Source organism: Colossoma macropomum, unplaced genomic scaffold, assembly GCF_904425465.1.
Source record: "Colossoma macropomum unplaced genomic scaffold, Colossoma_macropomum, whole genome shotgun sequence".
NCBI classification, from domain to species: domain Eukaryota; kingdom Metazoa; phylum Chordata; class Actinopteri; order Characiformes; family Serrasalmidae; genus Colossoma; species Colossoma macropomum.
Window position 1 is genome coordinate 2,050,511 of NW_023495565.1, and position 117,573 is coordinate 2,168,083.

At 38.1% G+C, this 117,573-nt stretch overlaps 2 protein-coding genes and 1 long non-coding RNA gene across 5 annotated transcripts; 1 reads left to right on the forward strand and 2 right to left on the reverse strand.

Moving 5' to 3' along the window:
• Window positions 1–14,173: 14,173 nt before the first annotated feature.
• ungb (uracil DNA glycosylase b) lies at window positions 14,174–25,323 on the reverse strand. Its single transcript, XM_036562916.1, has 7 exons — window positions 25,319–25,323; window positions 19,462–19,675; window positions 19,122–19,217; window positions 18,931–19,028; window positions 17,281–17,369; window positions 15,516–15,694; window positions 14,174–14,314 (listed from the first exon to the last, which is right to left on the reverse strand). Exons 1-7 carry the CDS (start codon window positions 25,321–25,323, stop codon window positions 14,174–14,176), a joined length of 822 nt encoding a protein of 273 aa, XP_036418809.1.
• A 9,399-nt stretch (window positions 25,324–34,722) lies between these two features.
• ssh1b (slingshot protein phosphatase 1b) lies at window positions 34,723–83,937 on the forward strand. 3 transcript variants are annotated; one of them, XM_036562985.1, is made up of 15 exons: window positions 34,723–35,030; window positions 47,359–47,396; window positions 47,491–47,585; window positions 47,789–47,853; window positions 49,754–49,875; window positions 49,965–50,033; window positions 70,684–70,749; window positions 70,884–71,078; window positions 72,552–72,645; window positions 72,949–73,077; window positions 75,129–75,175; window positions 75,269–75,415; window positions 78,449–78,649; window positions 78,857–79,496; window positions 79,895–83,937. In XM_036562985.1, exons 1-15 carry the CDS (start codon window positions 34,950–34,952, stop codon window positions 80,846–80,848), a joined length of 2,943 nt encoding a protein of 980 aa, XP_036418878.1. In that variant the 5' UTR covers window positions 34,723–34,949; the 3' UTR covers window positions 80,849–83,937. The 3 variants fall into 3 exon arrangements, with proteins under 3 accessions (XP_036418878.1, XP_036418879.1, XP_036418880.1); XM_036562986.1 differs by having other exon boundaries at window positions 78,878–79,496; XM_036562987.1 differs by lacking the exons at window positions 34,723–35,030; window positions 47,789–47,853 and having other exon boundaries at window positions 47,360–47,396.
• A 6,746-nt stretch (window positions 83,938–90,683) lies between these two features.
• Window positions 90,684–93,030, reverse strand: LOC118802459. Its single transcript, XR_005006675.1, has 3 exons — window positions 92,922–93,030; window positions 91,978–92,057; window positions 90,684–90,999 (listed from the first exon to the last, which is right to left on the reverse strand). It is a non-coding gene; the product is annotated as an uncharacterized LOC118802459 (long non-coding RNA).
• Window positions 93,031–117,573: the final 24,543 nt, after the last annotated feature.

Sequence of the window (117,573 nt, forward strand, 5' to 3'; positions counted from 1 at the left end):
CCTATTGGAATTGTGCGGATTTTTCTTCTTATTATTAGGGTTCAAGCACGAAGTGCGTAGAACCCTATTGAAATTGTCAAGATTTTTCTTATTATTATTATTATTATTAGGGTTCAAGCATGCAATGCATTGAACCCTATTGGAATTGTGAGGATTTTTCTTATTATTAGGGTTCAAGCATGCAATGCATTGAACCCTATTGAAATTGTCAAGATTTTTCTTCTTCTTATTATTATTATTATTATTTTTCTGCCCTGAAACGGAACGCACAGCCCAAACCGTAAGTCCTAGAGACACCAAACTTGGTCAATAGGTAGTAGTCCCTCCTGCTACTCAGGCGCAAGAAATCAGCCCTGTCGGCCACAAGGGGGCGCTATAGCGCAGGTCAACGCGTTTGGGTCTATATCTCCTAAACCAGATTTTTGCCAGACAAGCCATATTTTTTTCCTGGTTCTATGGGTCCAAATAAACCTTTTGGCTATCTTGATTATTTAGCTCCGCCCACTTAGATTTTTCGCAATACTGCAAAATGTGCGAAACCTACTTTTGTGTACTAGTCCTCCAATCTTTGCCCAATCCTCATTCATTTGGTGTCAAAAAATTCAGAAGAGTGTCCTGGTCAATAATTATCAAAAACATTTTAAGTTTTCCATACAGCATGGCTGCCATATGCAAATGAACCCTTCTGGATAAATTCAAAATAATTCAGAATTAATTGAAAAATCTCTAACTCAAGAATCCTTCAGTCAAAAAATTTCAAACTTCACAGGCCATGTCAGTAGCCCATTCTGAGGTAGCCTTTCGATTTTTGTGCGCATAAGTAATTAAGGGGCGGAGCAACAAAAACAGGGCATTTTCTCTGCCTCTGAACATCCGATCAAGCTGAAACTTGGCATCCAGCATCCTCTCGCCAGTCTACAAGTGTGCATTGAAGGACGTTTGGATACATCGAAATTTGTGGTCGCCATCGGCCAATAAGCATTCAGCAGGCCATTTGACAGGCTTACCATTGACCAATCATGACGAAACTTGACTGGTGTCTATATCTAGCCACTTTCTAACAACCAGTCGAGTTTCAAAAGATTTGACCACTGGGGGGCGCTATTTCAAAAAATTACATATTATTACATGTTATTACAATATTATTACAATTTTCACCTACAGCCTATTGTAGTACATTGGGACAAACAATTTTGCCTATACATGTTTATTAAAAATCTGTATCGTTTTTTTGTAATAGATAAATGTTTCAAAACACTACTTTTTGAACTAGTCTCTGGATTTTGAACCAATCTTTTCAAAATTGGTCTAGAACAATTCTTTGGCCTCTCTATGTAAATAATTATCAAAAACATTTTGACTTTTCTACTCAGGGTCATGTGGATTAACCACTAAATTCCTGCATACGTGGCATTGTTAGCTTGGTTAGCTATAACTCATCAGTCATTGGTCAGATCTTGTCCATACTTTGAGTATTTATACAAATTGAGATTGTAATGGAGTATGCCAAGTTTGGTCCAGATTGGCCTTTGGATGCGCTTCAGCACTCAAAAACACTGAAAAATCAATAAAAATGCTATTACAATGTTATTACAAGGTCGACATATAAACACATGGTGCCACATAACTCACTTCACTAACCTGAACAACTTTCTAATTACATGTTATGTCAAAAATTGCACTGCTTGTTTTTTATTTTGACTTATTCATTCAAAGATTTCACTATACAAAGACTTACTATACAAAGGCTTGAGGCCTGTTTAGGCCTAATATAATAAAAGGCTTGAGGCCTTTTTAGGCCTAATGGGCGAAACCAAAAGCTTGAGGCCTTTTTAGGCCTAATGGCCTAAACCAACAGCTTGAGGCCTTTTTAGGCCTAATGGGCTAAACCTGCAGGAGGGCCCGTACTGCTGTTGCGTGCTTGAACCCGCTCATTGCCGCTTGCGGCTATATTTATTATTATTATTAGGGTTCAAGCATGCAATGCATTGAACCCTATTGAAATTGTCAAGATTTTTCTTATTATTATTATTATTATTTTTCTGCCCTGAAACGGAACGCACAGCCCAAACCGTAAGTCCTAGAGACACCAAACTTGGTCAGTAGGTAGTAGTCCCTCCCGCTACTCAGGAGCAAGAAATCAGCCCAGTCGACCACAAGGGGGCGCTACAGCGAAGGCCAACGCGTTTGGGTCTATATCTCCTAAACCAGATTTTTGCCAGACAAGCCATATTTTTTTCCTGGTTCTATGGGTCCAAATAAACCTTTTGGCTATTTTGATTGTTTAGCTCCGCCCACTTAGATTTTTCGCAATACTGCAAAATGTGCGAAACCTACTTTTGCGAACTAGTCCTCCAATTTTTGCCCGATCCTCATCCATTTGGTGTAAAAAAATTCAGAAGAGCCTCAAGGTCAATAATTATCAAAAACATTTTAAGTTTTCCATACAGCATGGCTGCCATATGCAAATGAACCCTTCTGGATAAATTCAAAATAATTCAGAATTAATTGAAAAATCTCTAACTCAAGAATCCTTCAGTCAAAAAATTTCAAACTTCACAGGCCATGTCAGTAGCCCATTCTGAGGTAGCCTTTCGATTTTTGTGCGCATAAGTAATTAGGGGGCGGAGCAACAAAAACAGGGCATTTTCTCTGCCTCTGAACATCCGATCAAGCTGAAACTTGGCATCCAGCATCCTCTCGCCAGTCTACAAGTGTGCATTGAAGGACGTTTGGATACATCGAAATTTGTGGTCGCCATCGGCCAATAAGCATTCAGCAGGCCATTTGACAGGCTTAACATTGACCAATCATGACGAAACTTGACTGGTGTCTATATCTAGCCACTTTCTAACAACCAGTCGAGTTTCAAAAGATTTGACCACTGGGGGGCGCTATTTCAAAAAATTACATATTATTACATGTTCTTACAATATTATTACAATTTTCACCTACAGCCTATTGTAGTACATTGGGACAAACAATTTTGCCTATACATGTTTATTAAAAATCTGTATCGTTTTTTTGTAATAGATAAATGTTTCAAAACCCTACTTTTTGAACTAGTCTCTGGATTTTGAACCAATCTTTTCAAAATTGGTCTAGAACAATTCTTTGGCCTCTCTATGTAAATAATTATCAAAAACATTTTGACTTTTCTACTCAGGGTCATGTGGATTAACCACTAAATTCCTGCATACGTGGCATTGTTAGCTTGGTTAGCTATAACTCATCAGTCATTGGTCAGATCTTGTCCATACTTTGAGTATTTATACAAATTGAGATTGTAATGGAGTATGCCAAGTTTGGTCCAGATTGGCCTTTGGATGCGCTTCAGCACTCAAAAACACTGAAAAATCAATAAAAATGCTATTACAATGTTATTACAAGGTCGACATATAAACACATGGTGCCACATAACTCACTTCACTAACCTGAACAACTTTCTAATTACATGTTATGTCAAAAATTGCACTGCTTGTCTTTTATTTTGGATTATTCATTCAAAGATTTCACTATACAAAGACTTACTATACAAAGGCTTGAGGCTTTTCTAGGTCTAATATAATAAAAGCTTGAGGCCTTTTTAGGCCTAATGGGCGAAACCAAAACCTTGAGGCCTTTTTAGGCCTAATGGGCTAAACCAGAAGCTTGAGGCCTTTTTAGGCCTAATGGGCTAAACCTGCAGAAGGGCCTGTACTGCTGTTGCGTGCTTGAACCCGCTCATTGCCACTTGCGGCTATATTTATTGTTTTCTTCCCTGAAACGGAACGCACAGCCCAAACCGTAAGTCCTAGAGACTTGAAACTTGGTCAATAGGTAGTAGTCCCTCCCGCTACTCAGGGGCAAAAAATCAGCCCGGCCGGCCACAAGGGGGCGCTACAGCGCAGGCCAACGCGTTTGGGTCTATATCTCCTAAACCAGATTTTTGCCAGACAAGCCATATTTTTTTCTTGGTTCCTTGGGTCCAAATAAACCATTTGACTATTTTGATTATTTAGCCCCGCCCACTTAGATTTTTCGCAATACTGCAAAATATGCGAAACCTACTTTTGCGTACTAGTCCTGCAATCTTTGCCCAATCCTCATGTCTTTGGTGTCAAAAAATTTGGTTTAATTTTGTCCACTAGAATGGACATAATTACTGCCTCAGGAGTTTTTATTTCAGTTTCAGTGATCATTGCCTGATCGGATGCATTAGAAACACATCCAGGAAAAAAATAGGCTCTTGGATGGTGGTTGGATTTTTTTTTTATTTTAATGAGCAAGCTTTTCTTTCTGACCTAGCAATGAGTGAAATTCACTTTACATTAGAAATTCCAGAAACTGATTCAGCACTAGACTGTTTTAGTAAATCATTCCTGTCAGTGATAAACAAACATGTTCCCCACAAAAGCTAAGAATAAGAGACCAAGGCCTTGGTTTACTCATGAAATTTCATCATTGCTTAAAGCAAGAATTAAAGATTGGTCTGTTGCCAGTTGCACTGGAGGAGAGAGAGAACTGCCTTACATTTAGGCAACTGAGAAATAAATGTACCTCTGCAGTTAGAAATGTCAAATTAGATTATTATCTCAGCTTGTTCACCAACTCTTCCAACATTCAAAAATTCCTAGAACGCAGAAATTTCTCTCAAAAACAGCTGCTCTGTTATCCTGACCAAAATTTTAGTTGATAATCAATTAGCTTTTGATGTACATTTTTATATAGCTGGTCATACTTTCGAAAACACTGACATAAACCTGCTTTAGAATCAGTCGAATTTCACTTCTACTGCTACTCAGAGCTACAGTCTCTTCACACTCCATATTCTCTCTCCATAGTAGCTTAAGCTCTCACTGCCATCAACCCACAAAAATCTACAGGTGAGTATGGTTTAGACCCATGTTTCCTGTGTTTTACAACTCTGGTTATATTAGAAGATATACATTTTTAATCTTTCTATTTTATCTCATAGAATTCCCAGTATCTGGAAAACAGCTCATGTTATCCTGCTGCATAAAGGAGGAGAGGCAGCAGATCTAAATAATTACAGACAGATCTCAAAACTTAAGCTAAAATTTTTGAATCTTTAGTGAATAGCCAACGCAAATCATTTACTTATAAAAATTCTGTCCTGTTCAGGGGTGGTGCCATGGCTATTGATTCTCAGCCTTATTTAAAACTAGTCCAAGACAATTTACCACCAGCCTATAACCTCCCATCGTGACTGGCCCACACATTTAAAATTACAATAATGGATTTCTTCAAAATGTATTCAGCAATAGTGATCACTGTAATTAATCAGGCATTTTCCTTTATTTTCAACATAAATCTAACAATAATCAAAAATGATATGACATTTATTTTTTATTAAATCAGGTTTCCTTAAAAAGTGGATGAAAGTCACGCATTTTTCCAGAAAAAAGTAAATGAAGAAAAATTTAAATGAAACATATCAAACCAACAAGACTGCAAAGAAGACATTAATGACAATCCAGTATATGCAATTTAAAGTTCTTTTCTGACCACCTTGACCATACTTATTGGCCATACTGGTGGTGTATACTTATAAATTACCTTTATTTTGCCGTGCAAAGTTTGAATTACTCATTCTAACCTTTGATGAAGGACCAGAGCAGGTGTGCTCAACCATGGTCCTACTGGTCTATCGTCCTACAAAGTTTAGCTCCAACCCTAGTCCAACACACCTGGTCCAAGCAATGAAGGCTAAATAATAGAGCCAGATGTGTTGAAACCAAACTCTCCAGTAAATCACAAAGACCAAGCGGTAGATCTCTAGCCCTTCTTCAGTGGTCAGTTTGTGACCACAGAGATGCTCTTGGCTGGATATTTTTGGGTGGTGGTCCACGCTCAACCTAACAGTGACACTGATGTGTGTAAAAAGCCATCAGCATGACTGTGTCTGATATACTCGCTTCAACACTTCACACAGTACCATGTCAGTGTCACTGCTGAGAACAGACCATCATCCAAATAATATCTTATCATTAGTGGTCCAAATCATCCAAATCATGTTTAACAACAGACGAGTGCAGACACAATTTAGGTGTGCACAATGTACTGGCATAGAAAGTGTTGTACTATAACAGACACAAAATATTTACATTTAAATGCCAACCTAATCTTTGAGCAGTGCCAAATAAAACAGTTAAGTCCTCTAAAAAGGTTGAGTTTCATGCAGTCTTCATTTAGGTATTTTCAAAGTGCTCTCTTGTGGTTTTAATGTGGTCATTCTGAAGGAAACATATATATAGGATTAAATCGAATCGCTACACAAATGTTACACGTTATTGTTCACACAAGATTCACTTACATTACTGATCAGAGCTCAATGAAATTCTCCATGGATTTTGATAGTCACTTTAGTGAAGAAGTTCAACAAGTGCATCTTATGGTGCTTTTTTCTTTTCTGCTCCGCTTTGGTCCCTTGTTCCATACTGATTCACATGAGACTGCAAACCAAAGAATAGTACTGATTTTTTTTTCTAAATTCACAAATTTGATTTTTCTAGTTTATATTTAATCTGAATGTAAATACACTCAATACATTTCTTGTTTAAACGGTCCATGTACTGACCTCAGAACTAACTCCAGTGGCAATGCTGCATCTTTTGAACAATAAATGTAAACAGTTGAGTTTCTAGGTAATTAGGTACACCTTCTTTGTATGTACACTCACGGTCCATTTCATCACATAAACCCACCATAGACATACTCTGCTACAAGATATAGCTGTACAGTATAGCAGTCACCCCCAACCCCATCCATCAGTGGAAAAGACCACCATGCATTTATTTTGTTGTGTTCGGGACAAAACCTTGCATCCCCAAAATGGTAACCTTACAAGAAAGGAAAAAAAAAATTCTTAAATTTAAGTGGAAATTTAAAAGATACTTTTTCCCCAATAATTTTGGAACATTTCTACTGCTCCATTAACCATTAAAGTCTGCCTCAATGTAAAGGCAACAAATTCTACGTAATAATTTTTTTAAAATATGGAGAAAAAAAAAAAATAGAATAAAAAAAAAATAGAGGCTGTGTCCCAGCAGTGACAATACGTTTAGTGGACCTGATAAAATAGAAAAAAGTGTGTAAATATAAATAACACCCTTTAACCCTGAGATTGGCACGCAGACTGCTGGTCACTATAACAACACAAACAACAGTCTAACAAACAGGCAAAGACAAAGATTTAAGAAGAACATCTATCATTTGGAGATGAATGGACTTATTTGCAGTTAATAATCACTCCAGCTGGTTTCCTGACACATTTGATCTGCAGAGAGAAACTGACAGCAGGGAGGGAAAAAAAGGTCCACCATCTCTTTGCCTGCAGCAGTGGTGTATGTACAGTAATGTACAGGATGGTGTTATAATAATAACCAGGGGTAGCTGCAAGTAGTTACTCATTTTATCCTCTCTGAGTATGTCAAATTATTGTACTTTTAAGAGAATTTAAATTAAAATGCAAATGAGTTTCTTATTGCAGTTAGAGGATATAGGCCTCAACAGTTTTTAACAAGACAATATTAGTCAAGGCCTGTTGTTGTTGTTGCAGTTCTTCCTCTTTTTCTTCTTCTTTTTATTACTATGCTAATATGGTAGTCTAAAAGAAAGGAGTTATTTAAAGCCTTAATTGAGCTGGATACATTTTACCAGAGGTGGTAATGTAATGTGTTCAGTAATGTAATGTTGTGCATAGGGGTATTTCACTATTTATTATTTTTAAACAAAATTTCTCAGTTTAGGGAGATAACTTGAGCCTGTCCAATAGGAAAAGAACTGAGGAACTATTAGATAATCATCATCTTTGAGCTCATCTGGCTAACTGAGAAATCCTGCTTTAAAAAATATCCCCTGCCCAAGTTATGTCTGGCCCATTCATACAGTGTCTGTAAATTTTTCTTTTACCCAGATAGCCTGGATGTACATGCCAGCAAAAGAAACCCATGTTACAATTACAGAGCCATGTAAAAAACTAAAGACAATGCAGGTGCAGACTGTTTGTAACCACTTACATTATGTGACCCAGAACTGTTTTGTAATGCACAGGGCATATTAGCATTTTATATGTGGGCCACTTTTGGCTTACATTCTGTTTGCCAGTAGGCAGCACTGCCATATCTGAGCTAGAATTGGACCAGATCTGTTTTATGACATGTTGGCCATATGAATTTTCTTATATGTGGGCCACTTTTGGCTTCATGCTGTTTGCCAGTAGACAACGCTGTCATATCTGTGCCAGAAGTGGACCAGATCTGTTTTGAGACATGTGGGCCAAATCCGCTTTTTCTATATGTGAGCCACCTTTGGCTCACATGCTGTTTGCCAGTGCTGACAGTGGGCCAGCAGTGCCATATCTGTGCCAGAAGTGGCACACATTCGCATGCTATCTGGGAGCCCTTCCATGCTAATAGCGCTATCAGGAATACTGGAATTAAGCCATGTTTTGGTAAAGATAAGGGCACAACTTTCACCTTGCGTTGGGTTGTACAAGGCATTTTTCATTAAAAATGTCTCTGGTGTTACTTTTTTCATGTGTAACACCAATGGGGATTGGTAACACCAGTGACTCCTATGGATAGATAAAAAAGTGAATGTTTCTGTAGAATTACATATAAATATATATATATATATATATATATATATATATATATATATATATATATATATATATATATATAAATAAAACTGGACCAAGAATCTTGGGACTCCTTTGGATAAGGGGAGTTAAATCTGACACACATTGTTTTCTGTCTGAGATGTAGTTTTGGGCCCATTGCATTGTATTATTGTTAAAGCCAATCATTTGTAAGTATCCCAAAAGAAGATTGTGGTTAACAGTGTTGAAAGCTTTGGTTAAGTCAATAAAAATGGCAGCACAGGGCTTCTTCCTGTCTAAGTTCACGTAGAGATCATTTAAAACCAGTGTGGTCACAGAGATGGTACTGTGTTTTTCTCTAAAGTCAAACTGAAAGTTAAACAGGACCAATGCCGCCTGAACCATGGTGGCGAGCGGGCATTCGGCCCACCACTTTTCACAGTACTGTGGCGACGCCCCACCTGTTGAATTGAGTTCAGGACACAACATAAAAACCTCCGCTTTCCCTATACTGCATGAAGCGCTGACCAGCACGAATAAAACTGAGCGGCAGAGCCAATCAGAATCTCAATTTCAGGTGGGGGGCACTTTCTGACCCGCCCTAGATGGTGCGGACAACATTCCCTGCGGACAGGAGCCATACTCTCAGTGGTAAATCTCGGGGAGGGGGTGCATGCGTTTACATCAACAACAACTGGTGCAATAACAGCAAAATTGTCTCAAGCCACTCTTCGGAAGATATAGAGTTCCTAATGCTAAAATATCGACCATTTTATTTGCCAAGGGAATTTACAGCCATTAGCATCACAGCTGTTTACATTCCCCCCAGTGCTAGCACAAAAGATGCACTATCCACACTGTACCAATCTGTCAGCACGATGCAAAATGCCAAACCGGACTGTGTTTATATCGTTGCTGGAGACTTTAATCAGGCCAACCTGAGGTCAGTACTATGAAATTACTACCAACATGTGGATTTTGCAACCAGAGGAGAAAATACACTAGATTGGGTTTACACAAACATCAAACAGGCTTTCAGGGCAGCCCCCCACCCCCACCTTGGAAACTTGGACCATCTCTCTGTTATATTAATTCCAGCATACAGTCCACTGTTAACCAGAAGCAAGCCATCTGTGAAGCAGATAAGGACCTGGCCAGAGGGAGCAGTTTCAGCACTTCAGCACTGTTTTGAATGCACTGACTGGAAAGTGTTCAGAGAGGCTGTCACTGTCAACCAACACGTCAATCTGAGGGAGTATGCTGAGTCTGTGATGGGATTCATATCCAAGTGTGTGAAACATGTGACCGTCATCAAGAATATCACCACACGTGCCAACCAGAAACCTTGGCTCACCAGAGAGGTACATGCGCTTCTGAAAGCACAAAATGATGCCTTCAAGTCTGGGAACAAGGACGCTTGAATAGGAGTGTGAGAGCAGCAAAGCGTGCTTATGGTCAGAAAATCCAGAGTCACTGCACTGACTCCAAAGACCCCAGGCGCTTGTGGCAAGGTATCCAGTCCATCACAGACCACAGGTCCCCCCCACCACCACCCTACGATGACAACACTGACTTCCTCAACACACTCTATACTTAATTCAGCCGCTTTGAGAAAAAGAACACTACCACAATAATGAAAGCCCCTCTCAGTCTGGATAACAAAGTACTCTGTCTCGACCCAGCTGATATCTGGAGGACCTTACACAAGGTCAATCCATGGAAAGCTGCAGGTCCTGATAACATACCAGGGTGTGTACTCAAGGAATGTACTGACCGACTGACACTCGTCCTCACAGACATCTATAACACCTCCCTGAGCCAAGCCATCGTTCCCTCATGCTTCAAGGCCACCACTATCGCACCACTGCCAAAGAAGTCACCAGCATCAACACCCAATGACTATCGCCCTATAGCACTAACTCCCATTATGATGAAGTGCTTTGAAAAGCTAGTTAGAAATCACATTACATCAAGACTCCTGAGAACACTCGACCCACTCCAGTTTGCATACCACCCTAACCGCTCCACTAATGATGCCGTATCAGCAACACTTCGCCTGAGTTTAAACCATCTGGAGAATAAGTACAGCCATGTACAGATGCTCCTCATTGACTTCAGCTCTGCCTTCAACACAGTCATCCCCATGTACTTGGTAAGGAAACTCGGCTCAGCCTACAGAGAGGAAGTGAACCAACTCCGTCATCTGGTGTGACAAGAACAACCTGTCACTGAATGTTGACAAGACAAAGAAATTTAACTGGTTGCCAGTTAAATTTCGCATTGATTACAAAATTATTTTACTGACATATAAAGCTCTAAATGGACTCGCCCCTCAGTACCTGAGTGAACTTCTAGCATACTATGAACCACTGCACCTACTTAGATCACAAGGTGCTGGCTTACTATTAGTACCTAGAATTAATAAAGTTACATCAGGGGGGACAGTCTTCTCATACAAAGCCTCCCAACTTTGGAATAATCTTCCAGTTAGTGTTTGGGACTCAGACACAGCCTCATTCTTTAAGTCTAGGCTAAAAACTTACTTGTTTAGTCAAGTCTTTGGTAATTAGTTTTGTCTGTTAGATAAAAGGTGCAGATCTGGGGGTTCATGGACATAGAGTATTATGGTCAACTGGTAGTGTTGGTGCTGTCGTCCAGCTGCTCTCACGCATTCACTCAGGTTTGCTGACGGTGGAGCAGAGGGGTGCTTACATCTCAGGGAGCCCTAATGTCTCTGTTACCTTTCTGGTTTCTCCCTTTTAGTTAGGCTGTAATAACTAGACCTGCCGGAGTCTGTGCTGCACTCTGTTAATACTGTAATCTGTGATCAGTCACTCTTTACAGAACTAACTCTCTGTGTGTTTTCCTTTTCTTTGCCGAGTTGAACAACTCCCCATCCTGTGGGTCTGATGCTGTTGCTTCTTCTGCCTTGATCGGGTGCCCACTGCTCGCCAGCCTTCTGGACCGGTTTGACCACCATTGAGCTTCATGCCGTATAACGCTGTGCAAACCTCACCCTCATGAACTGACCCTCCTGATACTGCTGCTGCTGTATAAAGTAAAACTAATCTAATTAACCATTGCTCCACCTGTTTTCCCCTTTTTGTATAATATTTTATACTAATGCTGTTTGCTATTCGGTATCGACCAGAGGAGGATGGGTTCCCCTTTTGAGTCTGGTTCCTCTCAAGGTTTCTTCCTCTTGCTCTTAGGGAGTTTTTCCTTGCCACTGTCACCATTGGCTTGCTCTTGGGGGCTCGGACCCGGATTTTTCTGTAAAGCTGCTTTGTTACAACACCTGCTGTAAAAAGCGCTATATAAATAAACTCTGACTTGACTTGACAAAGCAAATTATTGTTCACTTCAGGAGGAAGCACTTGGTACATACCCAACTTACAATCCATGGTAATGGTGTTACCAAGTTTTTGGGAGTGCACATCACGGACAACCTGACATGGACTACACACACCACCTCCCTTGTCAAGAGAGCATATCAGCGCTTTCACTTCCTACAACGGATGTTTTATGTCTGTCTATACTGTCTAGTATGTCTATGTTGAGTTGCCTTTTATGTTATATTTATGTATATTTTTGCACATCAGAGTTGGAGAAACGCAATCTCGTTGAGCTGTGCACTGCTTGTTGTATAGTCTGAATGACAAAGTTCACTTTGACTTGACTTTTGACACTTTGACGTTGACTACAAAATGGCTGCTACAGAGCATCAAACCACATATTGTCAATCATGGAATATCCACTAAAATATGTATTTTAATCCATTTTTATTCAATTTTTTTACAATTACCTAAGAATAAAGTAGGTCATACCAGTGACTTCAACTAAAAGCTTCATATGAAATCATGAGTTAAATGAGAAAATTTCTGATAACTGAAAAGACACTGTGAACTTACTATGTGCTTTTCTTCACAGATCCTCAGAAAATAGGTAAAAGGAAGTCAAGTGACATCATCAGTGTGATTTTTATTTCAAAATAAGAGATTTTTGTTACGCAGTAACCCAAGTGACATGACTGCTGGGGACACAACTTTTATTATATATTTTATAATATTTATTTGGTATTTGTTTTCTTTATGTCATTTAGATAATATATTTCATACTCATGTATAAATTAATGTAGTTAAAATTGCAGAAAAACATGTTTTTTACCTCAAAATATGGCACTCACCCTTTACACATCACTGTGAGGACGAGCACTTTTGTGGTGCTTGGAATTCTATATGATTGATTTAAAAACCAATATTGCTAAATTGATGGCTCAAGTAGGTGTAATTGTTAAAAGAACTTGTTTTATTTTAAAATATAAATAAATTGTAACCCTAACATGTTGTCAAGTGTAATATATCTATAAATGCTAGGGACACAAAAATGGACTTTTCTAAATGGCTCATATATAAAGTGCACTTGTATGCAGATGGCACAATTTTATTAACTCCAGTGCTTGTTTACTGCCTTACAGTTTATGCTGTTCTCCAGGTCTTCAAATATTGAGTTTAATACGTGAATATTACTACCCTGACAGGATCCAGCACTGAGTGAGCCACAGAGTATAACTACCTTGGCATTTGGCTGGATGAGAAGCTTACAATTAAATCTCACGTTAATAAACTAGCCGGTAAGAACAGAGACTTGGATTCCTATATTAAAAGATATCTTGTCTGCCTATGTATGCCAGAAAAAGAGTTGTGGAGGCAACCTTACTATCAGTATTGTACCTTCAAACCACTAGACTCAATCTATCAAAAATTTGAAAATTTGTCTCTAAAAATCGGCTTACTGGTGTCACTCAATCATTTTAAACTTTTAGTCTCTAACCACCTTCAGACAGCCTGTAATTGTTTTAGTTCAGTTTGACTTTTCCTTTTCTTTTTTCATTCTATCGTAATTTTATTTTATCTTACTATTTTATTGCAACTGTTTTATTTGATATAAATTCTTTGTGTTCTATTTTAGTAAATCATTTTATTTCTAAGATTTTTAGTTTTCTTATTGCTTATTAGTTGTTTTTTTTTTTACTTATTTTTAAGTGTTTTCCATGTATATTTTATTGCTATTTTATGCCTGCTTCTTATTTGAGCTGTTATTTTTATTTCTTTATTAATCTTTTTGTCTTCCCGATTTTTCATTTTAACTTTTTCGATCCCTGCGTAACTTGCTCGGCTACACTGTAAATGAGGGTCACTCTAAATGTACTTGCAATTTGAAATAAAGGTTGATTGATTGATGTAGCAAATCACTGTGTATGGCACTGTCATGAATGAACAAACTGAATTGAATGACAAAAATATTTTCCTTAGAAGTGTTAGGATGTGGCCAACAAATATTGGTCAGGTTTGATATATATATATATATATATATATATATATATATATATAATATATAAATTTAAAAAATTATTATAAATAATTTAAATAATTAAATAATTTCACAAAGCAGTTGAAAAAACAATTTACTGGACAATACCATATGGAAAATACCCTTATACACATTTTGTACACACACAAGTGTAAGATTGATCAGTATAAAAATTGGTCTAGAAACCTACTGCAATCAGAGTGCATTCCAATCAACTGGCATCTTTCCAGATGCCTTAAGAAAACTATTGGTTTTTGAGAAGTGTCTGCATCCGAAAAAGCCCAGGTGAGCGGAGTATGGCGATGGATGAGAAGTCTCCAGGACATGATGCCGAGTCTAAAAAAATTGTAACATTGTAATCACATGTAATCACCTACAGCTGAAAGCAAATTTATACATCTGAAACTGAATAGATCTGATTATTACTGTGAATAACAAACACTTCTTTATCATGGTTAAAGACATAGATATAGCAGCTGAGGTATTTTAATCTGACTTTGGGTTTCCAGCTCATCTCAAATGGATTGCTCTGGATTTTTTGGGATTTTTTATTGACACTACATGTGTAGCTGTTAATCTAATTAAAATCATAAAAATCTCAAGGACTGAATATGATTCCTGGAAACAAAACCTTGGCCAATTGACTGCAAAATGATGAAAAATGATTGACCCTCTCAGCCAATTGTCTCCAAACATTTCTTCCTCGTCAAGTGAAGGAAAACTTCCACAGGAGAACATCTCAACCTGCAGTGAGTATGACACTTGCAGTAAATTAGTCAGAATTATTCGACTAAGAAATGGTGAAATGATGTTATTGAGGAATGTAAAATACTCCACACACGCTATGCTAATCATCTGGAGGGCGGTGTTTTTGTTTTATTCTTGAAGCTTAAGTATTAAGTAACTTCATTATTTACCTACTGACACTTAGCTTGATTTATCAGTTAGACTTAACAGGACTGTGCAGTGCTCACATTTGTGACTAACACATCATGTGTTAAATAGTAATACACTCGTACACATTGTATTCTTTGTGTTGTTTCATTAAAATTTGGTAACCTTGTGTAAAAGTCCTCCTCAGCATGTAACATTGCTCCAGTGTTAGCTTTAGCATTCGTTTATTTGAAGTGTGCGTCAAGTGCAAAAAAAGGCTTTGCGTCTATGTTTGACTCTTACTGTGCAGTGTACGCTAGCCGTTTCTACCAAGAAACAGAGCTAATTGTCAGTATTCTTTCTATGTTGTGCATTCTAGGCCCATAATCAAAACAGGAGACAGCTATATTTTAAGATGTAGCATCAGCATTGCACTAGTATAAACCTTGAGAAGGTACCAGGTAGCCTGAGCTGAAAGTTTGATGGACATAGCACAAGAGACTATGGGAGGTGGGATGTTCTCAGAATTTTGCCAATGGTCAATTCCTTGAATTTCCTTGAGTCTTGGCAACCTAAAGAATGTCCATACAATGGACTGTACAACAGATAATGCTAACAAAATTACAACAGCCAAAAATTTTTACATCTGTATCTGTGAACTTACTCTATCAATGACTGCACCTTTGCTTTGAGCATAGGATCCCCACAGCAAAAAGACGAGGCTTCTTAAACTCCTGCTCAGGGCCAAAACTACAGCATCAGTGAAGAGCTCCCAGCCCTGACTGTGGTGCGAGGTGGGCTGTCGGTCTCTAACAGTCAGCACTGAGTTCAGGAGCAAGACACCTAAGAGCAAAAATGGACATAATTTTTTTGAGAGATAGACAACACTGAAAACAGAAATAAAGCCTTGGAAGGGACCTGAAGATAGTAGTTAAGCACTGAATAGCTGCAGGCTTTGATGGTTTGGCCAAAAATCAAATGTGCTAAATTTCCCCCCTACCCCAATTGTAGTTAATTGCCATTTTTGGTGTCCAAAGCTTGCTTCTTTAGTTTTGCACTGCAGATACGAAGCCAATGTAGCTAACAGGTAATGGAAGTTTGACCACCAGGTTATCATCATGCAAACTACGAGCCTTAAATCATCACTGACTTGCTTCAAACTGCATTGAACTGTTACATAATCTCAAATAGATGGGGTTATGTGGTTTCTGGCACTGTATGGCATGATAAAAAAAGGAACAAATTATCTACAAAATTCAGACCTTAAGCTGGGTGCTACTACTGTTTTAAACTATGGGACATACCCATTTTTTAGTTAATAGTATGTAATATGGTGTTATAAACCACGTAAGCAAGTTTATGCAGTTTTCACAATGCTAACCTGGGGCCGTATTACAGAAACTTCCTATCTTTTTGTCTTAACTTAAGATCTGACAGGTCAAGATAAGATTTTTCACAAAATCGTATTATAGAAGCAAATCTTATCTTAATTTAGGAATCTTATTATAGAGAATTTTATCTTATCTCAAGTTAGGAAATCTCAACTTACTCGATCAAAGTCGAAAATCAACCATATGCATACACCTGAAACATAAAAACACATACTAAAAATCATCAAGTTTTTTAGCCCCACCACTAACTATTGTTACTGGTGTAAAAGAGGTCAAACATAACTAAAGCATGGTAAACTTGAAGTTAAAAATATTGTAACAGCACTTTGTGCTGTTTATCAGAGCTGCTCTGTAGTCAACACTTTATCCAACAACTTAAGTCAAAGTGCCGTTTTCAATGTAGATAAATGTAACGTAAATTATGCTAGTTATAGTGCTATGCTGCCTATAGTACTATGCTGCCTGTAACAGAAGTTAAGACACTTCAGGGGTTAACTTAAAGTTAGGACAGAATTTAGGATTTTTTTTCTAGTTAGGATGTTTCAGTAATACTGTTTATTTATCTGGAGTTAAGATATAACTATGAACTTAGAAACTGTTGTTCTGTAATAGCTTCTGTGCTAAATTCAGTCTTAACTTAAGTTGTCATGGTAATAAAGCAGATAAGATTTCAGACTTAAGAGCTTTCTGTAATATGGCCCCTGGTGTCTAGAAACTTCCATTACTTGATAACTACATTAGCCTTAGAGCCACAGTACAAAAATGAAGAGCAAACTTTTGACACCAAACTATGTTGGCTGACAGACTACATTTGAAGGAAAACTGTATACATTAGTTTTTTTTTAACCAATAGTACTTCAAATATGACAATAAGACACTGCAATATCTGTAGTTCTGCATGTAGGGGACTCACGTGAAATGTTGATTAGTCATAAGACTTCTGTAGCAGCCCATTTGTTGATTTGGCCTAGATTTTGGGGTTTGATGTCCATGTTTGTATAATACTGTAATGGATGTAATTTAACAGAATATACTAACCCTGTTTAGCCCATCCTGTCAGGTCCCCATGACCAGGGTGCTGGAAGTTCTCAATATCTATTGCTAGTTCAGTGAAAATGTTTTCCAAGCTGAAACATATGAACAGTAATTCAGATTTGAACCGTAGCCTGTTTGTTATTGGCATAACCTCACATAAAAGATGAAGGATTATTTGTTTGCAAACTTGTTGGCTACAGTTATGCAAACTTGTTTGCAAACTACTGTGTTGTGCTGTGCAATGCTGAGAAACTTAACAATTTGTTGATGCTAAATGCATGTTTATCAAGTCACTGAAATTTGAAATCTCCCTAAACAACAAAGGACTATACATGGACCCAAATTGGTTATTGTCATAAATACACGTCTTACACATTCATTTAATGGTGATTTCCTAGTAGTTAGTGAGTAATAAATGTTTAACACTAATAACTGAATAATAAGCTTTCCTTATAACAGATTAGCTTTGTGCTCAAACAAAGACATACGGTCTGTTTTTAACATGCTTTTTTAACATGCTGTCACAGATTTCACCTCATAATTTAGGAGAGCATACCACTTTTGTTACAAGGTTGGCCATTTGCAGGACAAAGGGAGAATACTGCAACAAGAAACAGACTCAGTAAGCTAATTAGATATGTTTGCTAAGTCCAAGCTACATAAACTCTGTGAAAAATTGTTTTGTTTAGCTTAAGCTTCAGGTTTAATCTGTGGTGTACTGCCTTTCTTTTGTTGTTACTCGCTAAGCAGCCCTTAGCATGCTAAATAACAAGCTAGCAGAGTATAACAGATGGAGTGGTTTGCTACACACAGTGACCCCAAAGAGTATTTGGACACTTAGCCATTGGTAAACTTGTGTTTCAAATAAATGCAGCTTGGTTTGACATTTTGTTTCCTAACACAATGAAGTTAATATAAAGCCCAATTTGAATGTACAAATCAAATGTTATAAAGACACTTGCACTAGTTTCATAATTAAATGTTACTTTTTTTTTTAATTATTCTGTTGCCCTGGGTTACAAACAGCTTCTTTGTTATTTTTCTTTATGGGGTTTGAAAAGTTAACTGCGTCAGATTGCAAAGATTTCCCGGCCAATTCTGCTTTCGGCTACGGTTATGTAAACATAACCCCTAAGCCCCTTCAACAGGTCATCTAACAGACTTCACTTGAATTGCCTTTAAAATGCTGTTGGGGATTCCGTCAAGGGGAAATGGTGAGGACGAGGTCCACTTATAACATTTGTGTGGTATTATTTACCAATCATTGTAATATTTTTTACCTAACAATTTTCCAAGCACTCGTTATCCCTTAGAATTAAACGGATGTGTAACTAATATAAAATAAATAATCCCTCTTCTAATTGACTGCCCTCTACTGTGCCTCATTCAAAAAGTACTCAGAGCTGAAACTCTCCTTAGAACTTCAATATTAATAGTCGAAGCTAAACCACTGTAGGCTGAATAGGTGGATGTACATAAATTAGTTGATTGTCGTGACATCACAAAAACAATTAATTCAGAATGGACTGTTTCTGTGGGCATATGGGCTGGGTAGTAAATGGTACATTTATAAACTTTAACAATGTTATATATTACTTCAAACTCCTTTATTTAAAAATATGAAGGAAATTTAAAGTTATTTCAGGTGTGTACCTTGGAGGTGGCAGAGCAGGTCTCTGTACACTGAAGCATAAGCCATGGGCCTGACCTTTCCTGGGGTATGGGTCTTGGCCAAGGATGACTACTTTTACCTGAGGCCCCAGAACAATACACATCAGTAACTCATCTGAGCTCTTAGCCAGCTTGAACCCTTTCAGTGTTTCATTTTGCATTTAAAAACTTACATCCTCAAATGCACACACATTTGTCCAAAGGAATACTTGCTCTGCACTTGGGTAGACCGCAAACCGTTTTCTCTCCTCAGCAATAAAATACATCAGCTAGAGGAAGACAAAGATAAAGAGAGAAAGAAACATGCACTAGTAGATGTACTTAGAAGTTTCAGTGCAGTTCAATAGGAAACTCAGTACTTAAAGATTTTTTAAACCTAATACTTTTTTACTTAAGTTTTTTTGTTACGCTTTTGTTATACTCAACCTACCTCCTGCTTATGATTCATGACTATTTTCAGTAAAGTAAGCCAAGGCTGTGAAGTAAAGAGAATGAAAATGTGTTCTTGTATACCTTGGTGAAGTAAGGTTTGGTGAACTCATCCCCAATGTGCTTTCGCCAGGTCTCTCCAATGGGCACAGGAACATTGCGGGCAAATAGTCTGTCCAGTGCTGCCTGCCTGTTCTGTTCTATTTGCTTCAACTGCTCAGCACTGAGCTGTGGTCCATTGCTACAAAGTCCCTCTTTTGTTAGTGATTCGATTTCCCAAAGAAAACAAACATCAAAACTACATGTAAAAAAACAACTGCTGCATAGTTAATTGTGCCACACATTTTCATTCAATCAGATGGAGTGGAGTTATCATATACAGACTTTGTTACCAAAATATAAAATGCAATTAAAATTAATATCAGCATATTCTCAGTCTAACAAACCCCTTGCTAGGTACTATGCAATTTCTCATGTCCAAAAGTTAAATTTGCACTTTTTGTAATAAAAGGAAAGCAAAGCAAGGCAAATCTATATATTAAATTCCCTTAAAAATCTTTAATTTTAATTTGTAATCACAAAATTCTTGCCAAAGTGGTGCCCCATATTTCACATGACATAAAATTAAGTCATTAACATTTTTAAGATGCAGATGAAGTATTAGATGAAATAGTGGCAAAATAAATACATAAAAGATATAAAAATCTTGGTGATAGAAATAATGACAAATTTAGACTATATGAATACCTTGTGACATCAGTGCTTTAAGTTAGCAAGAGGTTTCTTCTGTGGAACGTGCATGTGTCTTTGGGAGTTTCTTGCACCCAGAGCTGCAGCAAGCTCGTGTGGTATGCAAATCTGTTTGCTCTGCAAAATGCAAAACTGATTGGTTAAAATTTGTGAAAGTGAAACTTCAAGTTAGTTCTGAAATAGGTTTGGGTTGAAATAGGTTGAGGTTTAAACCCATAGCTGTAACTGTTAATTTCTCAGCTTATCCTGGCCCAGTGTAAGCTTTGAAGAATGGGTTTAAAATGACTACAGCGTTAGTTTGTAAGTGTGCACCACATCCTAAGTGGCAAGCTTAAGCCGAAGTGAAAGCCAGAGCTCAAGCTGTCATGTCAAACCATGTGAATCCATGTTGAGGAAGCCTATAATGGAATGTGTAACATCTGTATTTGGGATGTAATTCTGTTTACACGCTTTTCATGAATTGCGATGCTAATTCCTTATAAATAAATATTTTGAAAAATAAATCTTTTTAAAAATCCACACTAGAGAGCCTTACTATCAACTTTCCTCTTTCTAGAGGCCCCGAATAAACTTGGGGATTCCTGCAGGACTGGAGTGCAACATAGTTTGGTGATTTCCCTGCTCAAACACACCTGCTAAACCTTCTCATTAACAGATGACCTTTCCATTAACAGTTGAATAGGTGTGTTTGAGGCAAGGAAATAACCAAACTGATTAAATGAAACTGACTGTAAACTGAAGATCCCTGCCCAACCTGATCTAACAATTTTCCTACTACCCTATCTTTGATGTCTAAAGTTTGCAATCAGCACTCAGCAGCATCCAATGCTCTATATTTTAATATATATTTTGTTTTCCAAAATTAAAGGACATTTCCATACAAATAGTGGAAACATTTTTTTTTAAGTTTTTTGTTTTTAGTGTATATCTATAATTAGTTAAATAAAATTAAAATTAAAAAATTCAACTATTATTTGTAAAGCATTTACTCTCTTGAGACTAAAATCAGTTTGGGACATTCTAAAATGCTTAGAGCAGCCTGAGTCTGTACAAGTCAAGATTGTTATGATAGCCTATATTCTAACATTAATCAAGCACAGATTGTTTCATTACACATTGACTGGTTCAGTCAATTATACACTTTTAGCAAAAGGGCTTATATATAGAAGGGGTTCTTTGGCTTGTAACACCGTGGAACTCTTTTTTGTGCTATAAAGAACGCTCTTCAAAAAGATTTCTGAAAATAACCGTACACATTCTTCATCGATCTGAAGAATGCTTTCACGATGCAAAGAACCCTTTAATCATGCAAAGGGTTACTGGAGTGTTCATGGTTCTATATAGAACCATTTTCTTTATTAAAGAACGCTTGAAGCATCATCTTTTTTAAGAGTGTAGATGATACAGAAGGTAGCTAGACAGAAGAAAATGGCAGTTAAAACTATTGCATTGTTTCCCTCAGGGACGATAAACCTGTGAAGTGTTACAGCACTTGTTGCAGCTTCCTGTTTTCAAAACTAAGACTATATTGAGCAGCAGTGTTCATGTGGGCTGAACTGTAGACAGAAATTTGATAACTATATCACACCTATAACTATATTACACTGTTTGATTAGTATAGCAAATCCCACTTTGGATGTAAAATAGGGTTTAATTTCAAGTGTCTATCTCTCTCTCTCTCTCTCTCTCTCTCTCTCTCTCTCTCTATATATATATATATATATATATATATATAATATCTGTTAAATAGACTTTACATTATATATATATACATTATGTAAAGTCTATTTAACAGATATAATGAAATGCTGTTGTCATTAAATATGACAGAATAAATATAATTTATCTGTGCTGTTATGTAAACAAGGTTCAAACATTAAAAATTCTGTAACTTGCAAGACCAGGACCTATTGACTTGTGTTACAGCTTCATGTTTCTCCCACAGCACAAAATTATATGACAAATTCACCCAATCAATTCAAGAGATAAATAAATAATGCTGACAGAGATCATGTGGGACACAGAAGTTTGACCTCCAGCTTTTGATAAACATAGCTTAATTCTGTTTTATATATAGAAATGTACAGTTTTAAGCAGCATTAACAGCTGTAAGAGATGAAAGTATGAAATGATGATGTAAAAATCATCAGCTGCACCACTTTCTCACAATCACGAGCCATGTCTTAACGGAATATAGGTGGTCAATTGACAAAATGCTTACACACACACACACACACACACACACATGCACATTTTCTGAAACCGCTTATCCTTCTGGGTTGTGGGGGGGTGCTGGAGCCTCTCTCAGCGGTCATTGGGTGGAAGAGAGTATACACCCTGGACAGGTCGCCAGTCCATCGCAGGGCAGACAGACAGACACACATACATTCACTCACACATTCACTCCTAGGGGCAATTTAGCATGTCCAATTGGCCTGACATGTCGGACTGTGGGATGAAACCGGAGTACCCGGAGGAAACCGACGCAGACATGGGGAGAACATGCAAACTCCACACAGAAAGGACCCTGGTTGCCCGGCCGGGAATCGACCCCAGGCCCTTCTTGCTGTGAAGCGATAGTGCTACCCACTGCAAAATGCTTATAAATTAACCTATTTATTATGTATATATAAATATAATTTATCCATAGTCTCTGTCGGGACTATGTTTAACAGGCTCTTGGCTGCTGGTTACTCTTGGCAGCAAGACTTCACAAAATCTGGTGCGTTTGTCCAAAAGTATTCCCCCAAGATTCTCTGAATCTTTTAATGTTATTATGTACTGTAGATGATGAAAAGCAAAATTGTTTGCTATTTTACGTTGAGAAACGTTATCCTTTAATTTGCTGTCTTTCACAGAGTTGTGAACCCCTCCTCATCTTTACTTTTGAAAGCCTCTCCGGAATACTTTTTTATACCCAATCATGTTACTGACCTGTTGCCAATTAACCACCAGGTGTTTTTCTTTTAGCATTACACAACTTTACCAGCCTTTTGTTGCCACCGTCCAAACTTTTTTGAAACGTATTGTTGGCATCAATTTCAAAATGGGCATACAGTTTCAACATTTGATATGTTGTCTTTGTACTATTTTCAATTAAATATAGGGCTTAAATGATTTGCACGCCATTGCATTTTTTTTGTTACACTTTTTGGAAATGGGGTTGTACGCTATAACTGTACTTTGACCAAGTAATTCTGAAAAATATCTGTTATTTATGTGTTAAATCTATACTTCAATGAAGTGTGCTTAAAACAGTGCTCGCAATGAAATATTCTGTATTAGCAGTTTGATATTATTAGTGATAAATGTGATGTCTGGCCATTGAATGTGTAAATATAAAATACAAGGGCACTTTAAAACAGCTTTAAATATTGTCTTCCTTGTGCTAATTTAGTGTTATTTGTATGATACATTTTATATCAAATATAGATCTAACAGTGAAACAAAATCACGCCACAACAATAGGATGTCAGAGTACTTACATCAGGAGAGGCGCCACAACTCCAAAATTGGTGGGGCAAAACAAACTGTTTCAAATAAAAAAAAAGGCAGCTGGCTGAGTGACGTGCAATTAGGCCACTGACTAAAACTGCCTTTCATGTCATACTAAGAACATGTCTTTATAAACCTTTTCAGAGGTGGGAGGTTTATAAAGGTTTATAAACCTTTTCATCGTCATGTCTCAGATCTGGAGAAAGTGAACGTCAGAACATACGCCGTCAGACCAAACGGCCTCAGAGAAAAGGTATCAGACCAAACGCAAGCCTGGTCGAGCATATGCTGGTTCATATAACTTAGAAAACTATTGTGTATCTCGATATAAATGCCAGTATAACATTTTTTAATATAACATAACAGTTTTTTCTGAGGCCATTTGGTCTGATGTTCAGTTTCACCAGATCTGAGACATGATGATGGTTTTTCTCGAGGCTCTAAGTTGTTTAGCTTGAGGAATGATGCCGTTCTGACGCGGAGGTCTGATGATGTCCTAAAATGTACCCCGTAGCCCCGCCTAGTGCTAATTAACATATATTTGCATGTTGGTCAGTTTGAAAACGGAAAAACAAAAGTTGGAAATGAAAAGTAAATCTCCAGCAGGTGGCGCCAATGTTCGTTTGAATTTGCCTTTTCATTCTGACACTTAAAGCGCGTCCACGCCAAAAACTGAATCACAAATAGTCCCTTTGCTGTTGATTTATCTATTTTACATTTTCATTTTAATTTTGTCAGATATGCAGCTGATTGCTATGGAAAAGAAATAAGAACGTAAACATTGCATTTTGATTTTAGTTTTGACACGTATTCTGCATTTTATGCATCTTTTCTCTAGTAGCTTTTTCATTTTAGATTTGGCAATGAAATACCAGAACAATGACTAAAATGGAATGACATATAGCTGTTTTGAATTTATTCATGCACATGTGAAAAACTGAATTGCAAATGTAGGTATTTCATTTCATTTTCAATTTTGGCAGGATATTTGTGCGGATGTTTGGCAAAAAGTGGTTTGCATTTATATTTTATTGTTTTAATTTAAATTTCTTTTTTGTCTGGATTCGCCTCCCATACTGTGTAAAGAGCATGCTGTATGAAGCGTCTGTTCCTCTGGCTGCTGCCGCCGAAAGCTGTGGGTTTTTGAAAGCAGCGTTACTCCAAGTGGAATGGTGGGTATGTAAAATAAGTACTTGCAGATACCTTTCTGACAAAATGTATTACCTAAAACACTGGTCCAGTGATAAGAAGTTAGCTAAACGCTAAAGTTAGCTTAGTGTTAACATACCGTTATTAGTTTTTTTGACGGTTCAAAATTTATAACGTTAGCACCGTGTTTGCATGTACTTGTTTTGTTTCTGTCAGATTAGCTATAACATTAGCTAGCAATCAGATTGGTCTTTTTGTCGGTTCACAGTTCATAACGTTAGCTAGGATGTGTGTTTGCATCTGCTGGCTAATGCCGGTTGCTTATGGTAACGTACAATTCAAAATTGTGTTTGTTAAGATTGCACATTAGTGATGTGTTGCTTTTATATAGGAGCAGATTAGACAACTTTTCAAAGTTTTCAAAGAAAGACATTAATTTGCCATTAGTAGTTAGCGCTGTGATGGTAAGGATTTTTTATAGTGCAGTGAAAAAGTAACGTATCCCCGCGGTTTGCGATTTACCGTGAATCATCACCCCTGCCCCCACCCCATCTCGCGTCTCGCGCCAATCGCGCCCCTCTCTCGGCCGAGCCTCGCGCCTCGTTCGAATATGCAATAACGCGGGTATCATCACAGCCCTAGTCAGTGACAGAGGTTGGTTAACGTTTTGCAGTGGAGTTGATGGAACTGCAAAGACTGAGCTAAGTTTTCGTATGTTCTGTTCTTACAGGTTCTTCAGAAGATGCAGTGGAAGTGCAAGTATTGTGAGTTTAAATGTGAGAAAAGGGGTCTCCAGGAACGAGGCTCAACTAGTCGCTGTAGTGGTTGGAAAAACAGTCTGATATATAAAATGGCTAATTACAGAACAAAGCATAGGAAATCAGGATACCTTGGTGTGGTGGTAAAGAATTTCAAGAAGGCCAAGAAAGGCGAGCTCAGCTACTGACCCAACTTTCCTAAGGGATTTTATCAGTCAGGCTTCAAGGGTGCCCAAAAACACGGTTGAGGAAATGCACAACTTGTAAAACAGAAGATGGATGTGACATTTGCATTGAGAAGAAAAGAGGTGGTGGAGTCTAAACCTGCCATAAGTAAGATGTTAGAACGCTGGCCTGCTCTTTTCATGGAATATCAGGTATGTTCAAGAGAGATAATGCCAATGGTTTTGCCTTTATCTTCCCATCATTATTTGATGTCATTTTGATGTCTCTGGATATATTTGTCATTGTTTCTTAATTTATTCCATTGCCCATTTATTCTTCAAGGCCCATATTAGAACGTGTGGCGGTTAGGATATTGGTCAGGTGTAGCTGGTTGGAACAAGGAGCCTTTAAACTGTATTTTTCTCTGCATTTTTTTTGTATTTTACAGGTGTACATGGAGTAACAGGATTGTGAGCAAGAACCTCAAGCAGGATTTCTATGGAAGCATCAATCAGCACAGTTTTCGTCTTACTGAGATCTAATTTGAGATCAATCTAAGGGAGGGAATATTGAGCAGCTGTTGACACAGCTATCACAAGAGACCAGGGTTGGTCCATAGCAATTATACACTTGCACTGCGTTGTTTTTCACTGCTTATGTAGTAACAACATGTCACAGAAAGTGCTACTATATTGGTTGTGCAATACAATCAAAATTGTGCTTGGTTAGTTCAGCATTCTTATGGACCATTCATTTTTTATTATTCTAATTATGTAATTTGCCTTGTCACTTTACTTTCCAAAAGACTAAAGGGCCAACTGATGTTCGGACACTGGTGCTCAGAGGCCTTGCAGGTGTCCTTGGTGACATCTCCACAGACTTCTACAAAACGGCCTATGTAAGTAACCTCTTACTTTCTCAAAAGAACCATGACAGCGAAATCTTGAATTTTCACCACTATTCGATAGTTCCTGTCTTCAATAAACCCTGTCAGTATAGTTTTATACAATTAAAGAATAATAAATGGTTCCACTTATTACTAGTACAGGCTGTCCATCCAGTTAGTTTGTGGTATTTTGTGAGATTTCCAGTCTGCCATGATCTCCTTTATCTCCCAGCACTCTGACACAGTGAGGCTGGATAGGTGTTCTTTTGTGCACACTCTTAAAAAGATGGTTCTTCGAGGGTTCTTTAGTAAAGAAAATGGTTCTATATAAAACCATGAACACTCAAAAAACCCTTTGCATGATTAAAGGGTTCTTTGCATCGTGAAAGCATTCTTCAGATGGATGGAGAATGTTATATTCATAACATTCTCCATCTATAGGTCTGTATAGAAGCTTTTTGAAAATGCTTCTGTATAGCACCACAAAGGGTTCTTCTATTGTATACAAGCTTGACATCATAACAATAGAAGAACCCTTATTCGTACTATATAGAACCATTTTCTTGAAGAACTCTTGAAGAACAATCTTTTTTAAGAGTGCGTGGAGCTCAAATTATTAAATGTACACAAGGAAAATTTTATTGCAACACGTCTTTCTGAGCTTTTTCCAACCTCCTTTGGGTGATGCACCTGTTTAATCTACTCCAGCAGTCATAACAATCTCACACCTTTCCTCATACATCTGACTCTCCCATGACTAGACTATCTTGATGGTTAATTGATGAGTAATGTTATGATTGTGCTCTTATGCTGTTAGAACTCTGATAACTCATGCTGCCACGTTGACATTGGGATCCTCCTCATTCAGCATAAAGGTGCTGTGCTCTCCTCATCCCTCCATCTCAGTCCAGCCCCATTGAAGATCATCACTGAGGGAGAAGTCGTGATGAACAACATTCAAGACCTGCTAAAAGCCATGTGCATTAGGCTTGGGCTTACATATGCACAATATCTCAACTGTCTCAAGTCTATGAAGAACACATTCCAGTTCATCCAATAGGTACTTCTCATACTGGGCCACAGTGAACTAAAACCCAGATTACAAACACTGAAAAACCAGCTTGCGTTGTAAATAAAAGCTGGGTCAAGTCTATTGTAAGAAGATGTGGCTGCTTTCGTTTTTTCAAGTGTTTATTTGTTTTGTTTGTTTTTTCACTTCAACCTGGTGCCCCTGTGTTCACCATGTTGTTATGGTCCCCTCTTTGACTTCAGTAGCTTCTCCAAACCTTCAAGTTTGATAAAATACAAGACATCTCACATGGTTTCATTGCCCTTGTCACCAATGATGCAAAGGAAAAGTTTAACAGGTGCTTGTTTTTTGCATTATATGAGAACTGATTTAAGTTTAATGAGGAATAGGAATGTTCAGCCACAGTACAAGATGTAGTAGTATGCTCAGAACTGCATATTAGTGCTCAGTTGATATGATATAGTTAACACAGTTTATCAGTCAAGGTGAAGTTTTGAAGGCTTGTATCAAGTTATAATGCATGTTTTTGTGTCCAGTCATTTACAAAAATATAGCAGATATTATACAATGCTGTGCATGTATATCACTTCTCCTAACAAGTTGGAGTTGTTACCGAGGAGTTTTAATTTCTGTTTTTATTTGTCTTTTGGTTGACAAGTTTGGTATTGGTGCAGTAACCTATTTGAAGTGTTACCTTGCAATGTTTTGTCAATAAAATACATTGGAACATTGAAATGTATTGTTGAAATTCTTCCCTTCCAATTTTAAACTACAAGAAAACATTACTTATTTTACCACATTATTTTAAGTAGTGATAATATTATATTTATTTGTTTTTTGTATGTTTAACTTAAAATAGTTATTTTATAGAACTAAGACTTCAGAAAAGATATTATTTATGTGAACTTATGATTTTGAGGAAAGACTACTAATGTAAACTGGATTTGTGTACTACATCCATTTAAGGTTCTTTGTTAATACAACTTAAAGTGTTTAGTTTCACCTTTGTGTAAAAACTTAAACAGTATAAGGCAACGAGTTTCCATGCAATTTTCTAGTCAAGATAAGAGTGTACATTTGTATCACTATCATTACGCTGCCCCCTTTCTAGCTCAGTCCCTTCTGCATTAAACTGAGCTACTGCGAAATTCAAATAACTGAACAGTCATTAGTTCATATACCAGGTGGAAATGTGAACATTCCTCTCACTCAGTGTGTGAACTCCCTCATTTTCAGCTGCCCATGTCACTGCCAGAATTTTCTGTGAAGGCAGTATTGTCCCTTCTTTGACCTCAGCGTCATGCAGCCGGCTGTCTTTTCTTCATGCTTGTCATTTTGTGATTGGCTGAGATGGAATCTGTTCCACTTCTTCGTGCTCTTCCTTTTGAGCATTGTCTGATGACTTATGTTCAGGATGGGTGTACTTATGTCTCAGCAATTGACCCACGATGGTATGTCATTGCTTACGTATGGTTGTAGGTGATAATGGTGCAACACTTGATCACCTCAACAATCTCTAACTATGTATAGGACAGGCCCAAGACAGGCAGTGATGACACAGGGACCTTGTCATGGAGCTTAGAACTTAGGGCTATAGTCCTTTTTTAGGCTGCTGACATTCACATGGACTAGATTACCCATATGACATGACTTTTCTTTTGCATGCATGCCAGAGACCTTCTGATGTATTTGAGAAGTATGTACGTTCTGTCTTGCCAGATGGTGAACTTTCTGGCGGTAGGACTAAAGATCCTCAACATAATCTCATTCCTTGACTCCTGAGGTGGCACCTGCTGTTCTCAGCCAGATGTTGTGAGGGTGAAACACTTCTCTACCCAGCATGAGTTGAATTGGGGTTAATCCAGTGGCTGAATAAACAAACTGTGGTAAGCAGCAGGGGGATATATTCATGCCAGTTCCACCGATCCTGATCAAAATACCATCTTAACATCTGCAATAGTGTTTTACTGCCCTGATCTGTATGGATCTCCAGTGAGGCTCCAAAAACAAGAGATAAAGTCAAATGATTGTCTCTTTGCTGTTGTCTCTGCTCCTCTCCTCTGGAGCTTTGAAGCTGCAAGTTGTTTTTGGTTGCTACCTTTACTTCTAGGCAAGTCCTCATTCTGTTTTCCAGTGATATATCATTATCACAAGAAAGCTTTAAGCTCTGTCAGCACAAACAAAGGTGATGTGGAGCTAAACGACAACATGAACACACAGCATCAGTAGGAGCAAAGTTACACAGCCAGTGGTCAAGTTTCTTTTTCACCCACCTTTTATCGCTTTCTTACAAATGTTCTTGGTTTCTATGGCAGGCAGATTGGACATATATTCACCTGACAGGGTTTATAAATGATCCATTTCACTCCTATCATTCTGTTCTGATAGTTCTCTGTTGGTTTTGTTTTGTACTGCTGTTTTACATTAGTCTATGGTGAGTGACATTTTTTTCCCCAAAAAAGGCCCGGGGATGCATTGCAAGCCAAAATTCCTGGATGTGCTGATCTGATCCATTGTTGTACTGTGGTTTATGTAGAAACAGCTCCAAAGACTAATGATGGAGATCACTTTCAGGAACTTACAGGACGCTCCAAAGACTATAAAAGTGATCACTATTATTAGTATGTGGAGTCTTTTCTAAATATACTACAGTGCCCATATTTTTTTGTAATGAAGAAATACAATTAGCTCCATATTTATTTTGGCTCTGTATGCCACAGTGAATTTGACATGAAACAATTTACATGTATTTTAAGTGTATGTCACCATTAATTTTAGGGTTTTGTGTGAACTGCATAATCTTTTCATGACATTTGCTCACAATAAGAAAAATACAGAAAATCATCAGACTTTTCCTTTAAAAAGACACCCCACAGTTCCTAACCAGCCAAGCTGTTGAAGTTCAGCAGGCCAGAGAGAAATTTAAAAACTGAGAGGAAATATTTAATAAATATACAAAATAATTTGTAAAAAGTGATTTGTCTAACTAACCAAAAAGTTGCTGCCCATTACTTTTGGTTGATGATTAATTTAATTAATGATTTGTCTTTGTTATTTTTGGAAAATTTCATGCTGCATTGCCAAATCAGTTTAGCATAATATGCAAACACCAGTACTTACTCCAGTGAATAAGTTGCCAAGCCTATACATTAACAAGAAACAATTCAGAGACTATTAAAAGCATGTTTTAATTTTTATAATTTTTTTTTAATTTGTATAAATTTTCTGTACCAGTTTGGCTATAGCTGATAAAGAATGTCGCAACTTACCAAGTACTGCTTCATAAGGCTGTCAGGCTTTTCATTTAAGCAGACAACAATGCTTTTATGATGCATTCCCGTTGTTCTTCAGCACTGGGATTCTGTGGGCGATCAACAAGTGATTTCGAACAAGTCTTTCTAAATGCACCAAAGGTTCCAGATTTGGGTTCCTTTTTGCCATCGATTAAAGAGTCAGCAAGAGAGCTATATATATATATATATATATATATATATATATATAAGAGAGCAATTTATATATATATATATATATATATATATATATATACATACAGTGGAGGAAATAAGTATTTGATCCCCCACTGACTTTAAAAGTTTTAATACCAAAAAAATAAATTAAACGTCTCATAATTTTATGCCAGCTTTATTTTAACAGTGACACATAGAATATCAAAAGAAAAACTGAGAAAATTACATGAAATGAGAAATAAAAATTCATTTGAATTTCATTGAAGGAAATAAGTATTTGACCCCCTAGTAAAACATCATTTAATACTTGGTGGCAAAGCCCTTGTTGGCAAGCACAGCAGTCAGACGTTTCTTGTAGTTTTTTATAAGGTTTGCACACACTTCAGGAGTAATTTTGGCCCACTCCTCTCTGCAGATCATCTCCAAATCCGTAAGGTTTTTAGGCATGCATTTGGAAACGGGAAGCTTCAGCTCTCTCCATAGATTTTCTATGGGATTGAGGTCAGGAGACTGGCTAGGCCATTCCATGACCTTGATATGCTTCTTATGGAGCCACTCCTTTGTTTCCTTGGCGGTATGTTTTGGGTCGTTGTCATGCTGAAAGACCCATCCACGACCCATTTTCAGTGCCCTGGCGGAGGCAAGGAGGTTGTCACCCAGGATTTTGCGATACATGGCCCCATTCATCTTCCCGTCAATACGGTGAAGTTGGCCTGTGCCCTTAGAAGAAAAACACCCCCAAAACATAATACTTCCACCACCATGCTTGACGGTGGGGATGGTGTTCTTAGGGTCATATTCTGTATTTTTCTTCCTCCAAACACGTTGAGTTGAGTTGAGGCCAAAGAGCTCAATTTTGGTCTCATCTGACCACAGCACCTTCTCCCAGTCTTTCTCGGAGTCATTAATATGTTCATTGGCAAACTTGAGGCGGGCCTGGACGTGAGCCTTCTTGAGCAGAGGAACCTGGCGTGCACTGCAGGATTTTAAACCATTATGTCTCAGTGTATTACCAATGGTTTTTTTGGAGACTGTGGTCCCAGCTGCCTTAAGATCATTAACCAGCTCCTCCCGTGTAGTTCTTGGCTGATTTTTAGCCTTTCTCATGGTCAATGAGACTCTACGAGGCGATATCTTACATGAAGCTCCAGACCTAGGTCGATTGACAGTAATGTTGTATTTCTTCCACTTCCGAATAATTGCACCAACAGTTGTCACCTTCTCATCCAGCTTTTTACTTATGGCTTTGTAGCCCATTCCAGCCTTGTATACGTCAACAATTTTGTCCCTGACATCTTTAGACAGCTCTTTAGTCTTGCCCATGGTGGAGATGTTGGAGTGTCACTGAGTCTGTTGGCAGGTGGCCTTTTATACAGGTGACAATTTGGGACAGGTGTCTCTCATGCAGGTAACAACTTCACTGAGATTAGGGTGTGTCAGTGGTCTGTGGGAGCCAACATTAGTCATGGGTTTTAGGGGATCAAATACTTATTTCCCTCAATGAAATGCAAATTATTTTTTATTTAAATATTATTTAATTTTCTAGATTTTCTTTTTGATATTCCATCTCTCACTGTTAAAATGAAGCTACCATAAAAATCATAGACTGTTTAATTATTTGTCAGAGTACAAACTTTCAAAATCAGTGGAGATCAAATACTTATTTCCTCCACTGTATATATATATATATTCATTCATTAAAACTAATTTCTAACTATTCCTGACATTTAATCCTTCCTTAATATAATCCATTCCCTCTCTTAGATCAGTTAGGATCCCTTCTATGTTTTAAGAATAAGAAAGGTCAGTAATACTAGAAACAAAGAGTTATTTCAGCTTTTATTTCTTTCGTCATATTCCCAGTGGCTCAGAAGTTTACATACATGTGGTTACAGTGGTGGATGAAGTACACAAACCATGTACTTGAGTTATAGTAGAGATACCCAAGGTAAAATACTACTCCAGTAAAAGTGGAAGTCCTCCCTTTAGACCTCCACTTGAGTAAAAGTACAAAAGTATTTGCCCTCAAATGTACTTAAGTATCAAAAGTGAAAGTACTAAAAGATTAATTATGACTCTAATGTCCTATTATCATTTTTGTAACATGACTCTTGCTTTATCAACTAATTTTAGATGAAAATACTCTAGTGTCACTCTTGTAACACCAATATTTTAATAGAATATCATTAATTAGTCTGTCACTGATGTCTATTAAAATGATCAAAAGCACAAAATACTGAAGGCAAACAATTTCCATTGGGTAGAACCAAGTGGCTATGAAATAACTTTTTGCGAACAAGCAAAGTTTCTGTTTAAGATTTATTTGCAACTAAGTTTAAATAAAAATTAGTTTCAATTTAAACAAGTTTTTATTAAATTTTATTAAAAAGTTTAAATTTAATAAAAACTTGCTTTAAATACAGGTTCACAAATTAGTTTTCCTTTACTATATTGTATCTGTAGGTCTCTGTTCATAAACATAAACTAGTGTTTGTATATATTCAGAAAAAAGAAACATGCCAGTCACAACTGCATATTTTTACATGTTTTTTTTTTATTGTGGTCTATTTACACAAAGTTTGGTTAAAGTCAGGAGTTTCTTCCATCATCTATGTAGGAATAGGCACTCCCAAACTTTTATGCTGTTGCACTGTTGTCATTGAACCATATGCTTGCACTGGGTAGGTATTTCCAACAGGTCAAAACACACTCAAAACAAAGTGTGCACTGAACTCTGATTGGTGTGCTTGCTTCACGCTTCCTTCGTTTTGACATGTTACATTTTTATGCTTACATAAGCCAGAAGGAACAACAGATTTTGCATAATGTAGTGGAGTGAAAGCAAAAAGTCACCAAAAATGGAAATACTTCAGTACAGTACAGATACACAAAAAAACTACAGTAACGAATTACATTTACTTCATTACTGTCCACCACTGCGTGGTTAGTATTTGGTAGCACTGCCTTTATTTAATTTGGGTCAAAATTGTTTAATTTGGGTTAAAAGTTTGAGTAGTCTTCCACAAGCTTCTCACAAGTTGCTGGAATTTTGGCCCATTCTACCTGACAGAACTGGTGGAACTGAATCAGGTTTGTAGGCCTCCTTGCTTACACACGCTTTTTCAGTTCTGCCCATAGATCTTCTATGGGATTGAGGTCAGGGCTTTGTGATGGATTACTTTCACTTTATTGTCTTTAAGCCATCATGCCACAGCTTTGGAAGTATGCTTTCTTGTATAGCAGCACGTGGTGGCCCACCCATCATAGGTTACTAGAAAATATTAAAGCATGAAATTGTTTCCATAGTTCATGTTATCCAGAATTCAGAGATAAGATTCATTGGTTGCTTTTCCTGCAGGGGATGCTGTTGTCAGGGGGAAGTTGGAGTCACTTTAAAGCAATTGGCCGAGAAGCCCCATCCCGCGTTGTGTTTTCCCACCCGTATTCCGACAAACCCAGCGTCCTACACTCGGATATTTTAGTAATCCCTACTCACAAGCAGTCTGCGCTTTTAGAACACTAAAGTTCCTCTCGTATGTGATACAATTGGTTGCTACTTATACGTCATCTTTTTTCCCACTCACAAGGGTTAGGAGGCTACAGCCAATCCTAGTACAGGGGCGGGGCTTTTAGGAATACGGGTGGGGAAAAATATTGGAAAAAAATATCAGACTTGTGCTTGACGCAAGCGAGCAACGATATCACACTTGTACCTAACGCAAGCAAGCAACGAACTGAGTTGGACCAAAACCGAAAATGGCTTTTATCAGTGTGGTGAAACCGTAAGACTGTGGAGCGCGACGGAGAATAGCTACCTGGTTTTTTGAGGGGGGCGGTGAAAGAGGAGGCAGCTCTTTCCTTCCGCTCCAGCCATGGCTCTTGTGACCCTGCAGCGCTCCCCTACGCCTACCGCGGCGTCCTTGGTCAGCACCGCGACCCTAAACGCGGAGGAGGTGAGTGAAAGCCCGCTGAAGCTGCTGCCTACGCGTACAGACGCTGGAGGAAGCACCAGGGGTGGGTAGGGGGGTAGACCGGTGGCTGACGAGATTTAATAGCTAATGTTATCCCGGCCTGTTAGCCAGCTATACGCGATCGCTTGTCAACGCACTTTTTCTTGTTGAGGATATCATATAAATCATAAATTTGACCAAAAACAAAAAAAGTTATTTTTCGTTAGAGATACTCAAAGTTCTAGGCAGCAAGCTATATGTCCTATCACTAAAAAATACATAAAAAACTGGCCTAATTAAAAGAGAGCATAGACATGTTTAAGATTGGTTACATTTGTGTCAGACGGCAACCCTCAAAACGATCTTTGGTTGACATAACCACCTTTGGACCCCTCGAGGTAGAGGAGGTTGGCTTTGTATTAAGTTAACCACGTATTACGTATTAAGTTCCTTGAAACTGTCCACGAGGATTGATAGTAACCAAGAAATGTTGGAAAAATGTCCTCCCAAAATGGGTTGTAGCAATATCTTTGCTATGTTTTAGATATAACACTTGGAGCCACTGAGTATTGGCACTAAGGGCAGAACATGCTGCAGTGAGAGTGAGTGTGTGTATATGTGTGTTGCTGCTGCAGTGATGTCATGCAGTGGATAGGCCTACTCTGCCTGGCGACCAAGCACTCCCATTGTCTTCCCGGCAGACACAGTTACGTTGTGACAACCTACCGTTTTGGTGCCCACAACATCGTTACAACTTTGAAATACAATATCTCAGAAAGTTGTGACAACATTATCTGACAACATTATCTGACAACATTGTGACAACGTAGTGGCAACGTTGTCAGTACCTTGTCACAACCTCCTAGAATCTTCATAAGTTCCCTTATGTCGTGCTTGGAACTTAAAATTTGGCGAAGTTGCCAACAGGTAGTCATAACACCACACGGCGATGTTACTGAATAATGAGGTTGTGACAATGTTGTGACAAACAACATAGTCAGCACCACCTTTTGACAACGGCCACCACCTTTTGTAGCAATGTTGTAAGAAAGTAGACAACTTTGTGTGTTTGCTGGTTTGCCATTTTATTTGTTTTTAGGTTTCTTAAATTTAGCCAATTAAGTTCCTAAATTAAATTAAGAGTGTTAGAGTGGGTTGCACCAACAGAGACTAAGTATAAACTTGAATTAAATCAATGTTCATCTATTAATACAGTTGCAGCAAACTTTAAACCTATTTTTAAACGTAATCAGGGTTACTTTTAGGGTGGGTTACACCAGCAAGGACAAAATCAAAGTTTAGAGCTAAACAAAGATGTGTTATTCTAGGTTTTATTTCAAATCTAGTTGTGTTGCACCGCTTAATTTTAAACATGGATTAACAAATCTGCAATTAACACCTTAATGTGTTATTAAAACCTTGACTTTCCATTAATTTTAATTGTATGCCATAATGAATTTGGCAGTATAAATAAACAGCAACAACATCACATTTGAACAATAATATACTAATATGCCTGTCTATATTTTTTTTTTCTCTTCTGACTGAAAGCTATCATTGGGCTAGGCCACATCAAACATAGCTCTTACAGGCAAAGAAAGAATTTAGGCAGTCTGTTATTAGACCCAGGCTTGGCATCAGGGGGAGCCATTCAGCTAGTCTGAGATGACTGCTTAAATCATCCATAAAACCTATGGGTATGGGCAAAAATCTATAAGTTGCCAGTGAATTTAAGGTCGCACTTCATTTAAGGTAGCACTAAATTTAAGGTGGAATTGCATTTAAGGTGGCACTGAATTGAAGGTGGAATTGCATTTAAGGTAGCACCGAATTTAAGGTGGCACTGAATTTGAAGTGGCACTGAATTTAAAGTATCAGTAAATTTGAGGTAGCAGTGAATTAAGTGTTCGTTTATTGATCAGAAGTTTTGCAGGGATGCGAGTTACTCTCACATTCACCACCATGGAAAAAGAAAAACATAAAATAGAGACGCAAACGTGTATACCAATATAGATTTAACCAATCAGGTCTCTGATGCTTGGCCAAAAATTTGCTCCACAATCCATAATCAAACGCAAATCATTATTTTATTGCTTTTCTTTTGTTATTGACAGCAGCTCACAGTGGAGGAACGATATGAGTGTTTGTAAAGAGTGAAATGTTAAAGCAGCAGATTGTACAGACAGTACAGTGAAAATGTGCTCTGGAAAAACATGTTCCCTTGTGAATCTGTCAATTCACTGATCAGTTCAGTCAATTCAGGTGGAGTCGCATGTCAAAACCGAATTAAAGAAAAATTTCGGCAGGTCCGCACCAACCAAGGCGGGTCTGAAAGCACCTACCAGCTGAAATGGAGATTCTGATTGGCTCTGCTGCTCAGTTTAACTCTGTCTCTTTGTGCTTTATGCAGTTTTTATGTGTGCGTCCTGAACTCAAAAAGCAGTAGGGCATCGCCACAGTATTTTGAAAAGTGGTTGGGCAAATGCCCGCTGGCCACCGTGGTTCCGGCAGCCCTGCATCAACAGTCTTCGACTGTTTAAGTGTTTTTACGTAAATAGCTGGCTTTTTCAAGTCAACTTTTTAGTTAAGATTGCTTTTTTTCAACATTGTTGTAAACGTTGTAAATTAAAAATGGTGTATTATTCTGGATGTCCCTTAACTTTTGGTAAGAAATATGTTTGTGCTGCACTTCGTTTTGCAATGATGCTCTCACGCCCCTCCTTAAACAACAGCAAATACTGTGCAAGATTTGTTACACAATACATGCTGTGTACTGAATAGACTTAGATTTACTGCTATAAAATGCGTGGTTTGTATAGATATATATCTATAAAACACAATCCATCATAGTTATTTTTTTTTAACCATGAATGTTACATCTACCCAAATATATATATATATATATATATATATATATATATATATGTGTACATATATATATATATGTATGTATATGTGTGTATATATATATGTATATGTGTATATATATATGTATATATATATATATATATATATATATGTATGTATATGTATATATATATGTATATATGTATATATGTATGTATATGTATATATATATATGTATATATGTATATATATATGTATATATATATATGTATATGTATATATATATATATATATATATATATATATATATATATATATATATATATATTTACTTTATGTTTTCTAAAAAGAAGACTTGTGTTAGTTATCCCTTCAACAAGCACTGTTGTCTTTTTGAGAAAACAAATCATTTTGGGAATTACCAAAAACAAATTAAAATGTGCCGAAAATATATCCTATGATACAAAATGGCACATGTATCGTATCATGAAATTTTTGTATTGTTGCACCCCTAATCTGCACCCCAAAGTGCAAAGTTAAATCAAAATTCAATCTGTGATATGTAAATTCATGACCTTTCCAAAGTTCATGAGTCATAGTGTTAAATATTCACGATCTCAATATTGACCAAAATAATCGTGATTATGATTTTTACCAATATCCAGCATCCCTACTGCAAGTAGTTCACACTATCAGTTGTAGCTGAGAAGCTGCGGAGCTTCTCGGCTTGTAGCCCGAAATTGTGGTGTTATCTGAAGCCGCTGGCTGAGCGAGGAGTGCTGCATACAGACAGTTGGCTAATCTCCATGGTAGGCTAATAGCTATCAGCTAATCCCAAGAGACTGGCTCTTCATTTCCCTCTCTTTTCCCTGTTAACTCATTAACTCCTTACAATCTAATGTCTGCTCCTTTGACAATAAACTGGACTAAATTACCTCAGACTGCAAGTCACTACACCAGAGGTGAGGGAATTAGCATGTTTTGCACTGTTTGTATGTTGCGTTATCTGCATTTATCTTGCCTACCAGTATAACGATAATGACAAAACTAACACCTTACGAAGAATTGAAGAGTTCATCTGCAAAAACAGATATCTCCATTTAAATGAATTTTCATAAATCATGTCTTTTTATTGTGCATTTCAGGTAATATCAATCAAACTGCCATTGAATTGTTTCAATTAAGTAAAAATAGCTCAACAAAATACAGCTTACAAAATTAAACTTTAAAATTTTGTTTTTTGGCAAAAGCACATGCATCCAATGGTCATTTTATGTTTCAGAGTTGAACAAAGCCATGGATACAAGTTTCTTTTAAGTACAATATTTAACATTCTTTAACGTAAAACAAGTGGGTAAAGTGCCGAAAATTGCAACAAAACAGCCCATTAATGGGCAATATTGAACATCTATAAGGTCATACCTCGGAAAATGCTAAGGCTAAATCTCAATTGGCTCATTGCTCTTTATAAAGTGCACTGTGTGAGTTATGAAATTTTGTCTCTTACACTGAAATATTGTCCAGTATGGAATTGTGCACACATGGCTGAATTATAAATTCATTCTTTGTTGGACATCTCACAGGTTTTCACACTATCAAAAAAAGCTTATTTCACTAATGCTGCGTAGTGTAGAAGAACCAATCAGTGTGGACCAAAAATCTCAAAACACTTATAGTATAAGTACTAAAATGGGATTATAGTATATTTTGCCATAAATGTTTACATATAAACATGATCATACTAATTAATAATAAACTAGAAAGCCCCGGTGGTCCCCCGCTACCTTCCTTACTATTCAGTTTAAAAATGATTACATTTTCTTCTTTTTTTGGTTTAAACTAAAGGATGTACGGAGCATGATATTATATACTGATAACAAAAACAAATTAATAATGCAAGAAGTTCATAAGACTTCCTCTCTTCAGTCTATGGATGATAAAGAAACAGAAATGAAGAGCTATACTGTAGTATACTCTAGACACACTAGATGGCAGCAAAGAGGACAAACCTTTGTCACGTAGGCATGTCTCGGAGTGGGAGTGCCTTATAGTATTGTTGGGGGTTTAAGAAGGAGCAAACACACTTTTAGAGGAAGGTGCACGAAGAGGAATCAGAGGAATCATGTTTTCTTGGAAATATATAGCTTTGCGTAACTTTCTTTTGAACTGAAATCATACTTTAAAGATTGCACAAGCCTTGCTCAGATAAGTGATCATATTTTTTCTTAACCCAAAAATTATGTTTATTGTAGACCTTCCAACTGGTGTTTTACACACACACAAATAGTTTTAAATAGCATTACATAAATTCAATATAACTGTATATACAGTGCCCTCCAGAAATATTGGCACCCCTGGTAAACATGAGCAAAACAGGCTGTCAAAAGCATTCTTCATCACTTATCCATTTGAACTTTAATTAAAAATATTAACAAAAATCTAGCCTTCGTTTAGAGTACAATGATTAAAATGAAAAATCTTACTCTTACCATGAAATAAATAATTATTTTTTCTCAAATCTATATGTACTATAATTGTTGGTACCCCTAGAAATTCTTAAGTAAAAGTAAAATCTAACTGGAGTATATTTCCGTTCATATGTTTTATGTTAATAGGAACACTTAGTTGGTCAACCTTGACTGCCTGTTTAATTGGGTTTAAATATGAGGTGTCACACAGGCAAAATTTCTTTAGTCATCCATCACTACAAAGAAACAAGAAACATCAGAGATTTTTTTGTATTTCTCACTTTGCTCCTACGCATTGTGAAGTATGGTGGTGGATCTGTGATGTTGTGTAGCTGTTTTTCTTCCAAAGGCCCTGGACAGTTTGTTCAGATACATGGTATCATGGACTTCGTCAAGTACCAGCACATATTAAATTAAAACCTGACTGCCTGATTCATGGGGCTTAAACTGGGTCATGATTGGATCTTTCAGCAGGACAATGACCCAAAGCGCACCTTTACAATCAACACAAAAATAGTTCACTGACCACAGAATCAAGGTTTTGCCAAGATTTCTTTTAGGCATCTGAGGTGGTAGAGATGCTGGCGGGCCTTCTTCATCAGAGAGTTGATGTAGCAAGACCATGACAGATCCTGCGAGATGTGAACTCAAAGCTATTTGAAACTGTCTGCTCCTTCCAATACAGCTCCATTTCTCCATACAGGATGGTAGCTCCTTTCCTGCTTCTTGCTGTAGTCCATTGTCAGCTCTTTAGTCTTGCTGACGTGAAGGAGCAGATTTTATTGACACCAGTTCTCAAGGTGCTTAATCTCCTCCAGGTAGGCCCTCTCATCATTGTCAAAGATCAGACCAACTACAACAGTGTCATCAGTGAACTTGACAATGGTGGTAGGGCTGGAAGTGGCCACGCAGTCATATGTGTACAGTGAATACAGTAGGGTGCTCAGGACACAGCCCTAAGGGGCTCCAGTGCTGAGGCTGAGGGTTAGTCAGATGTGTTTTCCTACCTGCACAGCTTGTGTCTGTCTGTCAGGAAGTTGGAGGTCCAGTGACACAAGGATGGATGGAGTCCCAGATCTTCCAACTTGGTGTGGAGTTTGGAGGGGATAATAGTGTTAAATGCTAAGCTGTAGTCAACAAACAGCATTTTAACATAATTATCCCTCCTAGTGTCCAGGTGGGACAGTGTCATGTGGAGCAGATGTGTGATGGCATCATCTGTCCAGCGGTTGGGGCGGTATGCAAACTGTAGTGGATCCATGGAGACCGACAGTGAAGAGGTGATGAAGTCTTTGATCAGCTTTTCAAAGCACTTCGTCACGACTGATTTGAGGGCTACTGGGCAATAGTTGTTAAGGCTGGCTGGGGTTTCTTTGGGACAGGGATGATGAGTGACTGTTTGAAGCATGTTGGAACAACTCCAAGCGTCAGGGAGATGTTAAATATTTCAGCAAATACCGTAGCAAGCTGAAAAGCGCAGGCTTTGAGAATCTACTGCTGATTCCATCTGGTCCCGCTGCTTTCCTGGTATTCACTCTCCTGAAAGCTTTCGTCACGTCTCCTGCCATGATGATGATCGGGCTCCATCCTCCAACGGGATCTGCGCATGCTCTGCCGGCCGCACTGTTAAGCCCATTTCACATCAGATGCAGTGTGCAATACGCTCTTACATTATTCAATGTAGCCTTTCACACTGGCCGCGCATGTGAAGGGGAAAAATACGCCACACGGCATTCTAGCAGTTTCTATGCAGAAACAGTAAAGAAATGCAGTGTCTATGCTATAATATACAATCTAGGCTAATAAATACATCAGTAAATCTAGTTTTAACTCTATGACAGGTTGATTGAAATTCCTTGAGTAGGTTAATGTTGTGAACACACAGGCGTCTCCTCCTCTTCATATAGCACTACATCACCTAGTGAGAAAGCCAGGAGAAGTCAAGGCAGCTAGTCAAAATTTTATTGTTGATCTCTTTGGGTCATCAGTATAAAATTTATATGAAATAAACAGACAATGTAGCCGTTTATATTATGTGAAAACGCAACACAAACAGCGACCGCTCTTGCTTCGTGACGCTTGTGTGTCACGTCCGGTGTGAAATACCAAGCGTCACGGAGTGGTTCGGTGTTGTGCCGAATTCCGACTCCCCGGCAGAATCCGACTCCCCGTCGCGTGCACGCGCTTCACGTAAACATGTGGACGTTACGGACTGCACTCGATGGTTTAGTTTAATATTACGAAAAAAAAAAACGATTGTTGTTGTTGCAGTACTTGAGAACTGGTGGGGCTGAATGGCTTTCAGTCATGACGATATGTGTTACGACACATTAAACACAGCTTTAAACCTCTGTCTGGAGCAATAAAGTTCACATCTGATGACCTGACGTTGCAGTATTAGCTGACTTGTTTTTCTTGTCATTATTCAGCAACCAGACTTTCATTGCTTTCATAGCTAAGACAAATGAACAAATTAGTATACAATACTGCATAAAAGAGTTGCTTATAATTAAAAATTGCAGTAAGAACAATTGTTGTAATGGTAGTAATTTAAGATTAATTTTGGCTGAAAAGGCTTCATCTTTTACATAGTCAGAAGGTGTATTGTGAACCTGTCAAAATTATGCCCCTCTTATCTCTGGGGATGCATTAGGACTGGAATGATTAACTTGTTCTGCTGACTTCTAGTTCATAGATTACAGCATATAAAGCATATTTCTCAAAATTCAACAGGGGGGATTTTACTGGGGGCAGTAGAATTTTGGCAGGATTATTTTGACAGGTGACAGGTGACAGGTAAATCAAAATGTATTAAAGGTTAAGTAACAAAAATTTTTTTACAGCCTAATTTTTCTTATGTTTACCAGGGGTGCTAGTATTTGTGGAGATTCCTATTAAAAAAGAAAAAGACAATTAGGCTATTAAAATTTAAACCTGATATTTTTACTTTCTAATGGGAATTGGTTTAGTGGTTACCTACAGAGACCACTAGTTTCCTGTAGGACACTTTTAGATCTATTAGGAGACCATCAAATGCATCTGGAATCAGCCCCAGGTCACCCGTTAAACCATTAAGGATCCTTTACACTGCAATATCAGCCCATTATGTTAAGCCAAAAACACATTACAAAACCACTAGGTACCAGCAGCAGGGATTTCATTTAAATAAATATTTTAGGCTCATGTCAAACAAATAAATTCTGCCTTAATGCTGCTAATTTAATTAATATATATAATTATTATAAGCTTTAAACTGTTCAACATTACAATGTCTTAATGCTTATGAAGAATATCTCCCAAAAGACATTGTTCAGAATATATTTTAAAATAAATTAAAAATTTTCCATTATTTGGTCTATTTTTTCTGTATATTGTTAAAGCCATAGCAGTAGGTGGTGGTAAAACACCATGGTATACAAAGGTTTCCCAACAGCAACAACATCCAAATATAGCTGCAAGCAGCAATCTGTGGGTTCAAGCACGAACTGACACAACGAGGCCTTATTTTGACCAGTGAGGTCTAACAAGGCCTAATACAGTTTGGGCTTTATTTACAGAAAGTGAAAACTGAAAGGAAGTCAGAGTTTATCAGAAGGCCTTCATTTGCTATAAATGTTAAGCGGTGGCCTTTTAACATTATATATGCTAAAGTTTACATGTACGGAGCTCTGTTTAACATGCAAAAGAGTTTTGACAAAATGTCAAAAATATATGAGAAATGTTTCCAATTCTAGCATAGAGAAGGGAAGTTGAAGGCCTTAGAACATGTCAGCAGGTTTCCAAATTTAATGATTATTGATCAGAGGTCTTTAGCAAGGGTGTTTGCTGAGTTTTCAGATTAACCTTTTGAAATAAAAGTCAAAATAACAGACAAGTCCAATTCCTGACATGTAATCGCAAAGTTATTCAGGACAGAGAACTGAATCATATGGTGCCATGTTTTTATCTGTCAACTTTATAGTATTATTGTAATAGGATTTTTATTGATTTTAAGTGTTTTTAAACACTAAAGCGCCCTCTTGAGGCCAATGTGGATCAAAATTTAAAATCTCATCAAAATATCAGTGTTCTTACAATTTTGAGATGATCAGACCAACTGCTTATGAGTTCTAACAATGTAAGCAAGCAATGCCAGGGCTGCAATGATTGATTGATAAAGGGAGACCATAATGAGTTAAAAAAAAAAGTCAATATTGTTTTGATAACTTTTTACCTAGAGAGGCCACAGAGTATTTCAAGACAAATTTTGAAATCCAGCGACTAGTTAAAAAAATTTTCAAACGAGTTAATGTTAATGATTTTTAAAAATCTATGCATTATTTGAATATACGTGTATCTACAAAGTTGTTTGAAACACTGTGCTAGATGATCTCAGATCAGTTGTCTGACAATAAGTAGCAATTTCTATAAAATATACTTTATTTTTGTGAAAAGCACCCCCCTAGTAGCCAAATCTTTTTAAATTTCACTGGTTTTTAGAAAGCACATGCAAAGACACAACATTTAAGTTTCATGATGATTGGTCAATGTTAAGCCTTGAAATGTGATGTCAGCTATACATTCCAATATATCAAATCATTCTTAGAAATTTACTTGTAAAATTATAGAAGTATACCAGAGGGGTTAACAATATGGCATCCATATTGCTTACAGACATCAATATGTTTTTGATGATTATTGAGGTTCAGACTTGTGATTTTTTTATACCAGTTACATGAGGATTGACTGAAAACCCCAGGACTAGTTTGCAAAAGTAGTGCAAAATTTGCAAAAATCTAAGTACACTGTAAAAAATGTGACCAATAGTCACTTAAAAAAATTTTGGCAACAAGTGACATGTAATAAAATTGAGTAGATTTTAATTACCTAAACTTTGATTAAAATGCATTAAATAAGTGAACTAAATAATTAGTGCCAATAATGATGCAATTATGTAGAATCAGAAATTTTGAATGTAGGTCTCATGATTCAGGAGATATGGGCCAAAACATAAAATGTGGCTCTGTAGTGCCACCATAAGGCCTATTGAGGTTATTTCACTTGCATGAGTAATAGGGGGGATACTACACCTACCCTCTAGTGTTTGGATGACTTAAGGCGTCTTCTCCTCAATGAGATTTAGGGCAGAAAAAGAAGAAGAATTAACACCTAAGCACAAACAATAGGGTTCTATGTGCCTAAAGGTGCTTGGACCCCTAAAAATTTGAACAAATACATTTAGGTTCCACGCACTGCATGCTTGAACCCTAAATATTGCTGCAAGTGGCAGTTTGTGGGTTCAAGCACGAAATGGCACAATGAGGCCTTGTGAGATTTTGACCAGTGAAGCCTAACAAGACCTAATACCTTGGGGTTTGGGCCTTATTTAGAGGCAGAAGATGAAAATGTCAGGGTTTAACAAATGGCCTCCATTTGCCATAATTATTGAGCAGTGGCCTTTAAACATGACCTATGCTTAACACAAACTGAACGAGTTAATGCATACAGTATCTATTTTTTAATGTGTTAACACGTTCAAAACACAATAACGTTCAAATCATGTTAACATGCAAAGATTTGGCGTGTTAACACAAAATTATGTTTTATGCGTTAAAGCAAAATTATGTTTTACATGTTAACACAAGTTACCCTTTATTAACCCCTGTGCAGTGAATCACCCACACTAGTGAGTGCACACACACTAGGGGGCAGTGAGCACACATGCCCAGAGCAGTGGGCAGCCCTGTCCACAGCACCCAGGCAGCAGTTGGGGGTAGATGCCTTGCTCAAGGGCACTTCAATTATGTCCTGTCTGCTCAGAGGATCAAACCGGTAACCTTCCGGTCACAAGGCTGGTTCCCTACCTCCAGCCCACAACTGCCCCCTATGCCATAAGTATCAGTATGGTAGACCGTGAGCCTTTGCTTTGCTCTGAGGGCACCATCTTTAGTTACGCTTCCCTCTCCATCTCTAGTGATGTTACTGCATGTAATTAAGTGTTACTAACTTCATTTGCAAAAAGTGTTAAGAAGATTATACAGGTAGAGGTGTGCATCCAGAAATTAGAAATAACTAACTGTATAATCTTCTCCATCGAGCAAGAAACTTATTTACACTATTCACAGAGTTAGTAACACTACTGTAACTAGACTAGTGACAGAGATAGAGACATAGCTAAACATGTTGCACCCAGTGCAAAGCAAAAGCTCGCAGTCTGCCATACTGATGCTTATGTTTCTTCATTGGCTGATTTCTTTCCAAATGTATCTTGAAGATTATATGTAAAAAGCATCTGAAAGCCTTTAGTTCTAATTTTTTGAGTAATATGTGACAGCTAACTTGTCACATTTTTGTGGACATCCTCCTAATTACTGAGTTCAGGCACATCCACCGCTAACAGGCATATAAAATTAAGCACATGGCCATGCAATCTCAATATTAATGTCTAGTAATGTTAATGCTACATCACATAGATATTTTAGACAATTATATGCTTCCAACTTTGTGGCAACAGTTTGGGGAAGGCCCTTTCCTGTTCCAGAATGACTTTGCCCTCATGCACAAAGCAAATACCATAAAAACATGGTTTGACAAGTTCAGTGTGAAGGAGCTCCAGTGGCCTGCACAGAGCTCTCACCTCAACCCCACTGAACACCCTTGGGATGAACTGGAACACCATATCTTCCTGTGCAACATCAGTGCCTGACTTCACAAATGCTCTTTTGACAGAATGGGCACAAATTCCCACAGACACACTCAAATCTTGTGGAAAGCCTTTCCAGAAGAGTGGTACCAGTTTTAGCCACAAAGGGGGCACAACTCCATATTAATTTTGGAACGGGATGTCCAACTAGTTCATGTAGTTGTGATTTTTAGGTGTCCACATAATTTTAGCCATATAATGCATGTAAATAATTTCTAAAAGTACACATCTATTTGCCTATCTATTTCTTAGTCCCTGTATAACATGATTTTAAATAAGATTCTTTCTCTCATATTTAAAAATTGTATTTAGTTATTTTTTTTTTATTTTTCAGGATTTGGTGAGAGATGATGGTCAAAGGGCAAGTCTTAGGTAAATGTTGGGATCGTACACATTTTTTTCCATAGTTATTAACTTATACTTACTAAAAACTTTAAATAATATTGTGTTTGTGTTGTGGTTTCAGTCTCAACGAAAGTTTTGTTATGGTAAAAGGAGCAGCACTCTTTTTACAGCAGGGTGCCCAGGGCCCCAAAACGCCAACCCATCATAAGATAACAGGTAAACTTTCACTGTCTTTGCTCTTTGCTGCTGAAGATGCAAACTCTGTTCTATCCATATTCTATTTCCCTACAAAATTATGGCTGATGAAACAGAATTGCAATTGTAACACCATGTTCAACACATGTTCGGTCACTGTGTCAAATGAATGTGTGTGTGACATTATAAAATGACACACCATTTCTGTGTGCCTTTTGCTGTAGGTGATCTACCCCAGCACCTGCAAGCGATGATTAACGCCCTCCGTTCCGAGGATAAAATTAGACTAGTGAGCACAATACCATTTTCTAAATCTGATGCAGTCACAAATCTTACTTGCAACAAAATTTGTACGTCGTGAAATATGTTTGTACAGACACGCCTGAGTAATAAAGTATTATTTAAAAAAATGTTCTGTATACACAAAATATAGTGTATAGTATATTATATACTGCATATATATAGTGAGAAGCAAAAATATTGGAACAATAAATTAAAGGGGGTTATTTTTTTATATATTTAGAAAAAATATATTCCAGATCAGAACATGAGCATAATACTACAGCAAATAGTGTCAGCTTTTATTTAGTTTTTATTTATTCTATACAACATAAACCATACAGTAAAAAGTGTAATTTGTTGTGTTTACATACCACCTCTTTCAGCTGGTGCTTGTTTGGGCTTGTTTTAACTCCTTCTTCATCAGGTGAAATGCATGCTCACTCTGTTAAAATCAGGAGACTGACTTGGCCAATATATAACTTTCCACATTTTCTTTCTGGCTCCTTCTATCTAACTTCTTGGTTAAGTGTACTGTGTGCTTCGGATCATTGTCTTGCTGCATTATGAATTGACACACAGTTTGGAGGTATTTGTTTGGACATCAAACGACAATATGTTTATCTGCAGTTTAGAATTCATTGTGTTGCCATCATCACCAGTTACATTGTCAATGAAGACCCTCCAGAAACAGCTGTGCATGCTCAAGGCGTGACAATGTTGTATGTTTCGTATCATTTACAGTCCTTATCTTTTTACGCATGTTTCCTTTCCAATTACATTGATGAAGATTACTCTTAACTTCTGTCCATAAACCTTTGCTCTTCTGTTTTTGGTATTGATGAGATATTTGCATCTTATAGTGTATCGTCTGTATTCTGTCATTTGAAGTCTTCTCTGAATGGTGAATAGACAGTTTAACACTTGCACTCCGCAGAGTGCATTTTATTTCTTTAAATATTATTTTTGGGTGTTTCTTCACAGCTCTAACAGTGTTACTGTGATCAGCTGCTGTGGTCTTCCTGGTATGGCCTGATCACTGCAACTTACTTACACCTCCAGTAGTTTTTAAAAAATATTTCATATTGTTTTTGAGATGCCCAGTTACTCTGCAAAGGTTGTCATTGGTATCTGCTTTAGTCATGTTTAAAAAACTGCTTGCTTTTTACATCATAATCAGTTCTCTAGTTTTGATCTTATGTTTTTACACTGTTTATCTTTTCTTATTTATGTGATTCATCTTTTTTCACTAAAACAAGATCCCTAATGCAGACTCCAATGACTACAATCAACACTATGCATTCACAGCTCTGTGTTTACAATTAAGGAAACATAGAACACCTGAGCAATCAGAATTGCTTACTTACGCTCAACCATTGGTGGAGTTCACACAGGAAATGACAAAAAAAAACAGTATGGTTTATGTTATACGTAATTTATGTAAAACATTTCCCAGAAACGAACAATGCATCTAAGCACGTTTATTTAAATAATTTATCTTGGCTATAGGTGTGTTTTTGTTTAAAAAAACACCATATATCAATGGAACACATGCAAGTAAACCTAAATACAGTAAAAAGTAACAAGAAACTTTTTTTTCCAAAAAGTAGTTATCTTTTGAGCTAGTTTAAAGAACAGAATTTGGTTCCAGATGTCTTCTTGATGCCCCCAGTCGTCGCATGTATTTGTTAATTTCTATCACCAGCACACAAAATTTAACATAATGAAGCACTGATTAACCAAACACGGTATTGGATGATAACTACAAATAATACTGAGCTTGCTCTTGCAGAGGTTTGGAAATGGTTAATTGTTAGTGTTTTTCTGATTATTTAATATTTATACTTCTGGATCAGATAACTGCAATACGTTGTACTGGGGCCTGACCTGTGTTGTTTCTCTCCCACCAGGCTGTAAGATTGGAGAGCAGTTGGTCAGACTATGTGCGCTATATGGTGGTTGTTTACACCAATGGCCATCAAAACACAGAGGAGAATATACTGCTTGGTATGGATTTCACAAACAGTGACAGGTAAACCCATCAGGGTTCAAGAGAAATGCTATGTTTGGCCGTCTGCTACTCTTTTTAGCCACAACCAGTTGTATTATTTTTTGTCCTAGTAAAATGTGCTCTATTGGAATGGTTCTGCCCTTGTGGAGTGATACCAAGATCCACCTCAATGGGGACGGGTGAGTGTGATCCTTCCCATGATGAAGATTTGGTGGGGGTGCATGATATAATTGTGGCCCATATATTATTTGCCAATAAGAGGGAAAACTAAATTATTATTATTATTATTATTATTATTATTATTATTATTATTGAGTATAGGAATTACAGCAAGGGCTGTAGGATTGACACATTTTTAATATCACAATGATTGGGTGCATTATCACTGCGATTTCCGTTATCACCACGATATCATCCAATATCACCATGGGGTAGTTGGTGGTAGCTATACTTTGAATATTTGTTTAATGCTTCAGTATAAAAAACATTTTACATGTAGCCTTCATCTTTGCTTTAGGCTACCTTAGTCAAAACTTTATCTAGTCTACTACATGCTGTGTTGTTACTATACGTAAAATATTAAACAGGATAAATTTGGCTGATGTGAGCTTGCTTTATGCCATAGGAATATTCTGTACATGCTGCTAGTGGAATGCTGCTTGTCGTTGTGAAAAACAGACAAACAGAGCTCAGCGTTGCACTTTGCGTGACTTGTGTTAAAGTGCTTGCCACATAAGGCAAGTATAAACATTGATTAACACAGAAGCATATTTCAAGCAGTATGACTGTGGTACAGAGGTGGCATGCTTGCTGTTTTTGGTTTAAATTGCACTGCAGTTTACATTGATGTGCTCTCACTGAGGGAATAAAAACTAAAAAAGCAGTGACATGCTCAAGGCTTACCTGCTTAACACAGTGAAACTTTTGTGCAACTGGTTGCTTGAAATATGAAACTAAAATGAAACTCACATGAATCTCACATGAAACATTAAACATTAGTTGCAACTTCATTAAACAAGTTTCATGAAATAGTTAGTTAAAACTCTGATCAAGCTGAATTACGTCATTTTAAATTATTGATTTCAGCCAATATCAGATCTATGGAGAAAAAAATAAAGCAGGATGTGGTTAATTGGACTGTTGAAATAGAGATCCACTTGATCAACTGTTTTTGTCAGTTACCTTCTGTAACCAGAACAATAACAGTAACAGCTACAGTTTACAGGATATGTGCTGTCACCAAATGTATGCAGGGCCAAAGTAGTATTATTGCACAGAACTATTTTAAAAAATACAGTGAATACACTATTCGTGTGAATATACTAAGTTTTACATTCTTAACACCATTTTCAAAAAATTTGGGACACTGTGCAAAATGTAAATAAAAACAGAATGTAAAGATGTAGGGCTGTGACAATACCCACATTACCGCAATATTATAATATATAATATTAATATTACAGTTTGAGAGGACGACAGTGCTCTGAGCACACAACCAGCATGCAAGCCTTTAAATTTGCTCAACAAAACACTCTGGTTATGCTCAAAACTTAAAAACCTGCACAACAGTATCTTTCCTATTCAGAACTCATATGTGCAGAACTCTCTGGTTTCACTGAAAACTTGAAAACTTGCTCAGCAGTGTTCTTCACATTCAAAAAACTATAATGGGTACACAAATTATTTTTGCTCCCAACTCTTTAAACCTCTTTCAGGTTTCACATCTGCTTAATTTAAAACATTTAAACGTTTGTGTCAAAACTCCAACCAATCAGAGATTTTGAGTGCCAAAAGTTTCAAATAAATTGATAAAATCCACAAGCAAACTATTAAGTGTCTAAATGTTTAAAATGTGTTGTAGATACAAATAATTAGATAGAGTTAAATCTAACTTATGTTTTCAAAAAGATTTCCACTCATTTTCACTCATTCGAGTATAAATTTGTTACTTGTTTTGCCAGATTTCACTTAATTTTTTTCTAATTTTAGCACACTTTAACAGGGGCCGGTCTTAGGAGAGGGTGTTTACCTCCACTCTCTATTGGTCAGCTGATTCGAAGTGACAGGTCTTCTGAACATGTAACCACTCAGCATGAACCGCCCCACTACACTTCATACTAAATGCTGCAATAAGTGAAGCGTTGTATTGGCATATGCGATGTTATGAGCTATGTTTGTCATATGTTTTTAAATTATTTAATGTAACGCATGCTTATCGGTTCTGTGTTGACCGGTCCAAAAAAGATATGGGTAATTTTCCATTTAAAGTGGGAAACCATGTCACAAAGGTTGCAGAGTTTAAAAATATGTTTAAAATATTAGGCACAGCTCCAAAAGTCAGTATTTACACAGTTGGCCTAAGATTAAATAATACTTTCCCCTTATGATTTCTCTAATTTTTCTTTCTTTATCCTGTTTCATAGTCACTCTGCATATGTAAAACAGCTCGTCACATAACTGATTTTCAACATTTGAGAAAACATTTTTAATTAAAAAAAAACCAATATTTTAAAGAGGTTTAATAATTAAAGTATGTTTGGAATTAAGCTCTCTTTTTAGCATGTATGATAATAGGAAATGTTAATGGAGATATAAAGACTGTTTAGTATTGGGATGAAAGAAATTGATTTATCCACCTGAATTTCCACTCCAAAGGGAGAATGACCCATATAACTGTTACATCGGGTATTGACGAACATAAACTTAGTTTTTTATGAATGAACAAAACTGTACCACCTTTGGAGTTTAACTAGCCTAGCAGTCTTCTAGAACTAACTAGGAGAGCCATACTGGTAATGGAACTAAACTGCTTGAATATCTAAAGTTAGTTTGTTGTGTTTATGAAAAGACAGTGATTTGGAGCAGCAGCATTCTGTGAGCGGGCTGTAGCATGGCATGTGCTACCCCGGGCTCAAGGAGGGCACTGGAGCCAGGATTCAGAGTAGCAGCAGCCATTGGCTTTATTATCTACAAAGAACCAAAAACACCCAAACAAAATCAAAACCTACACTGGCCAAAATGCAAGTATTCAGATCTACAGTCATGTCAAATGTCAAGTATTTCAGTGAAATGCAGTAACTATATTTTTACAGTGTTCCATAATTTGGAACATATGACGCAAAGCAAGCACTGAAAACACCCAAACAAAATCAAAACCTACACTGGCCACTTTTCAGTGGCCTCAAACTAGACTTTTCAGTCCTTTTCTCCACAACCAAGCTTCTGCTGCTGCTCGTCCCCCTCTCTCTCTGTTCCCTCTCTGCTCTTTTTTTAGAAAAAGGCACTCAGCCAAGAGGGAACAAGAGCTTGTTGCGCCGCCTCCTCGTTACCACCCCCTCTCTGCAGCTCGGCCACCCGGATCGAACGTGAGACAAATTAACGTGGCCTCAATGCGGGACCGGAGGCGGTGCCCAAGAGCTGGGGCTTGGGACTCATGAGCCATCCGGCCAACCATGACAATTTTATTCCCTTTTTAGTGATTAAATGTTAGTGCATATCAGCTATCTCACAGCTGTTAGTAATAAGTGGTATTTTCTGCATTTTACTGTGTTTATGCTAGTGCTACCTTAACATTATTTCCCTCGACATACAGCATTGCAGATTCAACGATTTCCTGACTCAATACACCTGATCAGCTCATGAATGACACGATAATCAGTTGATCAGCTGCATCAGGTGTTTTAAGGTAAGGAATAGATGACACTGTGCAGAGCTGTAGGTCATCAGAAGCAGGGGTAATAAACCCTCATTTAAACAGCTGCAAAGCTCTCGTAGTTAGCCCTTTAGCAGACACTGCTAGGCTAGTTAGCGTTAGCAGCTGCAAACTTGATAGATGGTTCATAAGAGCTTCGTAATTTCATTTTCCAAAATATATATTTCACACAACTCGACACAGGACTCTTTGCATGTGTTACATCAATAAATATAACCAACATTGTTCATAAGGGCACAACCCACTCTGGCAATACTACACACAGTAAAATGTGCTCTGCTATGTTAGAAGAAGATCATGGCTCTCAGAGTGGATGTGGCTACATGTTCAAAAGACCTGTCACTCCAAATCAGTTAACCAATAGAAAGTGCAGTTGAACGCCCTCTTCTAAGACTCACGCCCTGTTAAAAGTCCCAAAAGTCAGATGCAATAAAAACTTCAGAAGCAAAAGAGTGATTCCAGAAGCAAAAAAGATAAGAAAGAAAGATAGAAAGAAGTGAAAGCAAAACTGACAAATGACAGAGTAGAGAGTACCTGCTCACGCCAGTAATGGATGTCCTTTCATCAGGCCATGACTCTGTTGGATGATAAAATAAAGACAAACAACGTTAAATCCCTCTCTGCCTAATCTGTAGCTTCCCCTCACGATATCACAAGTAACATTAACTTATTTTTGCTGTTTCACAGAAACAAAAGGTCATTATTGTTTTGTCCCGTTTGCTAATGTTTGTAATAGCTAATCATTAACTACTGCACCATTTAAGGTGGAACGGGACAATCAAACAAGAAGCTGGTGGTACTTTTTGGCAGTACTTTTTGATAAGGAGTTTTAGGCCATTGAAATATCCTACCTAGAAGTTTTATTTAGTTTTATCTAGAGGCATACCTAAAAAAAATGCATGGTAAAACATTTCAATAAGGTAGCACAACTTGCAACAGCACCGCCACAGCCCACCTTACTTTTGTGTAGCTTAGTGATATCAAATTGATGCACAGTAACATTAGCTTATATGAAGCAATATTAGTATTAAGGCTTTTTAATGACCTTGTAAATCAGAGGATCCAATGATATTTGGGATAAAAATGGACACAGGACAAAACATTGGATTCTGAACAATAAAGAGAAGCATGCAATGCAAATCAATGGAGAGTGCAGAGTTGTTTTCCCTCCCACAGCATGGGCGTGGTCTAAATGCGCTCTGTCTCAATTGGTTGTGTATAAGTTATGTTTTATGTTGAGCAGATATGAAACCTGAGAGAGGTTTGTGGAGGTTAATTGCTAGTTTTGAATGTGAAGAGCACCGCTGAGCAAGTTTTGAAGTTTTGAGTGAAACCAGTGTTTTACATGCACAAGAATGAATGGGAAAGTTATTGTTGTGTAGGTTTTTGTAAAAGTTTAGTAAAACCAGAGTGTTCTGTTGTGCAAATCTGAAGGTGTTTACCTGCGCACTTCATGCTCTCTGTCCCTGTAGTGTGCTGAAAAAGAATAGGCTGTGACATTAACTGAGATCTGTTAATCTAAAAGACTGACTGCCTTTCTCTGTGTAAAGTTTAAGCCACATTTTATCCACTGGCTTTCTGCAGTCTCAATGTGGCTTAAATTTCACAAAGCAAAGACAAAATGCTGAATGGCTCACTGTGACATGCTGAGAAATTGAACAGTGCACCGAGCACTAGTATTTTGATGCTCCAGACTTAAGCAAAACTGTGTTTAAAGTGTTGTTGATACATTAAGCTAAGACTGAAAGGCATTCAATCCCCCGACAACAACCAGTCTTTAGTTTGTTAAACTATCACTGTTAGACTCTTTGTTTGGCTTAGATACTGTTGTCCTGTTTGCTGTGAAGGAAAATTATAGATAAACCGAAATTTACACATAGAAACACTCGAAATGGCGAGTGTAATCTGTAACGTCCATATGTCTGTGTGACATGCGTGCATGCAAAGGGATGTCAGATTCTGTCAGTGAGTCAAAAATCAGCACAACTGTGTGCATACCTTCAATAAAAACAGTGGTTACAAATGTTTGGATGTGTGGACCGATGATCTTAAGCATGATAGCTCAGGCTACACAATTTTGGCTTTTATTCAGTCACTCAACTTCACGCTCTCAGATATCCTCCAAACAGATGTCACTTTAACATCAGTTTGACCTGCTAAGTAAAACTTTACAATCCCAAACACCACAAAACAGGCTCGATTTCGACTCTCTGTCACTCACTCGAATCGGCTCAGTTTTCAATCAATCAATCAACCTTTATTCAAACTCGGACTACATTGAGGGAGACACTCATTTACAATGTAGCTGAGTAATACAGGAATCAGGGATTGAGAAGTTGTACAGTAATAAAAATAAATCAAATGCTATAATTAAATAATAAAAATCATAAAAGTAAAATTTAATAATAAGAAGGTACCAATAAACTGTTAAATCAATAAATGATTAAAATTACAATATAACAACTTATCAAGTGACAGAGCAGATAAGGGTAAAATAAATAAAGACATAAATTAATTAAATAAAAGAAATAGATGTAAGACAATAAATTGACAATAATAAAATAAATAAAAAGAATACTAATAAAAGAAATAAAAATAATGATAAAAGGTAAAGAGATAAAAGTGCAAAAGTAAAAAAAGTAAAAACAACAAAGCTAAGACATAGCTAAAACATACCAGAAGTCATATTAAAAATTAAATAAAATCAAATAAAGCAGTTGCAGGCTGTGTGGAGGTGGTTAGAGACTAAAAGTTTAAAATGTTCATGTGATTCTAGAGAGCGAAGTTTTAGAGTTTCCTGTAATGAATTCCAGCTCGCTAGTACACTGCAGCTAAAAGCAGATTTTCCCAGCTCTGTAAAAGCTCTCGGCACCTGAAGGGTGATCCAATCACTGGAACGAGTCTGATAAACTGCATTATTTACACTGAGCATTTCTGTGATGTACAATGGCATATGGCCAATACACGCCTTATAGATAAAAAGAAGCCAATGTGTCTCCCGATGCACAGACAGAGATGACCAGCCAACCTTTTCATATAGTATACAATGATGGGTGTTGTAGGGGTCACCAGTAATGAATCTTAAGGCAGCGTGGCATACAGAGTCTAGAGATTTCAGAGTAGTCATAGGTGCATATCTTTATAACACGTCACCATAATCCAGAACAGGCAATAATGTTGCTTCAATGATCTTTTTTCTTGTGTGCTTTGGGAAACATACTTTGTTACGATACAGGGAGCCAAGTTTTTGTCTCAGTTTACTTGTAAATGTGTTAACATGTTTAAAAGTGCATTTGTCACCTAGCCATATGCCAAGATATTTGTACTCATTGACTCTTTCAATGTCAGATCCCTTCAGGGTTGTCATTTTAAAAGTGCTAAAATCGAAGCTCTGGAAAACAGCATAAATTTAGTTTTCTCAACATTTAAAACTAGTTAATGCTTATAAAAAGCCAATTGTAGGACATTAAAAGAATGCTGTAGTTTATCTACTGCAGTACAAATACAGTCAGTTGAGCAGTACAAGATAGTGTCATCAGCATATAAGTGTACTTTGCAGTCAACAATTGAGGTGGCAATGTCATTTATATAAATAATATTGGTCCAAGGATCGAACCTTGAGGGACTCCCTTTGTTATTGGAAGTAGTTCAGATTTATTCTGTCCTAGGGCCACACGTTGCTGTCTATTGGAGAGATAGTTTCTAATCCAGTTAGTAGCCCTGAGATTGAAACCAATGTTTTGTAGACTTTTTTAAGAGTAGGGAATGATCAACTGTATCAAAGGCTTTAGAGAGGTCAATGAAAATGGCTACACAATGTTTCTTTTTATCGATGACACTGAAAAGATCATCTAAGATGCAAGTAGCTGCAGAGATTGTGCTGTGCTTTTCTCTAAAACCAGATTGGTACTCTGATAAGATTGAATTTCTATGCAGAAATGCCTTGAGTTGATCATTTACTAAGGTTTCTAAGCACTTGGCTAAGCATGACAATTTTGAGATGGGTCTATAGTTATTAAGATCAGCGGCATCACCTCCTTTGTGAAGTGGAGTTATATGTGCTGTTTTCCAGTCGTCTCCACTGCTCTAGAGTCCAGTACTGGCGTGCTTTACACCACTGCATTCGACGCTTTGCATTGCGCTTGGCGATGTAAGGCTTGGATGCAGCTGCTCGGCCATGGAAACCCATACTATGAAGCTCTCCATGCACTCTTCTTGAGCTAATCTGAAGGCCACGTGAAGTTTGGAGGTCTGTAGCGATTGACTCTGCAGAAAGTTGGCAACCTCTACGCACTATGCACCTCAGCATCTGCTGACCCCGCCCGTCATTTTACGTGGCCTACCACTTTGTGGCTGAGTTGCTGTTCCCAATCGCTTCCACTTTGTTATAATACCACTGACAGTTGACTGTGGAATATTTAGTAGTGAGGAAATTTCACGACTGGACTTGTTGCACAGGTGGCATCCTATCATGGTATCACGCTGGAATTCACTGAGCTCCTGAGAGCGACCCATTCTTTCACAAATGTTTGTAGAAGCAGTCTGCATGCTTGGTTTTATACAACTGTGGCCATGGAAGTGATTGGAACACCTGAATTCAATGACTTGGATAGGTGAGTGAATACTTTTGGCAATATAGTGTATCTGGGGGTAGAATTCTGCTTTAGCTTTTCTGATGTAAGAAGTACATTTATTACTTAGCTGCCTGAAGGTAAGCCAATGGTCTCTGTCACCATTTCGTCTAGCTAGGGCCCATGCTTTATTTCTTGCATTGAACAAGGAAGATATTTCTGAATTGAACCAGGGTTTTGATCTATCTCTGATTCTCACGTTTTTATAGGGGGCATGCTTATTTACCACTGACAGGAAAGTTTTGCAAAAATGGTCTAGCGCTAAATCGACATCTGGGATTTCAGAAGTGAAGTGGATATCGCTGAGCGCCAGATCATTTAAAAAGGCTTGATCATTAAAATTAAAGCGCCAGAGTGGTTCCGCCAATACACGGCCTCCAGTAGATGCAATGCGTTGCATTGTGAGAGGGCGTGTTGAGCTCGCTGGTAGGTGGGCAATAAGGATTGTGTTATGGGATTACATCATCTTGTAACAAAGGAAAAGGGCTGGGGTTCCAATTAACTCTAGCCCTCAGGCAGCTGAGGAAAGTGTTTTTTGTGGGAGAGAGTTTCTCCCTCTGGCATGTACTTTCAGCATATCTTTGCATTTACATGCACAAAAAGCTCCATAACACACTAAATGAAAAGAAAGCATTATGTATTCCCTTTATAAGTAGAATATAATGTACAGTATACATACTTACTCTTATCTAAAACCAACTCAGGCATTTAGTACACAAAGAAATGTAACAAGGCTTTAAATAATACCTATGCATGAACTCCAGCGTGGCACTCAGCTCACATGCATAGCTGCTGTTCAGACAATGATGTGCAGTGTAATGTAAGAAGCATCAGGATGAGGCCACTTGGGTAAGAGCACAGTGGAGTGTTGACAATGATATGTACTGCCACCATACTGGATGAGGCCAAAAGAGAGGATGTTCCTTTGGAAGGATTAAAAACAACATAGTTGATTAGATAATTCACAATTTTGTTGTTTTCAATATGCCAGTCAACACGTGACAGAAATGATCATTTGCTGTTGAGGCAGGTGTGAGCTTAGTACTGATATCTGTTTCTGTTAAAAGCAGTGTTAAAGGAGAATTCCAAAATTTTTTCGGAACAATTTCATTATTAAGATGCAAAAAAAGTAGTTTTTGGGGAGCTAAAAAACATCACCAGGCAGGTGGCATTATCTTAGTAAGGAATGTAAGAGACTGTCTGGACGAGGTTTAACATTCACTAAACAAACACGATAAAACTGCCCGACGCGAGTGTGAACTGCCCGACGCGAGTGTGAACTTACCGTAAACGTCCTAATGGTCAAACTTTGGGCAGCCCTGATCTACTTAAAAAAAATAAATAGAAATGTAGATATTGAAGAGAGTGAACTAAGTGTTTTTTTTGCATTAGGTTTTGGTTGTATGTCATCTCTGAAGTATCAGGTTAAGCTGTTAAGTACATTTATTTCCTATTAGTTCAAAGTTTTATCTTGGTTCCTAGCTTGTTATCTCTGGTTACAATTGTACATTTGAAAATAGATCAACGTTGTGTTAATCATGGCATGTTTTCTGCAAATGAGTGAAAGGCTGTGACTGACTGGGATTGTAACACTTACCAGTGGAGATAAATAAAAATCTACTATGAACTTCAGTGATATAAGGAAACGAGTTTAAACATTTTAAGGTAAGGTAAATGGTTTAAGAATTGATTTTTTTTCTTTTGCTCTTTTGCTACTATAAATACATTTATGCCATAATCAAAAAACAAAACATACAAAAAAAAGAATCACAAAAGTACAGTACAAGTAAAACCTCAGTGAATGTTCTTTTGGTAATATCACACAAAAACCATAAGATTACAGCAGCCTGTTTCTTGAGGACATACTTGTTATATTCTTGTTATATTTTACATTAGGGAGTGATGTGGTAATCCTCTGTTGTAATTTTCAGTTTGGCAGTACCACAGGAATACCACACTCATACCACAGGACTTTTTGTGATGGACCACTCTTTGGTCTCAACTGAACTGTGTTAAGACACAACATCTCTATGTCTTAAGAAAAAGCGATGTCTTAAGTCATGCCTCATCTTCAAGACACACAAAATAATTACTTCTTTGTCTTAAGACGTTAACCTTCATGTCTCAAGACAAAGACAGTATCTTCACTCATATGTCTTAAGATGTTCTTGAGATGTCTTGACATAAGAAAATGTCTGAAGACATCTCGTCTAATACTGTCAAGACATCTTAAGACACAGTGACAGCTGGGTATGTAAGTCTATTTGTGTTGACTTGCTGGGCTCATGGAAGTTTGTCGTGTTGGCTCTGTAATTAGTTGCGTTAGACATAGATTTCCACACACGTCCTTCAGGTGATCAGATGCATTAGTTAACCAGTTTAAGTTAAAATCACCTTGGATTAGCATTTCTGAGTTGATGTATGGATTTAAAAGCTCAGCTAAGTCATCAACCATGTGAGAGGGTGCGGAAGGAGGTCTATAGATCCCAGCTACCACAAAACTGTTATTGCGTCCTATGCACAGAATGAACCAGGTGGAACCAGGTGAACCCCCCACTTGAGCTCCTCCAAGGTGGACAATCTGTTGCTCAGGGGGATATTACGAGGCAGAGCGTGCTGAGCCGAGCGCGTTTCCACAGGCCACAGTCCATGGCTCCGTCTGGTAAGGCGTGGAGCAGCTCATCACCTTGGATCCCTTACCAAGTCGAGGCCAGGGATCTTTGAGCTGTGATGAGGCTGCGTCCACCCCGGTTACTGAAGTCAGGGCCTGAGCCGTAGCGAGCATTGAGTCTAGTAGGTTCTCATCCTCCCTAATTTGGTGCAGAAGCGTGATTCTGCCCTCCAACTCTGCTATCTTCTGAGATAGACGGGTACAGCTTTCGCAACCGTGCGGAGAGGAGAGTGTAAGCATGGTGAAAAACAACCAGTATAAAAATAAAAACGAAACAGATTAGCTTAGCAAGCTCTGTCGCTCACTGTGACGTGCTCACTCGGTCTTGCTCTCTTTGTCGTGCTATCTCTGTTGCTTGCTGTGACGTGCTCGCTGTGACGTGCTCGCTTTTTATCATCTAAACTGGGTCAGCAGAGCACCACTTGCTCAGAATCAAATCTATACTGCGGTGTGTGGTGTTGTTATTGTAACTGGCTTGCTAAGCTAATGTAAAGTTAGCTGATGAAGCTGCAGACTGCAGTCCCTCACAAATGAATAATTATTTTTAATCATCTTAACTTATGTCAGTGCTTTAGTTAGCCAGAATCAAACATGGCCAAACCGCGGGGAGCAAGAATACATTACTTTTCACTGTGGTAAGAAAAATCCACACCGTCATAGCCCTGCAGTGTTCTGCAAATTATTGAAACCCTACATTTAACTGAAAATAGTACAAAGACAACGTATCCAATGTTGAAACTGAGAATTTTTATTGTTTTTGACAAATAGGGGAGCGTGGGGAACAACATAATATGGGTCACATTTTAACATGGATTTTTATGTTGTTATACAAGGTCAAGCAGCATGTGCTTCTGGCCACATTACCACAATTCCTGGCCATGGTCTCCCGTGAAACTTCAGAGCGATTCGTGAGCGTTTTAAAGAAATCTTTGCTAAAGAGTGTATTCAGGGCATGAAAGTAATTTTTTTCAACACTTTTTTTTGTTACTAAGCTGTTTGTGTAAATCACAAAATCCAACTTTATATAACTTTAATCACCATCTTGTGGCCTACAACATAGCACCATTCTGAAGCCTGTGACAAGCATATGACAGCGGGTGCTAGCTAGGCTTAAGTTCAGCCTCCATACTGCAGGTTAGTTGTTGCAGTGTTACAACTAAGCCCGTTTTACTAAACAAAGACAAAGTATATTTTGTCTTTTTGTTCCATATGTTTACACAGATTTTAAAATGAAAAAGATAAAACATCTAAAATCAAGGATTTTCTTCTACTTTATTAGTATCTTTCAGATCAGTATCTTTCAGTACTTTGTTTTTAAAGAAGTATTTTAATGAAATTGACATTAACATTTGGTAAAGCTATCGTCAAATTTTACTGATGTGTGATTTTTTTTTATTTGTTATCCTACACTGGACAAAAAATGTATTTGTCATTTTTTAACACAGTCTCATGTCAGTTTTCATATATAATTCCATATGTGTTTGTGTATCTATCAATTGAGCTGTCTGTCTGTCATAGATAGATACTATATAATGCTGTATGGTTGTAAAATGTATTTGTTTCTTTTAACATAGAATTGTATTGGATTAACTTTGTACAAATACATCAGATTTTTCTAGCAAGTGTTAAAACTAACCCTATGTCTATTACAATTAATCTCACCCATGGGGTAAAATGAAACACGGCACTTCCAACCATATTCGGTGGAAATGTACATGAACGGTAGGTGCTAGAAATAAAGTGTTTCATTTGTAGCAGAGATGTATGTGTTGCTTGTATAAAAAAACTTGATTATTCCAACTTAAATATTTTAAAAATTATTTCACAAAAATAATCCCCTATATGCCCAGTTTGAATTTGATGCCAGCAACACATTTCCATAAAATTGGGACAGGGCCAAAGGACTGGTAAAGTTGTGTAGTGCTAAAAATACACCTGTGGAACATCTCACAGTTAATTAAGTTAATTGGCAACAGGTCAAAAACAAGATTGGGTATAAAAAGAGCATCCCAGAGAGGCTGAGTCCTTTAGAAGCCACAATGGGCAGGGGTTCACCACTCTGTGAAAGACTCCAGAGGTAAATAGCACAACAATTCAAGAACAACATTTCTCAATGTAAAATAGCAAAGAACTTGGGGATTTCATAATCTACGGTACATGATATCATTAAAAGATTCAGAGCATGCAGAGAAATCTCTGTAAGCAAAAGACAGGGCTGAAAACCAATATTGGATTGCCGTGATCTTCGGGCCTTTAAGCGGCACTGCTTTAAAAACAGACATGACTGTGTTGCGTAAATCACTGGGCTCAGGAACACTTCCAAAAAGAAGAAACTTTCAAAGAAGAAACATCTATGAACAAGATCCAGAAATGCCACTCTGTTCTATGGACCTGAGCTCTTTAGATAGACTGAGGCAATGTGGAAAAGTGCCCTGTGGTCTGACAAAATTTGAATTTTTTTTGGAAATCATGGACACTGTGTCCTTCGGGCTACAGAGGAGAGGGACCGTCTGGCTTTCAGTGTGTAGTTTAAAAGCCAGCATCTGTGATGGTATAGGGGTGCATTAGTGCACATGGCATGGCTGACACATCTGTGAAGGCACTGTTTGAATCCTTGAAAGACTGTGCTGAGGCTGTTACTGTTTAATTAAGTTCATTTAAGAGAAAAAAAAACTATATACACAATTATGAGTAGACAGCTTAATTAATAGTGTAATTTTAGTGAGTCCTGCTGCCCATCTGCTCACTGGACTCTGGTTGCTTATGTTAATAGGTGTGACCCTCTACAGACACTAAACACATTCACAGCCTTCAAACTGTGTATTTTCACTGATATCTGTTCTACCATTAAAATCAGCAGCAACGTCAGCAATTTACCCAGCTTTTTTTTTTTGCTGTGATATATTTCACTAGTAATCATGCTGATCACTTCATACAGAACCAGACATTATTACTGCATTTGACAGTTAAACAGCTAAGCAGCCTCTCTGCGTGCCAGGTGACGGTCTCTCACTTTTATTAGCGACCGCCATTGAGTGGCCACTTCGCGGCCACATCGCAGCCACTTTTATTAGCGGCCGCCATTGAGCAGCCACATCGCGGCCACTTTTAGTAGCGGATGCCATTGAGCTGCCACTTTGTGACCACTTTTATTAGCTTTTTTCTATAACTTTTTTATGAAGTAAATAGGAAAAAATGTCTAAGTAAATTAGTAACCCATCACACATAAATGTATCTAGCCTCACTAAAATGCTGTGTAATTATGTTAGCCATGTTATTTTGGTTTTGTAAAAAGAATATTTAGCGATGTGGCACTTTAAATTTACTTCATCCTATGATGGTTGTTCGGTTGACGGGCGGATTTTCTGATTTTTTTTCCTTCCTCAGTTGTTTCATTTGACTCACCAGTGAATTATCCAGCACTATATTATTTTTATTTTTTGAAGTGCTTCTGGTTTTTTCAGGTGCATTTGTTCTGTCCTGTTCACAGAACTTCTCTGCCACCTGAGAAGGTTGGTAGATTGTCAGGTGGGGGGGGGGTGTCAAACTCAGAAGCCTCATTCTCAAAAGGCTGAGACTGAGAATGAAGTGAGAGATTTAAAGACATGATAACATACACGATACCTGTAAAAAGACATTGTAAAGAAATGTTGAATTTGCGTTATAGTTATTAAACTTTAAATATTAAATGAAATAATAAATAGTAACAACATGCAAGTGTATTGAATAATTGACAAATGAATGAATCCAAAGATATAAAAAAGTTTAAAAAAAGTTAAAAAGTTAAAAAAATAGTCACAGATAGAATAAACATGAGGTGTTCTTTATTTGACACTAACAAACAGAATTTAATACAAGTGTTAAATATGTTGTAAACATTACTGTCTTAATAATGTTAATGTTCATGGTTTATTAATATTAATAAGTTTAGTAAATAATTTTCACCAAAGTATTACCAAAACAATTACAGCAAAAAAAGGAAGAAAGTAGGAAAGGAAATGCAAAAAACTTGGACTCATAATTTATAAGACAGGGACCGCAAGCATCTAGAAGATGAAATGTTCATTACAAAATTAAACATTTAATCTTGTAATTTCTACAATAAAACTGAACTACTTTCCCTATTATTTCCATACACAATTTAGTTTGGCCTTTATTATTATTTAAATACAAAATACCCATTGATTTGCAGTAAGCCTACAAAACAGAATATCAATGTTTAATTATCCTTGCTTGTCAAGTTTAACAAAATGTGTTGTCTATTTCAGCACCTTAAATAGAGTGCGAGTAGTATTAAACAGAAAAAGACATCAGCCTATTAGGGAGTTACAGCAATATTAACATTAGTCTCCCATAAGGAGAAAACATATACATTTCAAATATATTTCTGAAATATATTTTTGCAATATATGAAAATGGCCAAAAACGTATTTCTTAAATATATATTTAAAATGCATTTATTTGTATTTGTTATTATATTTTTCAAATGTATGTAATTTTAATAAAGGTTAAAGATGTAACTATATATACATGAACTAAATGAATGGTACTGACTGCTGTGTTTTGCATTGTACTTTGCATTAAGACACTCACTCAAAATGTATGCCAAATAAACAAGATATCAAATCGTCAAACTACATTTTCACAGTGTATCAATATCCACAACACTTGCTTTTGTCCAGTTAAAGGTCCATTTACCAGCATTTACAATTAAGATACTGGAGCACAAATTCATTTCAAAAGATACAAATTCACTTAAAAAGGTGGCCGTTAATAAAATTGGCCGCGATGTGTGGATGATCAATGGTGTCTGCTAATAAAAGTGGCCGAAAGTGGCTGCGATGTGGATGATCAATGGCGTCTGCTAATAAAAGTGCCGGCGAAGTGGCCACGATGTGGATGATCAGTGGCGGCCACTAACAAAACTGACCGCGATGTGGCTGCTCAATGGCATCCACTAATAAAAGTGGCTGAGAAGTGGCCGCGATGTGGCTGTTCAATGGCGTTCACTGATAAAAGTGGCCAAGAAGTGGCCGCAATGTGGCTGCTCAATGGAGTCCGCTAATAAAAGTGGCCACTGTGTGGCCACTCAGTGGCGGCCGCTCATAAAATTGGCCGCAAAGTGTCTGCTTCCTGTGGCCACAAGAGCAACCACCTCTGCCTGTCACCTGGCACGCAGAGATCCAACTCCTACTGCGTTTTCTTTAGTTCATGTGAAAATGAATACAGATGACCATTTGGATGCGGTCTGTTCCTCGCGTGTGCTGATTCAGTTCTCCTCTGTCCTTCTCCACTAAACTGGACCTCTCTGTAGAGTTTTTCTTGCCGGAGCTGCTTTTTGATTGGTAAATCTTTTCATTTTATCGCGCTTAGTTCGTATTGGTGTCTGAGCTGATACGCTCATCTATTTTTACTGTGTAACGTTATGAAAATTAAAGTAGCAAAGTAAAAGTATTTCATTAAAAATTAACTCAAGTACGAGTAGAAGTACTATAATTTAATTCTACTCCAAAAAGTACCGATACAGGGAAAACTGTACTCAATTACAGTAACGAGAGTAAATGTAATTCGTTACTTACACCTCTGGCCAAACCACATTCTGCATGTATTCCAACAGCATGGCTCTGTAAAAGAGTGCGGTTGCTAAACTGGCCTACCTGCAATCCAGATCTGTCACCCGTTGAAAACATTTGGCGCACTATGAAACAAAGAACACGACAAAGGAGACCCCAAACTGTTGAGCAGCTGAAATCCTATATCAAGCAAGAATAGGAAAACATTTTACTTTCAGAACTATATATATATATCGGTCTCCTCAGTTCCCAAATGTTTACAAAGTGTTGCAGGTGATGCAACACAGTGGTAAACATGCCCCGTCCCAAGTTTTTGAAATGTATTGCTGGCATTAAATACAAAATGGGCGTATATTTTTCAAAAAACAATAACATTTCACAATTTCCACATTTAATATGTTGTCTTTGTACTATTGTCAATTATATATAGAGTTTAAATGATATGCACATCATTGCATTCTGTCTTTAGCTACATTCTGCACAGCATCCCAACTTTGGAAACAGGGTGGTATATTTAATAAATAGACTGCAGTTGTATGAAATATTGTGTGACTGGTACAGTCTATGCTGGGCAAGAGAAAAATTAGCATATCTATACAAATGTGTAAGAATAGTTTTGGCACTTGCTGAAACACCACACTTTTTTGGCTGTCAGGTTTATAAGAATGGTAAAAAAAGGTCTACATTTGATAATAAGGACTTGAATAATGCTATAAGAAGTGGTTGCATATGTCAACAGCCACCCAGAAGAGAGACACGTCGATATAATAGCACAGATGAAGTATTGTAATTGACTTTCACATTTTTTTTTATTTGCTGTTCAGGGATACAACTTATATACAATATATCAAAACCGCCCCAAACCAATCAAATAATTCAAATATATGGTAACGAATCATAGATTGGTTTATTGGTTTATTATTTATCAGGGAAAACCCACATTAATCAAGTAAATGTGCTAATGTTAGTCAACTAGCTAATTTTCAACAGTAGTCCCTGAGGGCTGATGTTATTAGTTATGTTATTTACACACAGGGAAACTGAAAAACAGTTAAGAGTAGGGTAGATAATTTGAGTTCAAGCAAGTGTACTGAATAATTGAGAGAGGGAGGTGAACCAACACCTAAAAACTGAAAACATTTAAATTAATGTACACATTTCTGATTGACAATGGAGAATAACCTCTCAAAACATGTCTGGAACTCTATCACTTTGAGACTTCTGCCTAATGAACTCACCAAGAGGGGGTGGGGTTAAACCAATAGAAATCGTAATACAAACATTTGTGAAACTGATCATATTTTACCAGGTCAAGAGGTAATATTTGGCAAGAATCTTACAGTGGTGTCAGGTCTTAGGTCTTCTGTCTAGCATGTTTATTAACTTCTAAAATAGATTTGAAGTTGTGCCTCTGGCTTGTGCCCAACTGATCAAACAAGTCAAGTGAGGGAGAATCATTGCATTGAAATATAATTTTACAGTTCTCTAGTTAGGTTGCTTCTTATATACTTTAATTGAGCAAGATTAAACATTACAATCTTTGTCACAGCTTTCACATGTTTTTAAAAGATAGAATAGAATTGCTAACATTTAGATGCAACATGAGTCTCTTCCACCTATCATTGGCATACATTTGAAATTCAGACTGAGCACAAGCACTCAGCAGATTGTTAATGTATAATCTAAAAAACAGAGGTCCTAAAATAAAGCCCTGGGGCACCACAATATCAAAGACCAGAAAAGCACTCTGACACACTGAGTTGTGTCTTTGATATATGATTTCATTTGATGTAAGGACTTTGGAGAAAAGTTAAAGGTAATTAATTTTTTATCAGTATCTCATGATGAGCTGTGTCAGAGGCTTTCCTAAAGTCGAAAAACATAGCACCTACACCTCCCTTATCCATTTTTTATGTAACATTCTCAGTAAAAAAAACAATTAGCTGTATGTTTCTTTGCAAAACTGTCCATCCTGTTTGGTCTGATGCAATTGCAAGATCTGCTCTGATCAGGTGTTCTTTGCTGAAATTAACAACCGTCCGTCCTGTGCAGTCTGATGCTGTTGCTTCATTTGCCTTGATGGGGTGCCCCTGCACACTTGTCTTCTGGACCAGTTCTCCCACCATGGAGGTTACTGCTGTCCAATGCTGTGCAGAAAGCCTCACTTGCATTCCACACTCACCGGTGCTTGTGCCTGCACAGACTCACACTAGAATTATTTAATCATAGACATAGTTTTACCTGCGACACAATACACTGAGCTCACCACATAATCATACTAATATATCACCACAATAGGGTTCTAACAGGAGTCATTGAAGTTTGTGGATTAACCCCTGATTTACAGTGCGTTACTATCCTAATACTGGTTTTCACTGGTAACAGGGACTGGTTTTCATAGATCTTTTTCTCACTGTCACTTTGATAGTAGTATTTTCGAAAATATTTTTCTGTTTTCTTTTTTTTTTCTTACTTAAATTTTGTATTTTATTGTGTTATATTGTAAAACACTTTATGACTTATTCTAGAAAAGTGCTATATAAATAAAGATTTACTTACTTTACTGATAGACCATTAACAGTAGTCATTGGTTATCATTGGTTAACCTAAATATTTCTGTCTTGTATTCATATTGCTCTTGTAGTGTTATTGTTTTGCTATCTGGGGTCGACCAGTGGAGAATGGGTTCCACTTTTGAATCTTGGTTCCTCTCAAGGTTTCTTCCTCTTGCTCTTAAGGAGTTTTTCTCACCACTGTCACCCTTGGCATGCTCATGGGGATGGGAACCAGATTTTTTGTAAAGCTGGTTTGCGACAACATCTGATGTACAAAGCGCTGTAAAAATAAATTTAGACTTGACTAGCTCTAAAACCAAACTGCATAGGATGCAGCTCACATAAAGACAGATATGTGACAAGCTGTTGAACAACACATTCAACAATTTTAGAAACATGTGGGAAGATACTGATGTATTTGGCAACATCAGCTAGATTGCCAGATTTATAAATTGATGTTACTATAGCCAGCTATAGTAATTCATGTTATGAATGATTGATTAATAAAACTTGATGGAGCAAGTTAGTAACTCTCTGTGATCCAGAAGAAAAAAGATCCAAATATGTCTTTAGTCCTTTAGCCCTAATTATTAAATTATTTTATGATCTTACTTACTTCTCATGAGTCCTCCTGTATAGAATAGCAAAGCTGACCTTCATTTATCTTTTTTCTGACTCTTTCATTAACCTCTAAATGCCTCCATTTATCTGTGGAAGTGTGTTCTTTTGACTCTGTTTAACACTAAATTTCTAAACAAAACGTGTACTACACTTACACCCTTTAAATAATCATTCCAGTTTGTTCAGACATTCCATTTACCATATTGTATATTTTTTTTCTGGTCTATTGCTAAAAACCTGGGTTATTCAATTCAATTTCATTAAAAAAATAATGTTCACAATGTTATGTAATCTTCAACGTTATGTCATTTCGTAAGTTTGAATCAGCATCCATATTAGCATGCAATTCCACTGGTGCGTTTAGTGGTGGCAAACTGTGGTTAGAACTACTACCTATAGGGAAAAAAGTAGAACCTGCACCCTGCAGTCACAGCCATTCCTGCCTGTGCATTCCATTCACACCCAGACTTTATTTCTGAAATGTCTCAATTTCCATGTCACCAGATAGGTAGATTTTGGCTTGCTTATTTTCCTATAGAGTGGAGTAACCGAATGTTCAGTTGTTTTTGAGTTGCTTTGAGTAACTGTCAAGTTGCACTAAAATTCTGTTGCATTCAGCTCACAACATGTAATGACTAGTTTGAAAGATTCACAAACACAGCCCAATACTGCTGTCAACATGTTACTCTTGCTATGATACTTACACCTGTATTACAACTTTTGCTCATCGTACTTTACATATGGATTGAACGTGTTTTGAAATGTATAGAAGGAAATTTGGCTGCTATTAATATTGGCATTAGCCACAACAATTATCATTTATTAATAGGACTGACTTTTATGAAAGAACACCATAGTGATGCATATGACCATGGAGCTAGAGACAGTGTTTCATGTCACACTGTGCTTAAGGAATGTTCCACTGGCTTATAGTCTAAACTGTTCCATGGACTGTTCCAGGTAGTCATTGTGGCCGTGATGTCCGACCAGTACCTTTTTGAATAATCTCTGATATGAGTTATACTCTGTGTTCCATAATCAACACCTTCTTTTTCCCTTTGCCCAGAGGTTTTAGTATCAGCACAGCTGAAAGGTCTCATGTCTTTAAACCTGTGTCTGTGCAGGCCATGTGGTATGTTAACTCTGTCTTATCAAATATCTTTTATTAAGTGAAACATTTTCAATAAAAATGCCCATGCTATTTTTGTGGTGGAGAATTCTTACTTAGTTGGATTTTGGCAATAGATTTATTTTCACTGCCCCCAGGTCAGCTTTACAAGTGTTGCACAAAGTGTGTGAAGTGTCTTGCCAGTATAACTACTTCCCTGGGGGCATGGCCTTCACCTGGATGGGCTTCTACGAAAGCTGCATCTTCTCTGACCAAAGCTGCATCAATGAATGGAATGCAATGACTGATCTGGAGACCACGAGACCGGACTCCCCTGTCTTGTTCTCTGATCAGTAAGTTATTGTTCATGTTATTATTTAAGAATTTATTTGAACTTATGAAAATTGGAAAAAGTGTATAATTGATGTGGGTACCATATAGCAATTATGATGCATGTAGCAGTGATGATGTATTTAAATATATTATGTGCAGTTTTGACAGCCCTGGCCAAGTTACATATTTTGTTGATTGTTGAACTGAAAATCAGTAAACATAACTTCTTCTGCAAACTACTATAACTATGTACATTTTTTACTTTTTACAGTTTTTTTCTGTGAATGTTAATTTAAAGCTACATTATATTTGATTTACTTAAACAGATAAAAAATAAATTTTTAATTGTGGCATGTGCAAAAGTTTGGACACTCTACAAAGCCTGCTTAGTAGCACCCCCTTTAACAGATGTCAAAGCTTGCAAATCTTTTTTCTTCGTAATTTTAGCAATTTTTTGGATCATTGTCTTGTTGTAAAAGCCAACTTCTTTTTAGCTTTTGTTTGTTTAATATCACATTGTTTTCTGAATTTGCTGATCTTAAATGCAATCCATTCTCCAGACATACCTTTGGTGATTGTGGCTAAAGAGTTTGATATTTAGTGCATCAGACTGCAGCAGTCCAAAATGCCTCTGGCTTATCGACATGTTGCTTTGCACACTTCATATGTTGACTTTTGTGATGAGGTCGGAGGTAGGAGCTTCTTGTGCTGACTCTTCCATGTAGATGCAGTGCATCACTACTCCTGTGTCAGATAAACAGGTTCTTTGCTGTAGTTCCCTTAACTGCCATTTCTTAATGCCATTTTGGACAGTGAAAGCTGTGAGCTGGAAGCACTTTGACGTTTTTATAGCCTGCCCCTGCTTTGTAGGCATCAATAAGCTTCATTTTAGGTACTCAGCCAGCTACTTAGATGAGCCCATGGTTGTTGAGCACTAGATTCGAAGAGCCAAAGAATTTAGGACACTCTGGAATTGTCATCAGCTGATAATCCTTAAAGGCAATTCCTAACCTCCCTAACCAGTCCTAATGAGACAATTAAGGCCTAACAACTTGAGTTCTGTGGCACAATTCAGAACAAATCAGACGCTTGTGGATAAAATCGGGCAAAGCTGGATTATTGATATCTAGGATAGGCTGGTTCCTGAGAGTTCTGAGTCATGTGATCCTCCTCTGAATTCTGGGAGTTGGATTTTGGGAGTATCAAAGGGAGGCGTGATATTCTGAGACTTTACTCCTTTAAAATAGTTTGCTGCAGAGCTTGTGTTCACCTCTTTTCACTTCAAAAATCAGCAAAATTCGGCCAAGAGTGCTTAAACCTTTGCATACAACTGTAGTTATGAAATAGATGTCTTTATATTAGATGTAGTTATCTGTATATTATGATAACTAATCAACATATAAAACCTAAAAGCCCAATGTGTACAAAAGCCATATGTGTACAAAGAATAGTTACAAATGAATGAGGGGTGGATTATTTCATGCCATGTACAGGCCAACTGAGAGAGAAAGAACAGAATGTTTAATCAGAACAAAACTACGAAGCACAATGATGATACAGGACCTGGAGAATATTACATCCAAGGAGGTAAGAGGTTATTATGTGTTTAGTTTATCCTTTATTTAGTAGACAGTCTAAATTTTCATCTTAATAGTTTTATTTTGGCATATTTCAAAGCATATTGGACACTTGTTCATTTGCTATATGCAAAACAAAGATTGTCTCAAAATAGCTTTGTGAACTTGAAACAGAAGCACATAGTCCTTACACTGGCATCTACCCGTATATTACATGTGGGTTCCTTAAGGTCTAGAATGGCAATTAATGCTTTTCATGGTCATTTTGTGAATGATATTTTCACAAATTTATATTTTTGTGCTCTGTCCTCAGATTAGAATCGAGCTGGAGCAGCACATGAGCTTAAACCTGCGAGAGTACAAGGAGTTCATTGACAACGAAATGCTGCTCATTCTGGCCCAAATGGACAAGGCCACACTGGTCTTTGACCACCTTTACCTGGTTTGAGTTTCCATTTTCCAACACATGGCAATGGTAGGGTTTCGTTAGCGTTAGAAGACATTTTGTCAATCAGTTTCTCAATATTTTTGTCAACCACTCACACTATATGCTCAAAGACACCTTCTCCCCAGTGGTTCTTCAAAAACTCGTTTTCAAAAAAAAAAAGAGTATCAACATGGATTGTGTCCCCTGTAATAACAGCCTCTGTTCTTTTGGGAAGGCCATACTAGATGCTAGAACATTGCTGTGAGGATTTGATTGTATTTAGTCACAAGAGCAATAGTGAGATTAAGTACTGATGTTGGTTTAGTTTTGGATCACAAACTGTGCTCCAACTTAAGCCTGGGTGATCTAGTGATTGGTTATTGGATATTGGCAATGACAGAGAAGTAATTATACTTTAAACGCGATAATCGCTGCTATCAAGGCTGTAGCTTTCCCAGAATGTAACATCGTCTGAGGGGGTGGCTCATCTTGAAGGTATTTGAGGAGCAATTCCACTGCTCCACATTCCAAATTGAGCAATTCTACTGCCTAAGGCTGGGGAGCTTTGTTTCCCTATGGCCGATGCTGGCATTAGGCATGGGGACCATAGGCTCATATGCAGCTGATCCAGAGCATACTATTTTCAGTGTTTTTCTATGGAGATTATACAAGCTGTGCGACTAACACCTGTGTCAGCAGTGGATGTGCTTTAACGTAACTAAATTTGCTAATTAGAAGAGGTGTCTAGGTACTTCTAGATGTATAATGTTAACCTTAAACCTAAAGTTTTTAACTTTAATGTAAAAAGATTTTAAAACTTTGCCTGAAGTGGTATGGAGAAATCAAATAAACATTCTAAAACTTAATGTATGATGATTTTATCCCATTCATCATGAGAGGACTGCTGGTATTAAAAACAAACAAACAAACGAACAAACAAAAAACTAATGAAATTATAGTTTATATTTACTGCGCAATAGTGCACCCAGGTCAGACAAGAAGGTCCTAAAATTTCGGGGAATTTTTTTGGTATTTTTTGGGTCAGTTACATGAGACAGTCACAAATGCCATATGTTGTTATTTTCAGGAGACCCTGGGCTACTCAGATATGCCATTGTTTGACATGTAAAGGCTAACAGAAATTTGATATCTTTATGGATTTGGGTCATTTCTTATCAAAAATTTACCTAGCACCTTCTAAATTTTGTATTTTTTTAATTAAAGAGATCTTAAAAACAAGTGCAGTAGTAGTTATCTTTTCAGAAAATGTTAGTCTGGAGTGTCTGTGGGCTGAAAGTGCAATAATTTTGATGGTGATTCATTCTACTGGTTATTATAAGCATAATAAACAATTAGCATAAGGCAGACATGTTTTTTTTATTGATTTTCTGTCCTCTTGGATTCATTCAGTGCTAAAACTCTGATACACAGCAAGAAAGGCTTTACTTTTAATTACAAATTGATTTGCATATTTAATTTCATATATTTTTAATACTCAAAATCAATGTAAACTGAAAGCCCTTTGTTTATAATATGAAGGCTAAAAGCAGAGATGTAATATAACAGTAGTGAGTGAGGTTTGGGTGATTTTGGAGCTGGATTGCTGGTTGATGGATGGTCACAGGTGGACAAAATCACTCTGGATGGTGAGGGCAGAGTCTGCTGAGTGATCTGATGTGTGAATCATATTGCTGTTTTAACCCTTTGTTGGAATATGAAGGCCAAACAGCAGAGCAAGAATATCAGTATTTTAGGTGATTTTCTGAGCCAAATTACTCACTGATGTTGACGTCACAGCTTGAGGACGTCATACTTGCTAGTTAGGGGCAGGTCTGCTGAATGTCCTGATATGTGGATCATGTTTGTGTCCATTCTGAAGTTATGAAGGCTAGAAGTGACCTACCGTTTTGCCCGCAAATTAAGGGTTAATAATGGTAATGCCAGAATGGCTCAATTGTCAGTTATGTATATGACACTGAATATTCCTGAATTTGATGGGCTGGTAACTTGGTTATTCCTGATGCAGTGTTCTCACCCTATTAAATCTGTAACATCTTTCATTTCAGGGCTCAGAATGGAATGCTTCCAACCTTGAGGAGCTCAGAGAATGCGGGTCAGTTACTGTGCAACAAGGAGTGCGAAGTGTATGCATCCATTTCATACAAATCTAAAATAAAAAGCCTGATACCTCTGTGCTTTGATGCAGGATTGGCTATATCCTTAATGTCACACGGGAAATTGACAACTTTTTCCTAGGAACATTTTGTTATTACAATGTTCACGTCTATGATGATGAGGCAACAGATCTGCTGGCTCACTGGAATGAAACCTACAATTTTATAGTGAGAGCCAAGTGAGTGACTTTTAATATGTTTTATGTGTTTCATGTTTAACTCATCACCAGGATGTTGATGAATTGGGTGAAACATTATTATCTAATATATGCAATCACATGATATCAGATATATAGTACTGTGCAAAAGTCAGAGACCACCTATTCATTTAATTTTCTGTCAAAATGGCAATCAAGAATGCAGAAAACATATATTTAACATAAAATCACACATAGGCCTTAACAACTAAATGTAATATTGTTTTTTATGTATTGTTTTCACCCTTTGTCTTTATTAGAGCTTCCATTCTTTTCGAAGTACTTGCTTTTAGTTTGTCAAAGAAATCTGCAGGGATATATTTCCATGCTTCTTTTAAAGTTCAGTCTTAGAAACTGGTTGCATTTTCTGCTTCTCATGATGAAAATAATCCCAAATATACTCAGTGATGTTGCGGTCTGGGCTCTGGAGCGGACAGTCTGTTGTTCTGTCTGAGAATACCAGCTTCTTTTTTGATATTCTCAACAGTGGTCTTCTCAACAGTGTGTTGGGTTGTTATTTTGCTGTAGAATGTATTTCTTCCCAATCAAGAGGGAATTGCATGATGTAGTAAAATGTATTTGTACTTATCTGCATTTTTGATGCAATCAAAAAGAAATCACCAGCTCCAGATGTTATTATACAACCCCATTTCCAAACAAGCTGGGATACTGTGCCAAATGTAAATAAAAATAGAATGCAATCATATGCAAATCATGTAAACCACATTTTTAAAGAAAAATACTACAAAGACAACATATCAAATGTTGAAACTAAGAAATTGAATTGTTTTTTGAAAAATATATACCCATTTTGAATTTGATACAAACACGTTCCAAAAAAGTTGGGACAGGGGCATGTTAACCACTGTGTTTCATCACCTCTTCTTTTAACAAGACTTTGTAAGCGTTTAGGAAATGAGAAGACCAATTGCTGTAGTTTTGAATGTAAAATGTTTTCCCAATCTTGATATAGGATTTCAGCTGCTCAACAGTCCGGAGGCTCATTTGTCGTATTTTTCATTTCATAACAATCCATATGTTTTCAATGGGTGACAGGTCTGGACTCTTTTAATACAGAGCAAGGCTGTTGTAATACATGCAGAATGTGGCTTGATACTGTCTTGCTGAAATAATCAAGGCCTTCCCTGAAAAAGACGTCATCCGGATGGCAGCATGTGTTGCCAAAACATATATATATATATATATATATATATATATATTCTGGCTTTTGAACTGTGCACTGATAACAAGCTGAGTGGTCTTTAGCCTGGAGGACACAGTGTGAATGACTTCCAAAAACAATTTCAAATGTTGATTTGTCAGACCACAGGACACTTTCACTTCGCCTCAGTCCATTTTAAATGAGCTCAGGCCCAGAGAAGGCAGCATTTGTTGATCCTGTTTATATATGCTTTCTTCCTTGTGTTTTAGAGTTTTAACTTGCATTTGTGGATACAGCAATGAACTGTTTTCACAGACCATGCAGTGATTTCCACTACAGAATCATGTCTGTTTTTAATGCAGTGCCGCCTCAGGGCCCAAAGATCATCGCCAGCCAATACTGGTTTTTGGCCTTGTCCCTTGCATGCAGAGATTTCTCCAGGTTCTCTGAATCTTTTAATGTTACTATGTACTGTAGATGATTAAAAGCAAAAGTTCTTTGTTATTTTATGTTGAGAAATGTTATTCTTGAATTGTTGCACTGAGTGGTGAACACCTCCTCATCTTTACTTCTGAAAGACTCAGCCTCTCTGAGATGCTCTTTTTATATCCAGTCATGTTACTGACCTGTTGCCAATCAACCACCAGGTGTTTTTTAGCATTACACAACTTTACCAGCCTTTTGTTGCCACCCTCCCAACTTTTTTGGAATGTGTTGTTGGCATCAAATTCAAATTCAAAATAAAATTGCTCAGTTTCAACATTTGATATGTTGTCTTTGTACTATTTTAAATGAAATATATGGTTTAATTGATCTGCACATCATTGCATTTTGTTTTTATTTACATTTTCAACAGTGTCCCAGTGCCTAAACTTGCAGTGATCCTCCACAATACTTGACTATTGGTTGTAGAGATAAAGTCGTTTATTGCTTCATCAGTGTACATAGTGCTTTCAAAGATTTCAGATTTAAACTCTTCAGTCCATAAAAAACCTTACCCCTAATGTCCAGTTTAAATGTTCTACTGCGAAGTTCTTCTTTTTTGTCTATTTCCTTCTCTCAGTAACGGATTCTTGACAGCAGCACATCCTTTCAGACCCATAGCATTGAGTTGTCTTCTTACAGTGGAGGGACAGACAGAAATAGCAGTAGAAGCAGAGTGGATCTTGACTTTTGGTGGCCTACCAAGCCTCACGTGGTTGTTAGGAATCTTAGTTTCTTTTCTTTTAATATTTTTTTTTGAACGAGAAATTCCTGTTTTGTTCAGTTATTATCCTTTGACTTTCCACTTCTTCATGCAAGTTAATAATATCTGTTCTCTTTTGGTAAAACCCGAACTCTGCTACATAACATTGACATAATACTGCCATAAACATGTCATGGAAGATCTTATAGGCTGTTGTAACAAATTTTTATCAGTAACGTAAGTGTCGTATTACTGTTGCCATTAAGTGTCATGACTTATGTCATGGCACTGTTGGGAACACATTTTATTGTCTTTCTTTAAAAGACTGTAAGGATTGAAGAGTTAAAGTGGCAGTAGTCTGCACCCAAGTAAAGAGTGGACAATTTAAATACTGATAGGTTTGATATACTTAGTGTTGTAGGATTTTATGTATTTAAATGTTTTTGGCTTTTTTTTCTGACTCTGACAAATGAATAACTTGTATTTCATGGCTTTTTTGACCGGAAATTAAGTAAACAAAAAGATGTACAGATTCTTGCACAGTACTATATGTAGCGTTTTTATTTATTTGTTTATTTAAATTTCATATTTGTGTTCTTTTTGTATTTTCATTTGGATCTTAACATATTTCATGTACCTGTCTGTCTTTTTCTGCTTCCTGTGAAAGAAAAAACAACTCTAAATGTCTAGTGCACTGTAAGATGGGAGTGAGCCGTTCTGCTTCCACTGTCATCGCCTATGCTATGAAAGAGTATGGCTGGTCACTGGAGAAGGCGTATCATTTTGTCAAACAGAAGAGGAGTATAGCACAACCCAACCCAGCATTCATGACGCAGCTGGCTGAATATGAAGGCATTCTAGACTCAAGGTAAGAAAAGGCTGATGAAACAACTTTAACTTTGATGCTATTAATGTAGACATTACCATTCATGTTCTTGATTTGTGTTTTGTGAATGTTTACATAATATACTTGTAGACCATTTCTTTTCGTCTATTTGTCATGAACATTCACATAATGAAGATTTAGGTTTCAATAATACAACAACGCTGTAAAAATATTGCGTTTTTTTGTCAGTTGCTTTTTTTGTCACTGCAGCAAGCAGCAACACAACAAACTCTGGCAGCCAGATTGTGACAACAACTCACTGGAGGACCTCCAAGCAGCAGGTGCCAGTGGTTCCCAGATGCTTCCTGAGCAAGAGCTGTGCACATGGAGCCACAAGGATGCCAGCACGTACCCTTGCTGTGGAGATGAACCCACAGACCACCTCAACTACAATTACTACTTCCGCCGGCTCTCAGACACAGCCCTGGACAGTGGACCGTCCACACCAGTGCGTGGCCTGCCACTGTTGGGCATGGAGCATGTCTTCATTGAGATTGAGGATGTCGAACGGGATGCGCTGTTGGATGACGAGGCTTTTCCCACAGCCCACCTGGGCCTGCCCAGTGAGGGCACTGCAGCACAAACCTATGGCCGGCTTGAGCCCCTGGAGGACATGCGTTTGCGGCTGGAGTTCAGCACAGTGGAGGAGGAGGACGAGGAGGAGGCACAGAAGGAAGAGGCAGAGATGGCGGCTCTGGCTCGGGGGGAGGAGACAGCTCCCAGTGGGAGGGAGGAGGTGAGCCTGGCCAATCCAAACCGCTTCAACAACGAGAACACCAACAATAGCAACCGTCTGGCTGGCAAACGCAGCTGCCCTTCTGGCTTTGACGTGAGTGTGAAGTCTTGCAGATAGTGCTTGTATTTCTGTATGAATTCTCAGTGCATTGAATCCTTTCTTGTTTTACTAGCCATGTTTTATTCTAGTCTAGCTCTATTCAACAAAACCTTCATGTATGGGTATGTGCTGAAGTTTGATAAAACCCAGCAGAACATTAAGTCCACCTGAAATCATGGCTAATTGTCAGTTGTTTTCTGATCACTTTAAATGGGGCTAGAATGCTTTACACACTGTGTCTCAGAGAATTTAAAAGAAAGTTGTGTGACTTCAGAACTTTCTGCCCCTTTTTAACTGCTTTTCCAGCAGACTTTACAAAAAACCCACCCTTGCATTCGAGCCCCTAACCCATCCATCCATTCTCCCTCCCCCCGTGTGTTTCATCTGTTCAGGACAGTGCTAGCAGCGGAAACAAAATGAAGCCCTCTTATCAGTCATGCCGAGATTGCCTGCATCTGCCGGGCGGGCGGCGTTGTGAGCGCCGCACTCATCGCCACAACATTCCGCGCCACGCTGGCCTGTCCAGCATTTCCATCCATGCCACTGGGGCCGAACACCTTAGCTGCTTGCCCATTCTCTGCCAGCTGCCCATTGCTTCTAGGCACCAGCTGTCTCGCTGCACTGGTCGCATTGCCACTGCACCAGCTACAAGTATGGACACTTACTGCCAATGCCTGACCTCCCCTATGAGCTGTGAACAGCTTGCCTCTTGTAACCTTCAATGCCATTTGGAGCCAGAGGACATGGATGGGCTCCAGGTGATGTATGAAGAGGAGGAAGAGGATGGGCCAAAAGTGGCCCCTGCCAGCCCTGGCACAGAGTTCACAATATTGAAGCTAAGCCTGCAGAGTGAGAGGCCCCTGGCAGAGCTCCACCAGGACACCCACCTGTATGAAGAAGACAGGCTTGGACGTCAGAGACCAGAACAGCTGGAACACATGGATCTGGGCATGGACGAGGTTGTCACAGAGGACATGGAAGTAGACTTGGGCTCAATCCCCAGTACATCCCTTCCCCTTCTGAATCATTCCATCACAAACTTCACTGCAGCTTCCCTGCAACACTGGGCCATGATACGCAGCTCCAGCAGTGAAAACATGCATGGGGCACAGCTAGGTTTAGTCCACCAGCGAGCACAGGAAAACGGAACACGCTTACGCTTGACTGGACTGCCTACATCCTCCAGGCTCAAACGTTCTAACTCACTGGCTAAACTTGGTGGCCTGGCCATTTCCACACAAGACTTGTCATTTTCTTCAGAGATCGAGCCTGTCACTAATAAAAAATCTCCCAGCTCACCTACACATGCAGTATTGGCACCTTTGCTGTATACTTTCCCTGGCTAACTTTTGATAAGGTAAGAGATTGCTTTCACAATGTACAGTGCACAGTATATGTAGTTGCTCTGCATTCTGAAAGAGGCCCACAGTTATTAACTGTGACTTGAGGCTGGTCTTACAAAATGCCTCACAAGTGCATTTAGGTAATGGTCACATCTCAGTCCTCTTGTTAGCTGTTTCTTATACAGACAGTTCTTATAGTTAGTGTAGTGAACCACATTTCCCATCTCTATCTGTGCTATAACTGTGGCTGTGCTTAGAGAACTTTAAAGAATATAAACCCAATTTGGTTGTGGTCTTGTGCAAATTTTTAGGATTGAAATTACTAGTAGAACACTAGGAAGGTGTAAATAAAAATTAAGAAGTGGTAGATATGTCCAGAAAGTAAAATTAACATCCACAATTCCCTTCCAAGATGTCTCTCATTTACTTTTTGTAGAAACACTGTCAATGATCAAAACTAGGGATTTGGGTGCATCATATCAGAGTACAGTGGGCAGTTGGGAAGGGGAGATTATGCTATGCATGCACCCATGCAGTTTTATCAGAAGTCACTTACATTCAGTGGGTGACGAGTGAAAGGGCTGGTGTGGCAAGCATTGAAAAATTTATTTTAGAAAACTTTTATTTATCTGAACTGTTTAGTATTTAATTAGAGCTCTGTAGACTCTAGATGCTTTAGCGCATAAAATATCAAAAATCATATTGTATTAATAACCTCCTAATATTTGCACCTATATTTTTATAATATATAATACACAGTGTAGTGTTATCCAGTTATGTTTCAAGGAAACTTGGTTTCAAATAATTTGATTTCACCTGTGAAGTAAATTGCTGTTCCAGAGCTTTTATTTGTTTCTCCATCACCACGGCATTTTTTTTTTATAGAAGTGTTATATACTCTATAAGAAGTTCCAATATTGCGTTACTGTGCGAACTAAAACAGTCTTAACTAGAAAACACCAATTGTAAACACTACATGTAGAGGTAGGTGAAGACATTGCCTTAAATGACACTAAACTGTTCTGTGAATATAAATATGTAAACTGTTTTATATTGTGTACTGTAACACTATATTACGATGCCCATAGCCTTTTTGAAGAGTGTATGTGAACAATAAGTTTTGATGCCACTCCACAAAAGTGGGCTATAGACTAAACAAGGCTCATGAGGAAAAGAGGATAGCCTATTTAAGGAATCCTATTTAACAACAATTTCCCAGAATCAGTGTTGGCAAATCCAAGTAAATATTGTTGATTAAGATAAAGAGAAGAATGCAGTGAAATGAAAATGTAGAGGACTATGTGTCTTATAGCCTTTCTCCACTGTTCTTGTATTTATCAAAGATTCACAGTGTGCTTCTAGCACATAGCTTTTAAAATGGAATTTAGCTTAAGCTGTTTTTGTACAAAATGTAGTGCGTGATGTGCAAACAAGTTTTAGCTTTAACACATCAGTAGCCCACAGTCCGCAAATGTACCAGAGGATGAATATTTTGATGTAAAGTTGAAATATTAAATTATAATCTAATAATAGGTTACATGTCTGAGGCCATAGCCTTTTTGCTAAAACCTGGTTTTGCAATTTATTTATCATAGTTAAGGTATGTGTAAGTCTAAGAGGTCCAACTACAGTGTATAAAGCTTCACCTTATGGTAATGAGCAGTACTTGCTAGTCGTTTGACTGCTGTTCATTGCTGAGTATAGCAGACCACCTAGTTGTATGTGTGCCATGCTGAAATATAAAGTATTATAATTTATTGCTGTAAAGATGTTGTTTTATTTGTTGCTTTTTTTTTCATTTTGTGCTGCTGTTACATTGTATCCTCTTTATTGATGTATTTTTGCAAGATTTAAAGTATGCAAAAAGGGTTGTGCAATAAGTGAAAGCTAAAATTTGAAGTGCATCAGCATTATGTGCTGTGAATTAGAGGTAACTTTTGAGTTCACAAAAAGTGAACGTAAAAAGGAAGGACACCTGAAGGACTAAGGTGACGTGTGCACTCTGTGTGGGACAATCAGTTATGTGCAGACATTTTCTTTTTAAAGCTGACATCTTTTTCAGCTTTCTACCAAAATCTGTTTGAAGGTGGTTTAGACTTTTGAATTTTTCATTCCTTCCTTGTTCAACAATACATTGTATATTCTTGGAAAAATGACTTAATGGATTGCTTCAGAGCTACAAGCAGAATAAAAACCCCTCACCACCTCTAATTTCCTCATCTAAACATGATCTTGATAGACTGTGACCCAAATGTACAATGCATTTTGTGGCAATGTGGTATTATTGTCTCTTGCTGTAATCCGAAATATGAATTGTAATAATGCCATACAAACCATCGCTCGCAGCATGTTATAATCTTAAAAAAAATAAAAGAATCCGGAATGACTAAATCTAAAAAAGAATCCAGAGACCTATTATCAAACTTTCATTTTCAACATTTTCAATGTTCAATGTAAGTAACAGCTGAGAAGGGGTGGAGAATGTTATATCAGAATATTGTCACTTACCTGCTATTTATGATAGTAACAAAATTAACTCGTATGTATAATGTGGCTCTTTGTGATCACTTACAAACTTTTTAAAAAGGCTAATTTTGAGTTTTCTATGCTGCTCTTCCATAGTTGAGTGCTGAAACTATTGTTTTAGAATATGTTTCTTTTTTCATACTTTGAAGTGCCTTATCTAAGAACATTTTTCAATCTGTTTCTTCAATGAAATTGCTGCTTTTTGGTTTCTGTTTTGTAGCTTACTATTTTGTATTTTGATAGAGTGGAGACCAAAGTCTTAATTTTTAAGCCAAATCTTTAAAAACATTAGCACTTCATGACATTAAAAAACAACTTAATAAAAAAAACAAAATAAAATTGGGACCGCCATCCAACAACTCCAAAGCTCTAGGTGAAATGACTGAAAAGATGACTTACAGAATAGCACAGTCTCACTAATATTTTCTTTGTTTCCCTGTTTTATACTTAAATCATATTTTTTGCACTGCGTATAGACTAAGTTAACTTGTACTTTTTGTAATAATGTTAATGTAGTACTGTCTTGTAAATGAGAGAAATAAATTGTTTGCTGTCTGTATCACCAACTGTCTTGTTGCTTTTAAATTTCATTGATTATTATGCTGTACTGATTATTGCAAAAGTAAGTTTTTCTAATGATGCTTACACTGTACTGATGATTATTAATTTTTAAGTATTGGGGATTTGTATTGTATTGTCCTCTGTCAGGCTCAGACAGAATTCAGACGCTCGCAGACCACACTTAAGTAAAAAGGGTTTATTAACAAAGGGAGGATTCGAAATCAAAGTCAGCCAGTCTAAGGTCAAAAGCCAATTCACAAAAACAGTAACCATGAGGGGTGTCCAAAAAGCAATGTCCAAAAACAGAAACAGGGTCAAACCAGCAGGCACAACAATACTGAAATGGCAAGGCAAAAAGGCAAGGTCGTAGAACAAAAAAAGCAAGGGTCATACACAAAATGGCAAACAGACAAATAGAAGGCTCGGTAAGGCTCTGTGAACAAAGGCAATACTTCACAACATGACTAAACTAACTGGTACATACAACAAGGAACGGGTGTGTGTAATCAGTAGTCAGGTGAAGCAGAAGGTTGGAGTGTCATGTGAGGGAGATCAGTGGTCATGTGATCCTGAGAGGGGTTCTGGGTAATAGAGTTCGAGGCAGAGACAGTGGGAACGAAGGGAATATCCTCACTGTCAAGAAATATTGGGGCAGACATTTTGCACTGTTGCACCAACAACAAACCCCATTTTTGCGTTAAAAAGTGGCTTTCACTCAAAATCATCAGATCATCCCACTAGCTGAAAATGATTCAAGACAAAGTGAAAAATAATTACTTAATTTTCTTGAATTCTGATGACTTAATGTTGAATTTTCTCAAAATAATTACTTACTTACTCAGCTACTAATATTTTCTCTGCATGTAATATTTTTTTTCAGTTATTATTCTGACTTAATAAGGTCAAAGCATTGAGAAAATAATTATTTTAATATTAATGAGTGAAAATTTGAATCTGAAACAAAGATGATTTAACACCTGGTTATATGATATAGGTCATATGTTAATCATGAAGTTGCACCTCTGCTCATTTGCAAGTTGGAAGTTCTTCATACATAACCTGCTGAACTTCCCACCCCCACAGGCACAAAGTGTTAAGTAGACTGTCAGTAATGAGTGCATCTCTTAATGAATCTGTTCCATTGGATTGCCAAAATAAAACTTTATAGAAGTTTTTTCTTAGCTTTATCATGTGTTAATGTAGTGGAAAACTGAGGTACAAGATTTTCAGATGCCAGTGACTGTATGTATTACGGTTATTGAACTGACCGATTTGTATCGATCAATACAGTGATTAATGTTACACCAGGCGTCGGCATACATGCATACAGCTCTGGAGCTGCATGCTGCTCTTTTTTAACTGCCCTGTTGCGGCTCCACAGCAGAATTAGATTTTTAACTAAAAATAAAATAATCCTCTCTTTTAGTAAAATAAACCTCTGCTCATCATTCTAACAGTTTTAACAATAAATGGTCTTAAACGCTGGAGTTGTATAACTGCTAATTCACCGACCCTTAACCCTAAAGATCAGCGTGCAGACTGCTGGTCATCATAGCAACACAGACAACAATCTCGCCTAGCCTAGACAATCTCGCCTAGCTTGTAGCTAACGCAAAGGCAAGGAGAAAGATTCACATCGATATGAACATCGATAATTTGAAGACAAAAGGACTTATACTGTCTAACGCTAAAAGTCACGAAGTTGAAATTAGCTCGTTCGCCAGCTTCTTGTTTGAATTTTCCTGTTCCACTTTGAATGGTGTAACAGTTACATTCTGTCACCTTAGGCACCATTTAAGGTGGAACGGGAAAATTCGAACAAGAAGCTGGAAAATGGAAGCTGATTTATTCAGCCTCATTAAAAAGTCGAAAGTTGAGAGACATTTTACAAAAAACTATTCTACTTTTGCGGAAAAGTATCCTGTCAGAGATGTGAGAAAAGCAGCTATACATTAAAGCACAGCAAAGTAAGTCTGCATCTTCATTTATATTTTTTAACCTATACAAGAACATTAGCACATACTGAGACATATTTACAGCCAAGATGGTAAAACATCACTTCAATAAAATGGACATAAAATGTGACTCCGAAGGGGGTGTAATTTTTGTTGAGAGGACAAAATGGCTCTTCTTAACATTTGAGTTACCGAACCCTGATTTAAACTAATTATGACAAATTCAACTATGACTCAACTTCTCTTATCTTTTAATCTCCTGGTGCTGTAGTAGTCCTGCATAGCACAGTTTAGTGTTCTCTCTCTTCTAACACACCATTTTTAAGGTCAGGAATGTTAAAAGGTTTTCATTCTCCCTTTGTGAAACAACTGTGGTTCAGCAGAGAGAAATTTGTTTAGTTCTCCTGAGTTTTGAGGAGTTGAGTTGAAAATGGGCAGAGAGAACCTTTCCTGAATTAGGCAAATGATCATTCTGACATCACAAGATGAGCAGAAGCCCAGAGATGGAAGATGGTGATGGCAATTCAACAAAAGCTGCTTCAGTAACTAGAACATCACAGAAAGCCGTAGCATTATGTATGGTAAGTATTAACTCGACATCTGATATAAAATGAAAAAACAGATATATAAGTAAGCTAATATAAGTAAAAGGTAGCAAAAGTACAGCTAGTATGTTGTAGTTGTACTCAGGCAATGCGTTGTGGACAGGTGCCTCAACCACTTCAATGAGTCTATGTGCACCTCTCACACTTACAACAGTAATGGTTTGGTTTGAATGGAGACTGAATGTTTGACATTTGACTAAGCGGTTAGTTATTCTCAGTAGCCAGTGTCTCATGGCTGTGCTGAAATGGTATGCATGGTGTCATAGCATGTCTGAGGCAAAAAGCCATTTGACTGAACACCAGCGAGACAGCAGACAGTTTTAGTTACTCCATCTCATCATTGGAACAGTTATTTAAATCTATAATGAGCCAATCTTTAAAGGTTACTTTTTAAGGCCCTTTGTGTGTTACCCTTTGAATGTTTTATTTTTCTATATTGTTCAGCTTTAATTTGCAAAGCAAATATAAGAAGCTGTATCTGCTCAGTATTTGGTTACATGGTCAAGTTAAGTTTTTTTATATAGCACTTTTTACAACAGGTGTTGTCACAAAGCAACTTTACAGAAAAATCCGGGTCCGAGCCCCCATGAGCAAGCCAATGGCGACAGTGGCAAGGAAGAACTCCCTAAGAGCACGAGGAAGAAACCTTGAGAAGAAGGTAACAGAAGACTTGAGGGCTCCCTGAGATGTCAGCGCCCCTTCACTCCACCGTCAGCAAACCTGAGTGAATGCGTGAGAGCAGCAGGACGACAGCACCAACACTCCACTTTTACCATAATACTCTATGTCCATGAATCCCTAGATCTGTAGTTTTTTTCTGTTAAATAAAAGGTAATTAGCAAAAGCTTGACTAAAGAAGTAGGTTTTTAGCCTAGACTTAAAGAATGAGGCTGTGTCTGAGTCCCGAACACTGACTGCAAGATTATTCCAAAGTTGGGGGGCTTTGTATGAGAAGGCTTTACCCCCTGATGTAACTTTATTAATTCAAGGTACTAATAGTAAGCCAGCGCCTTGTGATCTAAGTAGGCGTGATGGTTTGTAGTAAGACAGAAGTTCACTTAGGTACTGAAGGGTGAGGCCATTTAGAGCTTTATACATAAGTAAAAGAATTTTGTAATCAATGCAAAATTGTTGTGGTTGATAAAACTGGAATGATATGGTCGAAATTTCTGGTTCTTGTGAGGACTCTGGCTGCAGCATTCTGGACTAGGAGAAGTTTGTTAAGGCTTTTACTGGAACATTCGGACAGCAGGGCATTATAGTAGGTAATATATGCATGAACTAGCTTTTCTTTATCCTGTAGAGACAATGCATTTTTTAATTTAGCATAGATGCAAGAAAGCTATTCTAGTAATATTTGTTATATGTGCATCAAAGGACAGATCAGGATCTATGTGACACCAAGGTTTTTACAGATGTACCTGTTGCAACTGAGAAACTATTAAGTTTAAGTGTTAAATCAGATAGTTTGTTTCTAACCGCTTTTGGACCAAGAAGAAGATCGGAGTTGAGTAGGAGAAAGTTACTCGACATCTATTCTTTTATATCTTTTATACAGTCCTTAATCTTGTTTAACTGAAATTTAGCATCTGGTTTGGCTGATATATATATAACTGTGTGTCATTGGCATAGCAGTGGAAGTTGATGCCGTGTTTACTAATAATGGTACCCAGTGATAGCATATATAATGTGAATAATATAGGTCCTAAAACAGAGCCTTATTAAACACCATACTTTAGCAAGAACAGATGATTCGCCGTTTACATTTACAAACTGATAGCGATCAGTCAGATAAGACCTGAATCAGAAAAGAGCTAAGAGCTATTCCTGTTACTCCTACAAGGTTTTCTAGTCTATCTAGTAAGATAGAGTGGTCTATTGTATCAAATGCCGCACTAAGATCCATGTGGATTAGCAAGGATACATTTCCTGGGTCAGAGAATAATAGGAGATCATTTACAGTTTTCACTAGTACTCTCTCTGTACGATGATGTGGCCTAAAACCAGACTGAAATGTTTATATGTAATGTATATGTATATGATTCCTATGCAAATAGGAACTTAACTGTTTTGCCACAACTTTTTCCAAGAGATAGGTCTATAATTTGATAGCTTGCAGGGATCAAGGTTAGCTTTCTTAATCAGAAGTCTAATTACTGCTACTGCTACCATTAATCTGAAAATAAACGGTTAGCTGCTACATTACAGTGCAGTACCTTTGCAGTGACATTACTACAATAACCTACAAAAACCTTATCTGGCTGCTAAAGCAAGCTTGAATTTTCATTGCCAAACCTTCAGCACATGGACTGCAAACAGCCTTACTGCAAACTTACTACATTGAAATGTAAAGAATGTTTTATTTTTTACCCCATGGAAATGGTATATGTGAGGATACTTCTGAAATGACCACATTGCATTATGAGATGCAGTACATCACAAAGATTGTCACTGGCTGCATCCTGGAATATTTGGCCAGAATGGTACATCAGTGTTCTGGTCTCTTTGACATACTGGAGAAATTTATATTGGTCATATATTACATAGTATTTACTGCTTTTAGGCACAGTACACAAGCAGAATGCAGTAGGTTAATACAAATAGACACTATCTGTCTTTGACTAACACTAATACAAGCTATCGCACATGCTTATACCAAGTTATTGATTGCACTATAATGATAATGTTATGCCAGTATGTGAAATACTTGCTGGTATTTGGGGACTCCCAATTAGTAATTAGATAGATAGATAGATAGATAGATAGATAGATAGATAGATAGATAGACGTATATATATATTAGGCAAAAAAGAAAAAGACATAAATTAGAGTAACATATGAGACAAGAAGTGCATTATATATACATATAATGTGGTCTTCCTCACATTAATTGAGATCTTACACATCTCTTTAGAGTCTTTGGGTTTGAGAAATTAGTAACAATTCACTCTTTCTTAATCTCTTGGGAAATTGGGCAAGTTTTCAAATTTGCAAATATGCTGTGGCAAATTGTAAAATTGCAAACTGTATAAATTTTTTATTTATTCCAAGCATAATAACAGTTGCTAGGCTACGATAGACCAACTGAGTGAACTAGTTTGCTACAGCGCCACCCTGGGACAGACCTGTGCTGCTTCTCTCTTCAGTTAAGGATATTAAAGACAAAAGTTTGCTATTCATGGTTGAAACAGGCTAAACAATTACTTTCCCTGAATTTGTATTTGAGTGTCTAATGGACAACAACGTTTATTTTCAGGGACCTGCCCCCCCCATTCAGGGAGTCCAAGAGGTTAATTAGGAGGTCCTGTATTTCATAATTTGCTCTATGCAAAATGAAAGCACAACAGGTTTTACATGGACAATTTGAATGTTTATGACATGTCATTTGCTTGCTACACAGAAAGTCTAGAAATCAAGGTTTACCAGAACAGCTCCAGTTTTGCGAATTTGTGTATTTGTGTGAATTTCAGTAGCCTACTTAGTCAGCTGAGTGATTCAATGATTAGGCTGCCATTTAAGACATCTAAGTCTGCAAAATCTTTATTTTACTATTTTAATTTTACTTTTAACTTTTAACTTAAAATCCAAGACAAAAATATGTTTATCCATCAGCAGAAGTAATATACTCTTGCCCCTTTGTCTCAAAATTACTAGTGCCCACTAAATGTTTAATATGCTGCAAAACTTTGTTTGTGTCCAAAATTTTTATAAAAGGGCTGTCAGATCGTTCAGGGCTTTAAAACACAACTTTCATCACATAGTGCTGCTATTTGTCTGCCCAAAGGTTGTTTTTCCCAGTTTACATCACTTTCAGTTTACATCATACAACAGTGCTAGTTCTGTCCAAATTTAAAACAATCAAACTGCATTAAATTGTTAAATGAAACTTTCTTTTCCTTTGATTTCCTCGCTTTTTACCTGATTTTTAGCCCATGGCCTCACTAAATATATAAGCAGAGGTGACTAGCCTGTGGGTCCCCATGGTTACCAGATCAGTCCAGCAGGTAAAGCAGACAGTAAAGGAAGTCTAACTTAACTATTTGGACGTTTGCTACTGCTTCTGGCCTCCATCTCCCTTCTTACTATTTCTCTCCTACCCCAAAATACTGTGGAGGAGTCAAGGGGAAGAGAGTAAAGAGGGAGGGGGAATTGAGATTGAGCAATAAGGGGGAAACAATACAGCTGATCCACTTCAACATCATCAAATCTAAACTTATCACAATGTTTTCTTGAAAGCATGCCCCTAATACTGCTGGTAGCAAATTGCAGTTACTACAGGGCAAGCCTATTTACATTTGTGCCTTGGCATTCTACTGCATGTTATTGATTTTATTCTTTATGAATAAAATATAAAATACACAAAATACTAAGATTGTAGTATAACCACAAATGAAACGCAGGATTTAAAGAATAGCTGGTTTCCTCCAAACTGGCCATCTTCTCTGCATGTGCATGTCTCTGGACGGTAAGAAATCAGTTTCCAGGTTGCAGAAAAGAGGAGCTGGATCTATAGGAAAAAAGCATTACATTCCATAGCAAACGAGACTGTAAAGTACGTTGCTCTAATTTGTTATGTAGGCAATATCTGCATTATAAACGCAATGTAGTTTTAAGCTAAGCTCAAGACAAAATGCCTTTAGATTCTGGGTTTATCAAAAACTGAAGCCAAATCTTCATGGCATTTAGTTAGTGATACACCCAAATGTGGCCAAAGTTTTTGTGGTATGCTAACCGCTATCATCACACAGTATTTACGTACCTTAGTAGCTTAGTGAATGCCATTGTCCTTTGTACATGTGTTCACAGTATGCCAAGAAAGGATACAAACAAAATTTGTTGCTTTTAAATGCTAACATGACTGGATGATTCACCAAATTCTTACTTGCGTTAATCACAAACACACTTACTACCACAGTTACACAAGGCTGAAATTTGTTTTCCATTCGCTAGCTTCTTATTTTAATTTTCTGTTCCGCCTCAGTTGGTATATCAGTTACATAATGACTCAGGATTAAATTTGGATAGAGCCAAGCTACATAAAAATGCAAGTGTAAATGCACCCAAGACACATTAAAAACAGATTCAAATCTGATCGCTCAAACCACTTCAGGAGAAGTGAAAAGTACTCTATATCATAGCATAATCGTAACACAATTCTTGTAAATAGCTATGGTCTGAATATTTTTTTTTTTTTTTTTACTGCAGGGACCACATTTTGATCTAAAGTGGAATGGTCCATACATAGTCCAGGGAGGGTTTCAAACACAACAAAAGGTGTTTCTTTTAAGACTCTTTTAAGAATCTTTTCACCATATAAGCTCAAGCAAAAAAATTCTATTTGCAATCCGTACTCTATCACCTGCTTGCTCCCGAAGCAATGAGAGATGGACCACTTTTATAGTGTTTCTCCTGATGGATCCACTAAAAAGGGATAAACCATCAGAGTATGGAGAGAGACAAACATTAAACACAGCTTTATACTTACATATTCTAGCGTTTCGCTTGACGTCACAGTGAGTGGAGTGACTACACGAGCGCGATGCCTTCAATTTGTGAATGACTCACCTGCAAGGTGCGACAGAAACCGAGAATGACGAAAGACCACACAGACCTTTAATTCAGAGTTTTCAAACTCCAGGCTTGCAGCCCCTGTACTGTATAGTTTAGAGTTTTTCTCTGCTGTACACACCTCGTTCAGCTCAAGAAGAGATTAATTAGCTAATAATAAGGTATTATAATAATAAGGTATTTTAAACAGGGAAACCAGAATTAAGCAGTGCAGGGGTTGCAGGACTGGAGCTGTGGAGCACTAGCAAACTTACAAAATCACGTCTGTCCAACCACGACATAGATTTCCGACCCACAGGGGTGAAGCCACACCTCCAATTGTGGTGGGGCAAGTGTTTTAAAAAAAACAGCTGGCTGAGTACTGAGTGACACAATGCAATTAGACCACTGGGTAAAATTGCTGGTCGCTGATTCTTGGCCAAAAATGTGCTCCTCAATCCATAATCAAACGAATATCTTTTTTTGTTATTTTGTTATTTACAGCAGCTCGCAGTGCAGGAACTCAAGTGTGAGCGTTTGTAAAGAGCGAAATGTTAAAGCAGCAGATTGGGCAGACAGTACAGAGAAAATGTGCAGTGAGAAAAAACGCGCTCTGGTGCTGAATTCCTTCGTAAATTAGCGCGGTTCAGTTGTTTGGTGCTGCCTGAATGGGAGTGGAGTTTCGCACGTCAAACCGAAACTAAAGAAAAAGTTCAAGGCAGGTCTGAAAACGCCTCCCAGTTGAAATGGAGATTCTGATTAGCTCTGCCGCTGTGTTGTACTCTGTCTGTTCGTGCAGATCAGCGCTTCATGCAGTTTAGTGAAAGGTTTATGAAAGGCACTACTTAACATGAACTTAACACAAACTTTCCTGTAGCATACCTCGTAGTCTCTCAGACAGCCGTCGGCGTGGGACAGTCAGTCGCTGACGAACCAGGGCCAAGGTCAGGCAGCAGACAAACAGACTGATCCAACTGTCTGCTAGCTGCCTTGAGACGCCACCTAGGTTCCAATCCAATTGAGGCTGTGTCTGTTCCCTGAATAAAACAAAATTTCAGAAAACCTCGAACAGTTTGTTTGGCTAATCTAATCAATATCAGACCAGTTAAACCAGTTTGCAGTGACAGCACCTTTCGTCTAAAACTAAGACTGCTTAACATAAGATCTCACGTCTAAGGCTATCGTTGTAAATGTAATTATTACTGATCATGATTTTGATGCTCTGTACCTTACAGAAAGGTGGATTTGACCTAAAGAATACTTTGTTCTACATGAGGCCACCCCCACAGGGCACAATTGTGTGCATAGCCCTCGTTTAAGCAGCCGGGTGGAAGTATCGCAACCTTTTACACAAAAGCTTTAGGCGTGAACCAGAAAGCAGACTACAAATACTCTTCTTCTGAAATTCTTTTTCTTAACATAAGTGGCTGAGGAACAAATAAGAATTCATTTTCACTAATTACAATCTATAGGCCACCAGGGCCCTATCCCGAGTTCTTACAGCAATTTGCTGACTTTCTATCAAGCTTAATAATGCTCTCGAATAAAATAATAATTGTTAGAGATTTTAATGTCCACTTTGATAAACCACAAGATCCACTGAGTAAGGTATTTATCTAACCTAGACTCTGTTGGTTTCACTTAAAATATAAAGAATGTTAGTACACTTTAGCCTGCAGCTAGAAGCTCTGTTGGTTTCATCCTATTCATGCAATTGATACTTTTACCTATGCCATACTGCGTTGTCATACTGTTACAACATAAATGTAAACTGTTGTGTTTGTTTACTTTATTTACTGAAAACATGCATTTTATTTAATTAGAACTGTGAATTATCTTAATATATACCACCGTTATTATGAAAAATACCACCTTCAGAAAAATAAATGTGTTCCCCATTATACATAATCATTTGCCTTGGTATTTGCTTTTTTGGTTTTAAGAGCAGTAAGGAGTTTGTGTTTCTCAGGAGCATTGTGTTATTCTGTTAATTTTGTGTCGTCAGGTACGTCTGTTCTGTTTGTTTAAAAATAGAAAGGTGTACATGTTGATTTTAGGCTGTTTGGTTTATTTATTACTTCTTCTATTACAGGGACTTTTTTCTGAAGTGCTGGGTGTATGCGGTGGCAGTGCATCACAGGGTCTAGTAGTAAACAAATAGAGTCGAGACAGCGAGAGGGCGCGCTAACTGCGCATAACCGAGTGCTAACCTAGCGCGATATTCTTCCCTTTCTTTTGTATGTATTTCTGGGTTTTTCAGTAAAGCTGAGTCATGGATTCGATTTTTAACTTGTCTGACAGTGTTTTCAAATATAGTTCGTTTTAAAAGAACCAAACTGAGTTCTGTTAAAGTGAACCTGGAAGGGAACCAACTGCAAATGACGTCAGTTCTTTTTGTGCCCACAGTGTAAGTGAACTATAAAGAGGATTCAGTTTTCTTTCTGGTCCTTTGGGATCTCAGACCACTTTTTGTTCAGACCACAACTCCTTTAGAACTTAGACCCCTTTCACACCACTCATGGCGTGCGCAGCGCTCGCAAAGTGGACAGCGTTCTCTAAAAATCTGACCTTTCAGGTGGTGAGAGGAACCACAAAACACGCCTGCTGCTTTTCTATTGGCCATGCTGAAACAATTGGACTATGTACATCGCGCAAAAATGGAAAAATGACCCTGCAGGTCTGCCCCGGTGGGTTCCGTTTTGGGCTGTGCTCCTCACTGAGCTCCACCTGACAAAAAGCGGCAGCGGTTCCTGCAGGCACAGGACGTCAATTTGACGTCAGAAAGACGTTGGACTACAATGTTGCACAGACAGACGTTGAATTTTAGTTGAAAATGAAAATCAGGTTGGCGCAAAAACCCAACGTTGGCTTGACGTCACCCTCCGATGTTGGACAGATATTGAATTTTAGTTGAAAATGAAAATCGTGTTGGCGCCAAAACCCATTGCTGGCTTGATGTCACCCTCCGATGTTGGACAGACGTTAAATTTTGATTGAAAATGAAAATCGGACTGACGTCAAAACCCAAAGATGGCTGACGTCAACCTCTGACGTTGGATTTTTGTTGAAATTGAAAATCGTTCTGACGTCAAAACCCAACGCTGGCTCTGCATCAACCTCCAACGTCGGACAGAGCATTTGGGTGCCTTGCTCAAGGGCACTTCAGTTGTCAATAGGAGGAGTCTGGGACTGAACTGCCAACCCTGCGATTAGTAGGCAACCCGCTCTACCACCTGAGCCATGGTTGCCCCAACCTAGCTGAAAATGTCCCCTTAAAAAGAATAAATAAATAAAATAATAAAAAAAAAATGTAAAAACAAACACAACAAAAATTCAAAAACAAAGCAACAACTCACTGAAAACATGTCTTTTTTCAGGCTGTTCAGACTGACGTCAAAACCCAACGTTGCTCAGCAACTTTAATTCAACTTAATTTCAACCATGAATTCATGCTTACGTATTATATTGATTAAATTATCATATATTCATAATTGCACCCAAAATAAGACAGCTGACAAAAAAGCACCAATAAAACGTTCGCTAAATTTCCTTAGGGATCAATAAAGTATATATCTATCTATCTATCTATCTATCTATCTATCTATCTATCACGTTTGCTTATTTATTTTAGTAAGACAACTAAAGACAACATATTTCAAATAGACAGGAAAAAAAACAGTTAAATTGGATAAATATTGTGTTTCTAACTGTTTTAGTTTGGAGGTGTAGCCTCCATTGTCCAGGGGCATGTTAAAGGTGGTCTGCCACGGCACGGGAAATATGTTCTGAGCCTTGCTGTACCACTTTTTGACAGCAGCTGCAATGACAAAGAAAAAACTAATCAGTCTTTGTTTAATGATGATTACAGACTACAATCAAAGGATCCAAAAAACACACACACAAACTTTGTAATGGACCATGACATTGGGAGCATGGGAGGTAAATAATTAGGCTAAGCTAGCGCTGTTTATATGGAATGCAGAAAATTAGGATTATTAACAGCCTATTAAGATGGTGCTCGTAAATACCCACACTCAAATGCTCTTAAAGTTGATGCAAGTTATAAATCAAAACTAATTTTTCTTTCTTAATGTGACATATTTCCGAGTGAAACAGGAAATAACTGTGGGGAAACTGTGGTCGTTTCTGAAATATGATTCATTAACTGCTGAAAGCTTCATGTTAAGTTTTAAATACATAGAGAAGGCGAAACGCTGGGTAGCAGGCTAGCCTGTAAGCATCCATTTTGCTCTCGTTTTTCTTAGACTTTCACGACAAAAGCAAGAGAAAAAACTTCAGGAAAAAGATGTAACATTAAACAATTCCATATTTGAGTGCACAGTAGAGCAAGAGATGGGCTGTGTGTGTGTGTGTGTGTGTGTATTTGTGCATGTCACTCCTTCACCAGCTAATTTATATATTTATATCACCAGCTACAATATATAAATATATTTATATATTTCATGTTCACTGATACACATCACATACAAGAGTAGGCCTCCACATGTCACTGTATTGAAAATTTTCCAAAAATGACATTTTTAATCAAAACTGTTCAGTTGTGTTATATTGTGGGCCTTCCTGCTTTCTAGTGATAAACAGGTGGGCATTGAGGTGGACAAGGTTGAGAACCCCCGCATTACAACATAAGAAAGTAACATATTCAGTACACATTTGGAATGCACATACATTAGAGTATCTGAGAAGATCTCTGCAGTAATTTTTATTTCACACTGTTTCTTACTGTTACTGGTTGGCAGTAGATGTAATTCTTATGTTAATGTTTTGTGAAAAATTAATTATTCAAATGAATACAAAAATGATTACAAAATTCTCAACATTATTTTGGCTCTCATGGCCTGTTTCAGTCCGCTGCTGCTCTAATAATCATGTTACCCTTTCACCAAAAATTTGCCATATTCCAATAACAAATTTTGCTAATCTGACTGTAAAGTGGGTAGCTGTATGATTTTTGGTTAATAACGTTATATGTAACTTGCCACAAAACGCATGCAGAAGTCCAGTACACCATTGCTAAGCTTATCACTTGCGAACATTTAGACTACTGAGAAGGCTGTTCAGTTTAATCATCCCTCAAAGCAGTTCAGCAGCAGTGAGATTAATAACTGACTCATCACACTGATTTATCAGTACACACCAGCTTTAGCTGGAACTTCAGTATTTGTAAAGAAGCCGTTTACTGTGATCTTTAGAGTATGTCTTTGCACACTTTGCTGATTTTAAATTAGTTAATAAACAATCATTGATGGTGTTTCAGAGGTTTTGGAGGCAAGTATTCTTCTAAAACTGTAAAAAGTAACTGTGTTCTGAATACTACCTTTACAAATTATAACTTGTACTGAACACAGAAACTTAATTTCTGTATATGTACAGAACATATTCACAATACATATTCACAATACTTGTATTCCATGAAATCCCAACCCTGCCAGTGTGATAGTGACGACTGTATTGGATGGTCTAATTTGTTATGCAACATTTGGTTCCGACCTTACAAACTGTATCACTCCGCTGACGTGTTGCCAAACAAGTTTATAGGCTTTATGCACACAAACCTTAGTTGTTTTGTATTTGAGCTCATACAAAATGAAAAAATTTATAGTATCAGCAGTTACCTTTGGCTTGCACAGGGCTCAACAAGCTAGGGCAGGGGTCTGCAACCCAAATCACCTTGGGAACCACAACATTTTATTTTAATTTTACCATCTTGGCTGTAAATGTGTCTCATTATGTAATAATGTCCTAGTATAGGCTAAAAAATATAATATTTAATATATATATTTGCTTTGCTTTAAGCTTTAGCTCAGCTATAGCTGCTTTTCTCACGTCTCTAGCAGGAAAGTTTTCCTGAAAAGGAATAGTTTTTGTAAAATATCTCTAAACATTAGATTTTTTATAAGGCTGAAGTCAGCTTCTAATTTGCCAGCTTCAAGTTCAAATTTTCAAAGGAAACCACATACCCAGCCATTACCATGTCTTGGGATGTCTTAAGACATGTCTAAAGACACATCTTAGAACATCTTGAGGCATGTCTTAAGAAATGAAGACTATGTCTATAGACACGGATCTTAAGATGTCTTGGCCATAATAACATCCCAAGATGTCTCAAGATGTAGGATGTATAATACGTATTTTTAAATTTTACCTATTTTTTTTTAAATAAATCTTTTACTTTTAAATATTTTTAAGGGAATTTTAAAATGTAACATTATTTATAGCAAAAATTCTAGTAATTATTTTTTTTTCATTATTTAATTTTTTGTTCTATGTAGGATAATGGTATCATTTATTTTAATACATATTGTATATTATTTTATAAACATACAAACATTACATACATTAGTACATACTACATTTATACATTTCAGAACAAATTTAACAACAAAAGTAATAATAATAATAATAGGCACATAGTTCCCAGTCTGTAACTTTCTCTACAATAAGCCATTTTATATGAAACCACTAAATGACTTTGTTTACATCGCAATGACAGAATTATGCCAAGTTTAGAAAAAATGTGGAATTCCTCTTTAAATGTTTCTGTTGCATTAGAAAAGCTTATGGAATCAGTGAAAATTTTTTGTGAGTTCAGACCATGCCTTCAACATGGTGGTAGTATGAGGGAAGACTCTTATGCAACTATTTTGTAATACAGCGTTGCTGCAAAATTTAAAAATCTAATTCAGTTCTTTTAAATACCTTTTTATAGTAATTAACCCTTAATGTTTTAAAAAATGTGGTAAAAATGTGTTAAAAATATTTTTTTTACAATGACTATTTTACAGTTGCTTCATTTTTTAATGAAGGTATCATTTTATCAACTTTTAAAATGATAATAATAATAAGAAGAAGAAGAAGAAGGAGAACAAGAACAATAATAAGCATGCATAAATTACAGTAATATAATTTAAAGGTGTATGGAAAAATCACTATTTTACAGTTTTGTATTTCCTTGTTAATCTGTTAAATTCTGTCTACATTCAAATAATTTACTCTGCAATCCAAAGCATAGCCCATGAAAAAGCACCCACATAGCTTTGAAAAATATAGATTACAGTTCTTGTTTATTGTTTTTACAACTGTGTATATGCATAGTACAATAGCGTCATCACACTTGATATGTTCTACAGACGGGGAAAAACATGTTAACTGACTTTGTGTAGAAATTTGAAATATACTGCAATAATACACAGTTCCACAAACCAATGAATCTGATTTTAAGGTCTGCTGTTATTCCGTATATAAGTTTTGCTAAAGTTACCAGCAATATAGTACTATGAACAATTATAAATGATGGGAAACAATTTTAAGACAAATTCATATGGACTAAAAAGAAAAACTGACCAACAGAGTAATACAGAGGTCTGAACCCCAGCAGCACTCCTAACATACCTGAGCCAGATAATGATCAGCTGTCAAACAATTAATACCAGACTCAGATGTGCAGGGAGCTGGAATAGAGTCAAGCTTGGAAATACGTGGACACAGGAAACAGGACACAGATAACTCGATGTGCATATGTCCATGCCATAATGCCTGAACACTAACATTACTGATATCACACTGCTAATGCTGTTACCGATCTCTCCTTTTAGAGTTAAATCCGTGATGAGTGAGAGAACTGTCAGATTCACAGCCCATCGCTTCTTCCTGTTTTTTCTCAGTGTTGGTCTTCTTTGTCAAAGATATGAGGAAAATGCATCTGTTAAAAAATAAATTTTAAGACAATAAATTTGAAATTACTTTTGGATCTGCATACACAAGCAGGCTGAATATAAAGGGGACCTATTATGCTAATTTCCAATGTTCATAAATTTATTTTTGGGGTCTACTATAATATATTTACATGCTTCAGTGTTCCAGAAACACATTATTTTTCTCATACTGTAAATCTCTACTCACCCTCTGTCTGAAATGCTCTGTTAGAGCTCCTGTGTCTTTAAGCCACTCCTTCCTGATGAGCCCAGTACGCTCAGATTAGTTAGCTCGCTCACATGGCTCTGACTGATCAAGCGCCAGAGCGGTTCTGCCAATACACGGCCTCCAGTAGATGCATTGCGTTGTGTGAGGGCATGCCAAGCTCGCTGGTAGGTGGGCAATAAGGATTGTGTTATGGGATTACATCATCTTGTAACAAAGGAAAAGGGCTGGGGAACTCCAGCCTTCAGGTAGCTGAGAAAAGTGGTTCCTGTGGGAGAGAGTTTGTCCCTCTGGCATATACTTTCAGCTTTGTATCTTACATGCACAAAAAGCTACACAACACACTAAATGAAAGGGAAAGCATTATATATTCCCTTTATAAGTAGAATATAATATACAGTATACATATGTTTACTTATCTAAAACCAACTCAGGCATTTAGTACATAAAGAAATGTGACAAGGCTTTAAATAATACCTATGCATGAACTCCAGCGTGGCACCCAGCTCACACGCATAGCTGATGTTCAGACAATGATGTTCAGTGTAATGCAAGAAGCATCAGGATGAGGCCACTTGTGTAAGAGCACAGTTGAGTGTTGAGAATGATATGGACTGCCACCATACTGGATGAGGCCCAAAGAGAGGATGTTCCTTTGGAAGGATTGAAAACAAGTTGATTAGATAATTCACAATTCTATTGTTTTCATCCTCTAACATGCCTCAGTCAACATGTAACAGAAATGATCATTTGCTGTTGAGGCAGGTGTGAGCTTAATACTGATATCCGTATCTGTTAAAAGCTGTGTTAAAGGAGAATTCCACCATTTTTAAGCACAATTTCATTATTAAGATGTAAAAAAGTAGTTTGATACAAAATGTTCCACTGTGGAAAAACTTACAGAGTCAGAGTTGTTCACAGTAGCAGTGACAAGAACCAGACGTTTGAAGAGTTCAATGCCTCTAATCTCTCTCACAGAGAATTATTACATGAAATGATTATTAATAAGAGCTAAACTCTATTAGAGCATGTTTACTACATGCTGTATGCTATAAATTGTAGGGCTCAGTATTATACATTAAAGCACCGTGAAGAAGTAAATTCATAAATATTGATACAGTGTTTGTGATATTGCCATATCGATATTTTGAACACAGCTGTAATGGCAAATAACATATTAATAAATTGAATAAATAAAGCGCAGATATTTGAGTACTCTAACCCAGCTTTACCTAAACATTCTGCTCTCCTGTATTACAATAAATACTACATGAAGTATATTTGTTTGAAATACCCACCAAATCTAAACATCTGTCTGACATTCATATAGTTTTATTTAAAAAATGAAAACTTGAGTCTCACCAGTTGCTCAGCTTCAGATGATTTCTGATGAGAAACATCTAAAACAAAACAGACACATGAGGTAAATGCAGCAAAACAATAACAGCAAAGCATAACAATTAACTTAAACACAAAACAAACTGGTCATTATATATTACTGACTAAAATGTAGCCGAGTAAAACATAGATTATTAATCTAAAGCACAGATAATACATTTTAAAAATACTCTAGAAAGTACAAATCCACCAAGACGTTACTAGAGTAAATGTAACTGAGCAAATTAAAATTATTACTACCCTCTCTGAACTACACAGACTGACGGACTGTGTTCAGTCTTATTGTTGTGTTTTTCAGTGTGCTAACCTTGTTATACTGTGATCAGTCTTAGATTTCATTCTGAGGCAGCCTTTCATTTGTTCCAGCTACCTAAATGCTTCAGCTGACTGATTCTGCTGCACACAGCATCTCACCTGTCTATACTCCAAACCTTATGAGCGTCCATGGCTGCACTGCTGGGTGAGACAGCTGTACAGATGTGAAGCTGGGCGGTTGCTATGGTTACAGTGCGCTGCTGGGAGCGCGTGCTAAGCGACATCTGACGCAGCCGCGAGGCATAAACAGACAAGCCGCTTAGCCGCTAAGCTAGCTAACTATACGCTACCCTAACGCCGGTGCCTTCACTCGGCAGATCAACACAGAAATACAGAAATACTCCAGCTGACTGTTAGTGAGGCTGCTCATCTCATTCGGTCACTACTCACCTTTTAAAAGCAGAGTCTGACCGTTGCAGTCGTAACTCCAGTCGTAACTCAACTCGGTCCAGTCAGCTGGTTAGCTAGCTAACTAGCTAGCGTTAACTACGCAGCTGAAACTCCTCGTTTCTGGGAGCTGAAAGCGTCACCCGGCAGGCGGCGCTGTCTCAGTAAGGAGTGTAAGAGAGTCTTATCGAGGTTTAACACTCGCTAAACAAACTCGATAAAACTGCCCGCGTTACCGACCTGAGAGACTCGCTCACTGTGAACGGCTGTAACGGTCGCGTTTGGCTTTAAACGGAGGAACGGCGGAGAGCGCTCGCGCTTCAAAACCGAACGTTTCTGATTGGTCTGAAATTCTCTCCAGTCTTTTGTTTGTCCTCCCATAGAGCTTTTCTCCCGGTTCGCGCCTCTCTGCTCTACTGAATTAACTGTGCTGTTTTGTTTTTGTTTGTTTGTTTGTTTTTTTAATCTAGACACAATAGAAAAGTGCAAACTCTTGAAATACATGAGACAGCTGTACAGGATTATTTTACAAAGCATCACTGGAGGCCATGTCTTAATACAATAAAGTCAAAGTATGAAGTTGGACATTTAAACAAAAATCTGTTTATGATGTTATTTTACGTGGTGAAACAATATTGGTCTTTATATTACTACTCAAATACATTTGTTTATTATTGTTCGTGTTTTCCAATACCTGGAGATAATAATTTTCAAAGTTCTACACAGTATATAAAAAAGCTTGTTCTCTTTTTCTGTTGGGCCAAATTAAAAGTCCTAATGGTCAAACTTTGGGCAGCCCTGATCTGCTTAAGAAAATAAACAGAAGTGTAGATGATGAAGAGAGTGAACCAAGTGCTTTTTCTGCATTAAGTTTTGGTGGTATGTGATCTCTAAAGTACTCAGGTTAGCTGTTAAGTACATTTACTTCCTATTAGTTCAGAGTTGTTTTATCTTGGTTCCTAGCTTGTTGTCTCTGGTTACAATTGTACATTTGAAAATAGATCAATGTTGTGTTAATCATAGCATGTTTTCTGCAAATGAGCAAAAGGCTGTGACTGACTGTGATTGTAACATTTACCAGTGGAGATAAATTAAAAGTTATCCTACCATGAACTTCAATGATGTAAGGAAACAAGTTTAAACATTTTAAGGTAAGAATTGATTTTTTTCTTTTGCTGTTTTGCTGCTGTAAACACATTTCTGCAATAATCAAAAAACAAAACATACAAAAAAGTATCACAAAAGTACAGCAAGAAAAACCTTAGTGAATGTTCTTTTAGTAACCGTAACATCACAGCAGGCTGTTTCTTGAGGACATACTTGTTATATTCTCATTATATTTTACATTAGGCAGTGCTGTGGTAATCCTGGTAATCCTCAATAGTAATTTTCAGTTTGGCAGTACCACAGGAATACTACACTCATACCACAGGACTTTTTGTAATGGATCACTCTTTGGACTCAACTGAACTGTCTTAAGACACAACATCTCTGTGTCTTAAGACAAAGTGATGTCTTAAGTCATGCCCCATCTTCAAGACACACAAAATAATTACTTCTTTGTCTTAAGAGGTTAACTTTCATGTCTCAAGACAAAGGCCGTGTCTTCACTCATAAGTCTTAAGATGTTCTTGAGATGTCTTGGCATAAGAAAATGTCTGAAGACATCTTATAAATACTGTCAAGACATCTTAAGACAAGGTGACAGCTGGGTATGCAGCTGAGTGTTTATAATTGCAAATAAGTCCATTCATCTCCAAATCATTGACGTTCATCTAAAATCCCTTCTTTGCCATTTCGTTAGCTACTAGCTAGGTGAGACTGTTGTCTGCATTGCTGTGTGACCAGCAGTCTGCGCGCCAATCTTCAGAGTGAAAGGGTGAATTAGCAGTTATACATTAACTCCAGCGTTTAAGACCATTTATTGTTAAAAATGTGTTGAACGATCAACCGAGCTTTATTTTACTGCAAAGGAGGATTATTTTATTTTTACCTACAAATCTAATTCTGCTGTGGAGCCGCAACAGGGCAGTAAAAGTGCCACGTCAACCCCTGTTCCAGGGAATTATTACCATTGCATAGCAACAACTCATTTGTTGTCAAACTACTTTTTGGCAGAGGCTACTGTCAGTATTAAAGCATGTTTAAAAGGTCCCCCCTATGGTCTGGCTAGCTTAGTTAAGTATGTTTCAGATCCCCCTGTAGTTGCCCTTGCTAACAAACCCATGCCTAAGCCTGGCCAGCTAAATGATAGCCAGCTAAATGATAGAGCTATAACTCTAATCATCGAGTTCGAGTCCAATTGACATATTGTCAACTATTAGTTCATGGGCAAGTGAGTTAGTTAGTCTGGGCAACCGAATATGTGTTTACACATCTATGTATCCATTAATGTGTGCATGTGTTTGTTACCTGATTGACTTGTTGAATCCTGTAAATAACAGAGCTCAAGTCCATACTGTGAAGGAGCATTGTCCTAAATTGCCATTAGTTTATGTAGTGGGTACTGAGAATTTTGTGTTTCTGTATATCTACAATTGCCTGGGTTGTTGTTCTATCTTATGGTGCTATATGAGTTTCGAGAGCCATCTACTGGTTAAACTAAGTATTGACACTTATATTGTTGTACTTCATGTTAATTCCCTAATGTTTATTATTGTATATGTTTCCTATTGCTTTATAGGAAACCACACACATTTTATTATTTCATTGTACATCAGAGTTCAGAAGCTTCCCTGTTCAAGTTGTGCGGTAGTGGCAAACTCTTCAAAAAAGGGATCAAGCTTATACTTGGACTTGTGTTTCTGACCAATCACCTGTGGTGGGCTAGCGCTCCCGAATCCGGCCCATCAGTTGTAATTGGAGTAGCCAGAGTCAGCCATTCCTTCAGTTCATGGTCCTTTGAGCCGGATCAGAGCTCACTGCAGATCCGTATGTCCAAGTCAGTAGAAGAGGAACCCAGTGTGTGTGTCAGGAGGCAGTCATCCCTCCCCTCACACTTTAAGGACTTCGACCTTACTGGTTTTAGAAGAATGGATAATTTGTCACTACCCACATGTCAATATGCTCCACCTCACCCACGGAGTGAGGAGGAGGAAGTGGAAGATGAGGCCACTGGCGAGCGCTCAGCATCCCCAATCAATCAGGAGGGCGACCACCCTACACAGTGGATTGTAGGGGATCAAGTGTCACTCGCTGGGGATGATCTTCACCAAGAGAACAGAAAACTCAAAGCTGATCAAGACGCCCTGCTTACAGTTATGGAGGAGTTGAAACTACAGAACGACTCACTTTGCTCCCAGAGCAGGCGGAATGAGTTCAAATTAGAGCAGCTCAACCGCCAGAATGTCCTCGAGATGGAACAGTTATGGAGACAGGTCGAGCACCTGAGAGCCGTCATACAGCAACTACAGAAACCCAGTTCACCTTCACCTCCTAGACCATCTAACCCAGTCCAGTGACAGCAGCAGAGGGAAGCACTTGTGGAAGATGAGTATCAGCCCGCTCCATCTGAACACGACTACCCTCAGAGCCAGGAACGCCATCTCGCGTCACAATCATCTCGCAGGTATGACCATACTAGAGAGAGAGACTATTCAGCAGAGCGCTACTCTTTGCCATCACAGTCATTCCAGCTACGACATTCCAGGGCTTGTGAGGATGACTATGCACCGGAGAGGCATCACTCTGCAGAGGCGGATTATCCATCAGGGCATTACTCAGTAAAGCGCGGTTATCCATACGAGAGGCGTGACTTCACCCCTGAGCGCCGTCACTCCCAGCACCGAACGCCGAGCCTAGTAGGTGGCCAGGAGCGGACCTATAGGGGACCCACACCTACTATTCCGGATATGATTCATCCTAACCCAATAGAGTTCTCTCGCTTTCGAATTGCCCTGGAGAATCTCCTCCCCAACGATGCCTCAGAGAGATTCAGATACCAAATTCTCGTCGATCACCTTAAGTCTGAAGAAGCCCTGCTGATCAATGACTCCTATAGTCACTTCAGGTATCCCTTCACTAATACTATGGCGGCACTCAATCAGCAATATGGACAGCCACACCAGCTGGCCTTACAGCGTATAGCAGAGCTGATTGACGGCCCCAGCGTTGTTAGTGGTGATGGGAAAGCCTTCAAAATGTTCGCACTGCGCGTGCGTTCCTTGGTGAGCATGCTGGAACAACTGGGAAGGAAGGGCAGAGTTGAACTAGATTGTGGCTCACATGTGTCTAGACTGCTCAGCAAACTCCCTCATGACCTGTGTGCCAGCTTTCGCAGATTCATACACCCCCACAGAGTGCCCATTCTTACTCTGCTCGACTTGGCCGACTGGTTAGAATACGAGATCCAGGTCCAAGAAGACAACTCTCGATTCAATACTAAGGTATGGAGAGAGCTTAGACCAAAGGAGCAGCAGAAGGGTCGGAAGCCCCAAGCAAATCCCTCCACAGTCCTGCTAAATACAGAAACTTCACCTCCCAGTGAACCGGCCCAAGCTCCGAGCTCCACACAGACAGCAAAGAAATATTGTGCCTACTGTGACAATAACAAACATTCACTGAACAACTGCTCTAACTTCAAACTTCTCGGTCCCACACAGAAACAGACCTGGATCAAGACGAACAACAGGTGCTGGCGCTGTGGGAGAGGTCACAGAGCAGCTGAATGTAACCTGAAAATGGGCTGCAAAACGTGCAACAGTAGACACCTGCTTGCTCTACACGACATAAATGAGAGGGCCCAAGAGAAGGCCGAGAAGGGAGAGGTGAAACCACAAACACCAAAGATGGAGCCCTCAAAGGCCTTCCTACTCAATGCCATGGAGGAAGTCCTATACATTGACAGACCACCAGAGGGCCGTCGCGTGTTTCTGAAAGTTTGCAAGGTGATACTGAGGAACGGAGACCGAGCCATGGAGACATTCACCATCTTAGACGACGGCTCTGAACGTACCATCCTCCTCCATCCTGCAGCACAGCAACTGGGCCTGCAAGGTGAGCCTGAATATCTGTCCATAAGAACAGTTAGACAGGAGCCTCAAGTTCTACATGGGGCTGTAGTCTCCTTCACAATCTTCTCGGTAGCTGAACTACAGAGAGTATTTCACATTAAGAGAGCTTTCACAGCCAAAGAGCTGGGCCTGGCTGAACGTAAACATCCAGTGGAGGTCCTCCAGCAGAGATATGGCCACTTACGAGACCTGCCCCTACTGGCCTTTAAGGAAGCCTGTCCGGTCCTACTCATTGGCTCTGATCATCCCCACCTAATCACACCAGTGGAGCCAGTGCGCCTAGGGCCACCAGGGGGCCCAGCAGCCATTAGGACCTGCCTCGGCTGGACACTGCAGGGACCAGCACATGGGCTAAGGCAGTACCTCTCTGAACAGCAGTGCTATTTCTTAGCCACTTCGTCCCCACCTGCAGACCTCTACAGTCAGGTAGAGAGGCTGTGGCAAGTAGACATACTGCCCTGGTGCAGTGAGAAGGACAGCACCCGTTCTCGACAGGATAATGAGGCCATACATCTCCTTGAGACCCAGACCAAGAGAGTAGAAGTGGATGGAGTCCATCGCTATGCCACACCCCTCCTGCGGGCACAGAATATGCCATGGCTACAGGCCCCAAAGGAGGCAGTGCTCCCTCAGTTGCGAAGTACAGAGAAGAGGCTAGCCACGGACCCTGAGCAGGCAGCGGCCTACATAGCTGAAATTCAAAGACTGGAGAGAGCAGGCTACATGGTTAAATTGGAGCCGGGCACCGAAGACACACCTACCAGCTGGTACATTCCCCACCACATGGTCCATCATAATGGTAAACATTGTGTGGTCTTTAACTGTTCCTTTCCGTTTAGAGGTGAGAACCTGAATCAACGCCTGCTCCCTGGGCCAACACTTGGACCTCCCCTCCTTGCTGCGCTGCTGAGATTTAGAGAACATGCTGTGGCCATCAGCAGCGACATCCGTGGCATGTTTCACCAGGTGAGATTGCTGCCTGAGGACAGGCCACTCCTCCGCTTCCTGTGGAGGGACTTGAAACGTGAGGAGCCACCCAGCATGTATGAATGAATGGTACTCCCCTTTGGTACGACCAGCAGCCCCTGCTGTGCTACGTATGCTCTCCAGAAGCACATCATGGATCACAGTCAGCCGGGCGATGTCATCAGAGAGGCAGTATTGAAAGGCTTCTATGTTGATAATTGTCTACTTAGCCTGACATCAGAGGAGGCTGCGAAGGCCCTTGTCGACCAGCTGCGGCATGTCTTAGCACAAGGAAGCTTCGAGCTGCGGCAGTGGGTGAGTAACCGACCCACAGTCATTTCCCATTTACCATCAGAGGCTCGGTCAGACAGCGCAGAACTATGGATCGTACAGGGCCAGCCCAATACCCAAGAATCTGCCCTCAGACTGCATTGGCATGGCCAGTCAGATATGCTGTCCTACAAGCACCATCCCCTTGACTCCTCAGAGACCACCATGCGTACAATATATCGAGTACTTGCCAGTCAGTATGATCCTCTCGGGTTTCTGGTTCCCTACACTACCAGAACCAAGGTAGTCGTCCAACTGTTGTGGGATAAAAAGAGAGACTGGGATGATCCATCCCTGCCGGAAGACCTGCTCCACTTATGGCAGGAGTGGACGAGTGAGCTCTCTGCCTCAAAGAACATCACCCTACCCAGGTGTTACACCAGCCCTGAAATGGATTCCCCAAGCAGTAAGAGGGAGGTCCATGTATTCTGTGATACCTCAGAGCATGCCTATGGCTCGGTGGCGTACCTCCGGACGGAGAGCCCCAGTGGCAAAGTAGAGGTTTCATTTCTCACAGCCCGCTCTCGGGTAGCCCCGAAGAAACAGCAGTCCATCCCTCGCTTGGAGTTATGTGCAGCACTAACAGGAGCGCAACTGGCCAGAGTGCTGAGGGAGGAGTTAATTTTGTCCATTCACAACTTCACATTCTGGACAGACTCCACCACTGTGCTCAATTGACTGCAGTCAGACTCCTGCAGGTTTAAGGTGTTCATGGGCACGCGAGTCGCTGAGATACAGGATCTCACTGAAGGAGAGGCTTGGCGCTATGTGGACTATGTGGAGCCCGTAACCCCGCTGATGATATCACGTGTGGGAAGCCACTCGCAGAGCTGACAGTACAAAGCCGCTGGGGTCAAGGTCCTCCCTTCCTTCAGATGAGCCCCGACCGGTGGCCAGAACCACTGCACACGCAACCCATCCCATCTGACAGTGGGGAATTAAGGAAAGCAGCCCTTTGTAGCCTCACAACCGTTCCCTCAAGTCCATCAGTCCCTGATGCAAGCCAGTTCAAAACTTACCGAGACCTACTTGAAGCCACTGTTAAGTCCCTCCATGGGGCAGCAGACACGCCACCCACAGCGGATGACTACAGAGAGGCGGAGAACTCTCAGCAGACCTCCAACATCTAAGGGAGGGTAAGCCACCGCTGAGCAGCAGTCGTCTCCTTACCCTGTCCCCAGTTCTAGACCGCACGGAGCAGCTGATCTGTGTGGGCGGCCGCCTACGCCACAGCCCCTCCCTTGAAGTCGAGACCATTCATCCGGAAGTCGAGACCATTCATCCAAGCACAAAATCACCCAGCTACTCATACAAGCCTTTGATGAGCAGTTACATCATCCTGGCGCAGAGCACGTGTTTGCCGAAATACAGCGAAAGTATTGGATTCTCCGGGGACGAGAGGCCATCAGACACCATCAGCGTCAATGTACCGACTGTAAGAAATGGTGTGGCAAGCCAGAGGTACCAGAAATGGCCAACCTGCTTTCTACTCTACAGGAGTAGATTGTTTCGGCCCTTACACCATCAAAGTAGGCCGGAGAAATGAGAAGAGATGGGGGGTGATCTTTAAATGTCTGACAACTAGAGCAGTGCACCTCGATCTCCTCAACAGTATAGACACGGATGCCTTCCTCATGGCACTACGGAGATTTGTGGCCCGCCGGGGTAAGCCATTTGACTCCTTTCAGACCAAGGCACTAACTTCCGAGGAGGAGAACAGGAATTAAAGGAAGCATTTGCTTCACTCCAGCCAGAGCTTCAAGCCCAGCTTGCACCCCATCAAATCAAATTCTCTTTCAACCCACCAAACACACCCCACTTCGGCGGCTGCTGGGAGAGAGAGATAAATATCAGAGCTCAAGTCTATACTGTGAAGGAGCATTGTCCTAAATTGCCGCTAGTTTATGTAGTGGGTACTGAGAATTTTGTGTTTCTGTGTATCTACAATTGCTTGGGTTGTTGTTCTATCTTATGGTGCTATATGAGGTTCGAGAGCCATCTACTGGTTAAACTAAGTATTGACACTTATATTGTTGTACTTCATGTTAATTCCCTAATATTTATTATTGTATATGTTTCCTGTTGCTTTATAGGAAACCACACACATTTTATTATTTCGTTGTACGTCAGAGTTCAGAAGCTTCCCTGTTCAAGTTGTGCGGTATTGGCAAACTCTTCAAAAAGGGATCAAGCTTATACTTGGACTTGTGATTCTGACCAATCACCTGTGGTGGGCTAGCGCTCCCGAATCCGGCCCATCAGTTGTAATTGGAGTAGCCAGAGTCAGCCATTCCTTCAGTTCAAAGCATATTCAGTATGAAACTATTTGATTTATTTTGTTTATTTTGTAGCTGTAGAATAAAAGCAATAGAACACACAAGGCAGTGTGTTATTGCGAATAACATCACAGCTGTGATAATCTAATCACACATCACAGATGTGATAATCTAATCACACATCAAATCATAGACATGATGCTATTATGCAATAACATATGACATGAGTGTTCTATTGCTTAAATATCCATCAAACAGAACTAGAAATAATAAGCCACCCCACTGTGCATCAGAACTCAGAACATGCAACATCTAACCATATCTGTAATGTTACAAATGAAAACAAATACAGCTGATACTGACAATCACAACTTTTGTAGGTCAGCGCGGCAGCTCACTTCTAAGCTAATCCAAACAATAGTGTCAAACTGCAATTAAAGGCATTTCCATAAAATGGGAACGCCCACATCAGGAACACCCCCTTTCATTGGCAACTTTCATTGGCCGATATGTATGCAGAATGGCTTCTCTCATTGGTGGATATGACTCGATGAAAATACACCAGTTTTTGTAAAGACGTTATGCTTTCTAAATTAATATTGTTTTTACATGTCTACTTAATGAGCATTTAAAAATATGCACAAATGTACAGATTCTTATGAGTTGTAGAGTATTCTATCGCCATTGTGATCCCCGACTTGAACTTGCAGTCTCAATGCCTATCATTGCTAATGGTGACTATCAGCAGTGTTTTCAGCAGTACTACACAATCTGCTCCACACCAACCGTTATTTAAATTAATGTGTAATAATGGATTACAATGTGGATTATAACGTCCCTGATGAGAAAAAAAAAAAAACATCGAAACCATTAAGAGTTTCTGCTGGTTCTTGGGGGTTTGTAATGTGTTTTGGCTTTTCTTGATGGGTTGATAATGTAAAGGATCCTAATGGTTTAACAGGTGATCTAGTGACTGATTCCAGATACATTTCTAATTCTTCATTTGGGAAATATTGGTCTCTGCTGGTAACCATTAAGCTAATTCCCATTAGGGGGCAAAAACCATTAGGTTTTAATCCTAATGGTTCTAATGGTCTTTATTCAGCAGGGGTTATTGTTGTGCTGCCAGTTTGCACAATATAACTGACATGGTTGAGTATTGTTGACTTTCAAGTAACCATCTGCTTATTTTCCACAAGTTTTAAGGATGTGTTAAAATGTTAATGTAACAGTACCTTACTGACATCACAATCTAATGGAGGCACTCATTAATCTTGACCTTATTGATCTTCCTCATCTTTTTCATGCTGTACTGTTCACTCAGGAACATTACTGTGGCTTTTACTTCAAGTCCACCTGCTCATGACATCAAGTGAGGGGTGTTCCTGGGGGGATAGATCACAGAAATGCGCACAAGTGGGTTGCATTACCGTTACTACAGAAGAGAAACCTTTTGAGTCCGTGTATATTTTGGTCATACAATTGTCATTTTAAAACCAGCATTGAAAACCAGGAAAATAGGTCAATTCTCATTTTTGGTTTTGTTATTGTCAATGCAAACATCAAAAAATAGCTTTGTTTTACAGTTTCACAAACTAATCATAAAATCAAACAAACAAACACACACAACAATTGAATAAAGGGTAGTATTTTATTTATCCAAATAAAAAATATATATCTTCTTAACCGGAAATAGACGTGCAGAGCACACACGTGGTCTCAGAAACTCAGAAATCAGGCCTGGTTGTCGGTGTTGTGCAGAATCCTTCGCATGCACGCGTCTCCCACAGGCATACGGACACTACAGATTACACTTGCGCTTTTGGTTGTTGCTGTTTGTAAATAACAGTTAATCCAGACTTTTCGTTCACAACAAAAAGCACAACAGGACCTAAAGCCAAACACAGAGTCTCCTCTCTCAGTGAGAGTTTAGTTTAATGTAACAAAGGCGCTGGTTGTAGGTGCCACACTCGGAGGACTGAATGGCTTTCTGTCGTAATGAAGGTGTCTTGATAAAGACGGAGACACAGGAGAGGCTACAGAATAACACAAATAACACATACATAGGTTTTAGACTAACAGAACAACATTAACATCATTAAACCACAACAACGCCCTTTTTACAGGGGCGGAGCCACTGCGCAGCTCTGCATAGCGCGCCTCTAAAGCTCCCTCCCAAAACCAGAGCCAGTGACAGCTGCCACAGTATTATAAGAACAATCTGAACACAGGACAGCTCAGGGCAGGAAGTCTGGAGCTGTTTACATCGGACAATGTGACGTCACAATGTTAATTTTTCTCATCATTATTGGGCAGCGTGACTCATTTTTTCTCTTTGATTCCACTGTTAATTGGCAGGAGGTTTTTTTTCCTGAAAGGATATACTTTATTTATTTCCGTTAATGTTAAAAATGTTAAAATTGGACACATAAAATACGACCCTTTATTCCTCTTATAATTTTATGATACGTTTGTACGGAGCCCCGTAGGGGTCACTAACGAGAAAAAAATCGTGAGGAGGAAAATCTGTTCTCGCAGTTTAGTAATCCGTACTCTCAGTTTATAAACCGTGCCCACGGATTTGTAAACTGTACTCTCTGTTAGCAAAACTGTACCGACGGATTTGTAAACTGTTGAATTTTGGTCACCCGACGTCATGACCAACATTCAAGCAGATATCAACGTCTATGGCCGTTGGTGGCCCGCTGGGGGTAAATCTTCATTCATTCAGCGTTCAGTGTGAAAGCAGCTTAAAATTGCGTCGCATGCCCAGCTTCACGTGGGCTCTCGCATCTTATCGCTTTAATAAGTCAGCGCTGTTGTCTTGTTGCAGATTACGGACAGGCTTTATCCTGAGTAGAACCTTATAAATGATCGTTGATGGTCTGTTTTTACCTGCTGAAGCGCTGAAGACTGTGGCTGTGTGTACAGCAAGCCGCGAGGTCTTCACCATAAAGGAAAGCTAAAGCGGACTGATTTTTCAGAATGAATTCACAGTGTGTGTGCCCCCTAACATAAAGTGAAGAACCAGTTACACTTCATTACTGATTAAAAGCTAACATAACAGGGGTTAACCATTACTTACCAAAATGACAGTCATTCTTTTGCTCTCATAAGAACAGTGATGAATAATACAATATAAAAACAGGACATAGGAATAAAAAAGTATTATCATCTTATGACCATTACACACTACATAAAACCAGGTTACGTGATAATGTCAGGGTAGCACACTGAAAATGAAGAGGAGCCAATACTTACTGATTCTGTTCCACAATCAGTAAAACAGACATAACTGCTAAATAACGTCACAGAGATATTCATATTGTAGCGTATGGAGGTTCCAAAGAACTCAGAGCGTTTTCACACGGGCCGTTTCAGCGTCTGAAGTGGACTGACACCGCTGAGTCATGGTTTCTTTTGCATATGTGAACATGCCAAACGAACTCAGACCCCTCTAAACAGCCCCAAAAACGAACCGAACTGAGACCACCTCTTGAGGTGGTCTCAGTTCAGTTCGTTTGTAGTTTGTTTCGTGGTTCGATTGATTTGTACATTGTGAAAACAAAATCAGTTATAAAGTGTAAACAGTTGATCACGTTAGGGGGCACAAACATTATGAATTCATCATGAGGAATCATTATTTAATCAGTAATAAAGTGTGAATGGTTATCACTACTTTAGGGGGCATAAACACTATGAATGAATCATTAATAACCAGCAATCACTGTTTTCTTTATAATGAATTGAGACATGCTCTGCATAGTGTTGTATTTTTCTCACTCTGACACACCTCAGTCAGCACAGTAAGAGTTTGTAAAATCGCAGTTGAATTCAATCAGGTGTTCTAGGTGAGGAAAAGCACAAAAATATGCATAGTGTGGGGTCCCCAGGACTGTGATTGGGAAGCACTGAATTAAGGATTTGTTATGTCCCTAGGAAAAAAAGACACTGTGCATATCAATTATTAACTAATTTCTTAGTGGTAAGTGTAGGATAAATGATAAAGACGCCAAGGACACTTTACATTAGGAAGCAAAAAAATGAAAGAAAAAAGAAGACTTGGAGAAAGAAGAATAGTGTACAGAGAAAGGTTTTAAGCTTTACAGGAAGAGAGGGTAGAGCAGTCAGAGATTGTGGCAGAAAGTAAAATGTTTAGGAGCAGCAGCACTGAAAGACATGCCACAAACTGGCAAAGGTCTTATGCATGGGACTGCAAGACGCGTGGTGCCAGAAAGTCCAAGAGAGCAAGAGGGACAGTTAGTAGAGGAACCAAGGCCCCTAAAAGTTGACATAGCCCTCCCACAAGCATGTTTTATTTCCTTTTAATATCTCCAGTTTGTACAATTAATGGTTGTATAAAAAAATTACTATAAAAGCGTAATTCATAAATATTTGGATGATCCCCGAAACTGTAAAATGTGCAAATTTAGGCCTGGCTTAAAGGGAGAGTGTCTGTATTATCCCTTTTATATTTCAGAATATAAACATTTACTATATTTTAATATCTGAAAATAAAAAAAGAATGTGGCCCACTTTATAATGACTGTGCATTAACATACACTTTATGTCATAAAGAAAAAACACCAAAATCTTTGTCCATTTTTAAAATACAGGTCTATTAAATTTGTATTGACCTAAACTTTCTATTTCAAAACTTCAATGCATACTTTTGTGCCATTAGTACAGTAATGACGTCAAACACCAAAAATGTTACTATTTTGCACTAGCCTTTCTGACAACATTTTGGATTATACACTTCATCTTCACATATAAATATACTTTAGAGCCATTAATATGATAATGATGTCAAACATCAAAAATGTTATTATTTCATGCTAGACATTGTTTCCTGATCATAAACATTTTTATGGATTATTCACTTCATCTAAACTCAAATGATAGCCCTTAAGTTCTTCTCAGAACCAACCTGCACTGATTCAGAAAAATACCATAGGCCTCTATTTGTTGAAATGTTTGGCCTACTGATACAAATATTTGAAACAATTTCAAGTGTCTTTTTGTCTGTAAAATCACCATATACCAATAGAATAAATTCAAGTAAACATACATAAAGTAAAAAAGTAACAAAAAAGTAGTTGACATCTTGTGAGCTAGTTTGAAGAACAAGGTTTGGTTCCAGATTTCTCCAGGCCATCTCCAGCCATCACATAGATTTGATAAATTCCATCAGTATGAGGAGCCAAAACAATATGACCAGAGACCACAGATGAAGCAACTAATGTTGGCTCATCAACGAGTGAGGGCAATGAAGGTGATTCCGTTTGGTCCGAACCAATTGAAGGGCTACTGTGGCATAAGCCACTGATATGTTTTATGTCACAACACACCCTGCTGCGTATGGGGCTGGTATGCGGAGGACTAACAGCATGTTAGGCCTGTAGTCATAATGTTTTGGCTCATCTGTGTATACATAGCGTAATATTAACACAATTTGTTGTTATTTGTTAATTTCTGCCTTTCTAGGGAACTTGGTCAGATAACCCTTATTCTCACTTATGTGCCTGGCCCCACTTTTGGAAATACAGCAGAGCGCATTGCTGGGTGTGTTACTCAGTCACAGAATGGGTTTCCTAGACAGATGCTTTTGTTGTTTTGCGATTTTAACAAGTGCTATGTCTCCAATTTAACAATGTGTTAACCTTTGTTATGGAAATTTTTACTGATGGCTTAATACCCAGATCTCTTACACTTCTGGCCTCTACAGCATAGATGTTTAACTGTTCATATATGGTCCAGTGAAAAACATAAACTTTGCTTTGATCTGACTAAGACATTTTCTTTGATGGTTATGACAAAACCTATAATTTACTTATTAAACTTTTAATAATTTCTGGATTATGATGATGTGATATACAGATATGCATCTGCAATTACTCTAAAATCTCTAGACAATGTATACCACTCTGCTTTACAACTCATTACTGGTGACCCACACAATACCCATCAATGTGTACTGTATGAAAAGGTTGGCTGGTCATCTCTGGCTGTGTGTCGGGAGATACACAAATACTGGCCATATGCCATCATACATCACAGAAATGCTCAGTGTAAATAATGCATTTTACCAGACTTGTTCCAGTGAATGGATTACCCTTCAGGTGCCGAGAGCTTTTACTGAACTGGGAAAATCAGCTTTTAGCTACAGTGCACCAGCGAGCTGGAATACAGGAAACTCTAAAGCTTTACTCCCTGTTTTACTTGATTTCACTTAATTTTTAATATGATTTTACTTTAGTTCTTAGATGATTTGAGCAGATCTGCATTAAATTATTAATACCACGCAAATAAATATAAATATATAGAAAAGTCATCAGACACAGCTGGGAACACTAATTACATGGCAGTGTTGTGAGCAAACATATGTGGACACAGGGGACGAGACTGGGGCAGAGAAACAAAGGGGCAGATCTTTACCCAGGAAGTTGAAATATTGGGGTACCTTAAGTTTTGCATTAGTCTATGTTGTTTCAAACATTTTAATCAATAGAGCCCTAGGATATTTTTCTAGGTCAGTACAGGCTGGTTCTGAGAATAAATTAAGGGCTGTTATTGTTTGAAGATGTGTATAATCCAAAAAAACAGTTGTTATGATCAGACAACAATGTCTAGTACAAAATCACAATATCTCTTGTGTTTCACATCACTGGTATATCAATGGCACAAAAGTATTGATAACAGTTTTGATACATAATTGTTAAGTCAGTTTCTGTTTTAAAAGTGGACAAAGATATTCTTTATGACATAAAGTATATGTTTGTGCACAGTCAGTCTAAAGTTTGCCACATTCTGATTTTTATTCTCTGAAATACAAGGGATAGTCCAGACACTCTGCCATTTAGATAGGTATAATTTGAACACTGTCCGGTTTTGGAGAGCATCCAAATA

Bases quoted from the DNA above. Each gene is read 5' to 3' on its own strand.
- ungb (XM_036562916.1), bottom strand. The intron at 17,370-18,930 runs GTACACACCTGA...CATATGTTTCAG, and splicing joins CCTGCTCTGCCACCTCCAAG to CTTGGAAAACATTTTCACTG. The intron at 15,695-17,280 runs GTTAGTATATTC...TTTTGCTCTTAG, and splicing joins GACAGGATGGGCTAAACAGG to GTGTCTTGCTCCTGAACTCA.
- ssh1b (XM_036562985.1), top strand. From the start codon at position 34,950: ATGGCTCTTGTGACCCTGCAGCGCTCCCCTACGCCTACCGCGGCGTCC. The intron at 47,854-49,753 runs GTGAGCACAATA...CTCTCCCACCAG, and splicing joins CCGAGGATAAAATTAGACTA to GCTGTAAGATTGGAGAGCAG. The intron at 50,034-70,683 runs GTGAGTGTGATC...CCCTTTGCCCAG, and splicing joins ATCCACCTCAATGGGGACGG to AGGTTTTAGTATCAGCACAG.